Below are 123,687 nucleotides of genomic sequence, written 5' to 3'. Positions count from 1 at the left end.
GTGTGTCTTACGGAGCGAAAAATACGGTAATCTTTTGTGATAATTCATGATTAGCATACAAATATAGAAATCCACAAGCTATTCCTTTTCTGGGTCAGGGGTGTTATGTAGACAGTCACCCATCAGGGGTGTCACGTAGACAGTAAAAGAAGTAAATAATATGTAAAAGAAGTTGAAGATACAAGGTAAGGAAGGAAAAGAAAATTTAGCTAGATTTAGTTTACGTCAGCTGTATTCAACACCATTCCACACATCTTTACAAACCATCCTTGCTTCCACTATGTACACGAATTAATACAGTTTAAGCACCTCAATCCTGTCTCTTTGAGGCTGTCATCAATTCCAGCACTGTCTTGCTCTTCCCCTTGCCCCTTCCCACATTCACTCTTGAGGGAATGGAGCTAATCTAATGTTTGCGGTGGTTCAGGGGCTAGGACGTTGAGCTTGTCGATCAAAAGGCCGGCAGCTCAGCGGTTCGAATCCCTAGTGCTGCCGTGTAACGGGGTGAGCTCCCGTTACTTGTCCCAGCTTCTGCCAACCTAGCAGTTTCGAAAGCACGTAAAAATGCAAGTAGAAAAAATAGGGACCACCTTTGGTGGGAAGGTAACAGCGTTCCATGTGCCTTTGGCGTTGAGTCATGCCGGCCACATGACCACGGAGACGTCTTCGGACAGCGCTGGCTCTTCGGCTTTGAAACTGAGATGAGCACCGCCCCCTAGAGTCGGCAACGACTAGCACATATGTGCAAAGGGAACCTTTACCTTTAATGTTTGCACGGGGGTGGGAGAGGATATTTCATAACAATGGCAGAGAAGGCTTGCTGCCTGGGACCCGCCGAATGTAGAATGCATTGCAATACTCCAATCTGGAAGTGACTAAGGCATGAGTGACTGTGAGCAGCATCATACCTTAATAGTAAACTCATTTGGGCCAGCGTATCACAAATGGAACCAAAGTCTAATTTTATTGAAGTGTGCTCATGCTGTTCAGTTCAATGTAACTAAAATCTTCAGATGACATACTTTGCAAACCAGTAAATGCTTGCCTACATCCCACAAGCAAGGAGATACACAAAAGTGTACTGGTACATTCAGCATGCAATTATAATTAGAAAAGAGTTTCATAGCCTGATGGTCCAAGTACGGACCTCTTTGTTTATTAATTTAAATGTTCAACATTCAACAAATACACTTCAGTTAAACTGACTTTACCCGGGCTACCCAATTACGATTATGTACAAAAATGAAATTGTATTTACCAGAAATGTGAATGCAACAGTGTTGATAAATGTAGAGAATTGTAACTTTTTTTAAGGCAACTTAGCCTACCTTATAAAACCTGTGTTTGTGTTTGTTCCTAGAGAAGCCAGTCTGAATAGTCTCCTCACAAAATAACTATATTTTTGATTGATTACCAATTTTACCCATGCAGGCTCAATTTTAAATGGGTTATATTTCCAAAGTGAATTTGCTGCAGAAGAATGCTGAAATCCAGTTTTTCTTTTATAGAAATAGCTGAAAATTTTAAGTCCCAAGTGTTACTCTTTCAAGTATCCCTTTCCCTTAATTAAACCACCTCCAGAATAAAAATCTTCCTGAATCCTAGCTGTGGGTGATTATATGTGAAGTATCATTTGACAGGTTTTTTAACTAAAGCTATCAAGAGTCCACATACTTTTAATAGTTCCATAACCTCAAAAGGTATGTATTGAAGGAGGGGGGGGCAGAGGGTTGATAAACATTGGCTTCAAGCACAGGTTGGATGGAAGAGAGAACAAAGGAAAATACTTTTTCAAGCCTGAGAAACTGTAGTGGAACACTACCAATATATACCTGCAATTTCTGAGAAGTATATAAAACAATTTTAAAAGCAGTTAATGGTGAAATCCTATTGAAAAAATTCTAAATCTGAGAGCTTCTTACTGAATATTTATAAAATTAATAGAGCTGACAATCTCACAAATGCGACACCAGGCAACACAATAAAGCTAAAACTGTTAACATTTAACTATCTAAAACAGAGGAGAATGCTTTTGACTCAGTGGTACATGACAAACTTCTCCTAAAACTAAAATCCTACGGCATCTCCGGACCCCTCCACAACTGGATATCAGCGTTCCTGTCAAACAGACAAGTGGTCAAAATAGGCAGTGCCCTATCAAATCCTGTTCCTGTCAATAGCGGCGTTCCCAAAGGCAGTGTTCTTGGACCAACACTCTTCATATTATACATTAATGATCTCTGTGACCATATTAAAAGTAATTGTGTTCTTTTCGCTGATGATGTCATAAACTATTTAACACTACCAACAATACAGCTACCCTTCAAAAAGACCTTGACTTTGTGTCAGAATGGTCAAAAACTTGGCAACTCCAAATCTCAACCAGCAAATGCTCTGTCTTACACATTGGAAAAAAGAATCCAAACACTAAATAAAAACTCGATGGACATTACCTTACAGATGACCCCCACCCTGTCAAAGACCTTGGAATTTTCATATCCAATGATCTAAGTGCCAAAGCCCACTGCAACTACATTGCAAAAAAGGCTTTAAGAGTTGTAAACCTAATCTTACGTAGCTTCTTCTCCAGAAACACTACACTACTTACTAGAGCTTATAAAACATTTGCTAGACCAATTCTTGAATACAGCTCGCCTGTCTGGAACCCATACTACATTTCAGACATCAATACAATTGAACGTGTCCAGAAATATTTTACAAGAAGAGTTCTCCACTCCTCTGAATACAACAAAATACCTTATGGCACCAGAATTGAAATCTTGGGTTTAGAAAACTTAGAACTCCGCTGCCTTCGACAGGACCTGTGTTTAACTCATAGAATCATCTATTGCAATGTCCTTCCTGTTAAAGACTGCTTCAGCTTCAATCACAACAATACAAGAGCAAACAATAGATTTAAACTTAATGTTAACCGCTTCAATCTTGATTGCAGAAAATATGACTTCTGTAACAGAGTTGTTAATGCTTGGAACACACTACCTGACTCTGTGGTCTCTTCTCAAAATCCCCAAAGCTTTAACCAAAAACTGTCCACCCTTGACCTCACCCCATTCCTAAGAGGTCCGTAAGGGGCGTGCATAAGAGCACAAACGTGCCTACCGTTCCTGTCCTATTGTTTTTTTCATTATATCCAATTAATATAGTTATTGCATGCTTATCCTTATATATATATATGCTTATATATTATATAGTTACTTTCATGCTTATGCTTATATATACTGTTGTGACAAAATAAATAAATAAATCTTGTGTTATAGCCATTTCACAGGGTCCCCACTTTTGCGATATTCTTAAGCCTGCTGTCAGACTGTCCACAGCTTGTTCCCTAGGAAAGAACAATTCTTGACTCCATAGAGAAAAGGTACTTTTACTAGAGATGCTGAGTGCAGAGGAGCGAGGCAAGCTCTGAAGAAAAACCATGCAAAAATCACATTCAAAGCAATCCCCAATGTCCAAAATCCTTCCCACTAGGAGAATAGTCCAATCAGGTCTTGTTCTGATGTTTTGTGAACTTGGTGCCTCAGGCACCTGGTGTCCTTGAAGACAGGAAGATAGCTCAGTTTAGCACTTCTTGTTCCTGTCACCTCCAACACTTCCCCTCCCGAATGCCCCCTCCTCCCTGGTTATGGCTGTTGCTAGCGAGCTTCAAAGAAAGCAAAGATGCCAATTGACAACTGAAAAAACACTTTTTAAGGGATTTGCAGAAAATCAGAGTTGGAGCCAATCTCACCTCAGGGTGATAATCCATAGACGGAGAAAACTCACTTGTTGAGTCCTGTTCGATGGAATGCCTTAGTACAATGATTCTCAACCTTTTCTTCACCACAGATCCCATTTAAATATCTTTTGGGCTATGAACCATGGCCACAGACCACATAGACTCAAGGTTTAAGTCATGGCATTAGTTCAAGCCTTCACGGACCTCCTGTGATGACAATCATGACCTCCCTGGGGTCCATAGATCACAGGTTGAGAACCATGGTCTTAGCAAAGGAATCCTGCCAGACCTGTTAGGATGGTAGATGTAACCCGGGAGTGGTGATCCCTCAAATACGACTATTCAAAACCAATCATCCACTCATATTTTTAATAACAGCTGCAAAAAATGCAATCAACTTGTTAATATACTGTAGTTATTAATACCGTAAGTATCAATTTTAATGTAAATTGATTTTTTTAAGCACAACTGGTAGGCCTTTCCCAAAATATTCTTAAATAGTTTGTTGACAGTAAAGAACAGTACTTGGGGCTTCTTGTTCTATGCTGTACTTTCTTTCACTCTCCTCCTGTAATTTACTTACAAGACATCAACTATTTATACAGTGATATATTCGTACTCAGGAGAAATTTCAATTCACTTTACGTTCAAAATCCTTTAAAAAATGTTATTTAAAACCCAAATAATGCATCAAGTCATTCTCTCAAGAGATGCTATTCCAGAGAATGGTAATTATATCAATGATTATTAGCAAGACAGCTAGTATAACATTAAATATAGTCCCACTGTAAGTAGAAATAAACACCAGAAACTGTTCTATGTGTATCTTAGTTGGGTTGAAAGCTGTCTTAGAAAATTTGGTTTAAAATTCTATTGATTATATTTCCCAAATTTGATATGTTTTCTGATGTCCTTTAGATTTTACCTTTTACATTCCTAACAGAATTAGAATTTCTGGTTTCTTTCAAATAATTAATGTAGAAAAGGTAAGGAAAAGGTATATTGAAGATACCAAAATACACTTTAGAAAGTTAAAATTATAAAATTAACAATGAAGTTTCAGGCCTAAGGCAGGACTAGAATTCACAGTCTCCTGGTTTCTACGCCAGGTTTTAACACTAGACCAAATTGGGTCTGTATATTTTTATCAGGGACTAGTCATGATAATGAGGTCTGACATGATGGTGACAATGAACCAGTTGGTCTACTGGTTAAGGCACCAGGCTAGAAAGCAAGAGACTGGGTTCAAGTCCCACTTAGCTATGAAAGCCAGCTGGGTGATCTTAGGCCACTCTCAGCCCAACCCACCTCAGGTATGTTGGTTATGTTCGCCACCTTGAGTTAATTTGTAAAAATGTTAAAAATAACTAACATGACATTCTGCATATATCTCTACATAGACTAGTTCTTCACATGGCAAATTTAAGCCTATACAATATAGGGGAATGGTATTAATTAAAATTGGGGAGGGGGGAATTAAAAAAAATGAAAAATGAAAACTCAAGTAGATAAACAAATAAGGGATCTGCCTGAAAAAAATAAACATCACTTTTCAATCAACTTAAATTACATGGAATCACAGTAGGTAGGAAAGGTAGAGTCAGAACAGTTTGATCAACTTAAATTACATGGAATCACAGTAGGTAGGAAAGGTAGAGTCAGAACAGTAGACCTGTTATAATGCTATTCTTTGTTTGCAGCATTGTTGGTAATGTAAAAGCAGGTCCACATGCTTTTGTGCAAGGTGACAAGATAGAAATGGAGCTACATTACCATTCGGGGTTGTTACAAAAAATGGATGAGGGTTGCTATATACATCATGTTCAGCCCTTGTAAAATGGAGTAGATTCTAAGAAACAAAAAATTAGATCATTTTCAAGATCACTGAATCCTTTCTGGTTTGATTTTTGAGTCAGTGGAGAAAACTCAGAATTGTAGAAAAGTTGAAAACAATCCAAGCGCTAGTTTTCAAAAGCAGATTTTCTTTGCCAAAGATAATTCAGGTTTACATTCTTAAAGAAATGGCTCTATTCTGATCTGGGTAAGTAATGAAGATGTTCCAAGTAAAGTAGAAAGATTTGGTGGGCAGGTGTTTGGTTGTTGTTTTTTATTTATTGCACTTTGGGATGTATAAAACTCCTGCCTATCTTGTACAATAAAGTAAGATTATTTGTAACTGAAATCAATCTTTGAGCAATTGTTGGCAAGGACCCTGTGATTTATTTACTTTTCCATTGAAGGGAGTGTCATCTCAGATCATAAAATCCTTTCATGTTTGCACCTGTTGATGTGGAACAAAACTGACCAAGAGGCATTTAAGAGCCTGCCTTTTATTTCCCAGGAGACAGTAGAAGAATTTTAGCAATACTCTTGCAATTGTTATTTCATTTTTAAAGACATCCATAATTGAAAAAGCAATACTGTATGTGTTGAAAGAAATAATGACTTTATTGTTAATATATGATTTATATACTACCCAGTAACCTATTATTCAGCAAACAACCAATGTGAAATGAAAGCACCATACTTAAAATGAATAAAATAAAATGTATTTCAGATTTAAAATATCTGCAGTAGAAAAATCAAAGAAAGCACAGAAAGACAGTATGTTACTAAATATTACCGTTCAAAAATGTAGATAACCACAAATTTCAAAGCTGGAAAATCACACATAAAATGCCAAGCAAGGTGTTCTGTGTCAAGGGGTACTACCTAGACCCTCTTTCCAGAATAGCTTATGGGACACCTAGAACAAAGATTTTATTTGGGAAGAAGTGATTTCTTTGATAACTGTCCTGAGGCGGGATTAGCATTTTAAAGTGGCCCAAAAAGAAAGAGAAAAATATAGGGGCTTTCGCAAGAGGAAAGATGAATGTCTTCAAATTCTCTATAAATTTGAATAAAACTTTATGGCTGATTGTTTTCAGGGTCATGATGAGAAAATAATTAGTTTCTTGGTCAGAACTTTATAATGCCAGCTTTGGCAGGAATAGCAGTTTTCAAATATTTCCTATTGTTAGCTAAAAATAAATTCTTGCTTTCTTATTTTCATTCCCTCCCCCATCCCACGCTCAACTATGCAGAACTTTTCTAGCTCAAAATAAAGGTTTTGAATGGCATTCACAACCCCCAGATTTGAATATTATAGAAAGTGAGGAGATCTAAAATATCAGAGTTCCACAATCCTTCTGGCTTTGTGGACTGGGGAGGGGAGGAAGGGGTGATTCTGTGCAAGTGGTGGGCAAGCTTGCATATGCACACAGCTCCAATTGCACAAGTGGTGTATATGTGGATCTGCCGCTCGTGCAAATGGAGTGCGCATGCACATGCTTGCCCACTGCTGTGGGGGGATGCGTGTATGCTTGCCCACTGCTTCAGACAACCCGGTTTTGAACATCTTACAGACCATTAGTGGGCCTTGGCCCAGGGGTTGGGGACCACTGCAATACATGCAAGGAATCTTTCTGTCACAGTTTCTGTTTACTTAATGATTCTTTAAAGGGAGGCCTAAGGTTTAACATACTATTGTATAATCAGTGTAGTTCAGAAGAAGGAATATTCCCAAATCTCTGCTAGATATATCTTTGTTCATAGAACTCATGAGTCAGTTGAACACTATAAAATTCAGAATCATAAAGCACATTTTTATCTCTAGTCCAGATATGATTTCTAATAAAGTAGCATGCAATTTTTTTGGGCTTGAGTTTACCAAGATAATTAAATTCAACAATGAATAGTACAAAAAGAAATCCAATAAGTACAATTATCATCCAGATTTATCCATAAAATTGTGGTAAATCTTCTAGAAGTTTTATCACTAATTTGAAAAAGCCACCTAGAATAGAAAAGTGAAAATAATGCTGGTATAAGTATAGGTTTTGGTCATCATATCATTACTGAAAGTTCTGCTATTATTTTTTTATATGCATGTGGTTTGTTGTTTAGCTATTTTTGTATATTTTTTTAATTTTTTGGTCTAGTGACAATTAGTCGCAAAATGATTTAGCATGCTTCCCTGCCTGACATCTTTGTAGTTGAAAGTAACTGAATTGCTCCTGTTCTTCTGTAACTTAACCAAAGGAGTTTCTGTTCTGCATTTTTCAAAATTTGTGAATGTTTGATGTATGTGAACAATTTATCAGCACTCAAGTTGCAAACCTTAAGATTCCACGAGAATGGATATTAAGTTGGCCAGCCTGGAGCTGAAATTGAATGTTTGACCCAGTGCTGAAGGTCTCTCTTTCAAATTGCTAAAGCACTACCTTGGCAGTTCTTGTGATAGTTACTTTCTGTCATGTATTTTATGTATGTATGTATGTATTTTATTTATTTACTTGCCACTATTTGTATATAAGTCATGTATGATGCTCCTCTTTGAGTCAACCCTGGCCATGCAATTCTCTTGGCAACATTTTTTAGAAGTCTCCCAGTTGCTAGTTGGTATCTTTAACCTCTGCACCCAACTGGGTCTCTTATGACACTTAATTTTAATTTGGGAATTTATTCAGGAATCCAAAGGGCACTCACTCACTCACTCATTCACTCACTCAATCTATTTAAAACGTTTGTATAGTCACCATCTGATGTATCTTCTATTTAATTTAATTGACTATAACTACCTTCTTTATGCTGGTCTATGACCATAATCAAGATTTGACATGACTGGTGCTGCAACCATACATTCCTGCTGTCTCTCATCACATTCTCTTTCCATTATTACCTTACCCTATCCCAGCACCTGGAGGAAGAGCCAGGTCTTGAGTGCTCTGTGGAAGGTTAAAGAGTGGAGGCCTGTCAGTCCCCCAGGAGGGAGTATTCCATAGCGTAGGAGGATGCAACAGAAAAGGCATGTTTTTTCATATCAAGCTACTGATCACTTTGTTCTGTTGCTATTCCAAATCTGACAAAATTGTTCTATTGTGCTCCCAATGTGGATTCTGTAATCTGATTGTGAGCAACATCATTATTCATTTTGAGGAGTCTCTAAGTGATTAATCTCTTGACAGAGAGGTGTAGACAACTTTCGCTCAAAAAGGTATGGCTTATTTTGTTATTTCTTTAACTTACTTGTCTTACTGATGCTAGGAAGAAAGCAATTAAATTCTGAAATGCTTTATTTTTGTACTCATAAGATTTCTAGAGGCAAAAACATGTCTGCCACTTTTCACTTCACAGATATTAAGAAAACTAAGAATCTAAGCCCCAAGGTTGGACCACTGGTTTTACCCCAAAGGAAAGCTATTCTTCCCCTGCAGCATCCACAAGGACTATAGGACTGCAGTCAAAAGATAGCCAAAATAAAACTGTAGACCAAAATACATTGAACTGTATCATGATTGCACTTAGATCCCACTTTCCAAAAGCTGGTATACTGTAGTGTGGCCTCCTGAAGAGTTTGTGGTTCAGATAAACATTTGCTTTTTCCAAATGGAAAAGTTTTACATTTTCATTTGTTTTTCTAGTGCCTAGAAATACACATCTGAACAGAAATAATATCATCTCATGTGAATACTACAATTACATATTTGCATAATGTCTAACACAAATGTATAAACTGAGGCATTTTGAAGATGCAATTATGCACATGTTGTCAATCCCCCTGCACTGAAGATATCCAGGAATATAGAGAATGTTGCCTCTTCAGATGCAAGGTGGCCTGTTATGCAGACCACAGGCAACTGAGCAGGGCAGCACTACAATGCAGTTGTATAGCTGATGAGATTGTGAATACTTGAAGATTCTTTTCATTTTCAGAAAGTTTAGAATTGTTGTGGTGCCTTGGCATTGAAGTAAAAATGTGAGGGAACAAGGAAGATAGATTTTCTTGCTTCTGAGAGAGTCCAGTCATGTAGTTGATAGAAAACATTCTCCCCATAGAGGTGAACAATGTACTGGTGTAGTGTACAGGTTGGCAACGTCTTCAAGGAATATTTTTTTTGATACATTGTAATATCTACTTGATCAGCACATTAGTGAAGACTTACAATCTGTACTAAATTGAAACAAGCTCAGCTAAAGACCAACCAGAAGTAAGGTCATCTGCTTATAAAGATAAGGAAATCAGTCCTTGCTCAGTTGCCCAATAGACCACCTTGCCTCTGAAGATAATACAGTTGCCAGCAGGAAATCTGTCTGGTTTACAGTTATTAAATCCTGAACCTCAACACTGCCCAGCAGATATTGGCTGTGATAATCTGCACACGTTTATACTAAAAGAAAGTTTGTATTATTTCTTCTGAAGGAAAAAGGAACCTTACAAACTTCATTTTGCAATTAAATTACAAGAATATTAGAGAATATTCTGGAATTACTGTGAAATACATCTGAGATTTAAGAGATCCTTCAAGAGTAATTGCAAATTTTATTACAAATTACATGTTTAAAACATCAGTAGAAAAAAGCAACAGTATTTACAATCATTAGAAATTTACATATTTACAGATCAAAAATTTAAACAGATATCAACTGGAAATAGAAATCTAGTAATTAAAGCAAAATGAAACTACATGCCTTATTATCATATTTGAGTATGATTTTACTATTAAGATAAATAATTCTATATTTACACATTTTGTTTTAAAATCTTCTCTGAAATGAATTTTAATATTTCCAAATTATACTTGCATTTTTAAGCAATTTAACTTGCTTATATAATATTATAGAATAGAATAGAATAGAATAGAATTTTTATTGGCCAAGTGTGAATGGACACACAAGGAATTTGTCTTGGTGCATATGCTCTCAGTGTACATAAAAGAAAGGATACCTTCATCAAGGTACAACACTTACAACACTTAATGATGGTCATAGGGTAGAAATTTAACACTTAATGATACAACATTTAATAATAATCATAGGGTACAAATAAGCGATCAGGAAACAATCAATATCAATATAAATCATAAGGATTACCAGCAACAAAGTCATACAGTCATAAGTGGAAGGAGATGGGTGATGGGAACGATGAGAAGATTAATAGTGCAAATTTAGTAAATAGTTTGACAGTGTTGAGGGAATTATTTGTTTAGCAGAGTAATGGCATTCAGGAAAAAACTGTTCTTGTGTCTAGTTGTTCTGTTGTGCAGTGCTCTATAGCGTCGTTTTGAGGGTAGGAGTTGAAACAGTTTATGTCCTGGATGTGAGGGATCTGTAAATATTTTCACGGCACTCTTCTTGATTCGTGCAGTATACAGGTCCTCAATGGAAGGCAGGTTGGTAGCAATTATTTTTTCTGCAGTTCTAATTATCCTCTGAAGTCTGTGTCTTTCTTGTTGTGTTGCAGAACCAAACCAGACAGTTATAGAGGTGCAGATGACAGACTTAATAATTCCTCTGTAGAACTGGATCAGCAGCTCCTTGGGCAGTTTGAGCTTTCTGAGTTGGCACAGAAAGAACATTCTTTTTTGTATTTTGATGTCGTTTTTGATGTTAGCTGTCCATTTTAGATCTTGCGATATGATGGAACCTAGAAATTTGAAGGTTTCTACTGTTGATACTGTGTTGTCTAGTAATGTGAGAGGTGGAAGTATGGAAGGGTTTCTCCTAAAGTCTACCGCCATTTCTACGGTTTTGAGTATGTTCAGTTCCAGATTGTTTCGGTCGCACCACGAGGCTAGTCGTTCGACCTCCCGTCTGTATGCGGATTCATCATTGTCTCGAATGAGACCAATCACTGTTGTGTCATCTGCGAACTTCAGTAGTTTTAACAGCTGGATTGTTGGAGATGCAGTCATTGGTATACAGAGAGAAGAGAAGTGGGGAGAGCACACAGCCTTGGGGGGGGGCTGTGCTAATTGTACAGGTATCTTATGTGATCCTGCTTAGCTTCACCTGCTGCTTCCTGTTCGTTAGGAAGCTTGTGATCCATTTACAAGCCTGTTCAGGTATGCGTTGCATCCTGATTTATGTTATCTACTGTTTATTTTAATATTAAAATACTTTCTTAGATGTTTTTCTTTTTCTTAAATTTGTATAGTAATGTAAATACAGTCATAAAAGAAAATATATATATTACCAAACCACTGTGAAAAATTAAATAAATGTAGTAAGATACATTTTTCAAGAATTGGCAGATGATCTCTAATTTGAAATGGTTTGAAGAATAGACTTCTAGTTCTAGGCTTTACTGTTTCAAAATATAAGGTTTAAATATATATAGTGCATAATTTCTTCATGTTATTTCCATGGATGCATAAGTCAGTTGGATAAAACTGACACAGCGCAGAACTTCATATAAGTTATTCTGTTCATATCATTCCTATGACTTTTCTAAACAAGTCCAGTAAGTTAACAGATATCCTAAGATTCAACTGAATCTCAGATGCCAACAAGTTATGAAAAGATTAGAAGCCATTTCTATTTGGTATTTTCTGTTTTCAGGATTCCTTTATACATGTAACATTCTTAGCTTTTAGACATATCACAAAAAGAATATTGAGGGCAGCTCAGATGTATACAGAGAGTCCTCAACTTATGACCACAATTGAGCCCAACATTTCCTTTACTAAGCAAGAATTATTAAGTGAGATGTGCTCCATTTTATGACTTTTGCCAGAGATCTTGAATGATTCACTGCAGTTAAGTGAATCATGTGATCATTAAGTGATCTGGCTTCCCCCAGTGAATTTGCTTGTTGGAAACTGGCTGGAAAGGTTACAAATGGTTATCACATGACTCTGGGAATACATGCCAATTGCCAAGCAACTGAATATTGATCACATGACCATGGTGATGCTTCAACGATCGTTAGCTTTTTTCCAGGGTTGTTGAAACTTTGAACATTAAATGAACAGTTGTAAATTGAGGACTATTTGTATTACGCTTTAAGAGCACTAGGGAATCCTTGCTAAATTGATCACAATTGGGACTGGCAACTCGGTTGCTAAGTACTGTGGCCAGTAGGCAGAAATTCATGGGACCATGACAGGCTTATGATATTTCCAATTTGGTCATTAAGCAAGACTCATGCAACTTGCAATTTTACTTCTGCACTGTCCACTTCCCACTTCCCTCTGCTTGTGGGAAGCCAGTTGTGAAGTATGTGAATGGTGACTGAGGGATTTTGCGATGGTCATAAATGCAAGGACTGATCCAAATTTTTTTTTTTAATGCTGTTGTAACTTTGAACGGTCACTAAATAAAGCATTATTCCCTCTCTAGTTTCAGTAGTTGAGTGGAAGTTTCATTACAACAAAAAAGATCCCAAGAGAGAACCTTTATTTACTTTCCTTGGAATTTGTGTTTCTCCTCTTTCTCCTTCTCTTTTTCCTTTCTCCCTTTGCAAAATTCAAAGTCAATTGCATAAATAGTACCAACCGTTTGAATTTTTCAGGATACTAAAAGATAACTGGCATATCTACTTTTGAAAAAGCTGATAATATCGGGTATGTACAGACAGTCTTCAACTTCCAACAGTTCATTTAGTGAACGTTCAAAAAATGACTTATGACCATTTTTAACACTTACAACCTTTGTAGTATCCTAATGATCATGTGATCAAAATTCAGATGCTTGGCAACTGGTTCATACTTATGACAGTTGCTGTGTCCCACGTGATCCCCAAGATCATGTGATCCACTTTTGCGATCTTCTCATAAGTAAGAGGGAAAGTCAGATTCACTCAATTCTAACTTACGAAGTGCAGTGATTCACTTAAAAAGCTAAGGCAAGAAAGGTCATAAAATGGGGCAAAACTCATTTAACAAATGTCTCCTTTAACAACATAAATTTTAGACTCAATTGTGTTCGTAGGTCAAGAACTACCTGTACTGAAATTTCACAATTTCAGTTTTCTTTCCCATAAAATCAGAGTAGTTGGTTGCTTCTCTCTTTATAAGCAATAGGTGCACATTCATCTATTTTTAATTTTTAACTTCTGAAATGAAGTTAGTGGCATGGGACAAATGTGATGGATGAAAGGTTACAGCTTTCACTGCATTCGCAGGATGATGGCACTATTGGATTTCTGGGAGCAACATCGTATGATATTCTGGCACTTGCAAAGGTTACTAGAGCTTGAGTTGAATTACACGACTGTTTCTCTGCATCCTCTGAATTGACAGAGACCAAACTAGGATGCTTTGATGTTTTCCATCCAAATGAAGGCTTTTGAAACCTTCTCAGGTCCTTCCTGAAATGAGGATTAAAAAGTATGTATAGAAGTGGGTTTAGACATGCAGGAAGGGGAACAATCACTAAAAGTATTGGTTTGATGACTTCTGGGCTAATAAAATGAAGGTTTAATAATGATGAAAGTGATAAGATGGCCACAGGACAATAGAGAATGCAGTTAATAAAAAGTAATAAGGCTATGTGTTTGATCATGGAGCAATCCAAAATACTATCCATTTCTCCCTTGTCCAGACTACAGTAGAGTTTTGTGTATGCTACTGTCATTACAAGAAAACAAAAAGAGTTCATTAAGACCATTGCTACTGTATAACCCACACCTGATGGTTTCCCAAAAGGTAGTGGTATGCATAAGGGAGAACCTCCATATTCGCTGTCACTGAGCACTGGAATCACAGCAATTATTAAAGCCAGTACAAAACAAAAGATGATGGCTATTTTTATGTTAGCTAGAGTGTGTTTGGTTTCAAATTTTGTTCTATATTTAACAGAGAACACATGCTCAACAGTTGCTAAGGTGAGCAAGAAAATAGAAGCCTCTGAAGCAAAGACGGAAAGAATTCCAATGATACGACAAACAATTCCATCTTCCCACCAAGATCCATATTGAGCAAAGACTCCATAGGTTAATGCATCCACACTAGCAAGCACACTGCTAGACACAACCATGAGAGTATTTACAATAGCTATTAGTCCAATTATAAACTTTATGGAGGAGATGAACAGTGGAACTTTGAAGATTGTTGCAGTCACCAATATATTACAAATAAAGGCTAAAAGTATTAAGGTCCAAACTCCAACTCTGATCAGCCAGCTACCAAAGAGGCAATCACAGGGCTTGAAAGGTCCTACAAAGAAAATAAAGAAAAAATACAGTCATGGTAAGCTTAGCTATGCCCAGTTTTCATTACTTTTTGTGATGACTGCACAGACAATAGACTATAGTGAGTGTAATCAGCGAGAGACAGAAATAGCTTCACACTTGTTGATCTTTCGTAAGAGCGGGATGGGGTAGTGCATCCATCCTTACTCTCCTTGACCTGTCATTTTGATACCATTGATATCCTTTGGGGTCAGTTGAGCAGCGCAGCAGACTCTCTCCACTCCTTGTTAACATCTACAGGGAGCTTCTGGGTGAAATCATCCGCTACCATCGGATGAGGTACTATCAGTATGCTGATGATACTCAACTTTATATCTTCATCCCTGGTGACCCAATAATGTGTCACTACTGTACCACGTGGTGGCTCAATGGCTAAGGTGCTGAGCTTTTTGATTGAAAGGTTGGCAGTTCAGTGGTTTGAATCCCTAGTGCCATGTAACAGGGTGAACTCCTGTTACTTGTCCCAGCTTCTGCCAACCTAGCAGTTCGAAAGCACGTAAAAAATGCAAGTAGAAAAAATAGGGACCACCTTTGGTGGGAAGGTAACAGCATTCTGTGTGTCTTTGGCATTTAGTCATGCGGGCCACATGAGCACGGAGACGTCTTCGGACAGTGCTGGCTTTTTGGCTTTGAAATGGAGATGAGCACCTCCCCCTAGAGTTGGGAAGGACTAGCACATATGTGCGAGGGGAACCTTTACCTTTACCTTTACTTTTCATTGTGCCTGGATACAATGGGGGGCTGTATGGGGGACAATAAGCTTTGGATGAACCCTGGTAAGACTGAGTGGCTTTGGGTAAATCAGGTTTCAGGATCCAGAACATCTGTAGTTCTGGATGGGTGACACTGCCTCAGACAGACTCTGAGTGCAATTTGGGGGCTTTCTTGGACTCTCGATTCTTACTCAATGAGCAGGTGGCACTCAAGGCTAGGAGAGCTTTTGCACAACTTCGTGTTGTGCACTAGTTGTACCCCTTTCCTGGATCATAAATTCCTATGCTCAGTGATTCAGGCCCTGGTCATTTCACGTCTGGACCAGGGGTGAAATCTAAAAAATTTCCCTACTTGTTCTGTGGGCATGGCTTAATTGGTGGGCATGGCTTGGTGGTCAGATGACTGGGTGGGCATGGCCAATAACAATAAATAATAAAAATAATAAACAAAGTATACAAAACAATAAGAGGTACCAAAAAACAACTTTCACACTTTACACAGATACAACACAACACAACTGATTCACACACAATGTAAAAGCAGCCGCACCTCATCCAAAATGGCCCCTGCAACAAGCAGAAACCTCACACAGCCACAAAAAGCTCAAAAACCAACTTTCACACTTTACACACAACACAACACAACACAACTGACTCACGCACACACACACAAAATGCCACATACAGCTTTGTGAGATTTTGTGTGTTTGTGTAGTTAGAGTGAAACTCTACAGAAATACACCAAATCTCAGAAAGCTGCACAAATATTTTATTTTATTATTTTATTATTTATATTTTTTAGATCAGGGCTCTCCAATCTTAGTAAGATTGTGGACTTCAATTCCCAGAGTTCCTCAGCCGGTTCCTTAGGCAGGCAGATTCAGTTGCTAGCTGATGCAACTGATGTAAAGCATGGCTTTCCCAGCCCGAAAGGAGCTGGGAAATTAGGTAAGTGCCTCATAGCAGCTCAGAATCTCTTAAAAGGAGGTTTTCTACAAGCTCTTCGTCTGAAGAGCTTGTAGAAAACATGTTTTTTAAGGTTCTGGTGATGAGGAACTCAGCTGGGATCACCAGATGAGCCTTTTAAAACCTTTCTTGCCTTTTAAAACCTTCGGCCAAAGAGGTTGTTAAAAAAAAAACTTTTAAAGGATTCTGATGATCCCAGCTGAGCCACGGGATCATCAAAGGCTTTTTTTTTTACTTTTAAAGGGATGTTTTCAGCTGAAGAAAAACTGCTTTTAAAAGTAAAAAAAAAAACCCTCTGATGATGGTGAGGCTCAGCAGAGGCAGGAGGTGGGGCCAGGGATTTTTGCTACCGGTTCTCCGAACCACCTGCCATCGCTACTGGATTGGGTGAGCCAGTCCGAACCGGGAGCATTTCACCCCTGGTCAGGACTACTGCAATGTAGTCTACATGGGCTACCCTTGAAGACTATTTAGAAGCTTCAACTGTTACAGTATGAATAGTTCTTAGGGCCCATAAGGTGGTCCATGTATCACCACTGTTGTGCAAGGTGCACTGGTTGCCAGTTTGCTGCTGGGTCAAATTCAAGGTGTTGGTCATTTTCTTTTAAACTCTGGTTTATGGCATCAGTCCAGGTTACATGAGGAACCATCTCATTCCAGTAGATTAGCCTGCCCCACCCACACTGGTAGAAAGAGCATGCTGCAGACCTCATCAGTCAAGGAATTCTGGCTGGTGGGATCTGGAAGAAGAATCTTTTCTGTCCTGCCCTCTGGAATATCATTCAGCTCAAGCTGACACTCTTGCCTTCCGTATGGGCCTTAAAATCTGGCTCTGCCAATTCATCTGGTGACCCAATGAGGGCATGGTGATGGTTAATGGATTGAGAGAAGATTCTACCTCCACCTAGTGGTAGGTTTCTGATGGTTCTACCTGGTTTGGGCAAACCAGTAGCTGCGGCCCACCCACCTGCCCAGACATCATCAAATCCTGGTTTTTATGCTCTGCGCATACGCAGAAGGTCCTGCACATGTGCAGAGGTGGTGCGTGTGGAGGTGGTTGCTCACATTTGCTGTCAATACCACCCCTGGCCGCATGGTGCCAGGATCTTCTGCGAGAAGATGGTGCGTGCCCACACATTGTCTCCTCGCAGAAGGTCCCGGTGCTGTGAGATGTGTGCATGCTCTCTGTGTATTTCAGGCTAAGAAGGAGATGATTTGGCTGAACTTTTCCTGCCTCGGAAACTGCCTTTTAGTAGCAAGGACAGGCTGTGGCAGCTGCCTTCTGAGCAGCTTTGGCCAGCCTGAAGAACAGGGCGGTGATGGCGGCGACGGGCCAGGAGAACAGCGGGACACGTCAGGACAGTGCTGGCCTGAAGCTCATCAGAAGGCCATCGTCCTGGCTGGATCTGGCCATGAGCGGCACCAGTGGGCAATGGGGTGCACGGCCAGTGCAAAGAACAAGACGGGATTCCAGTGGCTATGTACCCCATTGCCTGCCAGTGCCAGTGCCACCCACTGCCCCACCTTATCATGAGTGATGTCGAGTTGGCCACGCTCACTCAGTCACATGACCAACTAGCCATGCCCACCTAGTCACGCCCATAGAACCAGTTGTTAAATTATTTGAATCCCACCACTGCCTCCACTTTGCAGCTTGCTTCTTTCTTTGCAAATTTCAGTGTTAATTTTGTTAATATTTATTATCTTAATTTTAAACATTTTCTTTTGTTTTTTCTTGGTTGCAAGCATCCCAGAGTAACCTCTATGTGACTATTAAACAGTTTCATGCCTTATTTATGCAATTGTATAATTTTGATGCTGCACATAAGAAGTTTTTTGGCTGAAATACATATTAAAACCATATATCATGAAACAACACTGAATAAATTACAATTAAAAGTAAAATAAACTAACTGAAGAATCATTAGATATTTAATGATATTCTAAATCCAGCGCAGCTGGTTTATAGCAATAACAATAGATCTATTTTTCTCCTCATTTTTTAAGAATCTAAGTTGAAGTTATGTTCTTAGAGATAGACCTTGTTATCTCTTTTTCATCTAGCTTGAAGACAATTTGCTATTTCCTTCCTTTTGAGAATGTTTCTTAAACAGGAATAGCATAGGCAATGCTTTTATTTTATTCCTTACAATGTACTAATGGGAAACTAATCTTATCTTTAGGCTGCTTTCAAGTAGATACTAGGAAAAGGTTAGGTACTATTTCTCCAGGAATTTAGTTGTCCGGAAATATCAAGCACTGTACCTTGGACTTTCTGATTGAAACTCTCTGGTAGTGAAATTTCCAGATAGTAAAAGTTGCAGTACTGGACTAGATTTTCAGTGGCATATGAAGACTTTTAAAATTACTTTTCTCAGTTATGTAATTCTGTGGAACTTCTATTTCAATACTGCATTTTAAGTGCAGGGTTTTTTTTTAATTTTGGCTTTTAAATTCATTTTCATTTAAGCTTTATGTTATTATGTTTTGATTTGTTTTATATATAGCCTAGACAACTAATACTTACTGAGGAACTAATTAATTTTTCAAAAAATAAATGAATAAGAAATAAAAATATGTCCCTTATTATGGATGCATACCCAAGTACTCCATATAGCTTCCAAAATTTTTTTTCCCTTAGAAAGTATAAAATTTCACAGGAATTTTTTTTTTCATTACTCACAATTCTGCTCAAACAATTCTATTATTACCTGGAGAAGGAGAACACCGAACTGAATGATGAGTTTTCAAATCTTCATTGAAGTCAAGAGAAAAATCCTCAAAAGCATGTTCATCTATAGGAAGGAAAGTCACAGTGTTTAGTTACTAATATTGATAACAATATGTAATATGTAGCTATAGAGAGAATTAAGATCTTTTAAACCTTAATTTGTCTTCTTCACAGGTACTTAGAATTATAGAATTTCAAGGGTCATTTAGGTTACTTAAGATAACTCTTTTATTATCAATCCATATATACATTGTGGGAAATGTAAATCTTTTACCACCTCAAGTTTTTTGCAACCTGATTAGAATACAAATTTAAAATATAGATTTATAGGAATTAATGACATCTTGTATTGATATTCAGGAATTAAAATGATAAAATTAGAAACTTTGATCATCAATTATGATAGCCTAATTCTAAGCAAATCCTTTTTAAAAATAAGTTTTAATGCACGTTTACAGTGCTTACCATTTGTATGGAAACTGCTACCATCTCTTCTTTGAAATTTGTCAGCACTGCCATTCTCAGCTTTGTTTAATTGAGTTTGGATTTTATAGTAGTTGTCATGGGCTCTAAAGGCACAGCATTGATAAGTATAAGGCATTTCTATCACCCTAAAGAATAACAGACATATTCGGTTAAACATTTGTTATTGTAATGTAGACCAAACTGTTTGCATATCTATATATATATATATATATATTTGCATGTCTAAATGTATACTAATAATTTTTATTAAACTCTCAATGCTCTCTACATGGGGCTCCCCTTGAAGAGCACCCGGAGGCTGCAGTTAGTTCAGAATGCGGCTGCGTGGGTGATAGAAGGAGCCACACGTGGCTCCCATGTAACACCACTCCTGCGCAGACTGCACTGGCTACCTGTGGTCTTCCGGGTGCACTTCAAGGTGTTGGTCACTACCTTTAAAGCGCTCCATGGCTTAGGGCAGGGTACTTACGGGACCGCCTTCCGCTATCGAATACCTCCCACCGACCCGTACGTTCACACAGAGAGGGGCTTCTCAGGGTGCCGTCCGCCAAGCAATGTCGGCTGGCGGCCCCCAGGGGAAGGTCCTTCTCTGTGGGGGCTCCTACCCTCTGGAACGAACTTCCTCCTGGATTACGCCAACTGCCTGACCTTCGGACCTTCCGCCGTGAGCTGAAGACCTATTTATTCATCCGTGCGGGACTGGCTTCGTGATTTTAAAATTTTATAATTTTTAGAGAGTCTAATTTTAATAGGATGTTGTTTTATATCTCAGCCTATATATAATAAGTTTTTTAACCTTTGTTTTATTTGTATATTGTTCTATTTTTATTATGGCTGTGAACCGCCCTGAGTCCTTCGGGAGAAGGGCGGTATAAAAATCTAATAAATAAATAAAATAAATAAATAAATAAACTGGTATTTAATATTACACTGAATCGATATAAACTCAGAATTTTTGACAGAGATATTAAATTTAGTTAAGCCATTCTTCCAAATTCTATGCTTCAGAACACGGTATATAAGTTGTCATTATTCTTTTCATTTTTGCTGCTACTGTTCTGAGTGTTCTTTTACCTCTTCCACACAAGATGAAGCTATCCCAGGCTTGAGAAGAGCCTCAGAGTTTAATGCTATACAGAGATTATTTAAAAGAAAAAAGAAAAGTGGGCAATTGGTCAAAAGAGAAATAACTGCATTGCATTATCATTTGCTGATTGACAGCTAATTTTCCAATGGTCACACAAGATTATGATGTTTGGCATTCACTTCCCAATATTTATGAACACATTTTCTTTGATGATGATTTATGTTATGGCAGATGTACAAAGCACCTTTTCATGCTAGCTGAATATCCCTCACAGGTTCTGGATGTAGGTTCACTGTAATGCATTGTGATCCTGTGTCTTTATCAACATTTCTAAAATATAGTTATGTTATATAAAATATAAAATATATCATATATTCTTAGATACCAGCAGTCTGCCCAAAAGAATAGAGCATGAGCAATCTCTGTCACTTTTGATTTAGTTATGACAGATTTCTTTTTTATTAAGTGAATATGACAAAGTATTTTACCTCTAAGAGAGAGGCAACTATATAAGAGAGAGAGAGAGTTTGATCTAATGGTTAAGGCACCAGGCTAAAAACTAGGAGATGAGAATTCGAGTCCTCCATGCTGGATGACTTTGGGTCAGTCACTCTCCCTTAGCCATGATGTCAGGCTCTGGTGACAAACTGGTGGGACAACTTCTGTCACAACCAATGGAACAACACTGTGTTGATCTGAAAAAGTGGACCCTGCACTTTCAGGAAAATGATAGGAAGAAAGTAAAGAAAAAATGAACTAACTCTATAAGCCTTTTTTCCATTTTAAAATATTTGTAGTTTATGAAACAACATTTAAGGAAAGGGAAGCATTCCAGTATACAATATAATATATACAAAGTACTTGCAAGTATAAATATATTTGGAAGTACCGCTGAAAATAGGTGTATTTTAAAATCAGCAGCTATTAGGATGTTCAAAATCAATTACATTTTCTCAAGATAAACAAGAATATTTTAAAACTATAATTTTTGCCATGTATAATTTGACTGTTGTGTATCAAAGACTTTGAATAAGAAGTAACATACATTATACAGTCACACTCCTTTCATTGCACATGAGAACAACTGTGCCCTATTAATTGTAATGAGGTACTCACTTGAGTTCTGGAAAATTTTCAGATGGTATCAAACTTTGAAGTGGATAATTTCCTGTTAATTTTAAATGAGTTAAACCATGTAGACCAGTTATAGGAAAAGAAGACAAAAGGTTGGATGATAGATCCCTGCAAAGTAACAAAGTAACAACAACAAAAATCAGCTTACAATTCTAGAACAGAATTTCCCCCCATATGTGAAAACTTTTTATCTTTTTAAACCAACAGAAATATTCCAGACAAATATATACTGCACTTTCAGAAAAAATTATCTGACAGATAGTTTCTTTCTGTCCCCAGTTTCTCTGCCATTAAAATCCTAAATGCTCTAAGCCTCAATAAGCCCCAGATCTCAATGCATTTTCAGTCTCAGAGACATCCAGACACTGAAGTATATAAGCCTTTAAAGGTGATATACAGCACTTTTAATTGCTTACAGAAGCTTGGTGGAAGCAACTGTTTCCTTAATAAAGGTGTTACTTATGCAAATATAGCCCATGTTTACTTAGGGCACTGCAGTACTGACCCAACTGAAATTTCCAAATAGTCTTCCAAGTAGAGGACATTGAAACTGTATACAAGTTGTAGTAATGAAAAGATCTACTGTTGAAGAAGGAGCCAGAAGTCCAGAGGAATGCAGAAACTGTGAGCAAGTCCCTTTATGGACAACTCCATTCAGAACTAAAGGTTTATTTATTTATTTATTTATTTATTAAATTTTTATACCGCCCTTCTCCCGAAGGACTCAGGGCGGTTTACAGCCATAATAAAAACAACAGCAAAATACACATAAAAACATGATTAAAAAACTTATTATACAAATGGCCGAATTAAAACAATTAAAAATAAAACCCCAATTTATAAAATATTAAAACGTTAAAACTAATTAAAATCCTATTAAAATCCTATGCCAGTCCTGCGCGAACAAACAAACAAATAGGTCTTCAACTCTCGGCAGAAAGTCCGAAGATCCGGCAATTGTCGAAGTCCAGGGGGAAGTTCGTTCCAAAGGGTGGGAGCCCCCACAGAGAAGGCCCTCCCCCTGGGGGCCGCCAGCTGACATTGCTTGGCGGATGGCACCCTAAGGAGTCCCTCTCTGTGCGAGCGTACAGGTCGGTGGGAGGTATTCGGTAACAGCAGGTGGTCCCGTAAGTACCCTGGCCCTAAGCCATGGAGCGCTTTAAAGGTGGTCACCAACACCTTGAAGTGCACCCGAAAGACCGCAGGTAGCCAGTGCAGACTGCGCAGGAGAGGTGTTACATGGGAGTAATGTGTGGCTCCCACTATCACCCGCGCAGCTGCGTTCTGAACCAACTGGAGCCTCCGGGTACTCTTCAAGGGGAGCCCCATGTAGAGAGCATTACAGTAGTCCAAACGAGAGGTAACCAGAGCATGAGTGACCGTGCATAAGGCATCCCGGTCAAGGAAGGGGCGCAACTGGCGAACCAGGCAAACCTGGTAGAAAGCCCTCCTGGTGACGGTCGTCAAATGATCTTCGAAAGACAACTGTCCATCCAGGAGGACGCCCAAGTTGCGCACCCTTTCCACTGGGGCCAATGATTCGCCCCCAACAGTCAGCCGCGGTTGCAGCTGACTGTACTGGGGTGCCGGCATCCACAGCCACTCCGTCTTGGAGGGATTGAGTTTGAGCCTGTTTCTCCCCATCCAGACCCGTACAGCTTCCAGACACCGGGACAGCACTTCGATGGCTTCGTTGGGATGGCCTGGATGGAAGATGGACTGTATCATTAGAATTAATAATCTTGCTAGTATTCAACCTGAATAATTTTTTCTTTATATAGACCTTAAAACCTCCAGACACCATGCAATACAACTTCCCATGTAAAATTCTGATTTGCATGGAGAAGGAACCTGATGGAGTTTGCTGATTTGCTGAGAAAATCTTCCCATCAACCAATTTCTTTTGGGGTTTTTAAAGGCTCAGAAAGAAATAGCAATCCTGTGAAAGATACTGTATACAGCTGCTATAGCTACCAGTAACCTCTGCTGCTTAGTTTTATTCCTCTCTACCAATATTCCACATTCTGCTGGACAGAAGAGAAAATAAGATTTTCCTCGTTCCAGTAGACCTCCATTCTTGCAAAATAGGTGAAAACTATCCTGGAGATTCTTCACCTTTCTTCTTTCGCTCCTCTCCCTAACTTTGCTGTTACCTCAATGCTTGCCTTACAGCAGTGGTGGGTTTCAAATTTTTTTACTACTGGTTCTGTGGGTGTGGCTTGGTGGGTGTGGCATAGCTTGGTGGGCGTGGCTTGGTGGGCATGGCAGGGGAAGGATACTGTAACATCTCCATTCCCTCCCCACTCCAGGGGAAGGTTACTGCAAAATCCACATTTCCTCCCAATCAGCTGGGACTTGGGAGCCAGAGAATAGATGGGGTGGGGCCAGTCAGAATTTTTACAACCGGTTCTCCGAACTACTCAAAATTTCTGCTATCGGTTCTCCAGAACTTGTCAGAACCTGATGAAACCCACCTCTGCCTTACAACCCACAGCTCTACCTCCATGTCAGGGCAATGGCTGGTTTTTTTATGTAGGAACAATGTAGGACCAATGATTAAATCTTAAGAAACATACATTTCCAATTTATTTGTTTTATATATATATATATATATATATACACACACACACACACACACACGTGTGTGTGTGTGTGTGTGTGTGTGTCACACTTTTCTTCCAGACCAATGATACTTAACAGTCCTTCCTCCAGATTTTTCTCCCTAACAACTACATGAATATGATTGGGCAGAGAGATTAAATGACTGCACCCAAAATGCCAGTGAGATTAATGGCTCTGAGGATGGACTAAACATGTATTCTTCCTAGCTCTTATTCAATTTTTAACCAGTACACATTTGAGCATTTGAGCACTCACAGGTTTTGTAGCAGCTCTCATGTAGAAAGGAAACATTTATGCATTCCACTTATACTATTAAATAGTCAACTATAAAATATAAAATATCTTACCATTAGCAGGGAAGCTCCAAAACAAAGAGGAAGGGAATTTTTGGAAACAACCTATTGTTTGGCTATGAAAGATTTCATTTTGTTTAGAGCATTTCAGTTTGCCCTATTGTATCCTAAGATTCCTCCCATTTAGTCTTCATAAGGAGGTTATCAGTTTAATTACATCTCAAAAAGACAACTTAAACATAAAAATTACAAGCTGATGCTGACACTTTCTGATGTAAGATTCTGCTGCAGCACTAACTGAAATAAACAGCAGTGTAGAACTATAAAATTATTGTTCAGTTATAAAGAAAGAACTGATTACTTGTTATATTGTTCTTCTATTTTACAGTTATTTAAGAACAAACAATAAAATAGGAAACATACTTACATTTTAATAAGGGACACTAAAGAAGAAAATGCATTGGCATGAATAATAGAGATTTTATTCCAAGCTAAATCCCTACAAGAAATAAAATGTCATCTGCTTAGTAATGTATAATGTTGAATATTTTTATTAAAATATTAACAGCAAGAAATTGCTTCCAATAATTGATTTTAAACTTTCAGAGAAAAATGTACCTAAATTAATGATGAAATGGATTTAAAGTCACAAAAGAGAGAATAGATTTTTAAGGCACTAATTTACAAGGATATCACTATCTCAGAATAGTGGAATAGCTCTGGATCCATGCAAATTCATGTCTGTCTATCTGTCTGTCTGTCTGTCTATCCTGCCTGTCTCACTGAGGTAACTCTATATAATTTGTACTAGGTTTGATAGGTAATATTTTTTTATCCTCTGCAGTTTATTTGAAATTGAAGCTGTTAATGTTTTCTTGTAATGCTGCAGCCCTTCAAAATTTATTGAATTATGTTTCCATTTGCTTCATCTCATTTGGTTTTCAACCAAAATTTTAAGGTGATCAATCAAATGCACACATTCTTTTCCTATTTTATGCCCTCCCTGCCAAATCAGGAATTGTTGCGCAATCTCTGTCCTAGTTACAACATGATACTGCTGTTCCTCTAAACCAGGTAAAGAAATGACAAGCTTTAGTTCTCACTCATTCCAAACATTTTCCTTTCATCTCTCACACATCCATGCTCACAGAACACTTTTTATCTACTGAATCACCTTTCTTTCTGAACTGAAAATGTCTTTTAAGTACTGCTTACTTATCTGACTTGGTAATCAGAATAAAAGTTAAGGTCTGCAATTATGGTTCACAATTAGTGTTATCTAGTTAAGATATTTAGTAAACTATGAAGGAGAATCACTGACAGGCAGAGGTGCATGTTATATTTAAATAAGCCAGGTCCATTGATATTATCCACTGTTTCTGTTTCTCATTTTGGTCCACCTGTTTCTCTGTCTATCCCTGCCAATTTTGTCTAATCTGCTCTTATTTGCAACATTTTCTCTCACAATTTTTTGGACCTACCTCTAATATACACATGCTTATTTGTGTCAAGATTACTTTATTATAGGCATTTAGTGTCATAAAAAGTCTACACACACCTGTTAAAATGTCAGGGTTTGGAAATGTGGAAAAAAAATCACTTCAAAATATTTTCCATTTTTAATACAGGTTGTCCTCAATTTATGAACATAATTGAGCCCAAAATTTCTGTTCTAAAGTGAAACATTAATTAAGTGAGTTTTGCCCCACTTTACAACCTTTCTTGTTTCAGTTGTTAAGCGAATCACTGCAGTTGGAAAGCTAGTAACCTGGTTGTTAAGTGAATCTGGTTCCCCATTGTCACATGACCTTGGGACACCGCAACAGTCACAAATATGAACAAGTTGCCAAGCATCTGAATTTTGATTAGATGATCATGGGGATGCTGCAAAGGTCATAACTGTGAAAAATGGCCATAAGTCACATTTTTCAGGGCCTTTGTAACTTTGAATGGTCATTAAATGAACTGCTGTAGGTCGAAGACTATCTGTATAACATATAAGCTGTATAATTCAACTGAAAAACAAGGTGAAATATTTTACATTGAAAAATAAAAATAAAAAATTTACAATACAAAGTCTATTCATTCTTCTGCAATCTTGTAGTCTGAAGAAAAGTCATTTTATTTTTCTATTCATTCAAGAAATAATAAAAGGTTTTACATGAATCATTCAAATTGCTTATTCTTCAGTGATGTCTACAAGTTAAATATACTTCAAAGGTGTTTTTTTTCTTTGATGCATGGCTTTGTGAATTCATTGCTGGAAATTGTCAATGTCAGAATGTTTGTTTCCTTTTGGCAAATCAAATGCAGCAATTTGAACAATCAAGGAGGAAAATATATGTAAAATGGGGCAGGAGAAAGGAATGTCAGCTTCCATTCCTATCAATATCAAGTACTGTTAAGAATTTTTTTAGGGTGATACTCACAGGGAACGGAGGGCAACCAGCTGCTGAAATGTATCTGCATGGATTTCATATATTTCATTGTGATGTAAAGCACTGAAATGGCAAAAAATGAATTTATAGACAAAAACTTTAGGAAAATTTCTTTTTTTTTTTATTGAAAAAGTTTTTAAAAAAACAAAGACATTTCCCCCCCTTTTTTTCCCCCTCCCTCCCAGAAAACCCCCTTCCCCCCCCTTCCCCCCCCCCGGCTTCCCGGGTCAATCACAAGGTATTGTTATACATAAACCAAACATAGAATAAAATTTTCCCTTCCAATCCAATTAACCTCATCCAAAGCTTTTCATCTCCCAACCCCCTCCCCATTAGATAAAATAACTTTCTAATTATTCAAAGGCAATCTGATATTTCTTAATCTGATATCTGTTTTGTAGATAATCAATCCATTTTTTCCATTCAATTAAATATCTTTCCTGCGTATTGTCTTTTAAAAAAGCTGAGATTTTAGCCATCTCAGCCAAATTAATGACTTTCAGTATCCATTCTTCTATTGTAGGTACCTCTTCTTTCTTCCAGTATTGTCCAATCAACAGTCTTGCTGCTGTTATTAAATTCAGAATCAGTTTAGTCTCAATCCCTGTACAATCCGTTATAATTCCCAAAAGGAAAAATTGTGGCAGGAACTTTATCTTCTTCTTCAGTACATTTTGAATAATCCACCAAATTCTTATCCAAAAGGCCTTAATTTTCTTGCAAGTCCACCAAATATGAAAATATGTAGCGTCATCACAATCACACCTCCAACATTTCGCTTGGATATTAGGATACATACGTGATAATTTTTTGGGATCTAAGTGCCATCTATAAAACATCTTATAAAAATTTTCCCTTAAATTCTGCGCTTGTGTAAACTTAACATTTCTAACCCAGATTTTCTCCCATGTTTCCAACTAAAACTTTAGGAAAATTTCTATTGATGTCCAAATTCCAAGAATAACTTTTATGACTACTAAACATTTTAGCATATTGCAATCTTGTTTTTGAAAATTCACCTCAGGTAAGATAAAAAGAATAACTCCAATATTAAACTCTGGCACTTTCTCAAACGCTTTTCTGACATACAAAGCTCAAAACATTGGTCATCCCCCCACCAAGAGCTTATATTCAACTATACATGCCCAAGCAGCGACAGTTTGGTAGGTTATTTTAATTTTTAAAATACCAAAACCTGAATATAAGCAAACAAAGATTCATATTACTACATCCATAGATAAATTCTTTGTACTGGAAAAGATAGGGAATCTTGCTCTTTCTGGGCATGGATACAAAGCATTTTAGAAACCTTACATTTTCTGAAGTTTTTCACAAGCTGTAAAACAGGGCAATTCTTCCAGATGATTATATGAAAGGTCTCTGAAAAACAAAGTAAAAATCCAAAATGGCATATGGTTCTGCTAAAAATTAAAAACTTATTTTACAACTTCTTTTGCAGAGAGATTGATATTAGAAGAATACTAGATCCAGATTTCTTATAAAACATACTTCTTTTAATTGTTTTACATAATCTACTTCTTTTGTTTTAGGACTATCCCATATTTTTAGCAGTAACCAAAGCAAAATTTAATAATCTTCACAGACTATACTTTAAATTAAGCAATCTTGCATCTGAACTGCTATATCTTGAGTTGAGAAAAGTGGTTTGGGAACTAGAAATCACTTTGAAAATCAATCGTTACATGGGGAAAAAAACTCTCCAAATGTTTTCAGCCAAAACCTAACAGATTACAGAATAACTGAAACATCTGGACTAGTTTATAGTATAATATAACTAATAAAAAACAAACCATTGTAATTTTCAGAAATTGTAAAAAGAAGGCAGAAAAAGGGGGAAATAGATTTGTATCCTGACTCCTTTGTGTAGGGTGATCTCCTATGATGTTTAATAAGACTTCTGTAAATTAAAAAATGAGAGTGGGCATAGGAATATGCCTATTGTTTCCTTTTAAAGCCATAAATGGTAAAATTTTATTCCTAACCTAATTTTTAAAAGATATAGTTGTCCATGCTTCAAATTCCTTAGATAAACATTGCTAAACAGCAGTTATTTTTATACAAATGAAAACATTTACATTTCCCTTCCTTTCCAACAAGATCCAAGAAAAAACTATTGAAAGAGATTTACTTAGTGAGGATAAAAAACCAAACCAAAACCAAACCAAAAATCCATACTTATAGAACACTACAAACTTTCACACAGGTAAATATCTCAGAAGCATGAAGCATAAAAAAATACTTGGAGAACGCAATCCAAGGTCAGTTACAAAATGGCCAATTCAGTAAAATTGAAAAGAGCATTAAAGAAAGGAACTCCTATTACTGATTTCTATATCTTGGCAGGAAAGACTTGAGGAAGTTTTTGGTTTAGAGCCTTGGCCAATCTTTCACAGAGAAAGCCAATCCACATCTATTAACTGAGACTTGGATTCCTTGTTGACTAACGGACAGGTGAGTAGGAAGGACTAACACCGACTAGACAGATAAATGTGTAACATGTACAAATGGCTGATTATCTATCTATCTATCTATCTATCTATCTATCTATCTATCTATCTATCTATCTATCTATCTATCTTCTATCATCTATCTATCATCTATCAAATCAGTTTAGATTAATGGTATTAGATATTCACAAAGAGGCATTTCAATAATACAAAGACATCTAGCTAACAGTAAGTAATGTAGTTCCAATAAATTGAGTATTTTATTTTCTCAGAATTGTGGCTTTGTAACATATTTTGGATGTATATTATAATTAATGTAGCTAGAATGTTGGCTGAGCAGACTGGTACCAGATACATTCATCATGATGTAATGGTAAACGGAAAATATGGTTGGCTGGTTCACAAACAATCAGACAGAATGATTATTTTTGATAGTGATTAAACTACCTCCATAGAATTCTTGAAAGTTACAGCAATATAGAATAGAATAGAATAGAATTTTTATTGGCCAAGTGTGATTGGATACACAAGGAATTTGTCTTGGTGCATATGCTCTCAGTGTACATAAAAGAAAGATACGTTCATCAAGATACAACATTTACAACACAATTGATGATCAATATATCAATATAAATCATAAGGATTGCCAGCAACAAGTTATAGTCATACAGTCATAAGTGGAAAGAGATTGGTGATGGGAACTATGAAACGATTAATAGTAGTGCAGATTCAGTAAATAGTCTGACAGTGTTGAGGGAATTATTTGTTTAGCAGAGTGATGGCCTTCGGGAAAAAACTGTTCTTGTGTCTAGTTGTTCTGGTGTGCAGTGCTCTATAGCGTCGTTTTGAAGGTAGGAGTTGAAACAGTTTATGTCCAGGATGCGAGGGATCTGCAAATATTTTCACGGCCCTCTTCTTGATTCGTGCAGTATACAGGTCCTCAATGGAAGGCAAGTTGGTAGCAATTATTTTTCCTGCAGTTCTAATTATCCTCTGAAGTCTGTGTTTTTCTTGTTGGGTTGCAGAACCGAACCAGACAGTTATAGAGGTGCAAATGACAGACTCAATAATTCCTCTGTAGAATTGGATCAGCAGCTCCTTGGGCAGTTTGAGCTTACTGAGTTGGCAGAAAGAACATTCTTTGTTGTCCTTTTTAATGATGTTTTGATGTTAGCTGTCCATTTGAGATCTTATATGATAGAACCCAGAAATTTGAAGGTTTCTACTGTTGATACTGTGTTGTCAAGTATTGTGAGAGGTGGAAGTATGGAAGGGTTTTTCCTAAAGTCTACCACCATTTCTACGGTTTTGAGTGTGTTCAGTTCCAGATTGTTTTGGTTGCACCACAAGGCTAGTCGTTCGACCTCTCGTCTATATGCGGATTCGTCATTGTCTCGAATGAGACCAATCACTGTTGTGTCATCTGCGAACTTCAGTAGCTTAACAAATGGATCATTGGAGATGCAGTCATTGGTATACAAAGAGAAGAGAAGTGGGGAGAGCACACAGCCTTGGGGGGCCCCTGTGCTAATTGTACACGTATTTGATGTGATCTTGCTTAGCTTCACCTGCTGCTTCTTGTTTGTAGGAAGCTTGTGATCCACTTACAAGCCTGTTCCGTACCTGTAGCTGGTTTAGCTTAGTTAGAAGAATGTCTGGAATGATGGTATTGAATGCTGAACTAAAGTCTACAAAAAGGACCCTTGCATAGGTCTTTGGAGACTCAAGATGTTGTAGGATGTAGTGCAGAGCCATATTAACAGCATCATCTGTTGATCTATTTGCTCGGTATGCAAATTGCAAGGGGTCTAAGAGCGGATTCGTGATGGTTTTCAGGTAGGAAAGCACTAGCCTTTCAAAGGTTTTCATGACTACAGATGTTAGAGCAACTGGTCTGTAGTCATTCAGTTCCTTGATGGTGGGCTTCTTCGGCACTGGGATGATGGTAGAGCGTTTGAAGCAAGAAGGAACATAGCACATCTCTAGTGATTTATTGAAAATATGGGTGAAGATGGGGACCAATTGGTCAGCACAGACTTTTAAGCAAGAAGGAGTTATCTTGTCTGGGCCTGGAGCTTTTCCTGGCTTTTGTCTGTGAAATAGGTCCTGCACTTCCTTTTCTGTGATCACTAGGGGTTGTGAACCCAATGAAATGGGGTCAGTTGTAGGAGGCTTGGCTGTTGTTGGTGTGTCTGAGATGGGGTTGTGGAGATAGGTGGCTGTAGTTTCCTTTCAAACCTGCAGTAAAACTCATTCAGGTCATCTGCCAGTTGTTGATTACCTTCAGCCTGGGAAGGAGGTTTGCCATAGCCGGTGATATTTTTAAGAGTTTTCCACATGTTTGCTGGTTCATTTGCTGAAAATTGATTCTTTAGCTTTTCAGAGTAGCTTCTTTTGCTGCTCTTATCTCCTTGTTAGTGCATTTCTGGCCTGATTGTACAGCATTTTATCACCTTTTCTGTAGGCTTCCTCTTTGGAATGTCGAGCTGCTTAAGTTTAGGTGTAAACCAAGGTTTGTTATTACTGTGTATTCGCAAGTTCCTTGTAGGTACACATAGGTCTTCACAGAAGCTGACATATGATGTTACAGTATCTGTGAGTTCATCCAGGTCTGCAGAGGTATCTTTAAAATATTCCAATCAGTGCAGTCAAAACATGCCTGTAGCTTTAATTCTGATTCCTCCGTCCAGGTTTTCACTGATTTAATTATTGGTTTTATGGCTTTAAGTCTTTGCCTGTAAGCAGGTACAAGGTGAATCATGCAATGATCAGAGTGTCCTACAGCTGCACGTGGTAAAGACCGATAGGCATCTTTTAGTGTTGTGTAGCAGTGGTCTAGAGTATTCTTGCCTCTGGTGGGACAATTGACATGCTGAAAGTATTTTGGTAGTTCTTTCCTTAAGTTTGCCTTGTTTAGATCTCCCAAAACAATGGCCAGTGAATCAGGGTGTTTGGCTTCAGCCTCCATGATTTGGTCAGCTAGAGTTCGTAATGCCTCGTTTACACAGGCTTGTGGTGGGACATAAACAGCAATTAGAAGAAATGAGGAAAATTCACGAGGCGAATAGTAAGGTTTGCAGTTGATAATTAGAGTCTCTAAATTGTTGTCACAGAATTTGTAAATTATGTTAAAATCTTGACACCAGGTTGAATTAATATATAGGCATAAGCCTCCTCCTTTCTTTTTACCAGATGTTTCTGGAATCCTGTCTGATCGTTCAATTTGAAATCCTGGAATGTTCAGGCTGCTATTTTCAATTGATTCATTTAACCAGGTTTCAGAGAAGCATAGGACTGCTGAATTGCGAAAATCAGAATAGTATTTGTTTAAGAGGAGTATTTCATCCATCTTATTTGCAAGTGAGCGATATTTGTTAGGAAAATTGAAGGCAGAGGAGTTTTAGTGCGAGTTCTTAGCTTGATTAAGATCCCAGATCGTTTACCTCTTTCCTTCGTTTCCGCTGCTTGGTTTTTAGTAATCCATGGCTCCATGGGAATTGCCTCCTCCTGTGTTAGAATCTCCTCCGTGTTTGTAAAGACAGGCGGGGGTGAGATTAAAGAAAGCTGCTCCTTAAAGAAATGTTCCTTAATTTTTAGCAGATGGTCTCGTGAGTAGGAAATCCGTAGTGAGTCACAGAGAACAATTAGAAATAAAGTAACAATTAGAGAGCATTTCACCGAGGCAGCCTTCGTCGGCGCCATCTTAGGTATATACTGGTTAATCATTATAAGAAAAGAGATCCCTCAGAGTTACTATTCGATGTTCAAACTGAATAAATATAAGACAGAAAGAAAAAAGGTTAAGAACATGATGTTGCAATGTGGACTGCTTAATAGCATATCTAAGCAAGAACAGAGTGTGTACTTTATTTACCGTATTTTTTGGAGTATAAGATGCACCTTTTCCCCCAAAAAAAGAAGGTGAAAATCTGGGTGCATCTTATACTCCGAATGTAGCCCTGCCCAGCTTCTCAAACGGAGGTTTCAGAGGCTGAAAAAAGCATCAGAAACAGAGTTTAGAAAAAAAGCCCCAAACGGAGCTTCACGGAGTTTAGAAAAAAAGCCCCAAATGGAGCTTCAGAAAAGAAGCTCCCAAACAGAGCTTCAGAGGCTTTTTTTCTGAAGTTCTGTTTTGGAGGCTTTCAGAGGCAGAAGAAAGTTTTTTCTGAAACAGTGTTTCAGAGGCAGGAAAAAAAAGCCAAAAAAAGCAAGGCACAGAGCTCACAACCAAGGAACCTGTTGCTAAAATTCACCTCTGGGAGCAGTTGACTGGGGTATTCCGGGAGGCCAATCCACCTGCCAATCAGCTTTTTTCTTATTTTCCCTCCCATAAACTAAGGTGCATCTTATACTCTGAAAAATACGGTAAATGTAAATATGTATTGAGATGTTAAAAAACATATTTCAATAAAGCATCCTGTTCTGTAAAAAAGATTTTGGACTTTGGATTTGATACAAGGTGAAGAAAATAGGATATTCCTGTTATCCACAGCGCTTTCCAAAAACTGATGACTTTTAAAAATAATTTGAAAAATAGGAATTGGTAAAATCAACATTAGGCATATTCTTAAAATTTTCCGCTTAAAAACACTTATAAAGTAAATCAGGTTATTAGTTCTAATCTGAACACCTTACAGTATTGCTTGTTTATCTTGATCTACTAGAAATATCCAATTCTAGTATTTTCTTCTACCCTATAATGCTGTTTTCCCCAAAAATATGATCTACCCCAAAAATAAGCCCTAGCCGGATTTTTGGAGTGTGGGGGGTGGGCCTTACACGCCCTACCCCAAAAATAAGCCCTAGTGAAGGGGGAGGCATGGCCAGCACAGGAGGCAGCCCTTCCCTTTCCCAGTCAACTCATAGCTGCTCAGCCCATTAATTGGGACCGTGGATCAGCTGAGCCAGCAAGGGTCGAGAGCTGCCTGACATTCCTTCCCTCTGGGTGCAGCTGTCCCTTTCAAGCAATCAAATGTCGCTTGAGAAAAGGACGCACATCCCAGGATTGCAACACTGAAGGCTTGGGATGGAGCCTTTTAGGGAAGTCCATCTGTGCTGAGCTTGAGAAAAGGATGAGAGGCAGGAAATCCCCCTCCCCATTTTCTTGTCATTCACCAAAATGGCTCTATTCAGACCACCGGATATGTTTGGGACCGTGTATCACAAAACCCTGCACGGCTTGTTGTAGCATTGTATGTGCGAGCAGTGGCATTGCCATGAGGTTCGTCACATCAGCGCAGCTTCTTAGCGCAAGACCCTGCAAGGACTGCTGTGTCGTTATGTGTGTGAACGGCACCAGTGCCGTGAGGTTCGACATACTAGTGCAGCCACTCGTGGCAGGACACCGGCTGCACCGGTGTGATAAAGCTCAGAGCCGTGCTGCCATTCATGAGTGCAATGCCATGACAAGCTTTGCAGGGTTCTGCTCCAAGAGGCTGTTCCAGTATGACAAACCTCACGGTGGTGGCACCACTCCTGTGCGCAATGGCACAACCAGCCTTGCAACATCCTGCTCCAAGAGGCTGCGATGCCGCGACAAGCCTCACAAAGACTCATTTCTGGCCGAGTTTGAGGGAGAGAAAGAAGCCAGGGTCTCTGCTGCTTCTGCTTTCCTTGAGTGCAGCCAGCTGAGTGTGTATAAAACACTGAGCTGGAGACTGGAGCTTGCGGGGGAGGGGTCGAGCCCAGCTGGCTTCACATAGGAGATGAGGTGCTGTGAGGGAGCCCATTTCTAGTGTTTTAAAAGCATCTTTTAAAAAGCATCCTAAAATAACACCCTCCCAATAGGTAACGTTCCCTAGGAATTTCTAAGAGTTATGGTGTGTCACATCTTGTCAGACTTACCAGATAGTTCAGATACGAAGCTAAGCTAATTCTACTTCTACATTAACAGAATCTTGCAAGCCAAAAGTACAATTTTCCTGCTGTCTCCTTTTTAGCCTGAAAAACTAGATCAAGTCCCTTCTGAGCCTCCTGCCCTGTCCACTCTCCAGGTGTAGGCTATGCTAACTCTTATCTGACTGTTCCCTAGGCTGCATCTCTTCAAATTCTTTCCCAATACCAATACACATCTGGACATTACAAAATTAGGGATGATAGTTTCTTTATCCAAATTAATACAGTAAATGTATGGCTAATTTCAATCCAGATTTCCTTTTTTAAAGAAGTCATTATACTATTGATGATTTATCATTTAGATAGTTGTTAACCTCCCTATAACCAATACTCTATGTATTCTCTGTATCAGTGGTATGATTTAACATCTTCTCTCCACTATACTTACAGTACTTGGAGATTAGGGAGGTGCTCACAAATTGATTCTGGAAGAGTTGTGATCTGAGCTCCTGTAAGGATCCTATTAAGATAAGAAATTTCAAATAATTACTAATTACAATAGAAATTAACTTAGTCCATAGCAGATTAATCTGAAGTTCTGAGTGATATAACTATTCAGTGCTATTGGTCTAATTCATAAGAATTAAGAAGTGTTAATTCTGTTGAAGAACAGCATATCTGAACCTATCTATAATCAATATTATGTGCATATATCTAAGAGCATAAGTACAGGGATAAGGCTGAGAGATAAAAGAAAATAATATTAGGAACCTATCTCATGGATTTTCACCTGGTTCTTCACTATGCAATCAGTGAATCAATTAACCAACCAACCAAAAAGCCTAATGGCTCAGTAAGCAAATATAAACCAGATCATAAACTAATTTAAATCCATCACAAATTTAGGATCAATGATTTTGTACATTGGGTTACAAATATATTACTGATTAAAGGACAAGGCTTTTAAAGAAACTGGACATCTAACATAATTATTACCATCTATTTTTAAAAGTAACAGACTATAGAACCAATACTTACAAGCTTTCCAGGCTTGTTGTTCCAGTCAAATCAGGAAGTTCTGTCATCTCTGAAGCACCATTTAATGTTCTATAATTACAAACATAATGTGTTAATGTTGTGGTTTAAGGAATGAAAGAATTTTTGTTTGGAGCTAAAGTGCTTTTAAAGGTGCAAATACATACAGAGTTCTGAGTTCAGGTAAATGGTGAAAAGCAGACTTTCCCACAGTCTGGATAGGATTATCATAAAAATGGCTGTGAAGAAAATAAATTCAACACTGTAAGATTTAAATCTTCAAATTCTGATGCAATTTACTGATATTCTTATAAAAGGATTTATGTCCTTGCCTGCAATCTTTTTATTGAATGCTTAACTCCAGAACTATTTGCTTTCCAAATTATATATACTAAATCATTTTTAAAGAAAAAAAACTGAGCAAACATATCTCCTTCTCTTTAGATCCAAAATTTTAATCTAGGTTAAGTTTTATTTTTCCAAACTATTGTTAGGCATCCTTTAAGGATTTCTCTTGCCTCCATGGGAATAGAAAATAAAGGCAAAAAGTATAACTGTCTATGAAACAGATAATACTTTTGCCCAAAACTTGAATGACTATATATATAGGGAAGGACTGGGGCTGGCGCAGTGCTCTGGAAACACCTCCAGGTGCTCAGAGAGACAGAATGAGAGGCAGCTCCCAGCCCTCACTGGCTCAGCTGATCTATGGGACCGCGATTAAGGGGCTGAGCCTCCATGAGGTGACCAGGGAAGGGAAAGAGCTGCCGTAACTCAGGGATCGCTGCCCATATTTGTGAGAGGACACATGGTTGGGCTGCCTTCTGTGCTGGCCGTGCCCACCCACTTCACTAGGGCTTATATTAGGTTCACGCTTAAAAAAATCAGGCTAGAGCTTATTTTCAGAGTAGGTGTTGTTTTCAAGGAAACACGGTATATATATATATATATATATATACACAAGGAATGACACCAGACCCACACTCACGAGGTCCACACAGGATGTCACCACCGCACATCCACCCAGAAAGCAGACCCAAACCCACACTGATCATGAAGCACGACCAAGGACCAGAAGCCAGACCGCAGCTGCAACATTAGCCATTTCAAACCCCTCCAATCCATACATGCAGCAGACTGACACCCACTATGAAGATGTAGCACCACCACAAAGCCAAACAACAGCTATGCAGCTCACCAGCTCAAATCCCCCTGCAACACAGACTAAATTGAGCACAACCAAGCCCCCACCCAAACAGGACACACCCCCAGCCAATCAGAGCACAAAAAAACCTCCATCCAATCAGAGCACAGCCAAGCTCCCACCCAATCAGTTCAAACCCCCACTAGCAGTTAAAAGGAAGAAACAGCTGCGATCACACATTGCTCCCAGAAGCACAAAGCTGAAGCCTGAAGATGACGAATGAGACTTCACGAAACGTTGCCAAGACATTTCCAATTTTACACGGGAGAAAACCCAACAACCAAAGACCTACATACAAACACCGTGAAAACCTCAGAAAATATATATATATATATATATATATATATATATATATATATATATATATATATATATATATATATATATATATATATATATATTTATATATATATATATATATATATATATATATATATATATATATATATATATATATATATAAAAAAGGAGCTGGAATTTAATAATATTTGAGAAACATTGTCATATCATATAAAATACTAAAAAACTAATCTGTCATAAAATAGTAATCAATAGAAAAAGAAATAGATTTTTTTCTAGAAAAAGTAAACTTTTATAACTTACATTGCTGTAAGTGATGGGTTGCCCATAAATGCTTGTTCAGGTATTGACCTTATGTTATTATTATGAAATCCGCTAGATAGGAAATAAGAGAAATAGAGTACATGCCCACAATATATAGAAACAAAAATTTATTTAGAGTTACCCAAAGACAAAGTTATTCTAAATAAATTAGGTTCTATAGAAAAGTACCAGCTATCACAATATAGGACTTTTAGTTCTCAATAAGTTCCTCAAAACACTATAGGGATAAAGTAAAATATCCTTTGAATCAAATTTGGTTCCTGGTGATTTCATGGATACACTCATGCATCTTTTTTGCCAAATACTCTGGTACACTTGAAACTCTGGTATTCCAAGATGTATTTCATCCAAGTTCTAAACAGGCCCAATCCTGCTTAGCTTCCCAGCCCAGTCAGAGGCTGCCATCTGATAAAATTAATAAATGAATGCTTAATAAATAAAATATTATTTTACTTATGACATTATTACTTCTTCCCCAATAACCACAATCAAACCAAACAATAACACTTCCAAGTAAATTTGTTTTAATCAAGAACATTAATGTATATGAATAACAGATGTACAGATGTACTCAAGGCATCTTGTATATACTAGCTTTTCATAGCTTTTCTATATGAGTTTTTTGTTCAAACACAATGTAAATATTGTCATTTAAGAGCTAAGCAAATTATTTCCAAATTAACTGAAGTATATTATTTGCTTGCATAATAATCTAGTATGAGAACAAAACACTAAAGTTATAACAATAATAATAAGAATGATTGCATGGGAAATATTTGTTTTTCTACTGAGGTACAAAAATGAAGTCACTCAAGTTGAAACTAAAATACTGCATGGTTCACTAAACTCGTTTCATTGTTTGAGCTGCTAGTATTAGTGACTATATAATGGCTGTCTCTGGAAATTAATTGCAAAAGAAATAATATATCAGTAGGAAAACAAAGTGAAAATGAACAATGAAACAGAATGGAAGACTGTCAGCATTTGCAGATACCTATATATATATTTAAATGTCTATTATCACTTTTCCTATTCCTATTCACTTCCTATTGACTTACACAATATTAAAAAAAAGTTTTACCCAAGATGTTTTTTCACTTTGACAAATTTTACCATCTTTCTTGCTTTTTCTTTCTAACCTCACAAACATGCATTTCTCTCTCTTACATTCTCTATGTATGTATGTGTGTAGGAATGTATACTGTAGCTATTTAAACTATTTCCCCCTTAACAGATTCTGTGTGAATGAAATACTTGGATAATGTTATTTCAACAATCTCAAACTCAGGTCCTTGCACAGCAGAGACTTTGTAAGCATTGTCAGTCACACACAATTACCGTATATACTCGAGTATAAGCCGAGTTTTTCAGCACGTTTTTTGTGCTGAAAAACGTCCCCTCGGCTTATACTGAGTTCACGCCTCGGGAACCCGCACAGGAGGGGTACCGAACGGACTCCCATGGGAGGACGGGAGCGGGCCCGCCGAGGTCTCGGGATTTGTCGCCCCAGGCCGCCCCCATTCCCGTGTCTGGTGGGCGGACGGCGCAAACTTGGCGGGCTGTGCATTGGCGCGGGGAAGCCCTGGTGGTGCAGTGTTCCCGTTCGCCCTGGCCTCCGTCCCCCGTCCTCCGATCTCCTGCGCTGGGAGCGAGCGAGCGAGCCAGCGAACGGCTTCGGGCACCGCGGACTTTGGCAAGGAGGAAGGTGGGAGGAAGCGGAGCTGCCGGCTGTGGGGTTGAGGCGTGCAAGAGGAGCGCCTCCTCTTCCTCCACGCCGCTCCTCTTGCACGCCTCAACCCCACCATCCCCACCCTCTCCGCGTGAAGGTCACCTCCTCCTCTTCCAGGCGGCGGCGGCGGCGGCTCGGCGGAGCGCCACAGCCGGCAGCTCCGCTTCCTCCCACGGTCCCAGTCCAGCCGAACGGTGAAAGCGAGCGCGCCGGCATGTCGCTTTCACCGCTCGCTGGACTAGGACCGGTGGGAGGAAGCGGAGCTGCCGGCTGTGTGGGGTTGAGGCGTGCAAGAGAGCGCGCCTCCTCCTCTTCCTCCACGCTTGCTCCTCTTGCACGCCTCAACCCCACCATCCCCACCCTCTCCGCGTGAAGGTCACCTCCTCCTCTTCCAGGCGGCGGCGGCGGCGGCCCGAGCGGAGCGCCACAGCCGGCAGCTCGCTTCCTCCCACGGTCCCAGTCCAGCCGAACGGTGAAAGCGAGCGCGCCGGCATGTCGCTTTCACCGCTCGCTGGACTAGGACCGGTGGGAGGAAGCGGAGCTGCCGGCTGTGGGGTTGAGGCGTGCAGAGGCGCCTCCTCTTCCTCCACGCCGCTCCTCTTGCACGCCTCAACCCCACCATCCCCACCCTCTCAGCGTGAGGTCACCTCCTCCTCTTCCAGGCGGCGGCGGCGCGGCTCAGCGAGCGCCACAGCCGAAGCTCGCTTCCTCCCACGGTCCCAGTCCAGCCGAACGGTGAAAGCGGAGCGCGCCGGCATGTCGCCACCGCTCGGCTGGACTAGGACCGTGGGAGGGAAACGGAGCTGCCGCTGTGGCGCCCGCTGAGCCGCGCCACGCCGCCGCCTGGAAGAGGAGGAGGTGACCTTCACGCTGGAGAGGGTGGGGATGGTGGGGTTGAGGCGTGCAAGAGGAGCGAGCGTGAGGAAGAGGAGGAGGCGCGCCTCTTGCACGCCTCAACCCCCACACAGCCGGCAGCTCCGCCCCTCCCTAGGGCACACAGGCGCACACACACGCACACACACACAAAAGGCCTTTCCACGCCACTCCTCTTGCACGCCTCAACCCCCACACAGCCGGCAGCTCCGCCTCCCACCTTCCTCCTTGCCAAAGTCCGCGGGTGCCCGGTTGCCGCTGGCTCGCCGCCGCCTCCCAGCGCAGGAGATCGGAGGACGGAGGCCAGGCGAACGGGAACAGCCCACGCCCGAAGAGGGAAAGGAGCGAGTGGGTGGGTGGCTGGGACGAGACCCCACCACAAACACACACACACACGCCTGTGAGACGCCTTGCTTGCATGTCACACACACGCACCGCCGCTGGGAAAAAAAGGATGGATGGATGGATGGAAGTAAGGAAGGAAGGATGGATTGATGGATGGAGGCGACCGCTTTGAAGCGCAACCCTTCTCCCGCAACTAAGGGGGTCAATGTTTTCCCAATCCTAGGGTGTGGGAAACAGTCTTCTTTCTTCCCCCCTAGTCTCTCCCGAGATCGCACTGCAGCGCCCATCATCCCCAGCCGGCAATCTGAGCTCGTGCCATCGATGTGGTCCTTGAACTTCCCCCTCCTTGTTTCTAACCCAGCCTAGGATAGCCGGCGTGAGGGTGTGGTGGTGGTAAAACCGCCAGGAGAAAGCTTTCGCTCTTTTCGAGAGGTCCTCTTGGAAGGCTGCCTTGGAAAGGGAAAGTGGGGAGGGGGCAGAGATTTCTCCCTCAAAGGTCCCCTTGGAAGGCTGGGTTGGAAAGGGAAAGTGGGGAGGGGGCAGAGATTTCTTCCTCGGGTCCTTCTAGAGTCCTTGAGAAACTGATATCATACAAGGTTAATAAATTATACTCCTCCTCCTCATTGATGAGTTTTTCATCCTGAAATTGATTGAAACATTGTACCATCATATGCTGCCATAGTATAGTGTTAACAACATCTGTAAAGATGATATATGAGCATGACACTAAGTTTTTTCTATATTTCCCCCTTTATTGAAAAACTTCCATCATGCTTCTTTCTGAAAACAAAGGTCATTATAATATACCTCATTATATATTTGATTTGATGATATTTCAGTTAATAAATACCATTTAAGGTGTTAAGCTTCTTTTCTTTTTCAGCAGCAAAGTGAATTACAACTTTAAAGAACTTTATTACTTTATATTCATTTATTTTAAGTATAGATTTTAGATTTTTAAACAAATATGTTTAGAGCTTTTATATCTTTCAAGTTATTCAAATTATCCCCTCAGCAGGTATATAATGGCATCCAATTCCAATATCATGTTGGGGCTTTTGAGCAAGGGAGGAGGAACGTGAGCACCGCCTTTCACGCTGGCTGGCATTCCGGGATTTCCCTTTGTTTAGAGCTGGGAATCCTCCTTCCCCCTTTTGCACTCCCTCCCTCCCTCCCTCTCTCTCTCTCTCTCTCTCTCTCACACACACACACACACACACACACAGACTTCTAAAGTCGATTGGCACAATGAAAGGCAAAGACCACAATTGTTTTAAGAAAGAAGCTTTAGCAGGGAGGGGGGATGGGAGGGTGTTTTAAGTTTTGGCAAACAGCCAGGCCAACTGTATTGGAGAAGGTCACACAACTGGCCTTAACATTTTAGCTGCTGTCTTTTTCCTCACACTTGGGTTTAATGATATTAGAGACCCTTATTGCCCTGCCAAAAAAAAAAAAAAGAGCCACCCCAACGTCTATGAAAATTAACCTTCTCTGCCAAGAGACACTGTGCAGGGTATTTTCACTATTGGTGTGCATACAGGCTTAGATTTGTGCTGGGTTCTTAGTGCTTAGAGCACTGACCTTCAGAGGCACCCTGGTCCCTTGGAAGCTAAAGGAGGACTCATTTTCATGCTTGCAGTTGTATTGTCAATTTCTGTGAGACAATGTTGTTGAAGTAACTCACTCACTCATTCATTCATTCATTCATTCCTTGTGTGTCCAATCACACTTAGCCAATAAATTTCTATTCTATTCTATTCTATTCATTCATTCATTCATTCATTTTATTTTGTCAAATACATATTAAATAATTATATAAATATAAGCATGAATTGAATACATAAAAGGAATACAACTAAAGGGAACATTAGGACAGGGACGGTAGGCACGCTGGTGCGCTTATGCACGCCTTACAGACCTCTTAGGAATGGGGTGAGGTCAATACTAGATAGTCTTTGGTTAAGGCTTTGGGGATTTTGGGAAGAGACCACAGAGTCAGGTAGCACATTCCAGGCATTAACAACTCTGTTACTGAAGTCACATTTTCTGCAATCTAGATTGGAGAGGTTCACTTTTAAGTTTGAATCTATTGTGTTCTCGTGTATTGTTGTGGTTGAAGCTGAAGTAGTCATTGATAGGAAGTACATTGTAGCAGATAATTTTATGAGCTATGCTCAGGTCATACCAAAGGCGGCGTAGTTCTAAATTTTCTAAAGCTGGGAATCCTCCTTCCCCCTTTTGCACTTTTATTGTTTTTCGTTCAAATAAATATTCATGTTATTTTACTTGGCTCTATCTTTATTTTTTACATTGACCAGTAGCTGCCTCATTTCCCACCCTCGGCTTATACTCGAGTCAATAGTTTTTCCCAGTTTTTGTGGTAAAATTAGGTGCCTCGGCTTATATTCGGATCGGCTTATACTCGAGTATATACGGTAGATTAATGGGAATACTATGTTTACTCTTCCCCTCCTCTCCATAGAAAAAAAGGAACCTTGCTCTATTGCCCCACCACATTTAGCAGGACATTTTGTATTATTTACAATATTATTTACAATATATTGTAAATAATATTGTAAATAATGACATGGGGAAGAATAGATAGGCGAACCAACTTTGGCCATCCCAGTTTCAGATATTAGAAAACAGATTCAGTTGGCAAAATATAATTTATCTTTTAAACTACAAACTGCAATAGAGAAATAAATATGCTTAATAATGTAACTTTCTCTAGAAATGATGTTTTCACTGTTTAATCTAATATTATTTTAATGCACTTATTTCAAATATTTTAATATTTAATAATAATCTAATATTTGTAATGTTGCATTACAATTCTAAAATTGTACTAGCACATTAAGCAAATACTCCACTATTACAGACAGCCTCAGCAACATGTCAGAACATGCTGCTTTTTTATAATTTATCCCTGCATTTTCATTTCAGACAATTAGAATTACCAAGTTGAAAAAAAACAATGTCTACAAAATAAAATGTATATTCTGAAAAATAGGCAGTGATTTTTGAACTGGGATGATAAATATGTCAGGACTTAAATGAATCAAAATAAACACTGGAAACTGAGGAGCTGAAGACCAAAATTCTGTACTCACAGTTCTTTCAGGTTTCTGAGGACATTGACAGACGTGGGAAATTCATTCAGATCGTTGTAATTTAAATCTCTGAATTGGGGGGGGAAAAAACCCACCCCACATTAGACACTACTAGTCTTCATACTTAAAAGGAAAGACTTTACCTGTTTTGTTCTGCACTTTTAGATTTATACATTTATAAAACTTTATTTATTTATAAAATTTATTTGCTACCCATCTAGTAACCAATGACTTTGGGTGGCTTACAACATAAAAACACTGAAAAACATTAATATCATCCATTATAAAAACACAGCAGACAAAAACACTGATAAAATTATGGACACAAACTGGCAAAGAGGGGAACTAGACATCCAGGGAGGGGGAGATGAGGTGAAATTTTAATTAATCAACCACCTCCAGTATGAAGCTTTTCTATTGGGTTCCCAAGCCATCTCGCAAAGTCAGGTCTTAAGGTTCTTACAAAATGTTAGGAGGGTGGGCGCCAGGTTCAACTCATAGGATAAGATGTTCCAGAGGACAGAGAAGTCTCTTCTCCTCAAATCCACCAGCCAAAATTCCTTGGCTGACAGGATTAATAGTGTGCCCCCTCTGCCATTGTGGGTGGGATGGGCCAGTCCCACTGGGGTGAGACAGTTCCTCAAGTAGACTGGATCCATTCCTATTAATGATTTTTTATAATAGATATTTGTATTTACTTAATATTTTATTTATTGTTGTATTCTGCTTGAATAATCTGTCCTCTTTAACTTTAGATCCCTATTTTTGACTAAGTTGATCAGACTAAGTTATACTCTATCATCTTTACAGTTCATGTCATTTACTAAATTAACCTTAAAGGAAAAATTAAGAAAAATGTTTTTTTACAAGATCACACCATGATCTAAGACGAACACTGCTAGTCTTTGCAATTTTAACTACATAAGTAAAACCTGTTTTTGCAAATATGAACAAAGCTATAGTTTAATTTGGGCCAAATTTTTCAAAGATTGATCAAGAATTTAATTAGTTACAGTGAGATATTGATTATTCTCTTAGTGTATATCCATTAGCCTTTTCAAATGCCCATTGTCTACAAATTAAAAAAGTTAATACATAGCACTGCAATCCTATAAATTAAAGGAAAACAAAATAAAATAAGGCAAACTGGCTTCCATTTAAGTGTGGATTGGATTACATCCTTAAGAATTTAACAATAGAGTCAATATCAGTAACTTCTCTAAATCTGCATTTAGGCATTTAAAAAAAATATTTGCAAAATGTCAATGGAAAAAGCATATAAAAGCTCAACTCACAAAGTCTCTAGGCTGTGGAGGCCACTGAAGCATTTCTTTCCCAAGAAGTTGATTCTATTGTTATGAAGATGCCTGAAGCAGACCATTCAGAATATGAGAAAAAATAGGTATAGTAAACTACAGCAAAGAAAACATTTTAATGGTTATTCCTGCTCTCTTATAGTACAGAATATATTTTACCAATTGTGCTTCTGTTTGCATTTTCATTTGGCTCTTAATCTGCTTAAATGAACAATTTCTATTTTTGTGACTTCTCATATTGCTCATGTTCTTTTCTTACTTCAACATGTGATTAAGTGCTTTCTTGCTCTTTACAAAGTTAATTTAGGTACTCTGAAGTAAGGACCAAATCCCATTCTATCTACAAATTACTTATCTACAGTAAAATTTCAGTAATCTCTATCTTCCTGTCTAGGTAATTAATTAATTAATTAATTAATTAATTAATTAATTAATGTCCTTTAACATTTCTTTTAAGTTTGTCAATGTAAAATATTTTCTAGCTCATCATGAGTTCATACTACATGCCCAAAATATGTGAGTTTTATTTGCTGATCACCACTTCAGGAAAATAGTTTTTATTAGTTCCTCTTGTAGATACTTTTACTATCCTACTCCAAATCTATAATGTGAAGGTGGCACTGTTTTACAGCTTTAGCATAGCCATACTATCATCTTTAAATGTATTCATGGAAATGTCATTATTCTTACATAGAATATCCTCCCATCAGACATTAGAATGGCCCCAATTCTGTTAGCCTTTTGTACGGCTCTAAAAACCTGACTGTGTTCCCAAGCTCAGGTGCTGAATGTATTAAGTGCCCCATTTCCTGTTTTTATTGCTAGCCGGCAAGTAGTCCTCGACTTACAACAGCTCATTTAGTGACCATTTAAAATTACAATGGCACTGAAAAGTGACTTATTACCATTTTTCACACTTATGACCATTGCAATATCCCCATGGTCATGTGATTTACATTCAGATGCTTGTCAACTAACTCACATTTATGATGGTTGCAGTCCAGAAGTCATGTAATTCCCTTTTGTGACCTTCTAACAAGCAAAGTCAATGGGAAAACCAGATTCACTTAACAACCGTGATATTAATTTAACAACAGGGGCCGGGATAGCTCAGGCAGTAGAGAAGCCTGTTATTAGAACACAGAGCCTGCAATTACTGCAGGTTTGAGCCCGGCCCAAGGTTGACTCAGCCTTCCACCCTTTATAAGGTAGGTAAAATGAGGACCCAGATTGTTGGGGGGGCAATAAGTTGACTTTGTAAAAAAATATACAAATAGAATGAGACTATTGCCTTATACATTGTAAGCCACCCTGAGTCTTCGGAGAAGGGCGGGGTATAAATGTAAACAAAAAAAAAAACCTGCAATGATTTACTTAACAGATGTGGCAAGAAAAGTTGTACTGTAAAATGGGGCAAAACTCACTTAACAAAATTTTACTTAGCAACATAAATTTTGGTCTCAATTATGGTCCTAAATTGAGGACTACCTGTATATTTATTTTGAATGTTTTGTACTGTTTAAAATGTTTTTTATTGTTTTAATTGTAATATATTTTTTGAACTGCAAGCAGCCCAGAGTCACTGACTGAGATGGACAGCTATAAAATTGAGTGTGTGAGTGAGTGAGTGAATGAATGAATGAATTTTTATTTTTGTACAAGTCTGTGTACTTCAGATCCAATGCTTGTAGACTAAGGAAGCATGATGAAATACTACTTAACACTGCAGATTCCACAAGTAACTTAAACATAAAAGTCTTCAAGTCAAGCCATGATTCTTAAAACAATCCTCATGTTTCTCCAATATTTTAAGTTTCATCTCTAACTATTCATTTTAAATTTTCTCCCATTCTCACTTTTTTTAAACATTCAGACAGGACATTCCAGTAAAAAAAAAGGTTAATATCCCTGCTCCAAGCCAATGCAGCAACCCAACCTAAGTTGATCCTGATCATATCAGTTCCATTTAACAGTTGGAATTCTTCCATTCTGCACATTTACAGAGCTTTTTGGTAGGCTACAATCATTTTTGAAATAAGGTAGAAAAATGGCAAAACTACTGTACCCCAAAATATTTATTTTTCAAATGCAACTAATCTCAGAATTAAACTGGCAATAAAGCTTATTTATAAAAAGAAATTAATACTCTACATATAGCCAAAATAAAATATACAGAAAATAAACACCAGTATTTTCAGCTTCAGGTTCCTTTGCCTCATATTAGCATTCAATTGGCTTCATTAACCAGGCTTTGGACTTAAATACATGCTGTTCTACTAAAAGAACTAGGTGTATATCAGTGGTGGGTTGCTTCCGGTTCTCTCTGGTTCTTGTGACCGGTAGTAAAAGCAGCGGAAGGCTTCACCCACCCGCCCGGACGTCATAATTGACAATCTGCGCATGCGCAGAAGCTTCTGTCTGCATGCTTCCATTGCGAATTGGTAGCTAAGGTAAGTAGAACCCATCCTTGGTGTATATTAAACACATACTTTCATGAAGTCAACAGATGAAACTCTTGAAAATGAATTAAATTTTATGTCTAAAATCAAATATAAACTTACAGCACTACTAAATTGGAGAGATTTCCAAAAGCATAATCTGGAATATAGTAGATTTTGTTGAGTGCAAGTGTCATTGCCTGCAGTGCTGGCAAACTTCTGAAAGCTTGCGCTGGAATTTCAGTCAAAGAGTTATCATCTAGCCACAGATATCTAAGTGACATCAAGCCGCTGAAACAGTTGGAAGGTATGAAGCTAATATGGTTAGCATCAAGCCGTCTAAGAAAAAAACATAAATATAAAATGTCATTAAAAAGTGTTTCATAAATAAATGGACTTAGACAAAAGTGGTATTTTCTGCATTTAAAAAAAACCTTAATTATAATCAGGTCTACTGCTGAATCTATATAATTTTTAGTTACATAGTCTAATTTCCATTTCTATTTCTGTAACTTTTTTTTATTCTGTAGTCATTCTCATTGTATTTTATAGATTTGGTATATTCATTGTATTAAGACATGGTTTGTTTAACCATGCTTCATTCATAAACTATAACTTATTGAGTTCATATAATATTCTAACCCATGAATCAAACCAAAAAGGCTGGCTTCATATGACATCATAAACTACAAATGTATTTTGGTTTAATATGGTGAATGAACCTAGCCAACTGTGGATAGCATGGCTTTTTTATATTATATATTACAATAATTGATGTTTGCGTCCTAATGCATCATCCAACATAAAACCATCTATGGATATGAATTATGCTGTGAGAAGTTAATATGTTGCTTCAGAATTCTACAAAATTTAAAATAAACGTATAGCACAAACCACAAAGGTTGAATGTATATATTCTTTTGCACAATTCAGTCATTAAAGGAGCTGTAACTTCTCAGTACTGTAATATATTAAGCAGATGACACAAACACTTTACCAGAACAGAAACTTAGAATTTGGCATGATGTGTGCAGGTCCCATGGCTTTTTCATTCAAATTTTACTGTCTTTTGCTACCATTATTTACAAAAAAAACCCTCCTGTACTATTGTACAGGATAAAGTTGAGTTCAGGGCCAGAATAGCTCAGGCTGTAAGGAGCCTGTTATTAGAACACAGTAGCCTGCAATTACTGCATGTTCAAGCCCGGCCCAAGGTTGGCTCAGCCTTCCATCCTTTATAAGGTAGGTAAAATGAGGACCCAGATTGTTGGGGGGGCAATAAGTTGACTTTGTAAATATACAAATAGAATGAGACTATTGCCTTATACACTGTAAGCTGCCCTGAGTCTTCGGAGAAGGGCGGGATATAAATGTAAAAAAATAAAAATAAAAATCAGGAATTCCAATTCTGTATTGGCATTATCAAAGACACTGAGCTGGTCGATCAAAAGGTCCGCAGTTCAGCGGTTTGAATCCCTAGTGTCATGTAATGGGGTGAGCTCCCGTTACTTGTCCCAGATTCTTCCAACCTAGTAGTTTGAAAGCACGTAAAAAATGCAAGTAGAAAAATATGAACTATCTTTGGTGGGAAGGTAACAGCGTTCTGTGCACCTTTGGCGTTTAATCATGCCGGCCACATGACCACAGAGATGTCTTTAGACAGTGCTGGCTCTTTGGCTTTGAAACGGAGATGAGCACTGCCCACTAGAGTTGGGAACAACTAGCACATATGTGCAAGGGGAACCTTTACCTTTACCTATTGGCATTATAGTCCATTTAACCAGATCAGGTGAATATAATGGTTAGACTATTTCATGAAAAGTAAAGGTGATTTTATGAATAAATACATTTATGAACAATATTTGTTATGCTATTATTGTTAGCAATAATCATTGTAGTTTTGAATTAAAGGGTAAACAAAGCTGAAATTGGATCAATTAAAAATCCAGAAATTAAACTCACATTTCTTTCCTTCAAAGTAAACAAATAAAGGAAGAAAAGCAAAGAAAAATAATAATAGAAAGAGTGAAGATGTTTGGGGGACAGTGATTGATTGACAATATAACCATAATATTAGTTTAGATAAAATTATGAAGATTTAGAAATTGTAAATTAATTTTGTTAAACTTTGCAGAGAAAAGTTTAACAAAAAGTTTACAAATATGTTTAAATGTTCATTTTCACTGAATTAAAAAGAAAAATACATGCAAGCATTTATGAGGAATTCTACAGAAAGCAAACCTTATACATCTGAGAGAAAATGGACTTTGGATAAGCATGTTGATTTCTTTATTTAAAGCAGATTCTTTATTTGTAAGCACATAAAATGTTAGGACTTTTGCTATAGTTTTTCTAGTATTGCACAAGGCAAATAACAATGTGCTAGAATGGCAAATAACTGAGACAAGGTCAGTTGGAACAAATTTGTAAAGTTCAGTGTCAAAGCCTTTTTATAAGTAATTTTTCAATATAATAACTGACATGACAAACCACAGGAACACAGCTCCAAAATAATTCACATTTTGTCAACAAATTGGAAAAGCTGGAAATGTTTAGAAATACCCAGCCTGAATCTTTCCTTTCAAATAAAGGAACATATTTTGTGCTATGCTTTCAAATAAAATATACTTAAAAAGAAAATGTGGGGTTCTTTATGTTTAGTCAGAAATAAATTTCTTTTCTGTGTGATGTTTCTGTCTAAACCAAGGACTTTAGAGTTGCATTAGCTTGACAGTTACACTGATTAAAGCTTTTTTTGGTTGTTTTGTTTTCCTCTTTAATCAGTTCACATGTTTTTCTTCCTCCAGCAAGATTAACAACTGCCTTGTATATGACCTAGATCTTGCCACTCTTTCTTTTATACTCTTTCATACAAGATACAATTATCATAGATACAGTCCACACAATATATTTGGGGAAAATAATAATGGCATAATCTATAGCATGGATTGAATTATAAAAAAATCAATTTTATAATATAAAATTACATAATAAATTAAGGCATGCCTGCATCGTGCATGAACTTGTTCCAGTGTATTACAGGCTTTTTCAGACATGGTGCCTCTGATAAGTTCCTCTGGGGAACAGTGATTATAAGCAGCAATTTATGGTTAGCATCTTCAAGGTATATTATAATTTATACCATGTAATTTATTTGTTTTTAAATGATGGCCATGATATTCTGACTCCAAAAACAGCCCAAGTTGACTAAATTTATGGCTACCTGGGAATTGGGAAGAGGATCTGCTGCTGCTTCCTTTGCAACTGTCCTTTTCACTTATATTTTTTCTTTGATGGATGTAACACATTCGAACAGATAGACTCCAACAGGAAGATCTGCAGCAAGATCATGATGTGATGGAATGTAGTGAAGAGGTGGATTCCCAGGTGAGAGGGGGTGGGAGGGGTAAGGAGCAACTTTGTCCAAATATTATGTATGAAACAACGAGGATGAAAAAGCCCTTCCCTAAAAGTTTACTGGGTATATCATAGATGTAGATAGTAGAATCCTCAGTTTGGCAAGATCTGTGAAACAATAAAATATTAAGCTTCGAAGTACCGTATATACTCGAGTATAAGCCGAGTTTTTCAGCACGTTTTTTGTGCTGAAAAGCGCCCCCTCGGCTTATACTCGAGTCTACGTCTCGATGTACTTCGGGAACCCCGCACAGGAGACGCCAAAGAGGCGGCGAGATCGTCCGGCGGGATTTGCCCAAGGCTGAGCAGTTCGCTGGACTGGGACCGCTTGGCTCGGGTCCCAGTCCAGCCGAACGGTGAAAGCGGAGCGGCGCTGGCATGTCGGGAAACCCTCCCTCAGCCGAGAAGGCTGGCGGCTCCCCGCCCGCCGCTGACCCGAGCCAAGCCAGTCCCAGTCCAGCCGAACGGTGAAAGCGACATGCCGAGCGCCGCTCCGCTTTCACCGTTCGGCTGGACTGGGACCGGCTTGGCTCGGGTCCGCGCGGCGGGGCGGGAGAGCCGCCCGCCTTCTCGGCTCAGGGAGGAGGTTTCGACATGCCGAGCGCCGCTCCGCTTTCACCGTTTGGCTGGACTGGGACCGGCTTGGCTCGGGTCCGCAGTAACTCCCGCCAGGCTGTGCTGCGAGGAAACCATTTAAAAGCCCAGCTTCTGAAGCACGGAGGGAGAAGAAAGCAAGCCCTGGCGGTGCAGTGAGAGGGCGGGGTGGGGGAGCCGCCAGCCTTCTCGGCCGACGCTTTCACCGTTCGGCTGGACTGGGACCGGCTTGGCTCGGGTCCGCGCGGCGGGGCGGGGGAGCCGCCAGCCTTCTCGGCTGTGGGAGGAGGTTTCGACATGCCGAGCGCCGCCCGCCACCGCTCGGCTGGACGGGGACCGGCTTGGCCCGGGCCCGCAGTACCCCCCGCCAGGCTGTGCCGCGAGGAAACCATTTAAAAGCCCAGCTTCTGAAGCACGGAGGGAGAAGAAAGAAAGCCCTGGCGGTGCAGTGAGAGGGCGGGGCGGGGGAGCCGCCAGCCTTCTCGGCCGACGCCACTGCTCGGCTGGACTGGGACCGGCTTGGCCGGGGCCCGCGCGGCGGGGCGGGGGAGCCGCCAGCCTTCTCGGCTGAGGGAGGGAGGGTTTCCCCGACATGCCGAGCGCCGCTCCGCTTTCACCGTTCGGCTGGACTGGGACCGCTTGGCTCGGGTCCGCAGTAACTCCCGCCAGGCTGTGCCGCAAGGAAACCATTTAAAAGCCCAGCTTCTGAAGCACGGAGGGAGAAGAAAGAAAGCCCTGGCGGTGCAGTGAGAGGGCGGGGCGGGGGAGCCGCCAGCCTTCTCGGCCGACGCCACCGCTCGCTGGACTGGGACCGGCTTGGCTCGGGTCCGCAGTAACTCCCGCCAGGCTGTGCCACGAGGAAACCATTTAAAAGCCCAGCTTCTGAAGCACGGAGGGAGAAGAAAGAAAGCCCTGGCGGTGCAGTGAGAGGGCGGGGCGGGGGAGCCGCCAGCCTCCTCGGCCGACGCTTCCACCGTTCGGCTGGACTGGGACCGGCTTGGCTCGGGTCCGCGCGGCGGGGCGGGGGAGCCGCCAGCCTTCTCGGCTGAGGGAGGGAGGGTTTCCCCGACATGCCGAGCGTCGCCCGCCACCGCTCGGCTGGACTGGGACCGCTTGGCTCGGGTCCGCAGTAACTCCGCCAGGCTTTCTTTCTTCTCCTCCGTGCTTCAGAAGCTGGGCTTTAAATGGTTTCCTCACGGCAGGCGGAAGAAGATGCTCGGTAGCAGCGGGCGGAGGCAACCACCACGTCAGGAGGCTTTCAAGAAGGCGGCGTCCGAGGGGAGCAAGGCCATGATGCAGAAGCGCGCCAACCCCAAAGGCCCCACCGGGGTGGCGCCCAAGACGGCTGAGCTGAAGGTCTTCAAGTCGGACAGCGTGGAGGCTCGCTTGCCGGTGGCCTCGAACCTGCGCAAGCAGAAGTCCCTCACGAACCTGTCTTTCCTGACCGACAGCGAGAAGAAGATGCAGCTCTACGAGCCGTAGCCTCAAAGGCGGCAAGCAGGCGCCCTCGCTCATGTCCAAGAATGTTCTGTTTCCCTTCCCCCAATACTCCCAGCAAAGAGTCCGTCAGAGGCCTTCCTTTTTTTTCCTTTTATTTACATAGATACATGTCCTGGCCACGTCTACCCACGGGCCTGCCAAGTTTCTGGAGATAACGAGGAAATTATAGATAAGGCCAGAATTACTCACGAATATATTCTTCCCTCCATGAATTAGCTTGCGCCAAATTCATTGTTTTGTCCGAGACAAAAAACCAGGAAGTCCCGCCTCCTATTTATAGTCTCTGCAGATGTCACTGCATGACAATTATGACTTGGCTTTGTCCCAACTCTTCCGCTGCTGCGCACGCCGATCAAGCCTTCGTAACCTTGCGTCCCTCCAAAACTGTTCTTGGGCGTTGCCAAATCAGAAGAAGGCCGGGAGAATCAGGCCCCGCCGGCCCCTCCCTCTGAGTGGGTGCCAGGGAGGGAGAGGGCTCAAGAGAAGCAGGGCTTGCCAGGTCTTCTCCCTCATTTTCTGAATCATCCGAGTCCAGGAGTCTGGGTCCAGGAACCTGGGTCACAACACTATCCCTCACCGCAGGGCCCTTCCCCGGGCTGACGATCGGGATGCGGTCGGGCTGGGTTCTGCTCATGGAAGGCCTGCACCAGGTCAGGGGCATGAACGCCGGAGGCATCTACCCAGGAGAAATCAGTCCCGTATCCCTTCCACGCGATCAAATATTGGAAACGACCCTTTAGCCAGCGAGAGTCTCGTACGCTGTGGACTTCAGATTCCTCCGATCCGTCCTCGGCGACAGTGACGGGTGCTGTTGGGCACCGAAGGGGACTCGGTGTGGCCTCAGGAACCAGAAGGGACCGGTGAAAAACGGGGTGGATCCGCATGGATCGTGGCAGGGTCAGTCGGTAGGCTACCGGGTTGATGACTGCCTCGACAGGGAACGGGCCGATGAATCGGTGGTCCAACTTCTTTACCGGGCGGTCGGACGGGAGGTGTTTGGTGGAGAGCCACACCGGTCTCCAACTGCCAGCGGGGGCGTTGCCCGTCGGGAGCGGTCGGCGGACCGTTTGTAATCCTCCTTTGCCCGATTCAGCTGCTGACGTACCAACTGTTGGACCGCATGCAATTCCGTCAGGAAGGTCTGCGTTTCGGGAACAGGAGAGTCCGGTGGTGCCAGAGGGAAGAGCCGCGGATGGTACCCCACATTGGCAAAGAACGGGTCATCTGAGTAGAGGTGTGCTGAGAGTTGTTAAAAGCAAACTCCGCCAGGGACAGGTAGTCGGCCCAGTTGTCCTGTTGCTGGTTGATGAAGCAACGGAGATACTGTTCCAGTATACCGATGACCTTCTCTGTACCCCCGTCGGTCTCCGGATGGTGCGATGACGACAGACACACCTGCACCTCCAACGCGCCATCAGGCTCTTCCAGAAGCGGGCTGTGAACTGAACTCCAGCGGTCTGAAACCACCCTGTCCGGTAGACCATGGAGGCGGAAGATGTGCTGCAGAAAGAGGCGGGCGTTTTGCGGCTGTGGGCAGTCCGCGGCATGGGATGAAGTGTGCCATCTTGGTGAGCATGTCCACCACCACCAGCACCGTGGTGAACCCAGAGGACGGCGGCAGGTCTGTCAGGAAATCCATAGAGATCGCCCCCCAGGGTCTGTCGGGTGTCGGCAAGGGCTGGAGGAGCCCGGGGGGGGGCCCCGGGGCGGTCTTGGCTTGCCGGGACGGTACGCAGGATGTCACGTAGGCATGTATATCATGCCGCACTCCGGGCCACCAAAAGGTCCGTGTCACCAGGTGGAGGGTCTTGAAGAACCCAAAATGTCCTGCTGCAGGGTTGTCGTGGCACTGGGTCATGACGAGGGCTCGGAGTGGTCCTGTGGGCACATATAATCGCCCCCGAAACTTGAGTAAGTCCTCCTCCAAGGTCCAAGGAGACGTGGGGCCCACCTCCGCTCTCCTTTGCTGCGACCAGGCGTCCTGGCGCTGCGCCTCGCACCTGGGCCCGCAAGTCCACTGGCTCCGTGCTGCGGCCAAGGCTTCTGCCGGCAGCACTGTCCGTGGAGGAAGGGGTCCTTGGCGCAGAGGTACTCTGGCTTGCGGACAGGGCATCCGCCCTCCGGTTGTGACCGCTGGGAATGTAGGTCACGCGGAAGTTGAACCGGGCAAAACAACGACCACGGATCTGCCGCTGGTTCAACTTCCGAGCTGTGGTGAGGTGCTCGAGATTCCGATGGTCCGTTCGGACCTCCACCTGATGTCGGGCCCCTCCAGATGGTGTCGCCAAGCCTCGAATGCAGCCTTGATAGCCAGCAACTCTTTTCCCAGATAGTGTAGTTGCGCTCGGAAGGATTGAGTTTCCGGGAGTAGTAAGCGCGGGAAAAAGTGTGCCACCATTCGTCGGAGCCTGTAGCAGCACCGCTCCCAGAGCCACATTGGACGCGTCCGTTTCCACCACAAAAGGCCGGAGCGGGTCGGGATGCCTCAGGACGGGTTCCGTGACGAAGGCTTTCTTGAGGGCTGTGAATGCTTCTTGCTGCGGGGGACCCCACCCAGATGCAACCTTCTTCCTGAGGAGCTGGGTAAGTGGAGCTGTCAGTGTGGCGAAGCCCGGGATGAAGGTCCGGTAGTAGTTGGCGAAGCCCAGTAGGCGCTGAACATCCTTCACCCGACGAGGGGCTTCCCAGCTACACAAAGCTTCTACTTTACATGGGTCCATGGCTATGCCCTCGGGCGAGATGATATGCCCGAGGAATTCTATGGAAGTCCGGAAGAAGACGCATTTCTCCAGCTTCGCATTGAGTTGTTGCTCCATAGCGTTGCAGAACCAGACTGACGTGTCGAAGGTGGCTTTCCTGGACCGGGAGTAAATCAGGATGTCGTCGAGGTAGATAACCACGAACCGATCCAACATGTCTCGGAACACGTCGTTCATGAAGTGCTGAAAAACGGCGGGAGCATTGGTCAACCCAAATGGCATGACAGTGTATTCGTAGTGTCCGTATCGGGTGCCGAATGCCGTCTTCCATTCGTCTCCTTCTCGCATCCGCACCAGGTTGTAGGCCCCCCGGAGATCGAGCTTGGTGAAGATCGTGGCCTCCCGCAACCTTTCCAGTAGCTCCGGGATGAGCGGCAGGGGGTAGCGATTCCGCACCGTAATGGCGTTTAGCCGGCGGTAATCACAGCATAGGCGCAAGTCCCCTGTCTTCTTCTTCACAAAGAGGACCGGGGCCGAGAGAGGGGACTTTGAAGGCCGGATGAACCCTCGGGCCAGGTTTTTGTCCAGGAAGTCCCTGAGGGCGGCCAACTCGGGCTCCGACATGGAATACAGGCGTCCCACAGGCAGTGGTGCGTTGGGCAGAAGGTCCACGGGGCAATCGTAGGGCCGATGCGGGGGTAGTCGGTCCGCCTCCTTCTCGCTGAACACGTCGGCGAAGTCCGTCAGCTCAGGAGGCAAGGTGATGGCAGCGGTGGGGACGTTCTGGCCGGCACAGGTGTGGCGGATGTGATCGACGCACTGCAGACTCGGGAAAGAGATGGCGTTCCGCGACCAGGCCACCTGAGGATCGTGGGTCCGAAGCCAGGCCAACCCAAGGACCAAGGGAAAATGAAGGTCCGCCGTGACATAAAACTGGATCGCCTCCTCATGGTCCCCAATAGCCAGGCGCAAAGGCTGGGTGGCGAATTTAATGGGGCCGGACACCAGTTCTCGTCCATCAATTGTCTCTACCCGCATCGGAGGGTCCACGGAACCACGGGACCGCAAACTGGGTCACAAAGGCCTGGTCCATAAAGTTTGTTGTGGCCCTGAGTCCACCAGCGCATGCGCCTGGAGCCCGTCCGACTGGTTCCCCAACCATATCCGTGTGTCCAGAATCAGATGCCGAGGGGCCCAGAGTCTACTTCCGCAACGTCCAGTGGGGGCTTAATGCGTGCCCGACCTAGGGTTTCCCGAGGTCGGGCCTGCCAAGTGAGCCACTTGCTGCTGGAGCTGTTGATTAGCTGCTTGTAGCTGCTCTAACTGCTGCTGTACCTGCTGCTGATCCATCTTTGGTGGAAGATGTTTTAGTCAGGTCTTGGACAAAATGTTCTGTTTCCTTCCCCAATACTCCCAGCAAAGAGTCCGTCAGAGGCCTTCCTTTTTTCCTTTTATTTACATAGATACATGTCCTGGCCACGTCTACCCACGGGCCTGCCAAGTGAGCCACTTGCTGCTGGAGCTGTTGATTAGCTGCTTGTAGCTGCTCTAACTGCTGCTGTACCTGCTGCTGATCCATCTTTGGTGGAAGATGTTTTAGTCAGGTCTTGGACAAAATGTTCTGTTTCCTTCCCCAATACTCCCAGCAAAGAGTCCGTCAGAGGCCTTCCTTTTTTCCTTTTATTTACATAGATACATGTCCTGGCCACGTCTACCCACGGGCCTGCCAAGTGAGCCACTTGCTGCTGGAGCTGTTGATTAGCTGCTTGTAGCTGCTCTAACTGCTGCTGTACCTGCTGCTGATCCATCTTTGGTGGAAGATGTTTTAGTCAGGTCTTGGACAAAATGTTCTGTTTCCTTCCCCAATACTCCCAGCAAAGAGTCCGTCAGAGGCCTTCCTTTTTTCCTTTTATTTACATAGATACATGTCCTGGCCACGTCTACCCACGGGCCTGCCAAGTGAGCCACTTGCTGCTGGAGCTGTTGATTAGCTGCTTGTAGCTGCTCTAACTGCTGCTGTACCTGCTGCTGATCCATCTTTGGTGGAAGATGTTTTAGTCAGGTCTTGGACAAAATGTTCTGTTTCCTTCCCCAATACTCCCAGCAAAGAGTCCGTCAGAGGCCTTCCTTTTTTCCTTTTATTTACATAGATACATGTCCTGGCCACGTCTACCCACGGGCCTGCCAAGTGAGCCACTTGCTGCTGGAGCTGTTGATTAGCTGCTTGTAGCTGCTCTAACTGCTGCTGTACCTGCTGCTGATCCATCTTTGGTGGAAGATGTTTTAGTCAGGTCTTGGACAAAATGTTCTGTTTCCCTTCCCCCAATACTCCCAGCAAAGAGTCCGTCAGAGGCCTTCCTTTTTTCCTTTTATTTACATAGATACATGTCCTGGCCACGTCTACCCACGGGCCTGCCAAGTTTCTGGAGATAACGAGGAAATTATAGATAAGGCCAGAATTACTCACGAATATATTCTTCCCTCCATGAATTAGCTCGCGCCAAATTCATTGCTTTGTCCAAGACAAAAAACCAGGAAGTCCCGCCTCCTATTTATAGTCTCTGCAGATGTCACTGCATGACAATTATGACTTGGCTTTGTCCCAACTCTTCCGCTGCTGCGCACGCCGATCAAGCCTTCGTAATCTTGCGTCCCTCCAAAACTGTTCTTGGGGCGTTGCCAAATCAGAAGAAGGCTCCAGGGAATCAGGCCTTGCCGGCCCCTCCCTTTGAGTGGGTGCCAGGGAGGGAAAGGGCTCAAGAGAAGCAGGGCTTGCCAGGTCTTCTCCCTCATTTTCTGAATCATCCGAGTCTAGGAGTCTGGGTCCAGGAACCTGGGTCACAAAGGCCTGGTCCATAAAGTTTGTTGTGGCCCTGAGTCCACCAGCGCATGCGCCTGGAGCCCGTCCGACTGGTTCCCCAACCATATCCGTGTGTCCAGAATCAGATGCCGAGGGGCCCAGAGTCTACTTCCGCAACGTCCAGTGGGGGCTTAATGCGTGCCCGACCTAGGGTTTCCCGAGGTCGGGCCTGCCAAGTGAGCCACTTGCTGCTGGAGCTGTTGATTAGCTGCTTGTAGCTGCTCTAACTGCTGCTGTACCTGCTGCTGATCCATCTTTGGTGGAAGATGTTTTAGTCAGGTCTTGGACAAAATGTTCTGTTTCCTTCCCCAATACTCCCAGCAAAGAGTCCGTCAGAGGCCTTCCTTTTTTCCTTTTATTTACATAGATACATGTCCTGGCCACGTCTACCCACGGGCCTGCCAAGTGAGCCACTTGCTGCTGGAGCTGTTGATTAGCTGCTTGTAGCTGCTCTAACTGCTGCTGTACCTGCTGCTGATCCATCTTTGGTGGAAGATGTTTTAGTCAGGTCTTGGACAAAATGTTCTGTTTCCTTCCCCAATACTCCCAGCAAAGAGTCCGTCAGAGGCCTTCCTTTTTTCCTTTTATTTACATAGATACATGTCCTGGCCACGTCTACCCACGGGCCTGCCAAGTGAGCCACTTGCTGCTGGAGCTGTTGATTAGCTGCTTGTAGCTGCTCTAACTGCTGCTGTACCTGCTGCTGATCCATCTTTGGTGGAAGATGTTTTAGTCAGGTCTTGGACAAAATGTTCTGTTTCCTTCCCCAATACTCCCAGCAAAGAGTCCGTCAGAGGCCTTCCTTTTTTCCTTTTATTTACATAGATACATGTCCTGGCCACGTCTACCCACGGGCCTGCCAAGTTTCTGGAGATAACGAGGAAATTATAGATAAGGCCAGAATTACTCACGAATATATTCTTCCCTCCATGAATTAGCTTGCGCCAAATTCATTGCTTTGTCCAAGACAAAAAACCAGGAAGTCCCGCCTCCTATTTATAGTCTCTGCAGATGTCACTGCATGACAATTATGACTTGGCTTTGTCCCAACTCTTCCGCTGCTGCGCACGCCGATCAAGCCTTCGTAATCTTGCGTCCCTCCAAAACTGTTCTTGGGGCGTTGCCAAATCAGAAGAAGGCCCGGGAGAATCAGGCCTTGCCGGCCCCTCCCTTTGAGTGGGTGCCAGGGAGGGAGAGGGCTCAAGAGAAGCAGGGCTTGCCAGGTCTTCTCCCTCATTTTCTGAATCATCCGAGTCCAGGAGTCTGGGTCCAGGAACCTGGGTCACAACACTATCCCTCACCGCAGGGCCCTTCCCCCGGGGCTGACGATCGGGATGCGGTCGGGCTGGGTTCTGCTCATGGAAGGCCTGCACCAGGTCAGGGCATGAGCGTCGGAGGCATCTACCCAGGAGAAATCAGTCCCGTATCCCTTCCACGCGATCAAATATTGGAAACGACCCTTTAGCCAGCGAGAGTCTCGTGCGCTGTGGACTTCAGATTCCTCCGATCCGTCCTCGGCGACAGTGACGGGTGCTGTTGGGCACCGAAGGGGACTCGGTGTGGCCTCAGGAACCAGAAGGGACCGGTGAAAACGGGTGGATCCGCATGGATCGTGGCAGGGTCAGTCGGTAGGCTACCGGGTTGATGACTGCCTCGACAGGGAACGGGCCGATGAATCGGTGGTCCAACTTCTTTACCGGGCGGTCGGACGGGAGGTGGTTGGTGGAGAGCCACACCGGTCTCCAACTGCCAGCGGGGCGTTGCCCGTCGGGAGCGGTCGGCGGACCGTTTGTAATCCTCCTTTGCCCGATTCAGCTGCTGGCGTACCAACTGTTGGACCGCATGCAATTCCGTCAGGAAGGTCTGCGTTCGGGAACAGGAGAGTCCGGTGGTGCCAGAGGAAGAGCCGCGGATGGTACCCACATTGGCAAAGAACGGGTCATCTGAGTAGAGGTGTGCTGAGAGTTGTTAAAAGCAAACTCCGCCAGGGACAGGTAGTCGGCCCAGTTGTCCTGTTGCTGGTTGATGAAGCAACGGAGATACTGTTCCAGTATACCGATGACCTTCTCTGTACCCCCGTCGGTCTCCGGATGGTGCGATGACGACAGACACACCTGCACCTCCAACGCGCCATCAGGCTCTTCCAGAAGCGGGCTGTGAACTGAACTCCAGCGGTCCGAAACCACCCTGTCCGGTAGACCATGGAGGCGGAAGATGTGCTGCAGAAAGAGGCGGGCGTTTTGCGGCTGTGGGCAGTCCGCGGCATGGGATGAAGTGTGCCATCTTGGTGAGCATGTCCACCACCACCAGCACCGTGGTGAACCCAGAGGACGGCGGCAGGTCTGTCAGGAAATCCATAGAGATCGCCCCAGGGTCTGTCGGGTGTCGGCAAGGGCTGGAGGAGCCGGGAGGGGCCCCGTGGCGGTCTTGGCTTGCCGGCACGGCACGCAGGATGTCACGTAGGCATGTATATCATGCCGCACTGGGCCACCAAAAGGTCCGTGTCACCAGGTGGAGGGTCTTGAAGAACCCAAAATGTCCTGCTGCAGGGTTGTCGTGGCACTGGGTCATGACGAGGGCTCGGAGTGGTCCTGTGGGCACATATAATCGCCCCCAAAACTTGAGTAAGTCCTCCTCCAAGGTCCAAGGAGACGTGGGGCCCACCTCCGCTCTCCTTTGCTGCGACCAGGCGTCCTGGCGCTGCGCCTCTCGCACCTGGGCCCGCAAGTCCACTGGCTCCCGTGCTGCGGCCAAGGCTTCTGCCGGCAGCACTGTCCGTGGAGGAAGGGGGTCCTTGGCGCAGAGGTACTCTGGCTTGCGGGACAGGGCATCCGCCCTCCGGTTGTGACCGCTGGGAATGTAGGTCACGCGGAAGTTGAACCGGGCAAAAAACAACGACCACCGGAATCTGCCGCTGGTTCAACTTCCGAGCTGTGGTGAGGTGCTCGAGATTCCGATGGTCCGTTCGGACCTCCACCTGATGTCGGGCCCCCTCCAGATGGTGTCGCCAAGCCTCGAATGCAGACTTGATAGCCAGCAACTCTTTTCCCCAGATAGTGTAGTTGCGCTCGGAAGGATTGAGTTTCCGGGAGTAGTAAGCACAGGGAAAAAGTGTGCCGCCATTCGTCGGAGCCTGTAGCAGCGCCGCTCCCAGAGCCACATTGACGCGTCCGTTTCCACCACAAAAGGCCGGAGCGGGTCGGGATGCCTCAGGACGGGTTCCGTGACGAAGGCTTTCTTGAGGGCTGTGAATGCTTCTTGCTGCGGGGACCCCACCGAATGCAACCTTCTTCCTGAGGAGCTGGGTAAGTGGAGCTGTCAGTGTGGCGAAGCCGGGATGAAGGTCCGGTAGTAGTTGGCGAAGCCCAGTAGGCGCTGAACATCCTTCACCCGACGAGGGCTTCCCAGCTACACAAAGCTTCTACTTTACATGGGTCCATGGCTATGCCCTCGGGCGAGATGATATGCCCGAGGAATTCTATGGAAGTCCGGAAGAAGACGCATTTCTCCAGTTTCGCATTGAGTTGTTGCTCCATAGCGTTGCAGAACCAGACTGGCGTGTCGAAGGTGGCTTTCCTGGACCGGGAGTAAATCAGGATGTCGTCGAGGTAGATAACCACGAACCGATCCAACATGTCTCGGAACACGTCGTTCATGAAGTGCTGAAAACGGCGGGAGCATTGGTCAACCCAAATGGCATGACAGTGTATTCGTAGTGTCCGTATCGGGTGCGAATGCCGTCTTCCATTCGTCTCCTTCTCGCATCCGCACCAGGTTGTAGGCCCCGGAGATCGAGCTTGGTGAAGATCGTGGCCTCCGCAACCTTTCCAGTAGCTCCGGGATGAGCGGCAGGGGTAGCGATTCCGCACCGTAATGGCGTTTAGCCGGCGGTAATCACAGCATAGGCGCAAGTCCCTGTCTTCTTCTTCACAAAGAGGACCGGGGCCGAGAGGGACTTTGAAGGCGGATGAACCCTCGGGCCAGGTTTTTGTCCAGGAAGTCCCTGAGGCGGCCAACTCGGGCTCCGACATGGAATACAGGCGTCCCACAGGCAGTGGTGCGTTGGGCAGAAGGTCCACGGGCAATCGTGGGGCCGATGCGGGGTAGTCGGTCCGCCTCCTTCTCGCTGAACACGCCGGCGAAGTCCGTCAGCTCAGGAGGCAAGGTGATGGCAGCGGTGGGGCGTTCTGGCGGCACAGGTGTGGCGGATGTGATCGACGCACTGCAGACTCGGGAAAGAGATGGCGTTCGCGACCAGGCCACCTGAGGATCGTGGGTCCGAAGCCAGGCCAACCCAAGGACCAAGGAAAATGAAGGTCCGCCGTGACATAAAACTGGATCGCCTCCTCATGGTCCCCAATAGCCAGGCGCAAAGGCTGGGTGGCGAATTTAATGGGGCCGGACACCAGTTCTCGCCCATCAATTGTCTCTACCCGCATCGGAGGGTCCACGGAACCACGGGACCGCAAACTGGGTCACAAAGGCCTGGTCCATAAAGTTTGTTGTGGCCCTGAGTCCACCAGCGCATGCGCCTGGAGCCCGTCCGACTGGTTCCCCAACCATATCCGTGTGTCCAGAATCAGATGCCGAGGGGCCCAGAGTCTACTTCCATAGCGTCCAGTGGGGCTTAGTACGTGCCCGACCTAGGGTTTCCCGAGGTCGGGCCTGCCCGCTTCCGATTGGTCACGCTGTGATTCGGGGACGGCGTGCGTGCCCCACTTCGCTTGGGGCAAGAAGCGCGGCGGCCGGGCTCCCCACAGTACAGGCACAATCCCCTTGGCGCCCGGTTCCGCTCCTGGGCTGTTAGGCGAGGTCTGGCCGCTCCCAACTCCATGGGCTCTTCCGCAGCGGTTACAAAACGTGGGGCGACCCTGGGTGCTGGTGGTGCAGGAAGTGGGGGTGCAGATGTCGACGGAGGGTCCCGGGGGGTGCGACGGGACGGTCGCCGTTGCAGACGGGCATCGAGGCGGAGACAAAGGGGCACCAAGTTGTCGAGGGTCCGCGGCGCCCACGCGGGCCAGCTCGTCTTGCAATTCCACTGAGAGTCCCTCCTGAGAGCCCACCAGCGCTGCATCATTCCAGTCAGAGTCCTGGCACAAAAGACGAAATTCGGCGATGTACTCCTGCAGGGGGCGTTTCCCTTGACGGAGTTCCTTAAGGCGCCTGGTTGCCGTCAGCATTCGAACGGGGTCCTCATACATGGTGCGAGGTGCTGCCAAAACGCTGTTGGTCCGCCAGCAGGGGCTGTCCTGGAGCAAGAGGGCGTGGCCCATCGAGCAGCCGAGCCGGAAAGAAGGTTAATCACGAAGGCCACCTTAGCCCGGTCGTCTGGGAAATCCTCTGGCCTCATAGCCATGTAGAGCTGGCACTGTCCCAAGAAGGTCGGGAACATCTCAGGCTGCCCAGAAAACTTATCCGGCACGGTTATCGGGCACTTGCGACGAGGAGGAGGAGTGGGAGGATGGGGGGGGGCTGCAGGCACATTCCTGGCAGCAAGTTGGCCTGCCAAGTGAGCCACTTGCTGCTGGAGCTGTTGATTAGCCGCGTGTAGCTGCTCTAACTGCTGCTGTACCTGCTGCTGATCCATCTTTGGTGGAAGATGTTTTAGTCAGGTCTCGGACAAAATGTTCTGTTTCCCTTCCCCCAATACTCCCAGCAAAGAGTCCGTCAGAGGCCTTCCCTTTTTTTCCTTTTATTTACATAGATACATGTCCTGGCCACGCCTACCCACGGGCCTGCCAAGTTTCTGGAGATAACGAGGAAATTATAGATAAGGCCAGAATTACTCACGAATATATTCTTCCCTCCATGAATTAGCTTGCGCCAAATTCATTGTTTTGTCCGAGACAAAAAACCAGGAAGTCCCGCCTCCTATTTATAGTCTCTGCAGATGTCACTGCATGACAATTATGACTTGGCTTTGTCCCAACTCTTCCGCTGCTGCGCACGCCGATCAAGCCTTCGTAACCTTGCGTCCCTCCAAAACTGTTCTTGGGGCGTTGCCAAATCAGAAGAAAGCCGGGAGAATCAGGCCCCGCCCCTCCCTCTGAGTGGGTGCCAGGGAGGGAGAGGGCTCAAGAGAAGCAGGGCTTGCCAGGTCTTCTCCCTCATTTTCTGAATCATCCGAGTCCAGGAGTCTGGGTCCAGGAACCTGGGTCACAACAAAGAACCTCTCCCGGTCCGAGCACTCACTCTTTCAGGCTAAGTTGGCCTGCCAAGTTTCTGGAGATAACGAGGAAATTATAGATAAGGCCAGAATTACTCACGAATATATTCTTCCTCCAGCAAGATTAACAACTGCCTTGTATATGACCTAGATCTTGCCACTCTTTCTTTTATACTCTTTCATACAAGATACAATTATCATAGATACAGTCCACACAATATATTTGGGGAAAATAATAATGGCATAATCTATAGCATGGATTGAATTATAAAAAAATCAATTTTATAATATAAAATTACATAATAAATTAAGGCATGCCTGCATCGTGCATGAACTTGTTCCAGTGTATTACAGGCTTTTTCAGACATGGTGCCTCTGATAAGTTCCTCTGGAGAACAGTGATTATAAGCAGCAATTTATGGTTAGCATCTTCAAGGTATATTATAATTTATACCATGTAATTTATTTGTTTTTAAATGATGGCCATGATATTCTGACTCCAAAAACAGCCCAAGTTGACTAAATTTATGGCTACCTGGGAATTGGGAAGAGGATCTGCTGCTGCTTCCTTTGCAACTGTCCTTTTCACTTATATTTTTTCTTTGATGGATGTAACACATTCGAACAGATAGACTCCAACAGGAAGATCTGCAGCAAGATCATGATGTGATGGAATGTAGTGAAGAGGTGGATTCCCAGGTGAGAGGGGGTGGGAGGGGTAAGGAGCAACTTTGTCCAAGACAAAAAACCAGGAAGTCCCGCCTCCTATTTATAGTCTCTGCAGATGTCACTGCATGACAATTATGACTTGGCTTTGTCCCAACTCTTCCGCTGCTGCGCACGCCGATCAAGCCTTCGTAACCTTGCGTCCCTCCAAAACTGTTCTTGGGCGTTGCCAAATCAGAAGGAGGCTCCATGGAATCAGGCTGCCCAGAAAACTTATCCGCACGGTTATCGGGCACTTGCGGCGAGGAGGAGGTGGGAGGATGGGGGGCTGCAGGCACATTCCTGGCAGCAAGTTGGCCTGCCAAGTTTCTGGAGATAACGAGGAAATTATAGATAAGGCCAGAATTACTCACGAATATATTCTTCCCTCCATGAATTAGCTTGCGCCAAATTCATTGTTTTGTCCGAGACAAAAAACCAGGAAGTCCCGCCTCCTATTTATAGTCTCTGCAGATGTCACTGCATGACAATTATGACTTGGCTTTGTCCCAACTCTTCCGCTGCTGCGCACGCCGATCAAGCCTTCGTAACCTTGCGTCCCTCCAAAACTGTTCTTGGGCGTTGCCAAATCAGAAGGAGGCTCCATGGAATCAGGCTGCCCAGAAAACTTATCCGCACGGTTATCGGGCACTTGCGGCGAGGAGGAGGTGGGAGGATGGGGCTGTCGGTGCCACCACCGCTAGGTGAGTCAATAATTAGAACCCTTCAAAAAGAAGGACTAGCTGTTTCTTCGGGGGTCAAAAGAAAATAAGACCTGACCTTCCAGGGGTGGGTTTCACTTACCTTTGCTACCGGTTCGCTTAAAAAGTTTTTCTAGTTGACCCTATACTTTAGGCTGGAACAAGCGGTTTGAGAACTGGGTTATTGCTTTACTATCTTCTCTTGCTTTTTCATGCTCGGGCAACCCTGGGCTTCCCAGCACAATTGCAGAGTAGACGCTTTGCAATTTTCGCTCAAATAAATAAATAAATAAATAAATAAATAAATAAATAAATAAATAAATAAATAAATAAATAAATAAATAAATAAATAAATAAATAAATAAATAAATAAATAAATAAATAAATAAATAAATAAATAAATAAATAAATAAATAAATAAATAAATAAATAAATAAATAAATAAATAAATAAATAAATAAATAAATAAATAAATAAATAAATAAATAAATAAATAAATAAATAAATAAATAAATAAATAAATAAATAAATAAATAAATAAATAAATAAATAAATAAATAAATAAATAAATAAATAAATAAATAAATAAATAAATAAATAAATAAATAAATAAATAAATAAATAAATAAATAAATAAATAAATAAATAAATAAATAAATAAATAAATAAATAAATAAATAAATAAATAAATAAATAAATAAATAAATAAATAAATAAATAAATAAATAAATAAATAAATAAATAAATAAATAAATAAATAAATAAATAAATAAATAAATAAATAAATAAATAAATAAATAAATAAATAAATAAATAAATAAATAAATAAATAAATAAATAAATAAATAAATAAATAAATAAATAAATAAATAAATAAATAAATAAATAAATAAATAAATAAATAAATAAATAAATAAATAAATAAATAAATAAATAAATAAATAAATAAATAAATAAATAAATAAATAAATAAATAAATAAATAAATAAATAAATAAATAAATAAATAAATAAATAAATAAATAAATAAATAAATAAATAAATAAATAAATAAATAAATAAATAAATAAATAAATAAATAAATAAATAAATAAATAAATAAATAAATAAATAAATAAATAAATAAATAAATAAATAAATAAATAAATAAATAAATAAATAAATAAATAAATAAATAAATAAATAAATAAATAAATAAATAAATAAATAAATAAATAAATAAATAAATAAATAAATAAATAAATAAATAAATAAATAAATAAATAAATAAATAAATAAATAAATAAATAAATAAATAAATAAATAAATAAATAAATAAATAAATAAATAAATAAATAAATAAATAAATAAATAAATAAATAAATAAATAAATAAATAAATAAATAAATAAATAAATAAATAAATAAATAAATAAATAAATAAATAAATAAATAAATAAATAAATAAATAAATAAATAAATAAATAAATAAATAAATAAATAAATAAATAAATAAATAAATAAATAAATAAATAAATAAATAAATAAATAAATAAATAAATAAATAAATAAATAAATAAATAAATAAATAAATAAATAAATAAATAAATAAATAAATAAATAAATAAATAAATAAATAAATAAATAAATAAATAAATAAATAAATAAATAAATAAATAAATAAATAAATAAATAAATAAATAAATAAATAAATAAATAAATAAATAAATAAATAAATAAATAAATAAATAAATAAATAAATAAATAAATAAATAAATAAATAAATAAATAAATAAATAAATAAATAAATAAATAAATAAATAAATAAATAAATAAATAAATAAATAAATAAATAAATAAATAAATAAATAAATAAATAAATAAATAAATAAATAAATAAATAAATAAATAAATAAATAAATAAATAAATAAATAAATAAATAAATAAATAAATAAATAAATAAATAAATAAATAAATAAATAAATAAATAAATAAATAAATAAATAAATAAATAAATAAATAAATAAATAAATAAATAAATAAATAAATAAATAAATAAATAAATAAATAAATAAATAAATAAATAAATAAATAAATAAATAAATAAATAAATAAATAAATAAATAAATAAATAAATAAATAAATAAATAAATAAATAAATAAATAAATAAATAAATAAATAAATAAATAAATAAATAAATAAATAAATAAATAAATAAATAAATAAATAAATAAATAAATAAATAAATAAATAAATAAATAAATAAATAAATAAATAAATAAATAAATAAATAAATAAATAAATAAATAAATAAATAAATAAATAAATAAATAAATAAATAAATAAATAAATAAATAAATAAATAAATAAATAAATAAATAAAGGTTCTTAGATATTTTTATCATCTGCCCTATTTTCTACCCTTTCTTACTGGCCATCCATTTAACTAACCCATAAACATCACTCTGAGTTGCTCTTCAGAATTTCATTGATTAACAACTGATTAATTCCTCAGGAAGATATATAATGGGCATCCTCAGGAAGATATATAATGGGCATATTGGAAAACAGTATGCCTTAGTTGCCAAACAGTCGCTAAAAGGGCTCCCTTCTTACAGCTGTTACTTAAAACTGGACTTGGACTAAATAGCCCTTCAAGCAGTTAGCTTTGTGCTACAAAGTAGAATGACAGAGAATGTGTCACACAGAAACCCATATATTTCAAGCATTGTTTCTTAGTTTAATTGCAAGACCACTCTCCCTCTGAACTAGAGAAGGATCTGGGTAAACTATTAGCCTATCCAAGGCAGAGCATTGAAGGCTTGGTGTTTTGCTTCAACACAATCTGCCTTGACGCTTAAAAATTGAACCCTGAAAATGACTATTTTTGAGGCAGTTATCTTCTATCTGTACAAGAAATTATTTATTTATGGTTTATTTATTATATTTTTATGCTACAAATAACAGGAAGGCTTTAATGCTATTTTTGATGGATTTTAGATAATTAATCCATAGAAGAGTCAGGAAAGTAAAATCCCATCAAGATCAGTAGTGGGTTTCAAATCCCGTCGCTACCGGTTCGCTCATGGATGCATATGTGCTCATGCGTGTGACGCTTCTGCGCATGTGCGGAGATGTCCAGGCGGGTGGGCAGATAAGCGGAGTGTCCCACCACCGCCACTATCAGTTCGCCCGATCCAGGGTGAACTGTTAGCAACCCACCACTGATCAAGCTCCTCTACAGGAATGGGGACATAACTAGAATCCAAAATAACAACCAAATACCGGTCTGGCTATCCACGATGGAAGCACTAATACATCCAAATGTTCTTGATCTGGAAAAATTACAAGATATAAAGATATTCTAAATGAACAAGGGGAATTAAAATCGAAACAAGAATTTAAAAGATCAAGGAATTGATTTGGCTTGGTGGCCACTTATGCAAATACAATCATGATACAAGAAAGATGCAGAAATGTTACGGATTTTACAAAGAACCATCAGAATTAGATCATATATTTTTAGGGATGGATGATAAATTAATAAAAAAAATATAGCTATTTATTGAACTTTAAAATGGAAGAGAAAGAAGTAAAAGAAACTATGATAGTATGGTCCAAAAACTATGGATATACTATAGAATCAGACAAATTGCAAAAACTTGGGAAAGAGACTATTAATTGATGATGTCAACAGGCTATAAAGAAAATCTTTACAAAATGTTTACAGGTGGCATTTGCCACCAGCAAAGATGTTTCAAAACGTATCTCCCAGATGTTGGAAATGTAAACAGATACCAGGTTCTTATTATCATATGTGGTGGACTTGTCCTATGGTAATAAAGTATTGGTTAAAAATAAAAATGTGGTTAGAAGAAATGACAAAACAACAAATAGATTTAAAATCAGAGACATTCTTGTTGGGTATCTTAGTGGAGAAATATAATAAAAGAAATACATATTTAATTTTACATGTGGCGAGAACTGTATATGCACAAAACTGGAAAAATGATAATATACCTACAGAGGAAAATGTAATAAAGAAAATATTAGAATGTGTTGAAATAGATAGATTAACACTGAAAATTAAGCATAAGGAAGAAACAGATCACTTTTTAATTTGGGAACAATTCTATCAAAGGTTAGAAAATAGAAGCAGAAGTTAGAAACTTAGAATGGAGGAGGATATGTAATTAAAGATGAAATAAATGTGTCATTAAATAAAGAATATTGAATAACCAGAATAAGTAAACATTATGATTAACAGAATTAGAGGATAATGGTTACAAATGTGATGTTCATAGGAGGTTTATAATGCTTGATATTATTAACCAATTATAGATAAAACTGAACAGTGTTTTATTAAATAATAAAAAATGAAAAATGTTTAATAAGGATAAGTGAAGACTATGGTGACTAGACTTTAAGAATAATAGTTATAGTTATTGTATGTATGAAGCTTGTTACTTGTACTTTAAAGAGATTGTATCCAGACAGTACACTGCCACTGTAGATATGGAAATTTTATATATAACAAAGAAAATTGTATAATAATAATAAAATAATAAAAAAAACACACAACCATGACCAAGCTTATGTTTTCAGTAATATTTGTAGAACAAGTCTAAGAACATTTTTCTTTTTTGGTGCTTTTAAGTCAGTTTTGACTTTTTACAACAACTTGTACAAGCCCCTGCAGTTGCCTCAGCAAGATTTCTGAAGTGGTTTTCCATTGCCTGCTTCTTAGAGCTGATAGTGTGTGACTGACTCAGCTACATTTTTGCCAAAGATGGGACCAGAACAGTCTTCCAGTTTTCAGCCTGATGCCTTGACGCTATATCAAACTGGTTCCTGTTCTAAGAACATTTATGCAAAAACTCCACTATATTCAAATCTGCTCACTCTCCTAAATTAGCTAATGTTATCTGAATTAGGATCTTAGTTCAGAATTCCTTATACATGACATGAAATATTTATAGATTTTAAATTGTTTGTCTTCAAATCTAAAAAAACTCAGGAAACAGTTTAGATCTGTATACAACTTTTAAATTCATTTTTATGATGTTCATCTTTTAAATTTAAAAAATCAATATATGACAAATATATACTGTACATCAATAAAAATATAATAAAGTTACATTTTATTCAAATCCAGCAGAGTTAATTTTCAAAATACCAAGCTAATATAATCTATAAACTAGAATATACTACAGAATACATAACTCAGTTAAAGGGTTTATAAAGTACTCTTAAAATCTACTGCCACAAATGTTTCCTGTCTATCTAATCCTTTATTTTATTCTTAAGAGCCATTGTTCTATTTGTAGATAGTAAAATATTTAATTAGTGATTGTGCTTCCTATCATAATGTAAATAAGGCATGCCAATCTCTAACGCATGCAACGGAACCTTATTTTAGCTGAGTTGATCAAAGTTTTGGCACTTTCAAAACTAAATCCATTAACTTATAAACAATACATTATACTATATGTAATTTATAATAAATGGCTAACATGCAGATAGTTTAAAAAGCTGTGTTATGCGCCAAAGACAAGCAACTTAAGAATCCAAAAATATTTTATTTTGTTTTATAGATAGCATATAAAAGGGAATATTACATGAAATTTTTCACAAACTCACTTAAAATGCCCAGATCATTCAAGAAAAAGTCATGCAGTTTAAAGAATATAATCCAGCATAATTTTAATAATATATTGTGCATGTTTTCACCATACATTCTATGGCTTAATAAAATATATCCCTGAACAGTTAGTACAAGAACAGTCAGTATTTTAATACTAGATATGAATGTGGTATCTAGGATTAAAAAATACAGATTTATTGGAGTACAGCATTGCAATGTTTTTCCCCAAAATAAGACCTACCCCAAAAATAAGTCCGTGCATGTTTTTTACAAGTGTCTAACATAAACCCTACCCCCCAAAATAAGCCCTACTTAAGAGCCTGCACAGGGGTTGCTTGCAGTGGTGCAGCCACGAGATGAGGGGGTGGAGCTGCCCCACGCACCCTTTACTGGCTCCCCTCAGGGCCCCTGCAGCCTGGCTATCCATGCCCTGACACCTGCATCACGACCGTAGCACCAGCAGCCGGCCCGCTTCTTCTGCTTGTTTGTGGCTGCAACAGAACAGGAGGCTAAGTGGTGTGCTGGTTCCACAGCCGTGAGGTGAGGCAGGTGTCGGGGCATGGATTGCCTGACTGCAGAGACCCTAAGATAAGCTGGTGTAAGGCCTGTGGGGCACTCCACACACACCCCGCCTCACCTCATGGCTGTAGCACCAACATGTCGCTCAGCCTCCTGCTTCATTGCGGCTATGAGCAAGCAGAAGAAGTGGGCTAACTAGCAAGCAGGGTCCTTCTGGATGGGGCTGGTGGAGCTTCCGCCGTGAGGCAAAGCCGGTGTCGGGGCATGGGTGGTATGGTTGCGGAGGCCCTGAGGTAAGCCATGCATGGGGCATTTCCACCACCACCCCTGCCTCTTGGCAGCAGCACTGGCACATTCTGCAGCCTTCTGCCCCACTGCGAGCAAACGAAAGAAGTGGGCTTCCTGTACATGAAAAAAAAATAAGACATAATAGTAGTGCTTATTTTGGGGGCCAAAAGAAAATAAGACCCAGTCTTATTTTCAGGGAAACACAGGTATGTAATATTGATAGTTAGTGTTTTCAAAAGAGAAGTTGTTCTCAGCTGACATCTAAGGTCTAGCTGTCTCACTTTTGTATTGTCCAAAATAATATAGTCTATAGATAGTCCTTGAGAAATGACAGGCCTCTTAATGAAAGTTCAAAGTTATGACCAACACTCCAAAACTACAGACTACTCTATTTCAAAATCATGTCAGTTTTAGTGGCCTCATGGACATTCACTCTTATTATAGGATGCTGCAGTGCCCTCCTGCCTCTCTTCTCTCCTTCCCAGCCTGACGGGACTGCTCCCCACACCTCCTGGAAGCAGTTGTCACCTTCAGGGTCCCAACAATTCCTTCCGCAAATGGTGCTGCTGTCACAGCTTTCTGTGCCCATCAGTTGGTCGCTGATCAGCTGACCATCAGGAGGCTACAAGCCTCTCCTGCCTTTGGCTAGGTTTTGCATAAAAGCTTCATGTCGACCTTCCCAAAACCTTTCCTTTACTTGAACACCCCTCCCCCAGAAAGCCACATTTCTTCAATAAATAAAATTTTAAAAAGCTGCAAGCAACAGACTTGTAGATCTTCCCCTCTCCCCCACCCCAATTAGCTGCTAAAACTAAATTCTTTTTCTGCTTCCCAATCTGTCCCTTCTTTTAGCCTTACTTTGACTCCAGACTGAACAATAGAAGGAAAGAAGATCTTTCTGCAGCTTTTTCTTTGAACTTGGGGAAAAAAACCCTTCACCTCCCAAAATTAGCTGACTACGATACTGTAGAAACTTGTGCAACGAAATGGAGGATGCTAGATCTTTGTAAGCTTTAAGTGTCTGTCTAAATTTCTGGTAGAGCCCAGCTAGGACTTAAAGGCCAGAGACCGTAGACTGCCTTCTATGGGCAATCAGACAGACAGCAAAGCTTGCAAAGGCCCATTTCATTGCACAAGTTTCTACTGTAGGGTAGCTTGGAAATGAAGGATTTTTTCCTAGTTCAAGAGGGAAAGCTGCAGAAAGATTTTCTTTCCTTCTTGCTTCCGTTCCTCTACTCTACAATCTGGAGTCAAGGTGGCTTTTGGGGGGAAGGAGGAAGGAATTAAGCAGGTTTTGGAAAAATCTCCCTGAAGCTATCACCTGAGTCACTAAATTTTGCTATCCATGTCTGATAAATACTTCTTCCACTAATGAACAAAAGTTTTACGCATTTAACTAGACACAAATAAACAAAACATATATTTTCATTTTATAGATGGAAATTTTATTTTAAGTACAATATATCTTGGTTTCTTCTGCTTTGACTGTAGCAACCAAAAAACCCCAACCAAGTTTATTTATTCCCTCATTTGGTACAAGCAGAGACAAGATGTGTCATAAATCCACTAAATATTATACCTATCCCTATGGAATCTGGTGGTATGCTCTAAACGCTATGGCAGTGACCGTAATACAAAATTACCATACTAACTTTTTTGATAGTATGTTAATACAGTCTAAAGAAGACTTTTAGATGAAGATGGAGCAGAGCTATGCATGCAGAAGAAAATAATACTGAAAACAATACTAGACATTAAAAATATGTTTATTTTCATTAAATAACATTAAATATACTTTAATATTTTCATGTTCTTCTAAGTTGTACGACTCCTGTGATGTAGTAATATGACTCAAATATGAAATGAAATGAAAGTAAGTTGCAGTATCCTCTGAGATAAAAAAAAAAAAGTCAAGACGGCAGTTGTGGCAGTGCGACAGCAACACTACTCTTTTTTGTACATGCATAAATGTTGCACACCAAGACAAAAGGTGCTGCCACAATTGGTATGTTGATTTTTTGACATGTTTTTGCCCCCTCTCCTGACTCTTTTGTTTATAAGAACACACATTTATTATTGTTGGAAGAAATTACAAAAATTATGGTCTTAAAACATACAAATTACCTCAAAAGAATAGAATAGAATAGAATTTTTTTTTTAAAGCAAAGAAAGTATGCTTGTTGCTATAGAATGCTTTTTTAAGCCATGTTTCATTTTAGTTAAAAGACAATAAGCAGACTAGTAAACATATGATGACCAATTACAATTCTTTGTAGACTGGGCTGCAGACTGAATGAAAATAAACAATTAGTTAGCAGCCATTGCATATACCACATTAAGTAAAATTCTTCTGAGAGAGCATCAAGAGGCCTGGGCTTTTACATGCAAACTGCTCTTATTTTTACTAGATGCAGGATCTATGCAGCTACTGACAACTATCTATTAGGACTTGTTACTTGATGACTGCATTCTCCTACAACAATTGTCTGAAGCTGGAAAATTCAGAGTATAAAAAAAGTTTCACGCTATACAACAAATGAATGTGGAAGTAAATAGTTTCAGGGAAAACACCAGATGTAGACTAGACTAGAAAGAATAGTGTGCAGTAGAAGAGCAATAAGATTAGCTAGACATCAGTAAATTCATTTATTTATCACCAAATTAGATAAAGTGGTTAACAATATTCAGTTCATTTTAATACTAATTATGATATTTTTAATTTCTTTAAGAATTTTTATTTTGTAAGTTATCTAATTAATTTTTATACAACTGCTTTTTCCCCATAGTTTTGAAAATTAAAATTAAAGTCAAAAATTAAAAAAGAGGAACAAACGTTTGAATTACTTTTTAAATAGAACACACCAAGACAAGAAGCAGACTATAGAAAGAAAATCACTAGGCTATACAGAACAAGAAACTGAATCTCAATAGACCTTTTTCAGGCTCATTTACAACAAAATAAATTGTTCTAATTCTTTTTGTTGAAGAGGTTGCATTTGCCCACTATCTTCTTTCAAATGGATAGTAGCTACTCTGCACATGAATGTATCACTTTATCTACAGCCTGATCCACAGCTGTTTAAAGTTCCTGCTGACCACTCTCATTCTCTTTTTATTTTAATTCTGTTACCAAACACCAGGGCTTAGCTAGAGTCCCCAACTCCTCTGTTTTCTTACTAATTTACCTTTCCTACCTTTTGGAAAGATATTTAAACCAAGAATAAAGGACAGTGAGATAGTTATTTAGAAATGGAATTAAAGCTTTAAGTATCTCTGCCTCAATAAAGGACCCATTGTTTATATGAGCTATCATTACTACAGTCCATTTTCTTCTAATGGCAAATGTTAGATTTCAAGGTTTATTGTCATAAATGATCAGAATTTCCACTTTATAATTAATATAATTAGGTTACATTGTTACTTTAGTATTTTCTTGCCGAATCTTTTCAGATTCAGTAGTACTTTCCTTCAAAAATTAAATTGGAGAAGAAATGCTTGACATCACACATAAACATGCATAACTGTGATTTTTAGTCATTCACGGTTTATTTTAAATATAAAAGAGTTATTTTTAATAACTCAGAAATAAAATATTAAAATAATTACACATATTATTCTCAATTTGATTTAAAATTGTAAAAGTACTTTTCCAGAAAATGGATGAAATGATCACTGGAACGATTTTTTTCTCCTGCCAACAAACAGTTGACTTTGCTGCCAAAGCCAGTCCTTTGGCAGCAAGCTCCCCAGATTGTTTGGTTATAAAACAAATTTGGATTATATTAAAAATGAATATAACAATAAATTAAAGATATTGAACATTATATATTATATACGCTTTACAATGACAGAGAGACAAAGAGAGACATAAAAGAAACAATACAGCCATATTAATTTAATGTCAAATTATAAGCTCTGAATGAAAATATCGATAAAAGGTTTGATGATTTAACAACAGTTATAAATCAACCCAAGGATGATACTTGGATAACAGCAGCTAAATCACACTTAAAATTGGATGGATTGGAAGTCAATTTGTTGTTGATAGAATTGAAGAAGAAGATTTGAGAACTGCAGGCTTTTTGGAGAAGGCTGAAAGAAGTATGAATTTAAAAATCTTATTGCATATTGTTTTGTGAAATACAATAATAGATTAACAGAGGGCTTTCAAGTTTCTTTTTGTGGTTGGGTTTACCTGTTAAATGTTTTTTAATGAGTAGATAGATGGTCAAATCAGCTGGGGAAATAATGCTTATTATTATTATATTATTATTATTAGAAGATTATAAATTGTAGAGCTGTTTTGCAAGGGGGAACTATTATTTAGAAATACATTTATTAGTGTTCAACTCGGGGGCACTTTATGTGTATATTTGTCTCTTTATGCATATTTTTATCTGGTTTAGTTAGTTTTGCTTTGTTTTTGTTTCCCTATTTTCTGCTGAAGTTTGCATTTTAACTTTGGAAATAAAATTTATTAAAATTGTACATGTATAGGCATCAGTGGTGGGTTTCTACCGGTTTGTCCTGGTTCGGGCAAACAGGTAGCGGTGGATGTCATCACGGACACTCTGCGCATGCACAGAAGTACTTAAAGGAAATAAATAAAGGTTATTCTTTTATAAATTGTAACAAATATAATACCAAAGTGTGAGACTATCTGTTTGCTGTTTTCTGACTATGCAAAGTGACTATAATTGGTAATGTAATCAATTGTGGAGACAATGTATTATGACTTGATAAGAGCTTCCCAGGAGACAGAAACTTACGCCTGAGCCAAAAATCCTATCAGGAGACAGGAACATCGGCCCAAGGTGAAAATTATAAGTAAATAAGAAAAGATATCGGAGAATGGACGGAAATTGCCAAGATGACCCTTAAAGGTGTAAAACAACTAAAAGGACAAAGTGGGTAAGGGGGGAATTTCTTAGGCGTGGCGTGCATTGTGTAGGAGTATAAAATGTGTAGCTTGAACACTGTTTCTTGCACTCTTTGAACTCAATCCAATTGGGAAGAGTCTAAGAGGCTGCGCTTGCAACCGCTTTTTTATTTTCATATTTTTTTACAATAAATCTTTGATTTTGTTAATCAGACTTGTCTTGGAGTTGTGAGTATCAAATTTGGGTTTTAAATCTCACATACTGCATGTGAGTGAAGCAAGCGCATGCGCACACGCTCACAGCTTGGATCTTTTACATGCTTGGATTTGATGTTATGATGCATTTACACAAGAGTGGGTCTTGCACAGTAATGAAGGATATTTAATATTTTTTTTATTTTCACAGTTAGTAGTGGTCACTACATTTAAATGGAAGGATTTACCATATTGAAAAGGTTATATCAAAATGTTGAGGAAAATAAATTATTATTTGTTTATTTATATTACATTATTTAAGTAATAAGTATTATAGTTCTGGGAGAAAATTTATCCCTTATAGTTCAGATGAAATGTATATTTTTACAACTTCAGATGCAATTTTATTTATGTATTATTTATTTATTTTATTTATTTATTTTATTTGATTTTTATACCGCCCTTCTCCCGAAGGACTCAGGGCGGTGTACAGGCATAATAAAACCGACAATACAATATACACGTTTAAAATACAATTTAAAAAACTTATTTAAATTAGCCCAGTGATTAAAATTTACCATACTAAAAAACCCCGTTTAAAATTAATAAATTTAACATTAAAATCCCAATTTAAGCCAGCCCCGCGTGGATAAAAAGATGAGTCTTGAGTTCGCGACGAAATGTCCGAAGGTCAGGTATTTGGCGTAAACCCGGGGGAAGCTCGTTCCAGAGTGTGGGAGCCCCACAGAAGGCCCTTCCTGGGGCCACCAGCCGACATTGTTTGGCGGACGGCACCCTGAGAAGTCCCTCTCTATGGGAGCGTACGGGTCGGTGGGAGGCGTGTGGTAACAGCAGGCGGTCCCGTAAGTACCCAGGTCCTAAGCCATGGAGCGATTTAAAGGTCATAACCAACACCTTAAAGTGCACCCGGAAGGCCACAGGCAGCCAGTGCAGTCTGCGCAGGAGCGGTGTTACATGGGAGCTACGCGTAGCTCCCTCTATAACCCGCGCAGCTGCATTCTGGACTAACTGAAGCCTCCGAGCGCACTTCAAGGGAGCCCCATGTAGAGAGCATTACAGTAATCCAAGCGAGAGGTAGCAGGCGCATGAGTGACTGTGCATAAGGCATCCCGATCAAGGAAGGCGCATCTGGCGAACCAGGCGAACCTGGTGGAAGGCCCTCCTGGAGACGGCCGTCAAATGGTCTTCAAACGACAGCCGATCATCCAGGAGGACACCCAAGTTGCGCACCCTATCCTTTGGGGCCAGTAACTCGCCTCCAACAGCCAGCCGCGGCTGCAGCTGACTGAATCGGGGTGCCGGCATCCACAGCCACTCCGTCTTGGAGGGATTAAGCTTGAGCCTGTTTCTCCCCATCCAGACCCGTACAGCTTCCAAACACCGGGACAGCACTTTGACAACTTCATTGGGGTGGTCCGGAGTGGAAAAGTACAGCTGGGTGTCGTCAGCGTACTGCTGGTATCTCACCCCGAAACCACTGATGATCTCACCCAACGGCTTCATGTAGATGTTGAACAGCAGGGGCGAGAGAATCGACCCCTGTGGGACCCCACAAGTGAGGCCCCTCGCGGTCGACCTCTGCCCCCCTGTCAACACCGTCTGCGACCGGTCGGAGAGATAGGAGGAGAACCACCGATATACGGTGCCTCCCACTCCCAATCCCCCCAACCGGCGCAGCAGGATACCATGATCGATGGTATCGAACGCCGCTGAGAGGTCTAATAGGACCAGGGCAGAGGAATATCCCCTGTCCCTGGCCCTCCAGAGATCATCCACCAATGCGACCAAAGCTGTCTCCGTGCTGTATCCGGGTCGGAAGCCGGACTGGAACGGGTCTAGATAGACATCTTCATCCAGGTGTTGGGGCAGCTGTCGCGCCACGGCACTCTCTACAACCTTCGCAACAAAGCGAAGGTTGGAGACTGGACGATAATTACCCAAAATAGCTGGGTCCAAAGAGGGCTTCTTAAGGAGGGGTCTCACCACCGCCTCTTTCAAGGCGGCAGGGAAAACCCTGTCCAACAAAGAAGCGTTGATAATCCTCTGGAGCCAGCCTCGTGTCACCGCCTGAGTGGCCAGTACCAGCCAGGAAGGGCACGGGTCCAGTAAACATGTCGTGCCGTGAAGCCTCCCCAACAACCTGTCCACGTCCTCGGGAGCCACAGGGTCAAACTCATCCCAAATGTGCTCAACAAGACGTGCCTCCTCTCCCTCGCTTGGATCATCCCAAATTTGGTCCAGACCGTCCCTCAGCTGAGCGATTTTATCGTATAGATAACCACTAAACTCCTCGGCTCGTCCCTGCAAAGGGTCATCCCGCACCTCCTGATGTAGGAAGGCGGGTCACCCAAACAGGGCGGCCGGGCGGTTATCTGCCAGCGCAATGAGGGTGGAGGCGTAGGGCGCCTCGCTTCCCTCATTGCCACTAGGTAGGTCCTAGAATAGGTCCTAACTAGTGTCCGATCAACCGGGCGACTGGACCTCCAGGTGCTCTCTAGGCGTCTTCTCCGGCGTTTCATCTCCCTCAGCCTCGGAGAACCAAGGGGCGGACGAGATCTCGCCGGGTCAGAGGCCGCAAAGGCGCGACACGGTCCAGGGCCCCGGCCCGCTCCCAGGCCACGACCAGTTCCTCAGTCGTGCCGTGGGCCAGATCCTCAGGGAATGGCCCAAGCTCCGTCTGGAACCTCTCAGGGTCCATCAGGCGCCTGGGATGGAACCACCGTATAGGTTCCGTCTCCCTGCGGTGGTGAATGGCGGTTCGGAAGTCTAGGCGAAGGAGAAAATGATCCGACCATGACATTGGTTCTGTTACTAAATCATCTAATACCAGATCATTTAACCACTGTCCAGAGATATAAATCAGATCCAGCATGCCTCCCCCCGTGTGCGTAGGGCCATCATTTACTCGAATCAGGTCCAAGGCCGTCATGGAAGCCTGGAACTCCCGAGCTGCCGTCGATGACAAGTTGAATTATTAGTGCTCCAGTTCCAATGTTAAATTTTTTTTGCAATTTCTTGAGTCTCCAACTGCAGCTATAAGACTTACAGTAGGTTCTCAAAGAAGATATCTAATAATATCTCTAACTTTGTATCCCACCAGCATTTTTTCCTTGTGGCAGAAATGGCACCATTAGGGAAATCAAAGAAGAGATATAACAGGATTCTTCTGCAACTGGTGCCTAAACCATTCTCCTCCCCTCCTATATCCCTCCCCAGCTCTCTGATGTTTCTTAGACTCAGCAGATATTTAGCCTGCACAAAACCTTAATGTATTACTTTTATGAAACACCCGTTTGATTAGGCCAGTAAAAAGGTCTCCCCTTTCTAGGCATTGCATGGGGGCACAGAAACCACTTCTATAAAGTGAAGCAGCTGAACAAAGTTATTGGAGTCAGTGTGGTTCCGTGAACTGAAGCAGCAAAGCTCTGCCAGTGATAACTATGTTGCTGGACTGAACTTAGAACAGATACCTTCCCTTTTGTTGTAATGAAAAGGAACAAAACCAAAGCTAAACAAAAAGCCAGGAAGAAGATGGAGCCTCATAATTATTTCTTACATATAATATAAGAAATTTTATATATTCTCTGCTATTGTAGGCAGAAATAGTCAGAACTGTAAAGATCCAAATGTAGCTTTCTGCCACCTGATCACTCTTCAAATATGTCAGCACAAATGGAGGCTCCAGTTCTGAAGATAGCTTGAATAATATATTTCGGGATTAACTCTAAAAAATACAAGCTGACATAACAAATATGTGTATACTTACAGAGACTGGAGAGAGTGTAGGTTCTGAAGTGCTTCAGAGGGAACTTGTCTTAACAGGTTGTTCTGAAGCATTCTATATTAGTACATAAAATAGGTAAACAAAAAAAGAAAGTTAAATTTGTTGTCTTATGCTAATTAGAACTACAAATATAAATTAAATTAATAATTCCACAGAGAGCTCTTGCTAATTACTGCTATTCAAAACCTGAATTTTAGGTACAATAACTGTTTTGCTATTGTAATGTAAACTTTATTCAAGGGTTAGAATATTAGAAACCTAGATTTTAAGTTTCCACTGTCATGAAACTGTTTTTAAAAAGTGCATCCGCTTTATCCCTCAATTTAATAAGACAGTGGCTTCTAACGTTTTGGCCACCAGGGATCAGTTCCTTGGAGAAAGGTTTTTCTATGGATCGGAGGCTGCATGATTTTGTGTGCTGCCTGCATCCAGAAGATGGGGCATTGCTTGCTAGAGTGGACCAGTTTCTGGCATGCTGCAGATCAGTGCCGGTCCACGACTGGGGATCCTTATTATAAGAGAGTTAAATTAGGTAGCTTTCCATTAGCTGGGTACAATAAGATTGTAATTACTGAAGAACCTGGCTTGATGAATATTACAAAGAGCTGAATTGATTAGCTGCATATTTGACCCAGCTTTTGTTCATCTGGTTTCTCAATATACAATTTACCTAGGCTTTAGAGTTGATGGTCAAATTAAGTGATCCATAAAAATATTATCTTGCTGACCAGGAAAACTTGAGGCAGGCTACAATGGCATTTTGCCCAGCTAGAAAACAGAACCTAATTTTTTTAAAATCATTTTTTATTTTACTCAAAAGATTACAATAAAAAATATTTTTTTTAAAAAAATAGACAAATACATTGCATCTTTATTGTTATCTAACAAGAAAATTGAATATTGGTCCCTTCAAAGATCTGGTATGATAGATTTGTGAAATACATCTGAATTCTGCATGTGATATAGCATTTACCAAATATCAAATTCATTATCTAATGCAGTGTATGGGATAATCTTCAGTAATGCAAGATGCTTGTAATTGTTAGGTCTACATGATTTTTCTTTTCTATTAGTTTAGGTTCGTAAACTAAATTATGACAATACTAGGAAAGTGAAAAAATATTCTACAATATTTATTAAGCAAAAATAACAATATTTTTCCAGATTGAATGCATCTACTGTATAAAGAGAAAAAAAGATAGAATCTCTAAATATTAATAGTTACTATGTTTATAATAATTAATTTGTTCATTTTCTATTTTCCCCATTAAAAATGAAACTAGAAATAAAAATTAATATTTTCAACAGCAGAATTATCAACAGAATGTTCTTTGGAAACTAAAACATATCCTTTGTTAGAAGCTAAAGAAACAAGCATTTATATAAAATCAGATTTCCTCTGATATTGTGCAAAGATGCTAATGTCATGAGTAAATTGGTTTTGGAAAATTCTTTTAAGAAAGTGAAGATATATTTTATTATAGGGTTAGGGTTGTAGCTGTATCAAAATAAATATTTTAGCTTTAAATACAGTGTGCTTTAATTAGCATAAATCCCCAGATTTTAATACATCACCTAAAATGTATAAAACAATACTATAATTTACTCACAATACTTTAAGTCTGAAGAGTCCAGCAAATGCTCCTCTGGGGATATATGTCAAGCTATTTCCTGCCAGACGCCTACAGGGTTAAAAGATAAAAGATAAACAGATTTCATCTCATGTGGAATTAATTTGGATGCTAAAATGTTCAAGACAGCAGTGTTGGAACAACTAGAGAGCCAGAAGTAGTTGTTTAAGAGCTCTGTTTTGTCATAATTAATGTTCTGTGCAAAACATCCTGTAACTATACAGTCCATTTACAAGCAGCTGGGCAAATGTAGTTTGCCTCAATAAATCTAGTTTATGTTACATGTGTAATTGTTCAATCTGTTCTGCTTCAGTAGCAAATAATTCAACATTCTAGGCTGTGGATGGTCCACTAGTTGTATATCATCATGATAACTTTATAGTTCTTCCATAAGACACAAACATAGTCAGAGGAAGCACTTTTTCTGAAGTAGAAACTTCATCAGCTTTGAATTTATGTAAGCAAATGAGCTCCAATCAATATATAAACACCTCCTATCTAACAGGCAGAAAGAGATAAAATTGAAAATAATCTGTTTTTAAAACTTCACAATCAAACTTGTGTTGTCTTTTTTACATATCAATAAAAAAGCTTCAATCAAAAAAAAAATCCCTCTGGAAAAGAAACAAAAAAGGCTATATTACAAACTTCAGAAACCGTTACAGAAACATATGCAACCAAATTAAAACTGAATGCACAAATTACCACACCAAGCAAGAAGAAAACCTTCTACGCACAAATTCCAATCGTGCCTTTTATAATTTTGTCAACAGTAAACTTAAAGATTCAAGATCCATCCCACCACTAAAAGATTCTAACAACAAAGAATGCAATGACGAAACAGTCAAAGCAAACCTCTTCAACATTTTCTTTGGCTCAGTTTTTGTTAACTCCGATAACACATATCCAACATTCCACAAACGAACCAGCAATGACTATGATGATTTAACTCATATAGATTTCACAGAAGACAACGTTGGTAAAGCTCTTCACAACTTAAAACCATCGCTTTCTATTGGACCTGACGGTCTATGTGCATATTTCTTAAAAACTTTCCATTAATATAGCTGAACCCCTAAGTATTATCTTTGATAAAGCTTTCACTACCAGTTCTCTTCCCAAACTTTGGTCACTAGCCACAGTCATCCCCATCTTCAAAAGGAGACCCCAGCTTAGTCGAAAACTACAGACCGATCTCCCTTTGCTCGTCACCTGCAAAGTCATGGAATCTATCATCAATCAATCCATTACCTCACACTTAGAAACTAACAACCTACTCTCCAACAAACAATTTGGTTTCAGGAAAAAGTTATCATGTAACTTACAACTTCTCCACTGCAAAAACATATGGACTTCAAATCTAGATCAAGGCAAATCAATAGATGCAATCTACATAGACTTCTGCAAAGCTTTTGACTCAGTAGTACACGATAAACTTCTCCTTAAACTAACATCCTATGGCATCTCAGGACCCCTCCACAAATGGATATCTGCTTTTCTGTCTAACAGACAACAAGTGGTCAAAATTGGCAATGCTTTATCAAATCCTGTTCCTGTCAAGAGTGGCGTTCCTCAAGGCAGCGTCCTTGGACCAACACTCTTTATTCTATACATTAATGATCTTTGTGACCATATCTCAAGTAATTGTGTTCTCTTTGCTGACGATGTCAAACTATTTAACACCACAGACAACACTTCTATCATTCAAAACGACCTTGACCATCTAACCGCTTGGTCTAAAATTGGCAGCTCAAATTTCAACCAGCAAATGCTCAGTCTTACATATAGGAAAAAAGAACTCTAAAACTAAGTACATACTAGATGGACATTACCTTACAGACGACCCCCATCCCGTTAAAGACCTTGGAGTTTTCATGTCAAATGATCTAAGTGCCAAAGCCCACTGCAACTACATAGCAAAAAAAGCTCTAAGAGTTGTAAACCTAATTTTGCGTAGCTTCTTTTCCAAAAACACCACACTACTAACCAGAGCGTATAAAACAGTGATTCCCAAACTGTGAGCCGCGGCTCCCAGGAGCAGCGCCACACTCTAAGGGGCAGCGAAGAAGCAGCGTCCGCTCCACCGCGGTGCCGCGAGATCCCAGGCGCACAAAGCCAGACACGGCCGCAGCAACGGGACTCGCACACGCAACTCGGGACAACTCCAAGCCAAGGGACCCCGCACAGCCGCACCCACCCCAGCGGGGCAGGCCACAGCAGGCAGGAAGGCGGCAGGCGCCGACGGCGGACCAAAGGAAGCGCGAGCTCCGGCCCGCCCGCCCGCCTGAACCACAGCGCCCGCCCAGACCCGCCGCCTGGCGAAACAGCGCACCTCCCCTCAGTCTGCCCAGCGCCACTGGCCTCCCAGACCACCCGACACGCTGCCCAACACGGCGCGGCCACCACGCTCGGCGGCATCGGGAAGAGGGCTGCGCAGAAAATAGCAAAACCACCCGTTAGTTCCTCCCAGGTGAGCCAGGCTGGAGGCGAGAACAGCCACCTCCTCCACAAGGCGGAGACCCGAGGGAACAAGGGGATCGCGAGGCCAAACTCCGAGACCTAAGCAGGGACCCCACGCCTGGGAAAGTTCCACAGAGGCGCTCCCATCAAAGGAGGCAGGCGCGTCCATCAGCAAAACATGAGTATGCCAAACACTTTGTAGAAACAGACTTTTTGATTAAACTCACATACCTATGTGATATCTTTGAAAAGTTGAATGTGTTGAATCTCTCTTTACAAGGAGGCAATATGCACATTTTAAAGTTAACAGAAAAGATTTCAGCTTTCAGAAAAAAATTCAGAAAAAAAGACAAAAATTTAAAAAAAAATCGGATGTACCTATTAAGGGAGCCGCGGAAAAAATCCGAAGTGTTATGGGAGCCGCAAACCGAAAAAGATTGGGAACCTCTGGTATAAAACATTTGCTAGACCAATTCTAGAATATAGCTCACCTGTTTGGAACCCTCACCACATCTCTGACATCAATACAATCGAACGTGTCCAGAAATATTTTACAAGAAGAGTTCTCCATTCCTCTGAAAACAACAAAATACCTTATCCCACCAGACTTGAAATCCTAGGCTTAGAAAACCTGGAACTCCGTCGCCTTCGACAAGACCTAAGTTTAACTCACAGAATCATCTATTGTAATGTCCTTCCTGTCAAAGACTACTTCAGCTTTAATTGCAATAATACAAGGGCAACCAATAGATTTAAACTTAATGTAAACCGCTTTAATCTAGATTGCAGAAAATATGACTTCTGCAACAGAATCATCAGTGCTTGGAATACTTTACCTGACTCTGTGGTCTCTTCCCATAATCCTAATAGCTTTAACCAAAAACTTTCTACTATTGACCTCACCCCATTCCTAAGAGGACCATAAGGGGCGTGCATAAGCGCACAAACGTGCCTACCGTTCCTGTCCTATTGTTTTTCTTTTCTTCTTCCTATATATGTTTATATGTGTATATACTATATAATCTTTTTGTATGATGTTGTGACAAAATAAATAAATAAAAATAAATAAAATAAATTTGGACTGTCATTCATCTTACAGCTGTTTCTGCTTAATATCCTAGTTGTTTCCTTTGCTAGAAAATAGAAGTGTGTCTAGTTTGCAACCTGCCCCTTTGGCTTGTCCTAGACCTGTCCTATTATCTTCAAATGCCTATTCCTATGGTTAATGTAACATTAACCAAGTTATCTCATTGGCTTATCTATGTCAAAAGGAGAAAGACTTTATATTCTTCATGTCTACTCTTCAGAACTTTATGCATCCATAAGAATCTTAAACATCAACAACAACATTTTGGATGCACTGGAATTTATGCTAGCATGTTTTCAAATTTATTGGAATAAAGTTGATCTCCTAGCCCTTGAATAGTTGAGTGTGATTTTACAATTCATAGGTTGCCATAGATGTTATAAGAATAATGACAAGAGTCTCTAGCTAGCCTGAAAAAATTTGAGATACATTCACTTAAAGGTCACATTATCAGGAGTGATGGGACAGGACCTCAGCATTTATTAATTAATTTTGTATACTGTCAAATGATATGTATTGTTCACATAATTTTCAAGTATTATGAGAAACATAATGGCTGACCATGATTGTGCTCACAAGTTCCATTAAGCAACAATTAGCTTTAAATATGTTTTGTTGATTAAGTTATAACTGGCTGGGTCCTCACAATCCAAAAAGCCATAAGCAAATATTTAGAAAACAATGAATCATGCAAAACCAAATCACATTGAACTACCAATATATCTTTAAATTTCTCTATTGATTATTCAGTAAATGTATTATACACATATAATTTTTCTTTATTAGATTTATATCTTTTTTTTTAGAGCTCAAGACAGATTATGTGTAGATCTCCCTTCATTTGACAACTCTGTGACATAAGATAGGCTAATGAGAATGGTTGGCTCAAAATTTCCCATTTAGTTTCCATGACTAAGGAGGTATCTAGAATTCCTTTGTCTTTGACCAACACTGGAATAAAATTGTTCTAATTATGTATTGGTCTGGTTTCATCTTGATCGTGTTTTCATTTTATTCTGTTCTATTTTAAATTTATAAGATCCCAAATACAACAATGAAGTAAAGTTTGAACTTCAATCAGTGTCTAAAAAAAGGTATACTTTATGCTGAACATCCATGCTTTCATTTCTCTACCTATGTGCATCCTTGAATGATTATTTACCATATAGTCCTATTTACTTGTTGAATTCATTATTATTTATTATATAGCAAGTGTTCAGAATGACTGTTACATTTTCTTGAATAAAGTTTCATTAACTTTTTAATGTTTTAAACAATAACATAGTGCCCTTATGTGCATTATCAAGTCTGACTTATATTTACAATGTGCTACTGCCTGCTTGGGACAGACATGTCTTATAAATATGAGTGCACTTTAAAATATAACTAAATATTCTGTACTATATTCATCCTTTGTAAACCAGAATGGAAAACAATTCATCACTACACAGAGAATCATATAATATTTTGAGAATGTATCATCAAAAGCTGGTATCTGCATTAAAACCATGTTTATATATAAATATAGACTCGTATCATCCAGGAATCTGTTTTTGTTGTGACCAGCTTTAGAATTTTCAATAAAGAGAATATTGATGGAAAATCTATTGTAATTTTTTTAATTTAATTCTATAATTTATCATCTTTAGACTTAACAGAAAATCCCATTTATTGTGCATTTTATTTATTTTGCCCCTTCATTGTTTTTATAGATAACTCAGGGTGGCGGATATGTTTAATACTCATTTCTCCTACTAGTTTTCCCACAACAACAAACCTGTGAGAGAGTGACTGACCCAGCTGGCTTTCATGCATAAACTGGGATTCATAAACTCCTAGTTACCAGACTGATGACTTATCCATATTATCTTTTTATAAATTTGCTGCATATTAATTGAATCATGTTGAAATGAAAATAATTGCTTTTAATTCATGGTAACTTCTCCCAAGCTCAAAACTGAACTGGCACTTGTTTGATCAAATGACATTAACTAATTTTAAAAGCGGAGGTCCTTTTCCACCCCACTATCTCTGCACTGCATCAAAAGAAAGCTTGGTTTTCTTTTTCTTTTGCACTGCTGGAGTTTGTGGTAATCCATTCTTCTGTTGGTGGGAATTCTTACCTGTCCAGGCTATTAAGATCAAGCAAGCTATTCATTTTAAAGCAGTCACTGAAAGCACTACAACAGCCTGGAGCTTTTCATTCCCATTAATCTTTGTCAGAAAGAAGGGAGAAACAGATAGAATGCTTCTCATTTTCAGCTTTGCTCTTTTATTCTGGGCCGCTGTGTATCATACAGGACTTCAAAGATAGATTTGCAAAACTTCCAAACAGCATGGATCAATCCCAGATATATTTTCATGTTGAATTCCTGGAAACTGTCTGCATAGTTTAGGGCCTTTTTCCTTCTCCCACACTCTCTCCAAGCAGTAGAATATCATGGTTACAGATATGGGACAGCACTTGCAATTACAACCTTATTCTGTATGTTATCATTACAGACTAAGATACTGTTAAATGCAATGTAGTGAACCTAGCAAGCAACTTGGAACCAGCCTTTCTTCCACAGTGGCAGTATATGAAATCACAATTAAATAAAAAGAGTCATATTTATTTTTTAAAATTTTCAGTTTTTATAAACCAGCATTTTTCTTTATTTGGAAATTGTAATTTTACTGAACCTAGATCTTCCCTATCAAATGTTGTATAATGTTATGAAGTTTTTTCTCAGTGATGGTCGAAGAAATATTAAAAAGCAGACAAGTTCTTCATCCCACTTTTTTTTTAATGGCATGAAACTTAGTTATATCAACTACATTTTAAGGAACATTTGTCACTTACTCTGCACAATGGTTGTTATCTGAAACCAGCTGCCAAATAATTCTTTTGGAAGAGGGGAGGAAAGAAAGAACAAATCTCTCCTCAAGTGAATTTATCTTTGCATTATTCTACTAATAACACCTGTTTTAGTTATTGAATAATAGCAGCACACAAAAAGCTGCTTGGAGATTTTCCCATTCTGCTTTTGTTTGAGATGATTTTTCAGCCTTAGAAAAGAAATCAGATACATTTCTCTCAACATTGCCATGACTAGCTCCAGTAACATTGCTGGCTTTCTCCTTCAGAATTGTAGAAACAATCATGCCTGCAAGTTCTACAGTACATGGTGCTCATATGCAGTTGTAGGAGAGTGACTGGCAGAACAATAGAATATACTGGGTTCAGCTCCCTAAGGTTGCAGCAAATGGCCAGATTTCACACAGGAATGTTCCTAAGTGTTCATAGAAGACAGTGAAGGTGTTGATGTGTTTTAATGACAAAAATGGTATTATAATAAAATAAAATAAAATAAAAACCTGTCTTATATTTTTTTAAACCCTGAAATAAGTGCTTGGCCTTATTGCCATGTGCTCAAAAGCCCGATTGGGCTTATTATCAGGGGATGTCTTATTTTGGGGGAAAGGATTGGGTGTCCATCTAATACCAGCTATTCAATCCTCCATTTGGAGGAAGATAAAAAACAAAGGACTTAAAATAAGGAAAGGTAATTCCAATAGCATTCTACTCTTAAGTGAATAAAAATTAATTCTGGCATTTTAAAGGGGAAATGAGAATACGATACATTTGTTTCTTGTAAACAAGATTATATTTTTAAATTAGAGGTGGGTTTTTTTTGTGATTCATCAGTAATTAGGGATCACAGACCATAGATACATAACATGAAGAAATATGAGCTCAGGTTATTTATATATTTATATTTGTTTACTAGCTGAATAACCATGTTAGGCTACGAAACTATGTGATTGGGCTTGATAAATGGACACTTAAGAGTTAGAAAATTAATGAGTAGTTACGATCGGCCTCTCCTCTCCCCTTCTCTCCCTCAGGCTTGCCCCACAGAAGCCTCTCCTCTCTATCCCCTTCTCTCCCTCAGGCTTACCCCATAGATCCTCTCCTCTCCTCTCCCCTTCTCTCCCTCAGGCTGGCCCACAGAAGCCTCTCCTCTCCCCTTCTCTCCCTCAGGCTGGCCCACAGAAGCCTCTATTCTCCCCTTCTCTCCCTCAGCCTTGCCCCAAAGAAACGTCTCCTATCCTATCCCCTTGTCTCCCTCAGACTTTCTAGCCCCTTCTCTTCATGAGGCTTGCCCCACAGAAGCCTGTCCTATGCTATCCCATTCTCCCAAGAGTTATTTTCAAGTTGGGAGGGGAAGTTCTGGAGATTTCGTGATTAATGTGTGAATGGCTTTCACTTATATATATATAGATTTACAGCCCAAGACTCGAGACATAAAATTTAAAATTTAGAACACCCTTAATGCATACTTATCTACTTATCTAGCAACACACACACATACACACACACAAACATTTAGGGAAGAAACCTTGTAAAATAAACAATTCATTGAAGACACCAAACAATTTCTATAAACTAAGGCTATAAATAAAATTTGCTACTGCCTTCAAAACATCTGGATATTGATCATTTAATAAGAATACCTCAATCTTCTGACTATGAGTGGAGTTTATCAGATTTCATATCTGGTGTATAACTGATCACCTTAAAAGGATGTATGAAACAAACTCTGTGTTTGAGCAATATGCACTGGATCTTCATATGGAAGTTTGGCATGTTGACCAGCTGTCACCTAATAGGGACAGCATCTATATGGACGATGAAGACCCTTCTATGTAGGGCATACAGAATCTTAAAGAAGTAATTAGTGAATATCCAAGGGTAGAAAAAAAATTTGTAAGAGAGATGAGAAAATTTGGCTCTGTCTACTGAATTTATCCAGAATACTTGTGATATCTCATTTTCAAATTCCTAATTTTATGTTTGTTGAGTGCTTTCCAACATTCCACTTGTGATGCTGTGTTTGATTAACTTGGTTTTGGAGCATTTTTTTCCACTTAAGTGAGCAAATCACTGAATGAGAAACCTAAGCTACACAGGGTGCTATGGTGCTATATGATATGTTAGCCTTGAGGGATGCTAAAAGCTAAAGAGTAAGGAAACAGTAATTAAAAGTGATTCCAAGCTGATTTAATAGTCTCAAATATGAATGCAAGTGCCCTTGATAGTCAGTGGGTTTTGATTTTGATTATAACTTTACTTGCCATTTTAATAAACATGAGCCAACATTCAAACTTTTAATATCCTGCTGCTTAAGTATATCCAAATAGCAATTAAATTTTTTTAAACAACCATTAACAAAATTAATTTGTGGAGCTCTGTCTTCACTTTAAATTTTGCAGCCTCATGGTAACATTTTATCCAGCATGGATAGGAGTGGTAAGTGCATTTTAACTAAATGTTCCCGTATGTGTCAAAACTCACAGCTTTTCATGTCATGTTAACTGATATTCAAAGTAAGTAGAAGAGAAAATCCCGGAAATTTATTTAATTTTCAGCTATGCCAGTCAAGGATACAATGGTACATACAGCTCTTCGAGGAAGCGGAGTTTATGCAGAGAGTTCAAGGGCAGTTTAGATATATTATTCATACTGAGATCACTGTAAAGGAAAAATAAAGAAGACTGAAATATAACTGCAATGTTTAGCTGATAAATAATACATCGTAAGGAATATGTAAATAGCAACAAATACAAATATTTCTTGTCCCAGAGCTGATAGATTGAGAATCTTCATAGATATGATGGGCACACAATGTTGCAAAATTTACCCTCTACCCTCAACGATACCATAAGCATTGATTGAGGGTTCTAGCCAAACAAAGGCCCAATCGATCCACTATTTTATTTCACTTCTTCTCTCCTTGATAAAGTAAATGTTAAATTTATTGGTACAAATAAGCAGTATCTTCAGCAAGGTTTGTTACTACAGCCCATATTTTAATCCTTCCATAACCATCATTGCATCATCTTAATCATCAGAGCATCTCTGGAGCGATGCTTTATGTGAACAATAGTTATATTGTGAGCTGATGAAAACAATGGATGTACTAAGGTTTTTTCCCCCTTTTTTCCTTTCTTTCTGTCTGTCTTTCTTTTTCTTTCTTTCTTTTCTTTTCTTTTCTTTCTTTCTTTTTTGATGCCACTGGTTTCATTAAAATAATTAAATTATTTTAGTGAATGAAGAAAAAAAATTCTGGTAGAATTTGGCAGCTGAGTTAATTATTTACATAATAATTATCTGCTTGTTTGTTATGTAGCTAATCCGTGTCCCAATTTAGAGGCACTTCAGATGGTTTACAGAAATTAAAACATACTAAAATAATAAGAATTAACAATAATAAATTATAATACAATGCAATACAATTATAGTCATGATATGGCAGTAGTTATGGTCCATCCGGTGTTGGTAGTGAGATATTAATTCCTTAATTAAATCTTGTCTAGACTGTCGTGTGCTGTCCATAAAAGCATCTGGATTTTCCTTTCATACAAAATGCAACAGCTGGGCTACATATTGGTTTAGGGTGTCATGATCATATGATACTGAAAGAACTATATGATTACTGATTATTTTCTAATCTTATTTCAAGATTACAGTAATTTTTAGAGCTCTTGTCTATCTGAGGATGGTAACCTCTGCTGCTAACAACATATGCACAAAATATATTTTGGTTTATAGCCCTGGGTCAAAATGTCGAAAGATACCATTTTAATTTCACACTTGAAAAATTATTTTAACATTTACATACGTTATTACCATGTTGTTTATTGAATGTGTGTTTTCTAATTCTATATGCAAGCTTAGAATAAATATATCAGTTATTTTAAATATAATATATACTTTTTAAAAAACTCCAGGGTTTATTATAATATTTTTGGGCTGGGAAGAAAACAATCTAAAATGTACTGCTTAATAAGGACTTCCATGTTACAGAAAAATAAAATAGATACCTAAGAGAAAGTTGAATATAATGAAGTATCCTTGAAAATGTCATTATTGGTTAACTACTATATAAATTGAGGTAATTGTTCCAAAGGTAGCACTGAATCAATTAGGAAAATATTAGGACACTTTATTTTTGGTGATGAAATTCTAAAGATTAGTTTTGTATTTGGGCTTCAAGCCTTGGCAGGTTTGAATTTTATCAGTCATGATATCAGTGGTGAAATCCAAATTTTTTTTACTACCGGTTCTGTGGATGTGGCTTGGTGGACATGGCTTACTGGGCATGGCAGGGGAAGGATACTACAAAATCTCCATTCCCTCCCCACTCCTGGGGGAAGGATATTGCAAAAACTCCATTCCCACTCACCCTGGGGCCAGCCAGAGGTAGTATTTCCCGGTTCTCCGAACTGCTCAAAATTTCCACTACCGGTTCTCCAGAACCTGTCAGAACCTGCTGGATTTCACCCCCTGCATGATATCCTATTAAACTGAAAATTATATTATGGAATTTCATATAGTAGTATTGTGTCCTCCATATGTTTCATCATTATAAGAAAGCACTAGCAACATTAATTGGATGCAACATTGGTACAACATTGTTACCTACTGACAATAGGAGTTCTAATTGCTCTTTGTCATCAGAATTAAATGCAATCTGTGGCTGCTGGTTCAGTACATGAAATATACTATTGAATGAGAACAATAAACATAGACTAAATCTAGACAAAATGAAAGTCCTTGGGATGTGTAGTTTTCAGAAGTAGGCAACCTATTCTAAAGAATGTGGCATGTTTCCCAAAATATGAGATTCATAGTTCAAAGCCAAGGTGGCTTCAGAAGCACAAACTGCCTTTGTTCTGGTACTAAATATGTTGGCTATGTATTAACTAACCAAACTAATACATTGACTATGGCACCTCCAGGATTGGTATGCCTAATATGACCAGGAACAGAAAGAAATCAAAGGACTTAATATAGTGAGCAATAAATTATCAAGAAAACAAAAGAAAATTCAGGTGTCAGACTTACATTGTATTTGGTCAATGGCCTGCAGGACATAAATAATGAATGGTCACACAATTTAGTTTTGAGAAAAATATGCAAACTAATTTTACATTCAATGTTTCTAATTTTTCAAATAAAGACTATATGATTGTTTAGTTGTAGTCCCACAGGTTATAGGGTCTGTCACAAGTGTATGCGCTGGCATTGTTTCTGGAGGCAATTTAAGAACCTTTCATGTCACTACTCAACCCTTCCAAAAACTATTTTTATACCTCTTTTCCTTTTCCACAAAGGTTACTTATAGGTAATCCTCATTTTATGACCACAATTGAGCCCAAAATGTATGTTGCTAAGACCGTAGTTATGTGAAATTTGCCTCATTTTACAATCTTTTTTGTCATAGTTGTTAAGTGAATTACTGCAGTTATTTAAGTTAGTAAAATGATTGTTAAGTGAATCTGGCTTATCTATTGACTTTGCTTGTCAGGAAGTCACAAAAAGCGATCACTGGATATTAAAACCATCATAAATATTAACCAGTTGCCTAGCATCTGAAATTTGATCAAATGATCATGGGGATGCTGGTCATAGGTCTGAAAAACTGTCATAAGTCACTTTTTAAGAGCCACTGTAACTTCGAACGGTCACTAAATGAACTGTTGTAAGTAGAGGACTACCTTTAATTATAGCATAATCCAAGCAGTTTTCAGCTATAAACTGATAGAGTCAAAGTCTAGTTTATAACATAAAAAAAGTCATAGTGCCAAGGCACTGTTGTTGTACAGCTGAAAACTAGGAAAAACCTTTTAGTAAACCAGAAACATATACGTTCAAAGAAGGAAGAAAAGAAGTTCAAAGAAGGGTTAGATTTAGCAAATCACCATCACACAGTCCTTATTTTCCCTTCAAATGCTCATTATTCTATGAAGTAAAAAATGCAACAATTCCAGTTTTAAAGACAGCTTTTGTGAAAGTATTAAAGAACATTGGTCAAACAATTTTAGGATGTTAACCTCTGAAAAATGTTATACACTGATTATCCATAAAGAGAAATAAATGAAGTTTTCCAAAAAGGCAGAGGAACATGTAGTCAGTGACTTAAACCTCAGATGCAGAATAGAGAATAGGAAACTTAAAAAAAAAGTTTTATTTTATTAACTAGATCTAGTAGAAAAAGGTATGAAACAAGAATGTATATATTGCTACTTTACATAGCAAAAATCTTTTCTTGGCTATTGAACAGATTAAGATAGTGAGTTCCAGGATAAATAAAGAAGAGAGTAACTTACCAAAGGACTGAATGTGGTCTACTGGACGCATAGAGATTCTAGCTAGTCCCTCTCTTCAAAACCCCCTAGGAAGATTTCATCCATATCCCAGCTTACCTTTGCTATTTACTAATCAGATTTTTTTCTCATTGCAATTATTGAAGATGCTGGGAAACTCAAAATAATAAGTATAACAATTATAATTGTTGCTACTTTGTCATGACACTGCTTGTAGTCAGTCTGTGTGATATTCCTGCAGCAACTTACTAGGTGCTCCATTGTTTCTTCAGCTTCTTTCCATAGGCAGCACTTATTGTCTGTTGCTGTCTTCTCAATTCTGGCTTTGTATGCATTTGTCCTTAAGGCTTTGTCTTGTGCAGCCAGAATTAGTCCCTCGGTCTCTTTCTTCAACTTTCCTGCTCTTGCTAGGTCTTGTTATTGTCTACTTTCCATGCTATTTTTTAATGTACTGGCCATGTAGTGCTTTGCCTTCCCATGCCTCCATTCTGTTCTTCATTTGGTCTTTCTTGTAGGCCAGTTTGGTCTCTCAGTAAGCCTTCCTGGTATACTAATTTCAGTGCATCTTCTTGATTGTCCTTCAGATATTCTTCCAAATCCATTTTTCCTTCTTCAATCCACTGATGTACTTGCAACATTCCATGCCCACTCATTTTCTTTGGTAGGTAGAATCTATCAACATTGCTGCATGAATAAAGAGCATGATTCATTATCATTATTTTTCTGATCTTCCTATCTAGGGCTTTTAATCCAGTATTCCAGCAGTGTGTCTAGTGATCGGAATTGCCCAGCTGTTGATTGCCTTCATGGTATTTCCTCTACTGAATTTGGATTGTAAGGTCTTCTTCACTCTCTTGAAGTATTCATTTCTAATCTTTTTCTTGACTTCATTATGCTTGATGATATCAGCCTGAAAGATGCCCAGGTATTTATAGTGATTTTCTTCTTCTAGTCTCTTGATATTATTTCCATAGGACATCAAATAAGCATGGCATATTTGTTCAGTCCAAACTCTATTGCAATATTTTAGCAGTATATATGGACAGTGTTGAGTAGCGGTTCTATTTCAGATGTTGTTTTTTCATATAGCTTCAAATCGTCCATGTAAAGGAGGTGGGATAGCCTTACAGATGTTTTTGATGTTTGGTAGGTATGGCCAGAGTTATTCAGTATTGTTGACAGAGAAATCAATGCAATGACAAACAATAGTGGTGATAGTGAGTCTCCTTGGAAGACTACTCTCTTGATGTTAATCTCTCCCATTCTATCACCATTGACCAGCAACTGTGTCTTCTTTTTTTATTTATTTATTTATTTTTTGTCACAACAATTTATGTAACTATCATACGGATAGGTTATATAGTATATAAAGGTATAAGCATATATATATATATATATATATATATATATATATATATATATATATATATATATATATATATATATATATATATAGGTCTTTGGTTGTTCGGGTTTTCTCCCGTGTAAAATTGGAAGTGTCTTGGCGACGTTTCGACGAAGTCTCATTCGTCATCTTCAGGCTTCAGCTTCGTGCTTCTGGGAGCAATGTGTGATCGCAGCTGTTTCTTCCTTTTAACTGCTAGTGGGGGTTTGAACTGATTGGGTGGGAGCTTGGCTGTGCTCTGATTGGATGGGGGGTTTTCTGTGCTCTGATTGGCTGGGGGGGTGTCCTGTGTTGGTGGGGGCTTGGTTGTGCTCAGTCTAGTCTGTGCTGCAGGGGGATTTGAGCTGGTGAGCTGCATAGCTGTTGTTTGGCTTTGTGGTCGTGCTACATCTTCACGACCACAAAGCCAAACAACAGCTATGCAGCTATATATATATAGCTGTATATATATAGGAAGAAGAAAAGAAAAACAATAGGACAGGAACGGTAGGCACGTTTGTGCGTTTATGTATGCCCCTTATGGTCCTCTTAGGAATGGGGTGAGGTCAATAGTAGAAAGTTTTTGGTTAAAGCTTTTAGGATTATGAGAAGAGACCACAGAGTCAGGTAAAGTATTCCAAGCACTGATGATTCTGTTACAGAAGTCATATTTTCTGCAATCTAGATTACAGCAGTTGACATTAAGTTTAAATCTATTGGTTGCTCTTGTATTATTGCAATTAAAGCTGAAGTAGTCTTTGACAGGAAGGACATTACAATAGATGATTCTATGAGTTAAACTTAGGTCTTGTCGAAGGCGATGGAGTTCCAAGTTTTCCAAGCCCAGGATTTCAAGTCTAGTGGGATAAGGTATTTTGTTGTTTACAGAGGAATGGAGAACTCTTCTTGTAAAATATTTCTGGACACGTTCAATTGTATTGATGTCAGAGATATGGTGAGGGTTCCAAACAGGCGAGCTGTATTCTAGAATTGGTCTAGCAAATGTTTTATATGCTCTGGTTAGTAGTGTAGTGTTTTTGGAAAAGAAGCTACGCAAGATTAGGTTTACAACTCTTAGAGCCTTTTTTGCTATGTATTTTCAGTGGGCTTTGGCACTTAGATCATTTGACATGAAAACTCCAAGGTCTTTAACGGGATGGGGGTCATCTGTAAGGTAATGTCCATCAAATGAGTACTTAGTGTTTGGGTTCTTTTTTCCTATATGTAAGACTGAGCATTTGCTGGTTGAGATTTGGAGTTGCCAAGTTTTAGACCAAGCGGTTAGATGATCAAGGTCTTTTTGAATGATAGATGTATTATCAGTGGTGTTAAATAGTTTGACATCGTCAGCAAAGAGAACACAATTACTTGAGATATGGTCACAAAGATCATTAATGTATAGTATGAAGAGTGTTGGTCCAAGGACGCTGCCTTGAGGAATGCCACTCTTGACAGGAACAGGATTTGATAGAACATTGCCAATTTTGACCACCAAAAGCAGATATCCATTTGTGAAGAGGTCCTGAAATGCCGTAGGATTTTAGTTTTAGGAGAAGTTTATCATGTACTACTGAGTCAAAAGCTTTGCAGAAGTCTATGTAGATTGCATCTATTGTTTTGCCTTGATCGAGATTTGTAGTCCATATGTTTTTACAGTGGAGAAGTTGTAAGTTGCATGATAATTTTTTCCTGAAACCAAATTGTTTATTGGAGAGTAGGTTGTTTGCTTCTAAGTGTGAGGTAATGGATTGGTTGATGATTGATTCCATGACTTTGCAGGTGACGCAGCATAGAGAGATTGGTCTGTAGTTTTCGACTAAGCTGGGGTCTCCTTTTTTGAAGATAGGGATGACTGTGGCCAGTGACCAAAGTTTGGGAAGGGAACTGGTAGTGAAAGCTTTATCAAAGATTATGCTTAGGGGTTCTGCTATATTAGTGGAAAGTTTTTTTAAGAAGTAGGCATATAGTCCATCGGGTCCAATAGATAGCGATGGTTTTATGTTATGAAGAGCTTTTCCAGCATTTTCTTCTGTGAAATCTATATGAGTTAAGTCATCATGTTCATTGCTGGTATGATTGTGGAATGTCGGATATGTGTCATCGCTGTTAACAAATACTGAGCCAAAGAATATGTTGAAGAGGTTGGCTTTAACTGTTTCATCATTGCATTCTTTGTTGTTAGAATCTTTTAGTGGTGGGATGGATCTTGTGTCTTTAAGTTTATTGTTAACAAAATTATAAAAGGCACGATTGGAATTTGTGCGCAGAAGGTCTTCTTCTTGTTTGGTGTGGTAATTTGTGCATTCAGTTTTTATTTGGTTGCATATATTTCTGTAGCAGTTTTTGAAATTTGCTACAAAGCCTTTTTTGTTTCTTTTCCAGAGGGATTTTTTTTTTGATTGAAGCTTTTTTATTGATATGGGTAGTTTGCTTTTCCTGATCATGGTTGTCATTTGTGGTACATATAGTTTAATGACTCTATTGATTTCAAGTAGAAAAGCTCTATAGTGGTCTTCAGCAGTTATGCAGTTTGCAAACAGATTTTGCCAGTCCAGAAATGAAAGATCATTGTTTATAAGGTCGTAGTTGGCTTTTTTGAAGTGTAGATGGGGATACTATTGTTATGACGATTTGAGTATGGACGTATATTGAGACGAAAATCAATCATGCAGTGGTCACTGTTGGAAAAAGGTTCTTTAATTTGTAGTCCATAAATTGATTTTGGGTTGTTGCAAAAGATGAGATCAAGGCAGTTGTTGAGTCTTGTATTGTTAGTTACAAGTTGTTCAAGAGCTAGGTTTGTAACAGCGTTGTATAGTGTAGTATGGATTGGATCAGTTGTACATTCATTAGTTATCCAGTTAATGAGAGGTAGAATTAGGTTGCCCAGGAAGATGAGAGGGTATGGGCAAGAGGTAGCCCATGTTAGCAGTGAGGTTAGCATATTTGCATGGGTAGTGTCATAGTCAGGGGCTCTGTAGCATAGTAAGAATCGAAGAGTGGTGTTAAGGGATAGGTCACATACAATAGTTTCAGGGAGAGAAAGTTTGTGTGAAACTTGAATATTTTTTAGATTCAGTGACTTTTTGTAAAAGATAGCCACTCCACCACCTCTTCGGATTTCACGATCTGATCGATGAACTTGACATTCTTTGTTTGAGATAATGGAGTCAGGAAGGGATGATTTCAGCCATGTTTCACAAACAAAAATGATATCGAATGTACCACTGTTTAACAAGAGGATAAATTCAGGTAATTTGTTAACAATGCTTCTCGCATTTATCAATTTGCATTTGAGATCTGTAGTAATTGGTATTGAAGAGGTAAGGGGAGTGCATACCTAGTTTTGGATGTTGGTAGGTTGGGGGTTGTGTACAACAGGTGGTTGTATAGATGGTTGGATGGGTGGATGGATGTTTTGGGAGGTGAGTGTTTGGATGTTGGGTACTTGATTGTTTATTGAGATGTTTGGTTGAGTGGTTGGTTGGGTGGTTGGTTGGATGGTAGTTTGGCTGGTTGGTTGGATGGCTGTTTGGATGGCTGGTTGGGTGAATTGTTGGGTGGCTGTTTGGATGGCTGTTTGGATGGCTGGATGGATGGTTGTTTGGATGGCTGTTTGGATGGCTGATTGGATGGATGGCTGAATGGCTGTTTGAATGGCTGGTTGGGTGATTGGTTGGATGGATGGTAGGGTGATGGGTACTTGATTGAATGTTGGGATGGCTGGTTGATTGTTATGGGTGATGGGGGGTTTGGAGGTGATTTTTTGATTGTAGGTCTTATTTTTTATGCAATCAGCCCAATAGTCAATGTATAGGTTGGATTCACCGTTGTCTTGTCTTTGTTTAAGTTCTGTGCGAAGTTCACGAGAACGTATCCATTGTAGAAAAGATAGATCGGGACAAGATCTAAGTTTACTGTAGGCAGGGTTGGTTTTAGCAATTGAGTTTATAGTATAAATGAATTTACGTTTGCTGTCCTCATTTATACATGTGACTCTACAAAATCTTGCAGCAGCGGCGGTCTCCTGGGTCCTCTTCACGGCTTCCTGGGTCCTCTTCACAGCAGTCCAGATAACAGCGGCGGCAGCCACCTGGGTCCTCTTCACGGCCGCCTGGATGGCAGCGGCGGCGGCCTCCTGGATCCTCAGCCGCCCGGATGGCAGCGGTGGCGGCCTCCTGGGTCCTCGGCTGCCCGGATGGCAGCGGCGGCGGCTTCCTGGGTCCTCGGCCACCCGGATGGCAGCGGCAGCAGCCTCCTGGGTCCTCGGCCACCCGGATGGCAGCAGCGGCGGCTTCCTGGATCCTCGGCCGCCTGGATGGCAGCGGCGGCGGCGGCTTCTTGGATCCTCGGCCGCCCGGATGGCAGCAGCGGCGGCCTCCTGGGATCTCGTCGGTCCTGGTCGCGGCCGCCCAGATTGTAGTGGCGGCGGTCTCTTGGATCGCGGCGGCGGTGGCGGCAACAGCTCTATTTTAAAATTTGCTTTTGGCCAATTTGAAGCCTCGGGGATTGCCCTCCTAAAGAGCTTTCACTCTTTTACAGAGAGCGTTCCTCCGAGGCAACCTTGCTGGTCGCCATCTTAGGAATTCTATTGTGCCATTGATTTTTGTTTCTGATGTTTCTACTGACCCCTGTTATTTCTAGGCACTTGATTATCCAATCATGTAGCAGGGAGTCGAATGCCTTCTGTAATCAATGCATGCTGCATTCAGGTTGGTCTTCCTTCTCTTGCAGTTTTTCAGAATCATCTTGTCAATTAGAAATTGATCTTTTGTTTCTCTGCTGTTTGGGTGGTTTCCTTTCTGCTCAGGTGGAAAAGGCTTATTGTCTACTAGATGCTGTTGGACTACATCAGCTACCACACCAGTTTGTAAGGCTGTTGGTAGGCAGAGAATTGGCTGTAGTTTTCTGGTGCTGCCCTTTTGTTGGATCTTTCATTATCAGGTAGGTTCTACCAGATGTTAATCACTCTTCAATTTCACCTCCTTGCAGTATGTTGTTATATTTAGATCCATTTAAATCTCAGAATTCAGTTCCAGATTGAAAATAAAATTCTTTATTTTCTTTTACTTTAATAGACAAAATTAAAAATGGCCATTGATAACTCCTTTTATTTCAGCTTATAACGTATCAACTGAGTTGAATTATAGTGCAACTGCCAGATTTTAAGGTACCACTGTTTGTTTTCCATTGAGACTGAAGTGTTAAGATTCAGAGAGTACAACTCTATAGCTTTCAGTCAACACAGTCATCACTGCAATTTTCATAAGAAAAATAAATCCAATAAAAGGACACATAACTGACATGCACTCTGATCACAAGTTTTTATTGCAATCTTGTCAAATAAACTGAATTTTTCTCATCTTTTAAAATATTTTATTTGGGTTCACCTGAAAAATAGATTCTGAAAGCTATCTGAATGGGTTAAATTTAATAACAGTTTACTGGTGAAAATTAATATCTTTTATAACAATAACTTATTTGCCTTCTTAAAACATGCTGTTCAAAATTATTTTGCATGTACCTCTAACTTTCTTATTTATATTTACTTTATTCATATTCATATTTAAATTCTTAAAATACATGGTATTTAAAATAATGCATTAAGAACAATGGATAGACAATTATAGTTTTGTTTCCAATAAAATATTTCCAATTTCCAATTTTCAATTTCCAATTATATAGATTGATGCTTCTGTTCTAAGTTGCTATATTTCAAGTTTAATATAATTATTGTATATTTCATATTCAAAGATATCAGCATGAAGTTATTTTCTTTAATCTACCATCAACTTTATTAAGAAAAAGAAGGAAAAAAACTTCAGCATTGAAAAAAAAATGTTTACTCTTGTCTGTCCCAATCATGCCAATACATTAATCCTGCTACTCAGAGAAACCTTGGTTGTTGATTTAAATCTAATGAGTTAAATGAATTTCCAAGACAGTCTGCTAAGTTGTCTGGACTATAAACAAACAATACAGTTTAATTTTATTTATATCAGAAACATTTGTAAAGTTTCAGAAAACAAAACCTCATGCATAATTTGATTATATTTATATTGTTTTGTTATAACACATTAAGCAAAAAGCCTATGACTATATCTAGTAAGCACAAATATTAAATAAATACTAATAGCTAATAATATAAGAATACAAACTATAGACAGCACTTGGGCAGAATGCAAAATTAAACTAATAAGCTGATATGAAGCTCAAATCATTTTCAGTTTTTGAAAGATCTAAACATCAGTGTGACGAGGCTAACTTAATTTATGCAAATCATAGCTCAGTGAGTGAAAAGATAGACCATGCAAATGTTATGCAAATGGTTATGCAAATGTTATGCAAACAGTGGAGTTAGATATGATCCTGCAGAGGCCACAGAGTCAAGCACCTAATTCTATAATATTCCATGGGGGAAAAACAGATTGCAGATTTGCTTATCAAGTTCATCAGCTACTCTGAGTGAGTTATGTCTCTTCCGTTTTTCAGTTATACATTAAGTTTGAAAATTCCCTTACATGTTATTAATGAATGAGGATTAACTCAGTATTAGCATTTTTAATTTGTGATACATATACAATGCAATAACACAAAAGTGATTATGGTGATATTGATAATGTATTATAAATAAAACTTAATAAAACAAAACAAATTTTGTTGTTATTGTTATAGTAATTCAGATATAATGAAAACAAGAACTAAGATACTAAAATGTAATCTGCAATAAGGCTGCACAACTAATGATGCTTTTTATAGTACAATATATCCATTATACCTGTTGGTAGCATAAAAATAAATAATTATTGTTGTTCATTAGTAGCTCATGCTTTTGGGAGTAAAATACCTTTCTAACAGCAATGTCATATATTTTTTTAAAGTATTCTTGGGTGGTCTTTAGCTAAGGAGTTTGCTTTAGTGGAAAGGCATAAACTGAAAAATATGTTTTAACATGTGGCTGGCTGGTGGTGAAAAAGGTTTGCATTTCTTCTTCACTTTTGAAAAAATCTTTTATAGTCACTAAATTGGCTGACTAAAATGAGATCACAAGCCAAGAAAAAACAGTGTAAGATAATGTTGTGATGTTTCAGTCCTTCACGTATAATAAAAATCAGAACTCTCAAGATTTAAAATTCAGGGATAGACAATTGTCTCCACTTGTCCCCATGATATGATTGGGAACTACAGCAAGAACTACAGGGATCGGGGCTCACATAATATGGCTACAGAAATTATGTATGTGAATGAGACATTGGGACTGGATCAAGGGTGAAATCTAAAAATTTTCCCTACTGGTTCTGTGGGCGTGGCTTAATTGGTGGGCATGGCTTGGTGGTCAGATGACTGGGTAGGCGTGGCCAATAACAATAAATAATAAAAATTATAAACAAAGTATACAAAACAAAAAGAGGTACCAAAACCCAACTTTCACACTTTCACACACAACACAACTGACTCACACATACACACACACCAAATGCCACATACAGCTTTGTGAGATTTTGTTCCACAAGCCTTAAAGTTACTAAGGTTGGAGACCCCTGTTTTAGATAGAAGCAGCTAAATTTAAAACTTCCTTAACTTTAAATTGCTGTCTAAAAAAACCCAACTCCTTAAAAAAAAAACAATTAACTATTTTTTAATAGCTTACTTACCCAATTGGAGGCAGGCAGATTGAGTTGCTCACCAAGGAGATGGATTGCAGGCAGGCAGATTCAGTTGCTAGCTAATGCAAATGATTTCAGCAGCCGAAGCAAAGCAAATAAGCAGCAATTAAATAAGTGGGGACGGGGCGAATGGGTGGCCATGGGCAGGGGCTGTTGTAAGAGGTTGTTAAAAAAATGATTTTAAAAGCCTGTGATGATCAAGAAACTCATCTGGGATCGCCAGAGGAAAAAGATTTTAAAAGGCTCCTCTGACGATCCCAGCTGAAGTTGCCTGATCGCAGCCCAGAACCTTTTAAAAGGATTCTTTTAACAACCTCTTCGGCTGAAGAGTTTGTAGAAAACATGTTTTTTAAAGGTTCTGGTGATCAGGCAACTCAGCTGGGATCACCAGAGGAACCTTTTAAAACCTTTTTTTTAACAACCTCTTTGGCCGAAGAGGTTGTTTAAAAAAAGAGTTTAAAGGGTTCTGACGATCCCAGCTGAGCTGTGGGATCATCAAAGGCTTTTTTTTTTACTTTTAAAGGCATTTTTTCGGCTGAAGAAAAAATGCTTTTAAAAGTAAAAAAAAATCTCTGATGATCCCACGGCTGGGCAGGGGGCGGGGCCAAGGATTTTTGCTATCAGTTCTCCAAACTACCAGCCGCCATCGCTACCAGATCGGGCGATTCGGTCCGAACCAGGAGCATTTCACCCCTGGACTGGATCTTTGGAATTATTTTTTCTTGTGGTTATACATTTTATGACACCTATTTTAGACTTAAGCTTTTTGTATGTTTTCCAGTTCAGAGCTATGAGAAGAAATTCAATGTAGCACATTTTTAAAAATAAGAATGTGTGTATGTTCAAGACTGAATGTTATTTTGAGCTACAAAACGTTTATTTCTCATTTAACTTTTATTTTTCTTATAATTTCTGTCTCTATTGTAAAAGGGAAGAGTGACGTTTAAATGTACTTTGTTGTTTTATAAAAGCTTTGTTTCCGTTTAATCCAATACATCCATCTATTTTCTATTCATCCATCCATCCTTCTATCTTTGACAATGGAACCACAGCAGATGTGTTAGATTTCTATAAATATAAACTTCTCCATCTTAAGGAGGTGGCAAATGTAATTAGAGCCCCTCTGAGTGAGATGGGTGGTTAAGAAATATGATAAATCAATCAATCAATCAATTTGCGAGAGCAGAGAATAAATAAGTCTGGGAATGCTTCTGACAAAGAAATCCAGTTGAGCAAATATTATAGCTTATATTATGTGTAGCTTAAGATGAAGTATTTTTACTTAATTGGAAGTACCTTTCCCCTCTCCATTGTAGGTAAAATCAGATTGTGACTTCACTTAATATTCCTTGTATTTATAGTATATAGTGAAAGGTGTAATCTATTACTTTATTTCATTATGATTATGATTATGATTATGATTATTATGATTATTATTATTATTATTATTATTATTATTATTATTATTATTATTATTATTATTATTATTATTTCCTTGGATATTTGGGAAGCACAGTAGTTTTCAGACAATGAAATAAACTGACTACTTTTATTGGATTCAATGTGGTCCGATCTTTGTTCCATTTATTATGGCTGAAAACAACATAGTTTAATGTCCAAGGAGATTCTCAGTCATCTAGGTCATGGTTGTCCCAAAGGTGCTTTTTCAAAAGGCAACTAGTTTTTGCTTTTCCTTGAAGACTTTTCACTTCCCATCCAAGAAACTTCTTCAGTTCAGAACTAAAGAAGCTTCTTGGATGAGGAGGGAAACATCTTCAAAGTAAAACAAAGTTCAATGGCTTTTTGAAAAAACGTATTTGGGACAATATAATTTAATCAGAAAAGTGATACATAGTTTAGCAGAAAGTTGGTTTATTTTACACTTATGATAGCACAATCTTATTATGGTTACGCCAACTCCCTGACCTCCGGACCTTCCAATGTGAGTTGGAAGACGTTTTTGTTCCATCGCGCAGGACTGGCCTAATAGTTTTTAATGGGGGTTTTTATTGGATTTTTACAGTTCTCAGCCAAATTTGAATTAGTCTTTTAATATTTGTTTTTAACTTTTGTATCTGTTGTTTTATCTGGCTGTAAACCGCCCTGAGTCCTTTGGGAGAAGGGCGGTATAGAAATTAAAATAATAAATAAATAAATAAATAAATAAATAAATAAATAAATAAATAAATAAATAAATAAATAAGTTTTTGTTTTTTTAATCTTTGCTAGGTGTGAGGGTTCTGATAGCATGCAGGATTGGTAGAGGTAAAAAGAAGAAATTTAATCTTGCAGATGGTTAGAGAAGAGAGAGCTATAGATTTATGGGAGAAGAAGAATCTGTGTAGAAAAGAGGGTCTTTATTTGAACCTAACTGTTTTCTGATCACCCATTATTAAATGCAAGAATGGACCCGTAAATGATGATGGAAACTTTAGTTTGACTTTGGCTGCACAATTAGTTCTAAAATGAAGAATGCCCTCTCCACATCTGTTTTGTTCTTCTTTTAAACTGGATCACAGATTAGGCTATGGCAGTGCATTGTTCCAAGATATAAAGAAGAATGTGTGGATAAGGATCTATGTGTGTTATATGCAATGAAACTAGATCAGGCTAAAAATATAATCACTGGGCTCATACATAATGCTAAATCAGGATTGTTTTTTTCTTCAGACTTGCTGAATAAATAGAAAACAAACAGGGTGAATCTTAGAGATAGTCTTGACTTTTCTGGCTATTTCCTAGTTGGTTTCAAATTTTCATTTGTTGTAAAACAACACCACCCTTTTCCCCTCTAGGTATGAACTATTACTAAGTCAACAACAAATAAAATATGGCTTAGCGTTATGTATAAACAAGGGAAGTAATATCAGTAACTATAAACAAAGGTGACCAGTTTAATCACATCATGTTGAATCCCATTATATAAACATGGGTGAATATCCCACATGTGCTCTTAAGTGTAAAGTGAATGGGAAACCATCATATTTCTTAACATTTATCTGTAAAGAGAAAAATGGTTTTTATATTACCTGGTAGCCCCAAATATAACAGAAGCAAACCTTCTAGCTACTGTCTATGAACTTTTACTTCCTGTTGATAAACAGATATCTCATAATAACTAACAAAACAAACCCAAGAACATGTAAAACTGCTTAAATTGGGGTAGCATTTTACATGCTATATAATATGTCACAAAACTTCAGAAACTGTGCGCCTTATTAATATAAATCAGAAGTCAGTGTAGCCTAGAAACTCTCACTATTAATTTAAATGCTGAATATATTCCTAACATACATCCCAGTTTAGTACTATAAATGAGACAGCCACAATTGTTCACATATGCCATGCTGGGAATGGTGAGAGAAAAGGCAGATAAACAATCCTTATTAGTGATCTTGTATTCATAACACAGAAACATAGCATTTGACCATAGATGATACTGTGACTTATTTTAGACATCCTGGGAAATCATTACATATGCTAATCACAATTTAGAACCAACATTCTAAATCCAACATTCTTTTTTATGGTTTCAGACATATTAAATGCTGAAGTATCATTTAGAAATGATTTTATTTTCTATTGTCTCAACAATTATATAAATATATTCATTTTCCTATTGCAGAAACCTTTATAACAGAATAATTCAGTAGCTCCAAGTATAATCTGGAGGACTATGTAGATATGTTAATTAACATTTGGAAATGTCTGTAGTTAGGACAAATCAAGGTGTATATTAATAAATGAGTGGTCTCAGATACAGGACATTGGTACAACTGAAGAATACTTTTCTCAGTGATAAAACAAATGTAAGTTCTTAAACATACTTGCATATAAGGCAACAGTAGATTAATAACTAAAGTGGCATAGCCTCACCTATTTCTTTACATTTTGTTTGTAGTACATTTAGCAATAGCACTTAGACATATACCATTTCACAGTGCTTTACAGCCCTCTCTAAGCGGTTTACAGAGTCAGCCTGGTTGCCTCCAACAATCTGGGTCCTAATTTTAGCGACCTTGGAAGGATGGAAGGTTGAGTCAACCTTGAACCTGGTGAGATTTGAATTGCCAAAGTGCTGGCAATCAGCAGTCAGCAGAAGTAGCCTGCTGTACTGCATTCTAACCACTAGCCCACGACGGCTCTTAGCTCATTTATAATAATTTATTATCATTATTAATTCTGGAGAATATAAATGTCTCCTAAAAGATAACAAACAAAACAAAAAACATTTTAAATAAAAAAAATCAATTTTGAATGAAGGCATTTCACTATGCAAAACATTAATATGCTTAACAATGTTTCAAATGAATGTCAAAACTGGGAAAGAAAATGGATAAATTCAAAATATATAATATAGTATCTAATATACTATAGTAACATAGTAGTATGCACAGTGTACAACACTATAGCATTGCAACATTCTTACCAATTCTTTTTCCTGGCCCTCAAGTGAAGGGTCAACTTTTTTTCCAGATCAACTGACTGTTGATCTATTTACTTGTGACAGAAATTGATCAACCAGCTTGTCACCCAAGTCTGACATCATGGACTTAGAGTGACTGACCCAAAGTCACCTAATTGGATTTCATGGGTATAGCAGGCCTGGAACTCATAGTTGTCCAGATTCTAGCCTTAATCAATAAACCAAACTGGCTCTCTTTTAATAACAGTCCCACTCTGACGGGAATAAAATAAAATGTCTTGCAAATTTAATTGAAAGAAAAGGCAAATTTCTTAATTACTCATATGATTTTAAAATATGTCAACAGATTTTAATTATGAGTTATATTTTTGTAATACAATCACATTAAAAGTCAATGGTTTAAAATTATCAAGGTAGAGTTGCAGCATCCCCTTCTGGTTGGAAGATCAGTTTTCATGAATCTATGTGCTCTTAAAGGAGTCTCAAGAATCAGGAAGTTAAATAATGGTCATAAAAGGTAGTACTATCTTAGGTCTTTCTAATAGAATATACCCCACAATCAGGGGTGAAATCCAGCAGGTTCTGACAAGTTCTGGAGAACTGGTAGCAGAAATTTTGAGTAGTTCAGAAAACCGGCAAATATCACCTCTGGCTGGCCCCAGGAGTGGGGTGGGAATGGAGAGTTTGTAATATCCTTCCCCCAGGAGCGGGGTGGGAATGGAAATTTTGCAGTATCCTTCCCCTGCCATGCCCACCAAGCCATGCCCCCCCAAACTACACCACACCCAGCAAGACACGCCCACAGAACCGGTAGTAAAAAAAATTGGATTTCACCACTGCCCACAATTCTACCTGGGAATATTGGAGTTCATTATTCAGAGTTAGATAAAGTTAATCTTGAAGCCATTGTTCTTAGGGATGAACTACCCTGCTCAATTTCAAAGTATTAGCAAATACAATCCACCCAATGTTCCTTATTAATTAACATTATTAATTTTATATAAAGCTAGGAAGTAAAAAAAAAACACAGGAAAAGCCAATGACAAACAAGTAGCAGGTAGCTAACCTTAGGAGCTAAACTGGTTAAGCCTCTTTAGTACTTGGATCAAGGAGTACCAGGGCTATGTGTAGACTGAAAAGTTGAAAAGCATCCTGAAAGGCCATAACAAATTACTTCAGTATAGTTGCCAAGCAAATTAAAAAAAAGATATATTCAAAATCATATATGAGTTCTTAGTATATGCTTCGGAAAGATTTCATGAGCTTTCAAACCATAAATGTTACTCATAATGAATCCCATTAAATGATTGTATTTTAAAAAGTTCTGAAGTGATCAAAGAGGGAAGGTAACTATAATCTCTTGAATCTTTATTAAGGAATAAATTTCATTAGTTTGAGGGTACTTTGTCCGAGATAATTTTGCAAGCTGTAAAACTGCAGTCACAACTTCAATGAAGAGGATTCACAACTGATGCAAAAATGTGAAATCCACTTAATTAGAACAATGCTGTGTAGTTCACAAATACGTAAAATTTGTATCTTGTTACTTCAACCTTCATTTTTTTAAAAAATTGTTCATAAGCTTATTCATATCCTTAATAGGTTCTATATAGTAGATCCAAAAAGGCTTTGTCCCATATTTTTTGCTCACCTATTCATAGTTCAGGAACATTTACTCTGTTTAAAGACACCTGTTCTACCTTTCAGGATTAGTTAAAGATTAAATAATGTCATTCAAAGACTTAACTTGGAAGACCTAGTAAAGATAATATCCAGAATGTGTAATCATGTTTATAAAAGTGGTTATTTTTTTACAGCCATCTCTAAGCGGTTTACAGAGTCAGCATATTCAATAAATACTATTTTTTTAAGTGGTTCTTTTTTACATACTTTATATATTAGGCTTTCTCAAAGTGGCACCCTCCATAAAAGTTGGAAGTAATTTCACACCAAACTGAGGACACCAAACTGGGGGAAATTGCTATAAATAAAATATACAGTATTATTTATAAAAATACTTCAGATGTAATTTAACATCTCAGTGAAGTCTATAAATGGCTTTTATCCCATTTTTGATAAACAGATGATCAAAACATTTTTAACATTTTTATTACATAGACCTGAAGCAAGAGATTAATTTGGTTTCAATGATGCTGTTTCAGTTCTTCTTTTTTTTAAAAAGTATTATCTGCTACCACCTAAATGTCCAGGCATCAAGCTCTCAAATTTGTTTGTACAATACAGTTTTAATACTTGATTATTGAAGCATTGTCTAGCTACACATATTAAGATAGTAGTTCTGATAGCAGTTTCTCACTAAAAGTACAAAACCAATCAAATCATATAACATAACATAAGTTGCAAGTTAATTTTTGCATATAAATGCTTTCCGTGTAGACGTTTTTAACAATTGCATTTCAATTCATTTGAAAACATAAACAACAAACTTTGATAAAATAGCAACCTTATCATATGTCCAGTTTAATATTAGTGTCAACAGCCCAAAATTAAAGTATTATAGGTTCAATTACAGTTGCTGTATAAAACAATGAAATACAGGAAAAACACAAAATAAAAAGCCATTAATGATATATAATAACCCCTCATTTAACCAGTTGTTTCTGATCTTTCTTTCCACTGACATGGACTTTGGCACTGCCAAGCAAATTAGAGAAATTTTAATACAGATTTGGAATATATATTTTAACCAGATCTCAGAACACCATTCCTTCCATGATCCTTCAACAATATCAGTTCTGAATATAAAAAAAAAATTGTAACCCAAATTAAATAAATTTCTTCTCAAATTATTTAGCCTGACATTGTCCCACTGAGTGTTATAGAATAGAGTTCAGGGATTTGATGGAATCATGGATATCCAGATTCTTAATACTTTCCATACATTATTACTACATAGTCTGCAGCAGAAAATACCCTGGATCATATTTGGCACTTCCATACATGGTTTTGCTTCACACAGTGCAGTGTGCAACTGATTATATAGCCACAGCTCCTTAATTTTCCACTTTGTGACAGCATATCTTATCTTTGTATCTGCAGAATGGGCATACAAAATAAGATACCCATAGAACTGCTTTCTCATTCCAACTCTTTTCACAAGATACATACTTCATCTGGAATGTCTTTGCTTTTATAAAATGGCACCAAATTCCACATTTCTGTAATATTCTCAGGGAAGCAAGTCTGTGAGAAACAATCTACCAACTAGAGTCAGTTTATACCAGATGCAAAGAAATAAATATATTTTATGCCTACTCCCCTCCCTTCTTGTTTGCTTTTGCTAACACTCAGTGCAACAAGTCATGGATGATATGATCAAAAAGTACCAGATGAGACAGTGGAGAGATGATGCTTAGAGAACTAGCTATAACTTATGCTGTGCTGATTAGTTTTGCTGGGTGGTGAATTTAGTTGACTATGAAGTTTTTACCCCAAATTCCACCAACCTGTTGCTTCTCCATCCTCTACAAATGGCATATCTATTCTACTTTAACAGGATAATGGAGGGGTGTAAGTAATCCAGGACATTTGAAGGCACTATATTTTCTTGGCTTCAAAAATAATTTCCCCGTCCTTGGTCCCTTCGGAGCCAATCGTACCATATTTCATAATACGGTTACCATGTTATTTAAAACGTTGTAGAAACTCTGGAAAGAGTACAGAAAAGAACAACAAAGATGATATGAAGAAGGGTTGCAGGTGGGGGAAAATCCAGCAGGTTCTGACAGGTTCTGGAGAACTGGTAGCAGAAATTTTGAGCAGTTCAGAGAACCGATAGCAGAAATTTTGAGCAGTTCAGAGAACCAGCAAATACCCCCTCTGGCTGGCCCTAGAGTGGGGTGGAAATGGAAATTTTGTAATATCCTTTCCCCAGGAGTGGGGAGGGAATGGGGATTTTGCAATATGCTTCCCTGCCACACCCACCAAGCCATGCCCACAGAACCGGTAGTAAAAAATTTAGATTTCACCACTGGTTGCAGGGATTATGTTTGTCTAATCTAGTGAAAAGAAGGACAAGAGGTGACATGATAGCAGTGTTCCAATATTTGAGCGGCTGTCACAAAAAAGAGGAGGTTAGCCTATTTTCCAAAGCACCAAAAGGCAACAGTGGATGGAAAACTAATCAAGGAGAGAAGCAACCTGGAATTAAGGAGAAACTTCCTAACAGTGAGAACAATTAACAGTGAAACAGCTTTCTTTCAGAAGTTGTAGGTGCTCCATCACTGGAAGCTTTTAAGAAGAGACTGGACAGCCACTTGTCTGAAATGGCAAAGGGTTTCCTGTCTGAGCACGGGGTTAGACTAGAAGACCTTCCAACTCTATTCTGTTATTCTGTACTTACAGGTAAGAGGTGAAGACGCTGAGGTTGGCGGGCATATCTGTGAGGCCCAGGTCGGCGCAGTCCACCCGCAGGAGCATCCCGTCTGCCTCACAGTGACAGAAGCCCGGGCAGCTTCTTTGACGTGTCCCCAGTCCGGACGGCAACCCGAGCAAGCTGAGGAGAAGCAACATGCGGACACTGACGGCAGCAACCGCGGCGGTGTCCATGGTGCCAAAGCAGCGCGGGAGCAAACGGCGACGGCTGCAAAGTTGCTTTTCCAGAAATGGAAGGAGCTTCTGACATCCCCACCTTAACTATCTAACCAGCCGGCGCCCTTGCCGGCGCGAGAAGGGGAGTGGAGTGGGGGCGAAGGCGGTCGGTGTGAAGCTTTCCAGGACAAGCCTAACTTGAGAGAGAAGGGTGGCGCAGCGCGCGCGCGCCAGCACAGCTGTGGGTGAGGGCGCTGGAAGGCCGCCTGCTGCCGTAGCCCAAACGACTGCTGGCGCACGCGGCTCTCTATGGGAACATCTCAGTTTACACGCCGTTTTTAAAGAGCTGGAGTCTAAACCGCGCGCCCCTCCTGACGTAGCCCCAGCGCTGCCTGTTGCTCGCTCGCAGGTCCCGCCGACGGTGGCGGTTGTGTTTGCTTCAGCCAGCGAAAACTCGCCAGCAGGGCTGGGGCCGGGAGGGGACAGGGGAGGGCTGCTGGCGCTGTCGCGGTTTGTGTTGCTGGAGCCCGCGAAAACAAGTTGGGGGCGCTGAGAGGCAGAGCGAGCAGGTTCCCTCCCTCTTCCCTCCCTCCTTTCTTCCCTCCCTCCTTGGCGGCTTTTTGTGCCAAACGGGAAAAGGTCGGTTTGGCTGGCAGCAGCTCAAGCGTCCGAGGCGATGGCCATTTGCACAATTAAGGCGGTTGAGATAAAAGGTTCTTTTCTTCCCGCTCCCCACCCATCTCTGCAGCCACCTGGAGTAGTTTGGGCTTACTCGGATTGCCAATTTTTCGCGCTCTCTCGATAGAGGCGTTGCGTCTATAAAAGTTGGAAGGTGGCGCGAAGTCGGCAGGTGCAGCCACAGTGAATGCAGTACAGTAGAAGCCTGCTCTGCCATCCAAGAAGATTCGGGTGACAGAAGCCCACTCTAGCTGAATGTTAGGAGTCAATTCCTAACACTAAGTGTCCCCGACTGAACAATCAATTAGCTAGAGAAGCGGCGGACTCCCCTTTTCTGACTGTGTTCAGGCACAGGCTGGAAGCGGCCACTTGCATTCATTTGGATTCCTGAAATAAAATTGAGTTCTGTGGCCTAAATACCGTTTTTTGCACTCTCAATACTTTGATGAACCTTTCTGAATTGCTGAGCTGAACTGTTTTCCACTCACTGAGTTGACATGGAAATTTGTTGTGTCTATTGGCAATTTGCAGACAGTCTCTCTTGCCTTTGTTTTGAATAGAAATTGGCAACAGCCACAACAAATTTCAGTTACCTGACTTGTGCCCAAAGTAATGGATGTCAAAACCTAACAGATTTCAAACAATTCAAGGCTGCCTTGGGTGATCTTTAAATAATTAGCAAAATACAACTTTACTATCTGTATGGCAAAGGGCAACTTAACTCTTGCCTCATTCAAAGGCTGGGACTGAAATGGAGGCAACATAAGAAAAAATATGTTTTTTTGGCAGATGCTTATGTCTTATGTGGTTAAGTATAAATGGAAAAAGATACTGTGATTCCATGTGGAACTATACTATAGAGGAGGCATCCTTCATTTGCTACCCTCTTCAACTTGTGCTGGCTGGGCTGAAATTCAATTTATTCAATTTATTGGGGCAATGGTTAAGGCATCAGGCTATAGTTCTAGTTGGGCCTTAAGCCAGCCACTTTCTCTGAGCCCTAGGAAAAAGGCAGTAGCAGACCATTTCTAAAAAACCTTGCCAAGAAATGGCAAGGACTTGTCCAGGCAGGTTCCAAAAATTTGACCTGATTGAATAGAATGGGTTGGGGGGAGGTTAGTGGAAGATACAGGCAAAATTTATGTGGTTTGTTTGTTTTTTGTAGTTAATCTGTTTTCATCCCACAGAGCCAGTACATCTTGAGGATATACACTTTCACAGCCAATTTATAGAGCCAAGATAATCCAGTAAATGATACTTAAACAAGCTGAATGTCTTATCAGATGTTTAAACATTCAGTGACCCTGACTAGAACCAAATATTTGGGTAAAATCAGATTTAGAGTGCACTGAATAAAGATTCTTTCTTCACAAGAAACACATTACTTGTGTTGCAGCTCAAATGAATGCCAGTTTTTATACAATCATTGTGAATTGTTAACCAGTTTTAGTAAATTTGGAATTTGGAGCCTGAAAGCCCTGCTTCATTTGAATTGATACTATATTGGCTGAAATGCATTGATAGGCACTTTTGTAGGAATAAAATAATTATATTACTATAGAGTATAAGCAAATCTAGTATAAATTTTCTTCAAGTTAAATACGGTATGCATAGGCTCTTAATCTTATTTTTTGTATTACACTGTTTACCACATATATGCTTTTTTTCCAGGAATTCAATATGATTCTCTGTTCTCTAACTTTATTTACACAATATTTTGGGATCGATTATGTAGAATAACCGGTCAAAGATGAAATTCATAGTTGAGTGAAACTTTGAATGCAGATATCCCCTGTTGGTGATTAAAATGAAATACCTTTTTTTCACTTTCTTCAGCTTCCATAAATCTATATACTACTAAAACACATGACTATAACCTTTAACTGGGCAAAACAATGCACCACAGGACAAAATGTTTTCAACCAAGGTACCAGAAATGGGCTACCTTACAGAATGCTGTGGAAATTTTCCTGTGGAAAATGAAATTTTGGAAAGTTCGTGCCATTGCTACAACTGCCCTCCTATGAACACATGATCCTCATTTACAACATTCTCTAACTCCTTCCCACAAACTATCCTAGATCCTTGGGGAGAATCTGACAGTCAAGAATACAAAATCCAGTCAAAAATATCTGACAGACCGTGGGTAAACAACAATAACAACAAAGTAGTTAAGTAGTTTTAAGTAACATATTCATCATTTCTTTCTTTTTTTTTAACTAAGGAAATAATGAGTTAATGTATATATCTTTACTTCCTTTTGATAAATGCTGTTTGATTAATGTTTGAGAGGTTGGAAAATATATTTTTCTTGAACATTATTTATTTTGCATGCATATGTTTGATTAGCTAGGAGGACAGTATGAAATATTAACATGATGTTATTTAATTGGCAGTAATATAAATATTAGCCCTAGAATTTAAGTACTGTGTTTGTTTTTACCTTATTAGAAGCAGGATATGATTGGATTTGAATTATTTATTTTGTGCTGCATGCCAAATATCTGTACTTTAAACCAGACCCTTCAAGTTATTTGAGAATTTCATTTATGTAAGATCTCTCAACACATTCCATATATGAAATCACAATTACTACTCCAAAATAGGATATTGAGCTAGATCCAAATTTAGGCATGTGCACAGAGCTTTAGGAAATAAACTAGACCATCCCTCCCTTCCTCTCTATGGCAGCTCTGGGAATATGCTGTATGAATGTATAGGGACACTGATTTGCAGACTAGGAACTCAACAAAGGAACTTAAATGTGACCATTCTTGTATATTTTGAATTTTTATGCTTGCTTAATACTACCCAAAAACATTGACTCAGACTTTCCATTATGTTTGCAGTTTTGTTTTGAATAAGATAGAAAAAGCTTTGGGAATTATTTTTGTTCATATGGTCTCTCTACCCCTGTACATAATTAAGGAGACATGTGTACCTTCTTCTCATTAAATTGATGGGAACAGGAACAGTAGAAATTTCTGTTACACCTCTTATTAAGTGTCACAATTTGCCAATAAACTTATGAACCTTTAAAGTGTCTGATCTACAGCCCTATTGTGGAAAAGAATCCAACTGTGAAGCATGAACAGTATCCAAGCTGGCAAAGAATTTTATGGTATCATTTGACTACTGTTGCAATACACAAGTATTTCTTTTGTCTTTAGCAAGCTGTCCTTTTTTAAGGGAAAAATAACTTTTCTGGACAAGGAGACTGTTAAATAGATCAAGAAAAAGAATTGTGCTGAGGCTCTGAAATTAGGAATTAAAAACCAGAGTAATTATAGTTGAGATAATATAGGTTGAATGGAAATTCACAGAAACAGAAAGAATCTTGGGTTGCTTTTATGTGTGTGTGTGTGTGTGTGTGTGTGTGTGTGTGTGTGTATGTGTGTTTGTGTTTGTGTTTGAGTGAGTGAATGAGTGAGTGAGAATGAGGTAGAGAAAGATCAGTGTGCAAATAGGCTGGAAAAACAAAAAGAAAAGCCAAGAAAAGAGACCAGTGTTTAAATTTAAGGCAGTTACAGGTTTTCTAAAAGATACCGTATGTCCTGAATGATGAAAATAAACTTGGAGTCAACTTCATTGTTTATGTAACTATTTAAGAGTGTTCTCTATCAGGCCCACACAGAATTGAATCAATTCATCACACACAACTATTAGCTCTAAGACTAAAGAGCAACACTTATTAGATATGAACAAGCAACTCAGAGATTAATGTTCTGTTTTTCTTTTTGAGGGTATATTCATCCAAGAATTGTGTGGCAGTTCAAAAGCAGATCCAAATGTCTGTGATCCATGATATTGGCTGTGTTTAAGAACTGGTCAGATTTATTTCTTGCTCAACTGTGGAATACTTGAGCCTGAAATAAAACTAGAAATAAGAGCCCTATCCTTCCATTCAGAGGCTCTCATAACTCAATATGCTTCCTGGCCCCTTGTCTTTCAGTATAGCTTCAGGATTTCCAATTGTCCCTCTTAGGAACTGCTAGAATTCTTAGATCACACAAATGCACACAAAAGAATAAGCATGTGGAACATTTATGAGTAAAATTATTATTATTATTTTTGCATGGATTGGGATTGAGGAGATTCCTGTTTCTGAAGGACCTGCAGCAGCCCAGGATAGAAAAGGGTGTTTTCCGCTTGTTTTGCAGTATCAGGAATGAAGACAATCATGGATCATCTTCAAACTGTTTTTCAGGAAATAAAGAATGGGAATTGTGACAGTGTGGAAATAGCCTATTGATTTTAAATCCATGCTCCCTATTTTCCCCAATAACTACATTTCCCATGACTCTCATCCAAATGTATGCTCTTCCCTAATATCATCTTCCCTTTGATCTTTGTCAAGATTACTTCACTCCTGTTCTCTCTTTAATTTATTTTAGTCAAGTTTTCAGGCAGCATTTGAACTCTTGGAGCCTCTGGACCACTGAAACATTTTGATAGTTGCTGAAAATCAGAATTCTGAGGCTGGTGTCCTACAAAACACATGAAAATAATTGAAGATATAATCTTATATTTACAATTCATACCTAAATAAAACCAATTTCCCAAACCTGGAACCTCTTCTTCCAAAATCTGAGCCCTGGTCACATACATAACATAGCCCTGCCCCTTATATATGATGCACCATCAATTGCAGCTTTTATCTTTCCTTATGTTGCTTAGCACTTGGCATTCAAAAGTTTGCCTACTTTTGACACAGAGCCTCTACATTTAATATACTGACTCATTAAGTGATAGAAAAATAAATCAAACTGGTTTTCACTCTATATAGTGGGAAATAAGGAAATGATTTCCCTTTTTCTATTTGCTCAAGTTTACAAAATTACCTTATTAATTTTTAAAACTGTGATACCTGTCTGATATAATTCTTTCATCTTCATAGTAGTCTGTATTGATCTGCTCTCATAATTTGACAGTTTTGAAATATTTATATAATTTCCCCAAATTAGGGATCAGAAATACCTGTCTTCACAAAATAGGTACATCAGATGTAAAGTAAACGCCAAATCCACTCCTCAAACTCTTTAATGTAGAAGTGCCTCCCTCCACCCATTTAAATGATATGGCACTATCTCCTTCACATAATTTTAAGACTTTCCATTCAAAAATGTTTTAGTGAGTAATGTGTTACCAAAAGATAGCCTACCTGGCTGAAGAAAATGAAATTCCATTATGTTAAAAAGTTTCACTATCAATGAATTTCACAACCTGAGAATGTGAACCTGTTATCCAGAAAACTGATACATTTGACTATACACTTTATTTAATGATTTTATATAACACAGTACCAACTCTGATATCAGAATTAGGCTCTTAAACAAAGTGAGTGATTCATTGAGTTATTCAATGAGTCATTCTATTTCCTGCTCAATTTCCTCACTTCAAGCTGGTATGACTATTTGGGGGAATGCCAAATAATAAGGTCAGTGATACTGTAAGAATTTGGGCTTTGCTTTAAGATATCCTTCTCTGATATGTAAAAAATACCGAAACCAATGTGTCTTATAAAGTACTAGAAATAAAAGGAATTAAGAAACTGCCTGCTTAATTTCAAATGTATTCTATATATGTACTGGAACTGATAAGAATTGTATGATACGATTTGAGTTCAAGCGCTCTTTTTGCTACTATAATATAGAAATAAGTTATCTCTTTAGAATAGAATAGAATAGAATAGAATAGAATAGAATAGAATAGAATAGAATAGAATAGAATAGAATAGAATTTTATTGGCCAAGTGTGATTGGACACACAAGGAATTTGTCTTGGTGCATATGCTCTCAGTGTACATAAAAGAAAAGATACGTTCAGATTTCTGTCTCAATGTATCTTAATTACTTCATCAAATTAACTAAAATTTTCATCAAATAAGCTGAGAAGACAAGGGGACAGACTCTTTGAAAGCTAGGATGAATGAAGATTTGGAATCTTTGCCCATTTCTCCAACCATCTTTCCTCCAACCCATCGTTTATTGAGGAACTATATATGATGAAATGTGCAGGCACACATATACAGAGTTGGTGGAATAAGTCATAAAATAAACATGACCAAGCACAACTTAGAACTCATTATAGCATGTCTCTGCTGGAAATTAGCTAGGAGAGTATTTTAAGGACTGAAGCAGACTGGTACTGATCTGCTAGTGCTATAGGTAGTAACATTTATGATTTGTTTTACTTTTTGATAGATAAACCATTAGCAATGATAGTAGACAGGAAGTTGGCACACCTGGTTTTCCTATGCTGTGGAATCAATTTCAGCTAGTGCTTCTTGAGGATAAGGATAGATTATTTGGGTAAATTTGTAATTTACCACATGTAAGTAAACACATCTTTAGATGCAGTTTCTTAGCTGTACTGCTTGGAAATAATCAGATTAGGGAGTTGTGCTGCATCTCATCCTGAATATACATTCTTTACATCAATTCCTTTTTAATAAGTTTAGATCAGTATCAAAATTTTGAGAGCTAGTTTAGTTAGTGGTTAAAGGTACCAGGTTATAAATCAGAAGGATGTGATGTGAATGATAATCCTGTTTAGGCACAAACTCAACTCTAGAAAGAAGAAAATGGCAACTCACTTCTGCAGCAATTTTTCCAGAAGGAAAACTGCAGCAATTTTTCCAGAAGGAGGAGTCAAGAATGACTTGAAGGCAAAACAAAAACAAAAACAAAACCCATCATCAGAATTTTGATTCTTGGCCAGAGTTTGAGAGGGTGGTAGCACCTGGATAAAACTGGTTTTTGGATCAATTTCAATTAAGTTTCTGGCTGGTCACACCATGGGGTAGCTTTGGTTGTTCTGATAGGCAAGCAATTGAAGAAGAGAAGTGATATCTCAACAGCTTTTGATATCATTGACCACAATGTTCTTTTAGACAGCTGATGGTTGAAAAGATTTCAACAAATGTGTATGTTCTCTGTAAATCTTATATCTTCGTATATTTACTTTATAAAAAACATTTTTACATATATATTGACTTGACCTGCATTTTGATAAGATCAGTCAACTAATCAATAAAAGTGAGTTATGCAGACTCAATGCATACTTTGGTTAGAATGTCTTGAGGCCTTCCAAAATATCCAAAATAGGATGTCGAAATTGTTGGAAATTTGTCATTCATATAGTAGTTTTTCTTGATTCTTGATTCTGAAGTTTTATTTGGGGAAACCATGGCATTAGTCTTGGGATACAGAGAAAAGAAAATATTTTTTAATAGAATAGATGCCCATAGCTTTTGGGGTGGAGGTGGTTAGGATTGTCAGGTTGAAGATAAACCCCCAGAAAAAATGGATGAAATCTCAAAAATGTGTACAGAATGCAGGGATTTTTGTGTTGTAGTTCTTTGCAATCAAACTATTAAAATGCCTGTAACATTTGTACAAGTTCGTCTAGTACGGGGAGGGTTGAGATGGGTGGGGGGGAAAACCCACCGGGGAGGGGGGGAGGGTAGGTCCAGTCCCAATGCGTGCTCACGGCTTTATTTCATCGGGTCCGAAGTCAGGGGGGGAGGGGGATGTTCAGAGCGTAAAGTGTTATTCCATCTGTACGGTAAGTGGGAGAGGCAGATATGGCGGAGGCAAGGGGTCGTATCGTTCTCTGGGAGCACGTGCTCGATGTTTAAAGGCGATCATGTGCTCCGGCCCCTCAGTCCTTACTCGTTCCCCGGATGGCCAAGATCCTCAGAGCTTGGGTCTTCGGCTGATGCTATGCAATGCCCGGTCCGTGGTAAATAAGGCTCCCTTGATTTATGATCTTATACAGAGGGAGTCCGCGGACTTTACGGGCATTACGGAGACCTGGTTGGGCACAGAGGGGGGTGTTCCCCTGGTTGAACTGTGCCCTCCGGGTTTCCGTGCATTTCATCAGCCGAGGGCCCAAGGTAGGGGTGGGGGGGTGGCGGTTGTGATTAAAGAAAGTCTAGAGCCGAGGGAGTCCACTGTGCCTCAGATATCTGGTTGTGAATCCCTCCTTGTGAAGTGGGGCCATAGGAATCAGATGGGTCTGTTGATCGCGTACCTGGCTCCTTGCTGCGTGACTACAGCCCTGCCTGAGCTGCTGGAGGTGCTTGCCGGGGTGGCAGTTGAGACTCCCAGACTTTTGGTCATGGGGGATTTCAACTTGCCATCGGCTGGCTTGTCATCAACGGTAGCTCAGGAGTTCCAGGCTTCCATGACGGCCATGGACCTGATTCAAGTAATTGATGGCCCTACACACATGGGGGGAGGCACACTAGATTTGATTTTTATCTCTGGACAGTGGATTAATGATCTGGTATTAGGAGATTTAGTGACGGAACCAGTGTCATGGTCGGATCATTTTCTCCTTCGCCTGGACTTTCGGACCGCCACTCACCACCGCAGGGAGACGGAGCCAATGCGTTGGTTCCGTCCCAGGCGCCTGATGGACCCTGAGAGGTTCCGGACGGAGCTTGGGCCGTTTCCTGAGGATCTGGCCCACGGCACGACTGAAGAACTAGTTGCG

The 123,687-nt window shown here is 39.5% G+C and overlaps 1 protein-coding gene across 4 annotated transcripts; it reads right to left on the bottom strand.

Annotated features, from left to right (window-relative positions):
• Positions 1–10,142: 10,142 nt before the first annotated feature.
• Positions 10,143–115,032, bottom strand: LGR5 (leucine rich repeat containing G protein-coupled receptor 5). 4 transcript variants are annotated; one of them, XM_058190924.1, is made up of 19 exons: positions 114,323–114,453; positions 111,026–111,111; positions 92,773–92,844; positions 83,762–83,833; positions 82,134–82,205; positions 48,324–48,539; positions 45,742–45,813; positions 44,447–44,515; positions 38,366–38,437; positions 36,726–36,797; positions 36,562–36,630; positions 35,972–36,043; positions 28,535–28,600; positions 27,212–27,283; positions 25,210–25,281; positions 21,850–21,975; positions 19,626–19,771; positions 19,141–19,224; positions 10,143–14,715 (listed from the first exon to the last, which is right to left on the bottom strand). In XM_058190924.1, the coding sequence occupies exons 3-19, from the start codon at positions 92,832–92,834 to the stop codon at positions 13,625–13,627; spliced, it is 2,505 nt and encodes an 834-aa protein (XP_058046907.1). In that variant the 5' UTR covers positions 92,835–92,844; positions 111,026–111,111; positions 114,323–114,453; the 3' UTR covers positions 10,143–13,624. The 4 variants fall into 4 exon arrangements, with proteins under 4 accessions (XP_058046907.1, XP_058046904.1, XP_058046905.1 ...); XM_058190921.1 differs by lacking the exon at positions 111,026–111,111 and having other exon boundaries at positions 114,323–115,032; XM_058190922.1 differs by lacking the exons at positions 25,210–25,281; positions 111,026–111,111 and having other exon boundaries at positions 114,323–115,032.
• Positions 115,033–123,687: the final 8,655 nt, after the last annotated feature.

This window comes from Ahaetulla prasina, chromosome 7, assembly GCF_028640845.1.
Source record: "Ahaetulla prasina isolate Xishuangbanna chromosome 7, ASM2864084v1, whole genome shotgun sequence".
Taxonomy (NCBI): domain Eukaryota; kingdom Metazoa; phylum Chordata; class Lepidosauria; order Squamata; family Colubridae; genus Ahaetulla; species Ahaetulla prasina.
Note: the sequence above shows the minus strand (reverse complement) of the source record. Positions and strands in the feature narration are given on the sequence as shown.

Coding starts and splice junctions, on each gene's coding strand:
- LGR5 (XM_058190921.1), bottom strand. CDS start 114,528: ATGGACACCGCCGCGGTTGCTGCCGTCAGTGTCCGCATGTTGCTTCTC. Junction 82,206..83,761: donor CTCTTCAGACTTAAAGTATT/GTGAGTAAATTA, acceptor GTACTAATATAG/AATGCTTCAGAACAACCTGT. Junction 48,540..82,133: donor CTACACTCTCTCCAGTCTCT/GTAAGTATACAC, acceptor TTTTTTTCTTAG/ACGGCTTGATGCTAACCATA.